Below are 143130 nucleotides of genomic sequence, written 5' to 3' on the forward strand. Positions count from 1 at the left end.
GCTCCATGGTCACGGAGTTTGGGCTGAGGAATAAGCATCTCCCAGCAGCGGCCCTGCAGTCATGAAGCTGCTGCTGGAAGATACGGGTCTCCCAGCCTGAGCTCCATGACTGCAGAGCTCAGGCTGGGAGATAAGGGTCTCCCAGCCCCCTGCTCCCCGATCAGAATGGTGAAGCGGGGGTTGGGAGATAGAGATCTTCCAGCTCCTGCTCCTCAATCACGATGTCTGAGCAGGGAGCTTGAAGCTTCCTGCTGCTGGGGCAGGGGTACATAGTCCCTCCAGGGTCCTGTGCTGGATCCTGTCCTGGCAGCAAGCAACTCCCAGGGGCAGGGAGCTATCTCCTGCCCCCTGGTGGATGGCGAACCGGGAGCAGATTTAGGTGTCTACACAAGCACTGTGGCACCATTACTAATCCTGAGTAATTTTGCTACTTGCATTTGCAGGTAAGAAATTTACTTGGGTTAGGGAGCTTTACTGCAATGTAAGCATGTGCACATGTAGATGCACATGTTTACTTCACAGTAAACTATGCTAATGTGAAGGTAAGCATCTCATGTAGACACATCCACAGTTGACATATGCTACAACAGATAGATAGCATGTTTCTTTATTTGGTTTTTAACTTTTATAGACATCTTGAAATAGTACTTCTTGGGAGTGTCTACACAAGCCACTATGGCACCATTGTTACTACACCATTATTTAGTACTTCTGGAGCTATTTGAGATAGTTATTATAGAGTAAAAATGATGAATAACAATTGCTTTGTAAGACTATAGTTTGCATGTAGAGATGAATGAGTGTGAAGGGAACGGAAAAATATTGAAATAATGAATTCAGGACCCAGCTCTGGTGTGAGACACATGGGTGTAAGCCCACTGCACCCTTGTGAACCCAGGGAACCCCGGGAAGAGACCCCAGGACCCCCGATGAGCCCCAGCTTGCCCGCAGGTAAACAGGGGCCCATGGTGGGAGGGACGTAGCCAGCTGGGAGCCGGTTAAGTGGAGGCAGAGAGGGTCATTCCCCCCCCCGGCTCCTACTTGGCCTAGCCCCCCAGGGAGCTGCGCGACCGAAGCCTTGTGAACAGGCCACGCAAACAGGTGCACTTCTGGGCCCAGCATGCGAGTCAGCGCGGGAGCTTACACAGGAGGGTGAGCGGGAGGGCCTGAGGCCCTGCTTGTGAGCCCCCTAGGGTAGGCAGTCCCAGCCGCAGCCAGCCTACCAGTGGCATGATGTGGATGGGCATGCATCGGAACCCGAGAGTCCCCTCTGGGTCTGTGGCCTCCCCCTCTGGCTCCTCAGAGGCCTCTACCCAGATGGAGCGCATGGTTCCAGACTCCATGCAGATAGAGCCCCTGGCTCTTGGCTGTGGGGCTGCCTGTCACTTTTTCAGGCTCTGGGGTCCAGGAGCACGGCCACCTCCCCTTGTGAGGTCTGCTCCTTTTTGGGGTCTCTGGTGCGCCAGCTGGAGGAGCTCCAGGCCGCAGTCCAGAGAATGCGTGCCATCAGGGAAGGTGAGTGGAGATAGACTCCTACTGTCAGGCCCTTCTCCCTCAGGAGGTGGAGGGTAGGACCATAGTCATCCTCCAGGACAAAGGAGGACTCGAGGACTTCCCCTGCTGTTCAGCCAAGGAGTTGGACCAAGGTGGTCAAGGGTCCCAAGGCCCGCCGCACAAAGGTCCCCGCCCCACTGGAGTTTTGCAACAGGTATGAACCTATTGCAGCCCCAGCAGAGCCTGCCAAGCTGCCAGCTCCAGTAGGCAACACAGGCTCTACTGTAGCTACCGCCCCAGCTCTCCCTAAAACAAAATGCAAAATGTTTGTCATGGGAGACTCCATCATGAGGGGGACTGAGTGGGCAATCTGCTGCCCCGCCCCTTGACCCAAGAAGTTTGCTGCTTCCCAGGAGCCCGTATTCGAGACATTGCGGAGAAGATCCCTGAACTTCTTTAGCCCACTGACCACTACCCTATGCTCCTTATCTATGTGGGCACCTATGACATGACTTGGAGCGTTCCCAGCTGGGTCATGAAGCGCTACAGGGATTTGGGAATGGGGCTAAAGGGTTTGGGGGCGCAGGTGGTGTTTTCTTCAATCCTCCTCATCTCAGGCTATGGGCTGAGGAGGGAGAGGAGTATTGAGGTAGTGAACCAAAGACTGCATTGCTGCTGTGATCGGGAAGGCTTCAGCTTCCATGACTGCAGTTTGGTCTTTGGTGAGAGAGGCAATGAGCTGCTGGGAAGGGACAGCCTCCACCTCTCTCCACTGGGGAGGAGGCTTTTCCCAGCCAGACTGGCTGACCTGCTCCACCGGGCTTTAAACTGAGCCTGCTGGGGGATGGGGAGACTACCGTCACTGCTGGCCCACTGCGCAACCCTTGCAAAGCGAGCAGGCCAAGGCACTTAAGGGAGCCCACCCATGCCCCAGCCCTGGAGCAAGCTGTGGGCAGGGCAAGGGCCCCCAAAGGGACACTTGCATGCCTGTACATGAATGCCAGGAGCTTGGGGACTAAACAGGAGGAACTTGTTTTCTTGCTTAACACAAATAACTATGATGTCATAGGGATAATGGAGACCTGGTGGGACTCCACCCATGACTGGGCCACAGGTATAGACGGCTAAACCCTGTACGGGAAGGATCGAGTGGACAAAAGAGGCGGGGGTGTAGCTCTCTATGTCAAGGAAAGCTATGCATCCTTGCAAGCTGACATTGGCACCCATGGTGGATGACTGGAGACCCTCTGGGTTAAAATCCATGGGGAACACGGCACAGGGGACACAATAGTAGGAGTCTACTTACAGACCTCTGAACCAGGATCAAGAGCTTGACCAGGAGTTCACCAGAGAATTGGCTGAGAACGCACGCTCTTGGTGCATGGTTGTCATGGGAGACTTCAACTACCCAGACATCTTGTGGGAAGAGTGCTCGGCAAAATCCAAGCAGTCGCAAAGCTTTCTCTCGTGTGGATGAACTCTATCTGGCGCAATAAGTCAGTGGGCCAGCAAGAGGTAAAGTGCTGCTCGACTTGGTTCTGGCAATGGGGGACAACCTAATCAGTGACCTAATGATGGAAGGGAAGCTGGGTAACAGTGACCATGAGCTGATCACCTTCACCATCCGTCGTAAAGCTGGCAAGTCAGTCAGCAATACAGAAGTCCTTGACTCCAGGAAAGCTGACTTTGACAAGCTCAGGAGGCTTGTCAGGGAGGCCCTAAAGGGCCACAACCCAAAGGGGATGGGAGTTCAGGACGAGTGGTTGCTCCTCAAAGGAGCAATCCTGGATGTGCAAGCAAAGTCTATCCTAACTTGAAGGAAAGGCAGCAAAAGGGCACAGCAGCCCCCTTGGCTCTCCAGGGAACTAGCGGACCTCCTGTGTCTAAAAAGAAAGACCTACAAAGGATGGAGGATTGGATCCACCTCCAGGGAGGAATACTCTGCACTGGTCTGGACCTGCAGGGAGCAAACCAGGAAAGCCAAGGTTGCGACAGAACTCCAATTAGCTACAAGGATCAAGGACAATATAAAGTCCTTTTTTAGATATGTGGGGAGCCGGAGGAAAAGCAAGGGCAACATTGGACCCCTGCTAAACCAAATGGGACAACTGACAACCGACGCTGAGGAAAAAGCCAACTTGCTGAATGGGAACTTTGCATCGGTCTTTCACCAGTCCCATGGGACACCTCTGCCCATTACGGGACAGGGAGTGTCCCAGCCGCCTGCAGAGGGTTCAGGATTGAGAGTATGGTCGGGGGTAGAAAGGTAAGAAAGATTTATTGACTTAACAAAAACACAACTACGCATAGTAACAAGACAAACAATGACAGACAAAAGCAATTTGCATCGGCAACTTATCGGCAGTCCCCTCTGATGCCTGATACACAGCAAGCTTTTCGTTCCACAAAGTTCAGCGAAGCCAGGCGTCTCTGAACAGCAGTGTCTGAAGGGGTACCGGGAAGGACCCTAGAATGCAGTCCTTGGGCTTCTTGAGGTCCACAGGCCCACTGATCCAGGCAACAGCTAACTAATCCTTTTCACAGAGCTGTATCTTCCTTCTGAATGGTTTCCAGATATTCCAGCCAATTTAAAGCTTTTGAATGGTTTTGATAATGTACAACCACTCAGATTCCTTTTACTTTAACTGTCCTTAGACTGACCAATTGGCAGTACAAACCTTGCATTCCTTTGATAAGGTGATTTTAACTATGCCACAGGGCCTTACTACTTCAAGGCTTTGCTTAATTTACTAGGCCTTACTTTATACAAGGCCTCACTACATCTTAGACTTGAATTAGGCTTTTAGCAACAACATATAGCTTAATATCTAAACAAATATAGAAAAACACTTGGTCTAATTTTCATAGGGCCTTCAGCAAGCACCTTTATCACACAGACATAATTTCAGCTGTCACAAGGGAGGACCAGGTGAGGAAAATTTCTTACCCCCCATCAATGCTGACCTTGTGAAGGAATACCTTGAGAGGCTGGATACCTTCGAGTCAGCCGGCCCTGACAGTTTACACACCAGGGTACTCAAGGAGCTGGCTAGCATCATAGTTCAGCCCCTGGCATGGATCTTCGAGAGCTCCTGGTGTTCTGGTGAAGTGCCCAAAGATTGGAAGAAGGCCATAGTGATGCCTATCTTCAAGAAAGGGAGGAAAGTAGATCCAGCAAACTATAGGCCCATCAACCTGACCACTATCCAGGGGAAGGTCTTAGAAAAGATTATCAAAGAGGCCATTTTTAACAGACTGGCCAATGGCAACATCCTGAGGGATAGCCAGCATGGGTTTGTTGCAGGTAGGTCTTGCTTGACCAATCTTATATCCTTCTATGACCAGGTGACCTAACATTTGGACAAGGGAGAAGAGATTGATGTTGTATATCTTGACTTTAAAAAAACCTTCGATCTGGTATCCCATGATCACCTCTTAGTAAAACTGGCTAACTGCAGCCTTGGCCTCACCACAATCCACTGGCTGGGGAATTGGCTCCGTGGTAGGACCCAGAGGGTGGTGGTTGATGGAAGTCAATCATTGTGGTGCCCTGTGGCCAGTGGGGTCCCCCAAGGCTCTGTCCTAGGGCCTATACTATTTAACATCTTCATTAATGATGTGGACATTGGCATCAGAAGCAGATTGGCCAAGTTTGCCGACGACACCAAACTCTGGGGTAAAGCATCCTCACCTGAGGACAGGAAGGCGATCCAGTCTTACCTTGACAGGCTCAGCAAATGGGCGGACAAGAACCTGATGGTGTTTAACCCCGAAAAATGCAAGGTTCTCCACCTTGGGAAGAAAAACCTACAGCATCCTTATAGGCTTGGCAGTGCTACGCTGGTTAGCACTACGGACAAAAGGGACTTCAGTGTTATGATTGACCACAAGATGAACATGAGCCTTCAATGTGATACTGCTGCTAGTAAAGCAAGCAAAACCCTTGCTTGCATCCACAGATGCTTCTTGAGCAAATCCCAGGACATCATTCTCCTGTTGTACTCAGCCTTGGTGAAGCCGCAGGTGGAGTACTGCATCCAGTTTTGGGCTCCACAATTCAATAAGGATTTGGAGAAACTTGAGAGGGTGCAGAGGAGAGCCACATACATGATCAGAGGTCAGGAAAACAGACCTTATGATGAGAAGCTGAGAGCCATGGGACTCTTCAGCCGGGATGCAAGGCTGAAGCGCAGACTCAGGGTTGATCTATTGGCCAGCTATAAGTTTATCAGGGGTGTTTTCCAGAATCTGGGGGAGCATCTGTTCACCAGAGCACCCCAAGGGATAACAAGGTCAAATGGTCACAAACTCCTTCGTGACCATTTCAGGCTGAACATAAGGAAAAACTTCTTTACTGTCTGAGCCCCCCAAGGTTTGGAATAGGCTGCCACTGGAGGTGGTTCAAGCACTTACTCTAAATGCCTTCAAAAGACACCTGGATGTTTATGTTGCTGGGATCCTATGACCCCTGCTGACTTCCTGCCCCTGGGGCAGGGGGCTGGACTCAATGATCTTCCAAGGTCCCTTCCAGTCCTAATGTCTATGAAATCCATGAATGATGTGCAGACAAATAGGTTACCAAAAGGCAGAAGAATTCCAAGGAGAGGCTGAAGACACAGCTTGTAACAGGCACAGCAAGGAGATGAGAGATATGCCAGATGCTCTGAAGGACAACACTCGGAATGTTGCCAAGTAAACTCATCTGCTTGCCAGAATGGAAAATTACTGGGGTTCAAACGAAGAAGGCACGAAGTCAAGAAAGATGAAACTGGTCACCCAATACCAATTTGATGATCCTATATAGGGGAAACACTTAACAGCAAGAGGTTGGGTAACACTCTTCAATGCTTCACTGGAGTACAGACACGCGTCCATACGAGGCCCCACTCCTCATCTCGTACTCCTAGGCTGGCCACATATTGTAGTACTGAGCAACGGACTTTGGTAACTATAACATCTACAGAGTAATTGGGAGTGAGTGTGTGTGTGTGAATGTATGAGCTCTCTTTTGAATATTTTAATCCATAAATGCGGTATCTTGCCTTATCCCTCCTTATAAGTCTTGCTTGTCATTTTAAGCAATTGGTAAACTGTGTAACACTTCCTTTTGGAAGTACTAAAAGATGGCACAGTAACAACCCATACTGCACTGTGCACACTGCATGCAGTTATTTTTAGGCACTAAATCACCGTAGCGACACATTATGGCAAGGTCACTACGGAGATGTAGCTACAGCATCATGATTCTTGCCTGCAGATGCTACATTGCTGTAGCATGCTGCATGCCCACAGTGAGTTACCCTATTAATGTGTACAATATTTTGCTCATATTTTGTTCTACAAACATATTTATATGTACTTAAAGCAGGGGTGGGCAAAATATGGCCCACCAGGCAATTTTTATCTGGCTTGCAGGTGCCCACCAATTAATTGTACCCTGATCAGCCCATGTGCTTCATTCCCACCCTTGTGTGTGGGAGGGCCCGAGCCCCAGCCCTGGCCAGTACGCACAGCTTCTGAGTAGGGCTGCTGCTTCCCCTGCTGCAGCTACTGAGGGACCTGCTTGCCTTCCCCGGCCTCCAGTGGCTCTTCCTCTTGTTCCTGCTGCAGTGCTCACTCTGGGCAGCAAATAAGGAAGTGGCGGCGGGTGGAGGGAAATCTGCAGATGGGTGGGAGCGCAGAGCATAGGGCTGTGGCTGGTGGGAGCCCAGGGCCTGGGGCCCAAGCCCGGCAGGGTGGTGGGAGCATGAAGCTCAGTTCAGACTGGTTCCACCATGCAAGGCACCCTGCAGCTCACATACAGCTTTTGGGACTCATGCCCCCAACAGGGGGAAGCCCTGCACAATGGAGCTGTCTGCCTTCCCTGCTCCCTGTTACCATATGCAGCTCCTGGGACTCCACAAGAAGTGGCAAGAAGCCCTGCTCCCTGCTTCCTGTCAGAGCCCTGGGAGCTGCATGTGGTGGCAGGGAGTGGGGCGAGGCCACTGGCTCCATCATGCAGTGCTTCCCTCCAGTGGCACACAAGTCCTGGGAGCTGCACCCCACATGATAGAGGCAGGCCAGCCTGACTCCACTCCTTGCAGCGACCTGCAGCTTCTGGAACTGGCTGGAGCCATATAGCTTCAGGCAGCAGCACCTGCACAAGCCATGAGCACCCCAAGGGCCTGCCACCTGCTGCTGCCACCAGCAGCAGGGGCTATGTGTCATGGGAAGGGCATGTGGGGGGGAGTCCCCATACCCCCTTATCCTCCCTCACATACCACATACCTATAACCACACCCATACCCCCACACTGCGCATACATTCCCACAACCCCCTATACACCCCTCAACATACCCTAGACCCCACCAGACACAGCCACATCCCCTCATATACCCCACATACATACCCACCCATACCCCTCCCTCACTCTCCACCATAGACACAGACACTCACCCTTCCAACCACACCCCACACACAACATACAAGAGTAAGACTTTATTTTTGAGCTATTATGCAACCACTTCTTATATACACTGTGAAAGCACACACAAATCAGGACAAAATATTTTTCAAAATTAAATTTAAATATATTACAATAGATCCTTGACTTTTAGTATATGATTTAGTCTTTTTTCGGTTCCAAGATGGCACTGCTTCCCCCAGGAGTACTTCTGGGGGCAAGAGGAGGGACTTTTGGTGGGAAAGGTCAGGGGTTAGGGATAGGACTTCCAGTCATTAGATGATGACTAGGCATTGGGCATCTGTCAAGGAGTGGGGCTAACCTTGCCGCCCTTGACAGCTCACCAAAACTCATTAAGCAGCTCTCCAGCCAAAATAATTGTCCACCCCTGATTTAAGGTATTCCCATATAATATCATACAAGTGTCTTATTTCAAACAAAGTAAACAATAATACATAATGATTAGAAGTGCACCGATACATTGGTCCAATATTGGATCAGCACCAATATAAAGAAATTTGACTATATTGGAAATCGGCCTGAAGTGGACGATAATTTGGGCGATAAATGCTCATGTATGTGTGCAATCACAGCGCAGCACGCAGGCAGCGAGGAGCACAGCCCGGCAGCTTGGAGAGCTGCATCCAGCTGATAAGTCTGGTGTGCTGGAAGGGGATGGGGGGGGCAGGTCAACACCCCCCTCAGTGGAGGAGGGAGTGAGTCGGGCTGGGATAGGTGTTGCCCAGCCAGGGAAGGGTGGGCGTGGAGGCGGGCATAGGACAGAGCTGCGGCCTATTTGGTGGGGCACAGGGATGGGGGGCGGCTTCCGCGACTGCCTGATTGCTTGGTTCCCTTCTCCAGCCCTATGATTGTGCTGGGGAAGGCAACTCAGCCCAGGTGAGCTGAGTTCCCCTCCCCAGTGCTACGATTATAGAGATCCTTAATAAAGACTTTACAAAAGCAGTCAAACAATGTTATTTGGGTAAATGTGGTATCTTTTATTAGAGCAATTGAATAGTTGGAAAAATTGTTCTTTGCAAGCTTTCAGATGCAGGCACCCTTCTTCAAAAGCAGAAAATTCAGAGTTAAGTTAAATTTAAAAGAAATCCAAATATGTTAATGCACAGTTAAGGCACCCAAACAACCTTTATTCTCCTTCAGCGGTAGATATACAATTCTATTTACATATTAATCTTTACAGTGCCAGATTAGCCAGATTTTTTAATAACAAACAGTTTTTCTTTTTATTTTTTTTCCTTTCATGTCATTCCAGAGCATAGTTCAGATTGTGGGGGAAGCCATAATCTTCCTTTAAAGCAATGTGTAGCTTGATTATGATTGACAGCAATAGGAAATAAAGACATTGTGTTCTTAATGGAATTTTCCCCAGAAGAACATTACTCACCAGCCTGAGGACAAAAAATCATTTATAAAAAAGGCAAAAATGACTATCCTTAAAAACTAACCTCTGATGTATGCAATATATTAGATTTTACTGAGTTTAAACTACTTGAATAGCTTCTGCCATTCTTTAGTTAAATCATTCAGAACAAATTAAAAACAGTTTGGCACAGTTAGCAAATTTCTTAAAAGACCACATTTAAAATTATTTCCAACTCAGAAACTATTAAACTGGCTTGCTTATAATTTCTCAGAAAAATCATTCCATGAGCAAAGAATAAGTCCTTTGTTTGAAGGAAGCTGCATTGTATTCTTCATACAGAACCCAAGAGTTGAATCTTTGGCTTAAGTGTAGAACTCAGCCAGGAAGACCAATGCTTCTGAAATGCTAGAATCCTGGATCCTGTTTCGATAAGGAAAAGGAACTGATATTTATTATGAGTAACCAAGAATTAACATCTGTCCTATCAGAATCTGCAGATTTTCTGAAAATGGCCAGAAACCCTGGTGCCCTTGCCTACAGTGTGACTTTGAATTACTTGTCAAGGGGTAGAGAAGTAAGTGGATATTAGGGCTGTGCAAAATTTCGACGGGTGTTTTGTTTCAATGCTGTTTTGACTCATTTCAAGCTCAAAACCGCAACATCAAAATGAAATGAAAGGCTTTGAAGCAGCCTTGAAATGAAATGAGGGCACTCAAAATGTTTTGAAAGTTTTGAAACATTTAAAGTTTTGAAGCTGGGCTTTCTTGCAGGGAAACAGAAACTAAGAAGAGGGAGGGGGAAGAAGGGGGAAGGACTGCTCTGATATTGACATGTGTAGCTGGCCAATGACTGTGATCCTTCCCTTAGGTCCCTTCCAATCCCAGTGCTCTGGGGGAGGGATGGAAAAAAAGCATAAAAAGCATTGTTTGAACTGAGCTTTCTCTGTGCCTTGGGGTCAGTTAGTGTGCTCTCTTTCCCAGCAGCTCAGCAGCGTCAGAGAAAGGCTACCACTTCCTACTTCCTAACCTGTTACTAACAAGTGGGATCCAATACCCTTTTGCTTTCCTAATACCATGTTATTATTATATTAATTCCTTTCAATTTATTCTTCCCCTCAAATCCTCTTTTTGTTTTTTTTTTTATTTTGATTCTTTTCCCCCAGAAAAGAAATCTGCGTTTTCTCTCACAGTGTGCATTCCATTCACTGTGCAGAGAAGCACAGCATATATTGCATATTATAATATAGAATTTATTCAGGAACACATACATACATTCATATATTCTATTTATTACATAAATACATACATACATACATTATATAAATACAATTATTTACATATATTAAATACAGATTATATTACAGAAGAACACAGATTTTCCAGCACAGCAAACACACTAAGAAACACACTATTAAGCATACCGGAAAGGCAGCTGTCAAGCCTTCAGGGAGGGGCATAAGAAGGGGTAGAGGGAGAGATGTAAGTCTCCCCCTAACAACTGAGATGCAGCATCTTTCCTACAAGTAGCAGGCATCAGGCTTCCAGTTCTGTTAGCAGCAAGGAGATGGGAGTAGTGTCACTGCCTGAGTCTGCATCCCCTCTAAGAGCACCAGCCATAACCACCCCCACCACCACCATGACAACAAGCAGTGCCAGCAGGACAGTCTCTTCCACCCCCATTTCACTTCCCATGCTGAGCCTTCCAGTGTCAGAGGAAGAGCTGGAGCTGGATCTGAGTGCCATAGCAAGGGAAATCCTGGGGAAGGAGAGGGAACCATTTGAATTTGTGCTCCACACCCTTCAAGTTTCCCCTAGAGCCAGGTCTCCATCCTCAGAAGGCACTTCAGAGAAGGTTGAGGTAGAGGCAAGTGGCTCAGCTGAGTCTGCTCCTCCTGTTGCTGTGCCTTTGCCTGCTGAGGAGGGGGAAAAGGCAGCATCTGCACATGCATCCACACCTCAGAAGCAAGCAGGTAGTGTGGTTTGGGATCATTTTGAGCTGCCAGATGATCCCATGTATGCTGTTTGCACTGCCAAGCCAAAACCAGCTGGGGCAAGGGAACAAAAAACAAGAGCACCACAGGGATGCTGATGCATCTCTGCTGGCACCACCCCTTTGCCCTTGCTCCTCCTCAGCCTGGCACCAGCAGGAATGTGCCCAAAGGGAAGTCCCCTTCTCACTCCAAAGCCTCTGTCCCTGCAAAGCAGAGGCAGGCCACCCGGGAACACTGGGGGAAAGCTGAACAGAAAGGGGGGCATGTTGTAAGGGTAAGCGAGATCACCCAAATCACTGGGCACATGCTTGCTGTGGATGACCGGCCCTTCTTCTTAGTTGAGCAGCTGGGTTTCAGGTGGCTCATGGCACTCATGGCCCCATCATACCAAGCGCCCACATGCACCACCTTCAGCAGGACGGTGGTGCCCTCCCTGTATGAGGTATGCAGGGAGTACTTGAGGGAGGAGCTGTGCAAGGCAGGTCCGCAGGTGGCCTTACACTTCACCTTGGACATCTGCAGCAGCCAGGATGGAGATCATGCATACCTCTCCCTCACAGGGCACTGTGTGACCAGTCAGGCCAACGGTGGTCTCTCCTTCAAGCTGAGGTTATGGATAAGTCCCACATGGCAACTGAATACATGGGGGCCATGAACCACTTGGTGCAAGGGTGGCTTGTTGGCAGGGCAAGCTCACCCACAGGTTCATGGTCACCAACAATGGGGCCACTATAGTCAAGGCGGTCCATGATGCCAGCTCTGTTGGCATCTGCTATGTGGCACATGAGTTCCACCTCATTGTCAGGGACACCTTGGAGGGGGACAGGGCTGCAGAGTCGGCACCAGCACCACCAGCAAATTCATTTCCAAATGCAGGAAGGTGACAGGCCACTTCCACTGGAGCATCAAGGGGGGCAAGATGCTATGGGACAAACAGGCAGCGCTGAACATTCCACAGCACAAAACCATGCAGTATGTGGAGACTTGGTGGAACTCCACCTACCTGATACTTGCGTGGCTGGTGGGGCAACAGAAGGCCATCTATGAGATGGCCTTGCTCAGGGAGATTGGGATCAGCAGTCCCCTTAACAGAGCTGAGTGGAATACCATCTCCCAGGTCTTGGTGTTCCTCAAGTCCTTCCTCGAGGCCACTAAGACCCTCAGTGCTGGCGATGCTTTCCTTAGCCAGGTGATTCCTGTAGTGAGGAAACTTCAGAACCAAATGGAGAAGTTCCAGAGGATCAATGTTCCTGGCTGGGGCAAGCCGCTGTCATCAGACGTGCAGGCACTGGTGAGGCTACTGAAGGAGGGCTTCAGGAAATGGCTTGATCTCTTGCGGTCCAGTACGGGCCATGTGCTGGCCACCATGTGTGCCCTGAGGGTGAAGGGGAGTGTCAGTGTATGCAGCAGCAAAACCCTGGATCAGTGGACGGAGGTGCTGGTGAAGAGAGTCAGGGAGGTAGAAAGGTGGAGGCGGAGGGACGTGGAAGCAGGGGATCCACTGTCCTGTGCCAGCACGCCATCCACCAGCCAGTCTCCTCCTTCACCACAGGTGCTGCCAATGTGGACCAAGGGTATGGCTTCCATGGTGGGGTCCAGAGGTACCAGACCCCACCGTCAGGCAGGTAGCCTTGGTGGCTGCCTATCTCACTGAGGACATGGAACCACTGCTGTGCGACCCCTTGGCCTACTGGATCTGGCCACAGTTGCCTGCAAACACCTGTCCTGCCCACTAACCAGTGTTCAGCATGGCTGGTGATCTAGTGGCACCCCACCACACCTCCTTGGATCCTGGTTTGGTGGAGCAGCTAGTGCTCCTGAAGGTGAGCCTCCTGCTGCTGCGGTTCCCTAAGCTCCATGTGCAGATGGAGTGAGAGCCACCTTCCTCACTCCATCCGCACGTCCTTCTTTTTTTTTACCCTTGGATTTCACAATCATTTAGTGCCCCGCTCTCAGAGCTGGAGGGGGCACTCACTGTATCACCAGTCAGCAAGGAAAGAACATGTCCGTGCTGAGCTCCCATGCCAGGATGAACCTGGAGGTATGGACTGGGGCTATGAGGAAGGAGGAGGCCCCAGGTCCTGGGCATGACCACTAAAACTGCACCCTGCCAGGGTCGGGAGGCCTTGTGGGACTGCCGGTGGTGTAGCAGCCCCAGGAAATGCCAGGACCAAGGATTCCCCTGTTGAAAGGTGGGTAGGAGGTGCCTTATAACCTCCATCCACCACATACATGCAGTCCTGGATGGTGAAAGCCCAGACCCATCACAACTTTGACAGGCCTGAGGCTTGCTTGTTGCAGTAGAGTTGCAGTGAGGCTCCAGGTGAGCTCAGCTTAGCTGCCTGGGCTGCCAGCTTTTGGACTGAAAACCCCTTTTTCAGGCTGAGGAAGCACCTGCAGTTGGTGTGTGTGTGTGTGCTATTCCTGGATGGAAGGAATAGTAAAGAAACCAGAGACTGGCATGCAATGCAGGCAAGGAAGCCAGTCAGTGAAAATGGAAATGGAGGCATCAGGAGGGTGAGGGAAGTGATGAAGTGCACTTCCTAGGGGGTTGATGAAGTGCAGTTCATAGGCTCATCTGTGAAAAGTGGTTTGTAAATTCCCTTTGAGGATCAGGCCTGAGAGACTGGAGACAGGTAGTTGGGTGTTCTTTTCTTTGATAGATTTTTGGTGCGTGCTCATTCTGGTGTGCAGTTGTTGCTTGGTGTCTCCTACATATTTTCCATCAGGGCACCAAGTGTAGATATGTAGGAGAAGATATGTAGAACCAGATATGTACCAGATATGTATTGTGAAGATATCTCCATATTGGATATATTGTTAGCAGGTTTTGCATGCCATGGTCTGGATCCATTCGGTGTATTTTGGGCTGTAGGAAGTTGGCTTCTGGTGATGAGGTTAGTGAGGTTCAGTGTTTGTTTGAATTTAGAAACCACTTTTCACAGACGAGCCTATGAACTGCACTTCATCAACCTCCTAGGTACAGAAACTCATGGACTCAATATAGACATTAGAATTCTGACACACTACAACCTGCCGGACTTCTGATTCCCCAGGTACCTCTGCACTTTTACCTGCTACATCCCCCTTTTCCCCCACACTCCAGCCTGTACCTCACCCCCTGACTCCTCCATTTTCATTTTCACTGACTGGCTTTCTTGTCTGCATTGCATGTCAGCCTCTGGCTTCTTTACTCTTCCTTCCATCCAGGAAGAGCACACACACCAACTGCAGATGCTTCGTCAGCCTAACAAAGGGTTTTTCAACCTGAAAGTTTGCTAAGATATGTTTCTCAACTATCCAGTTAGTCTACTAAAAGATATCAGATTGACCCAAAGAACCTTGTCTGGCTGTGCCATGTCCATAGACCAATATGGCTACAACTTACACCCCTAGCACCTGTCCCTGTTCAGCTGACCAGAAGGAGGCAGGGCCTGGGGCACATCTAAGCCCCAGGGCTGGGGCTGGCACAGAGAGTTCTCTGGCAGCTGCTGGAGAAGCTCCTGCAGGAAAGGAAAGAAAGGCTCAAGTCTGTGACAGTTTGGCTGCCTGAGATGCTAGTGCTACTTACGTACTTGTTGTCATTTGAAATGGTGGACTGGACTGAGGCTATAGGAGAGGAGACCTCATTGGGGCACAGTACCATGTCATGTAGAGGCCGAGGCCCCAGCACCAGTGAGGGGGCACCTTAACACACACACACAGTCAGACCTGTCATGAGTTTTGCTTGTCAGCAGCTTGAGGTGCAGTTGCCCAGAAATCCCTGCACCTATCTCCTTGAAACTTGGGAGGCTTCATGGCTTCAGCAGAGACTACCATGCCTGCTGTTTTCACGCCCCTTTCCCGTGCCTTCACACTTACAAGTGGCATGAGTTTTGCTCCGAACAGTCTGAGGTGCAGTTTCCCCAGAGCCTCTGCCCCTATCTCCTTGAAACTTGACAGGTTTTGTGACTTTAGCAGGGACTACCTTCCTTGCCGTTTTCATAGTTTCATAGTCAGTAGGGTCGGAAGGGACCTGAGCAGATCATCAAGTTCGACCCCTTGCCATGGGCAGGAAAGAATACTGAGGTCAAACGACCCTGGCTAGGTGATTATCTAGCCTCCTTCTGAAGACCCCCAGAGTAGGAGCAAGCACCACTTCCCGTGGAAGTTGGTTTCAGATCCTAGCTGCCCTGACTGTGAAGTAGTGCTTCCTGATGTCTAGCCTGAACCTACTCTCAGTCAACTTATGGCCATTATTCCTAGTTACTCCTGGTAGTGCTTGGGGGAACAGGGTCTCTCCCGTTACTCGCTGGTCCCCCTTGGTAAGTTTATAGTTAGCCACCAGATCCCCTCTCAGCCTTCTCTTGTGGAGGCTGAACAGGTTCAGGTCCCATAGCCTCTCCTTGTAGGGCCTGCCCTGCTGCCCCCTGATCATGTGAGTTTTCATTTGAATCAGGCAAGAAATTACAAATTTACAGGCATTTTTGTGATTCCCCATTATAGTCTATGGGCGAAACATCGAAACGTGTCAAAACAGCATTGAAACAGCAAAACAGTTTTGATGAAATGAAACAGTACAGTGCTTCAAAACAGCGAAACGAAACACTGTCCCTTCATAATGGCAAAACGGAAGTCAAAATGGAACAGTGCTGTTTGGCACAGTCCAAAGAGTTACTGAAAATGCATAATGTGTTTAATGAGAATAAAATAATCATTTGGTGCCTTCTGAACAGAGAATGTACCCTGGAGAACCTGGGTGCAGAGTGCTCTGCACACATCTGAATTCTGGCTACTATCATCTGGCTGAACATGGAGTATGGCATGAGGATACTTAGCCTTTCCAACTGTGACATGTCTGGTAATCTCTTGTGCTTTTTGGGCACTTCCATACATGCAGGCATGTGCACTTGCAGCAGCTCAAATAGGAGCAGCATAAATTTGTGCCAGAGATTCTTGCACTTTGGTGTAGAGCAAATATTGCCACTTGGGGCAAGCTGATCCTGCACCAGCATTGGCCTCAGCAGTATAAAAAACTGCCTTGGCAAGCAGCTCAGGGCTACTTGCCATAGGCGGGGGGAGAAAATATTATTTCATAGATTCATAGATGTTAGGGTTGGAAGGGACCTCAATAGATCATCAAGTCCGACCCCCTGCATAAGCAGGAAAGAGTGCTGGGTCTAGATGACCCCAGCTAGATACTCGTCTAACCTCCTCTTGAAGACCCCCAGGGTAGGGGAGAGCACCACCTCCCTTGGGAGCCCGTTCCAGACCTTGGCCACTCAAACTGTGAAGAAGTTCTTCCTAATGTCCAGTCTAAATCTGCTCTCTACTAGCTTGTGGCCATTGTTTCTTGTAACCCCCAGGGGCGCCTTGGTGAATAAATCCTCACCAATTCCCTTCTGTGCCCCCGTGATGAACTTATAGGCAGCTACAAGATCGCCTCTCAACCTTCTCTTGCGGAGGCTGAAAAAGTCCAGTTTCTCTAGTCTCTCCTCGTAGGGCTTGGTCTGCAGGCCCTTGACCATACGAGTTGCCCTTCGCTGTACCCTCTCCAGGTTATCTGCATCCTTCTTGAAGCGTGGCGCCCAGAATTGCATGCAGTACTCCAACTGCGGTCTGACCAACGCCCTATAGAGGGGAAGTATCACCTCCCTGGACCTATTCGTCATGCATCTGCTGATGCACGATAAAGTGCCATTGGCTTTTCTGATGGCTTCGTCACACTGCCGGCTCATGTTCATCTTGGAGTCCACTAGGACTCCAAGATCCCTTTCCACCTCTGTGCCACCCAGCAGGTCATTCCCTAGGCTGTAGGTGTGCTGGACATATTTCCTCCCTAGGTGCAGCACTTTGCATTTCTCCTTGTTGAACTGCATCCTGTTGTTTTCTGCCCACTTGTCCAACCTATCCAGGTCTGCCTGCAGCTGTTCCCTGCCCTCCGGCGTGTCCACTTCTCCCCATAGCTTTGTGTCATCTGCAAACTTGGACAGAGTACATTTGACTCCCACGTCCAAGTCGCTGATGAAGACATTAAAGAGTATTGGTCCAAGGACCGAGCCCTGCGGGACCCCACTGCCCACACCCTTCCAGGTCGAGACCGACCCATCTACCACGACTCTTTGGGTGCGACCCTCTAGCCAATTCGCCACCCACCGGACCGTGCAGTCATCCACGTCACAGCCTCTTAACTTGTTCACCAGTATGGGGTGGGATACTGTATCGAAGGCCTTCCTGAAGTCTAAGTATACAACATCCACCCCTCCTCCTGTGTCCAGGCGTTTCGTAACCTGGTCATAGAAAGAGACTAGGTTGGTCAGGCACGATCTGCCTGCCACAAACCCATGCTGGTTTCCCCTCAGCATAATTTGCCCTGCCGGGCTCTCACAAATGTAAGCCTTGATAATTTTTTCAAATACTTTACCAAGGATGGAGGTGAGACTGACTGGCCTATAGTTGCCCGGGTCCTCCTTCCTCCCCTTTTTGAAAATGGGGACCACGTTAGCCCTTTTCCAGTCCTCCGGGACTCGGCCCGTGCGCCACAAGCATTCGAATATTCCCGCCAGTGGCTCTGCAATGATGTCGGCCAGTGCCTTCAGCACCCTCGGATGGAGCCCATCCGGGCCTGCCGACTTAAAGGCATCCAGTTCTTCCAAGTGACTCTGCACCACCTCAGGATCTACGCATGGAAGTCTGGCGCCTTGCTGCTGCCTCTCTACAACCCCAGTGAGAGACTTGTTGTGCCCCTCACTTAGGAACACTGAAGCAAAGAACTCGTTGAGGAGTTCAGCCTTGTCCCCCCTATCTGTCACCAATTGTTTCTGCCCATTTAGCAGCGGTCCTATTCCTCCCTGGGCCTTCCTTTTACTCCCAATATATCTAAAAAACAATTTCTTGTTGTCCTTTACTTGGGTTGCCATCCTCAGCTCCATGGTAGCTTTGGCCCGCCTAACTGCCTCCCTACAAGCACGAGCAGAGGAGGTATATTCATCTTTAGTGATCTCACCCTGTTTCCACTTTTTATGTGCTCCCCTTTTGGCCCTTAGGCTGCCCTGGATTTCTCTGGTCAGCCATGGAAGCCTCCTGGCCCCTTTCCCTCTTTTGCCTCGCTCGGGGATCGTCTTGCTTTGTGCCCGAAGGATCTTTTCCTTTAGGCACAGCCACCCTTCTTGGGCACCCATCCCATCAAAACTCCTACTCTGCAGTGCTTCCTTGACTAATCGCCTGAGTGCATTGAGATCAGCTTTCCTAAAGTCTAGCACTTTCACCCTACTAATTACCTTACCCACTCGACGTCTTATGTTGAATTCTAGTATAAGGTGATCACTGTCTCCCAGATAGCTACCAATCTGGAGGTCCCCTATCATGTCATCTCCCGTTGCCAATACCAGATCCAGTATGGCATTCCCCCTAGTGGGACCATGCACCTCCTGTGTCAGGTGGAGGTCCTGTACACAAGTTAGAAACCTGCGTGAGCGATGGGACCTTGCTGTCTCCCAGCAGATGTCCGGGTAGTTTAGGTCCCCCATGACTACCGCCTCTTTAGCTTTTATGGTCTCCGAGAGTTGCCTCAGGAGCCCCGCATCTATTTCTTCCCCTTGGTGTGGGCGTCTGTAACAGACCCCTACCACCAAATCCCTTTCTCCTTGCCCCCCATGTAGCCTAACCCACAATCCTTCTACTTCCTCAACCTCAGATTCTGTCTTGATGAGGGTTGATGTGTATTGCTCACTGACATAAAGTGCAACCCCCCCCCCCTTTCTTCCCCGACCTGTCCTTTCTATACAATCTATAGCCCTCAATATGTACCGCCCAGTCATGGGATGAATCCCACCAGGTCTCTGTTAGCCCCACTAAGTCATAGGTGTTTAGTGCAAGCAGGAGCGCTAGTTCATCCTGCTTGTTCCCCATGCTCCTAGCATTAGTATATAGGCACTTGAGCCCTGCGACTGGTGCCTTTGCTGCCCCCCCGCTCCGAGTCCCATGGGTCCCATTGTTTCTTACCTTCTTGTTCCTTACCTGTTCTGTAGTGCTGGCCTCCCCATGGCTTTCAGGTTCCCAATGTTCTCCTTCTTCAGGCTGGGCTGTCCTTGTGGGTGCCACATGGTTTGGTGGTCCACAGCTTCCCCTGCCCTCGTACTTCCCTCCCCCCGACGAGCCTAGTTTAAAGCCCGCCGGAGGAGATCCGCCAACCTAGTAGAAAACACACGCTTACCTTTGGGGGACAGGTGAAGCCCATCCCAGCTGAGCATGTCCCTCGTCGTGATGTACGGGTCATTGTCCAGGAAGCCGAAGCCTGCCTCGAGACACCACTGCCGAAGCCGCCGGTTGGTCTCTCGGATGCAGTTCTCCTGCCGTCTTCCTCGTCCGGTCACTGGTAGGATGGAAGAGAAAACCACCTGGGCACCGAACTCCTTCAGCACGCCACCCAGAGCACTGTAGTCCGCCATCAGGTGATCGGGGGTTCTCCTGGCCGCATCATTAGTACCCACATGGACTAGGACCATGGGGTAATAATTAGTGGGCTTGATCCTGGCCTGGATTACCTCCGTCACATCCCAAATCTTTGCTCCAGGGAGGCAGCATACCTCTCGTGCCGAGGGGTCCTGGCGACAGATGGGTCCTTCCGTACCTCTCAGGATGGAGTCTCCTATGACGAGCACTCGTCGCCTCCTCCTCTGGGTCCTTGTGGATCTCTTGATCCGTTCGGAGTGTGAAGAACGTGGTGTTTCTTCTTGCCCAAGGGTTTCCTCCTCCCCTTCCATCTCCTGCAGGGTCGCCAGGGCCTCGTACCTGTTCACCAGTCGGACTGGAGAAGCTGGTACCGGTTTGCTGCGTGCCGCTTTGTGGGGGCTGAGTAAAACTTAAATTTAAAAGATACTTCTATACACACAGACACACATATGCTGAGGCATGCAGACAGACAGACACACACACACACACACCCCCGTTCAACAGGTAAGAGTGTAAGGGGGAAGGAGTGAGGGGGAGGGAAGAGGCATGGGGTGGCAGATCAAGGCCCCTGCAATGAGGGAGGGAGTGGGGCAGGTGCAGAGACTGGGTTGAATGGGCATCCAGGGTGGGTCATGGGAGGGTTGGAGCCCAGGCAGCTCGTCCAGAGGTGTGGGGGGCTCCTGCCACTGTGTGCACCCCTGGGTCAGGCATGGGGGGCAAATGCCACCCAGATCTGTGAGTGGGGCAGCGGTGGGATCCTGTTGCGGGCTGGACTCTGCTCCCTGCTGCCAGTACTCTGGCAGCCGCACAATGCCATGTGCCTCCTGTCTGCTGGCTGTACCACGCCCCCTGCCTGATCGGCGAGGGGAGGAATGTAGTGTCATGTAGCTAGCAAGGTGCATAGCCCAGCCCATAGTGGCAGCCTGCCTTCATGAAGCCCCATGCACAGATTTGAGGGGCATGTGGCCCCCATGCCTGCCACGGGGCAGCGCATAGCAGCAGGAGCCTCCCACCACTCTGGATGAGCTGCCCAGGCTTAGATCCTCCCATGCAGGCTCCAGCAGCATGTCTGTGTCTGTGTGCACCCCTCCACCCCTGCTGCAGCCACCCGGAGACTGCATCCAGGCTGCCTTGTGGTGCTCTGCGCTGCCACCACTGCCCCTGTTTGGGCAGACTAAGGCCCATTAGCCCTGGCCTTCTGCCACCTATGCTACTTGCCCTCAGGAGCTTCTAAGGCCTGGCCAGTTGTCATCTGGGGACAGTAGCCCCTTGTGCCAACTGGACTGCTGAAGCAGCCCTAACCTAGAGTTGCCCCTGCACCCTCTACCCATTGCAGTGGGAGCTGCTGCTTGGCTGTGGCTTGCTACCACCTCCAACAGCATTCATTCCCTTGGACCTGCAGCCCCATGGCTGCATGCCTGCCAGAACCACACGGGGACCACGTGGCCATCTAGGCTGTGGTATGGGCACTATAGCAGAGTCTTCTGCACTTCTGGGCCAGCTGCCAGTGGGCCATGTCTGTACAGTTGGCCTGCGGGCAGCACTGCTGTCTTCTGGTGCCCCCACTCTGCCATCTGAGCAGCTGTTGCCCAGAAGATGTGCTGGGTGCAGTGGCCCGCTTTGAACTGTCAAAAAGTGTCTTACTGGACCCAGATGGCCAGGTCAGCCACCTCATCTGTCCTCCAGCTGGGTCCCTGGTGCTGACCCTGGGAAGGCTCCTCTGCCCAGGTATCAGCAGTTGTCTCACCAGCAGAGATCCTGGTGTTCTCTGTTTAAAAATGGCAAATTCTCTGATAACCCTCCCCCCCCCCCCCCCAATTCTCTCATTAAAATACCCCAAATCCGTGTTCTTCCATGATTAAAATGAAACTTCACTATATAGAGAGAGATAAGTTGGTTAACATTTTATTGATATATTTACAATTTTAAAGCAATTTGGAAGCCTGCCAGTGCCTCTATCATCATCATAAAAATTTAAACATCTATACACTTTGGCATTTGCTTTTGGTTTTCTTAACATTGAAAAATAAGAGCTTCCCCTGTCCCCTTTGCTCACCAGGATGTGTGGTGCTGAGCAGCTTCATATGCTAGTTCCCTGCCCCTTACTCGGAACTCACACAGTCCCTGCCTACCCCCCACTCGCTCACTCCTGGCAACAGCTCCATCCTAGTACCAGGACATGGGTCCAGCTGTTCTGCCCGCTGCTTTATGGCTCTGAATAGTCCCAGCCCTGACTGTTCTGCTCCCTGCGCCTGTGTCCAGACCCCAGCGATCCTCATGCTGTTCCTGGGAAATCCCTCAACTGGGCCTCAGGGACCAGACTGGGCAAGGCCCTTCCCTTCCAGGCTGGCCTCCCCCTGCACAGGCTGCTCTAGGGGAGCAGGGGGGGCTCTAAGCTCTGGCAGCCTCTCCTACCTGGAGTGCTCCCCCACCCCCAACCTCCATCTCTCTCTCTTTCACATGCACCCCTGCTGCCACCTCCACCCCTCCCCCATCCCCTCTCACCCCCCTGTGGATCCAGGGACCAGGAGCCCCTGCAGCTGAGGCCACATACCCCAGCACTGGTGTGGGCATGTGGCAGGGCTGCAGTGTGGCAGGTCCCCCTGCAGCCACAGCTCCCACCAGCAGGTCCTGTCTCATCCCATGTGGCCAGCTGGGCATGCAGAGTGTGAGATTTGTAGGGGTGGTGTGGGGTTTGGGGGAGGAGGCATGTGGGGTGGGGGGAGTTGTGGGGTTGTAGATTTTGTGGAGGTGAAACTTGTGCGGGGGTATGGGGCTTGTGCAGGGTTTGGGGGTCTGTGGATGGGTATGTGGATGGGGGGTTTGTGGGGGTGGTTTGGGGGTATGGGCTTTGTGGGTGGATGGTGGGGACTGTGTGGGGATGGGAGGGGCTGCTTGGGAGGGGTGGGTCCCCCACCCTCCCCAACACAGTGCACAGCCCCCCTGAAGCAGCAGTGACCCTCAGGCACTCAGGGCCTGCTGCTGGCAGAGCCCCCCTGCTGTGCGGTGCAGCCCCAGCCACCTCAGACCCAGCACTGCCTGTGCCACATGTCACAGGCCCGGCCTGGCCCAGCCTGGGCTCAAGCACATTTGGGCAGCACTAGGCCACTCTAGCTGTGACCCAGTGTCCTGGCACTGCATGAAGAGGCCATGCATTGGGCTTAGCCGGGTCCTGCCTCCAAGTACCCTGCAGACCATCAGGCTGGGCTGGCTCCATAGAGGCAGGACCTGGCCCAGCCCAGCTCATGGCCCCTGTGTGCGGTGCTGGGATCCCAGGTGACCTGGATTTCCAGGTATCAAATTTAGAGCCTGAACTGCAAATATGCAGTACAGGGAACATTTTTTTGTTCCCAACGTGCCTCTTGCGGCATCTCAAACTGCTTTTAGACACCACAACAGGCATGTGCATGCTCATCTGGATGCATCCATTGTGGTCTTCCCTGAACTCCTATGAGACTTGCTTCAATATCACTAGAAATGTGGTAAAAGTTCTGCATGGCTAGGTATGAGGCAACATGTATCACCCTGCTCAATCATCCATTAACACCTACTTTTATTTGTAATTTGCCAGAACCAGTATTTCAGTTTCTTAGTCCAGAATATCATTTAAAATATGCTATACCCCACCTTGACCTTGTAAGTTACCCAGTGATGGAAGCCTGTCTCTGCTACCTCTATATTACTGAAGATGTAGCAAAGAAATGCATTACCAAAAGCAGCACACAGCTTTTTGATGTCAGAGGGGGAGAGAGAGGGAGCAGTATACAGCTGCTGACTGGGACTTGCCTGGCCAGAGCTGGAGGAGGGGGCAGGGTGGAATGGAACGCCCTTGCCACACAGCCCCCCCACCAGGTATCCTGGCTGTGATATTGGGGGGGAGCTGTCCCTTCTTCCCCCCTGCTCCCCCCACCACCTCTTAACAGTAGCTGCTGGCTCAGCTGTGGCCAGAGCTGGGGGCATGTGGGGGTGCAGGGGTGGGATGGAAGGGAACAGCTGCATGCTGCGCTCCCTCCCACACACAGTTCTGTGAAGGTGCAAAAAATTAATCCATCGAAGGAACATAATCCATTGAAGGAACATGTGGTCCCCATCTTTAAAAAAGGGAGGAGGGAGGACCCGAGCAACTATAGGCCCATCAATCTTACCTCAATCCTGGGGAAACTCTTTGAGAAGATCATCAAGGAGCACATCTGTGATGAGCCGGCATCAGGGATGATGCTCAAGGGCAACCAGCATGGTTTCATTAGGGGCAGGTCATGTCAGACCAACCTGATTGCCTTTTACGATCAGGTCACAAAAGCATTGGATGCAGGTATCGCCGTGGATGTAGTCTTTCTGGACTTCAGCAAGGCCTTTGACACTGTCGACCACCCCATCCTCATTAAAAAACTAGGCGACTGTGGCATCGATGCCTACACAGTCAGATGGATTGCAAATTGGCTGAAGGGTCATACTCGGAGCGTGGTGGTGGATGGGTCATATTCGACCTTGGGGGAAGTGGGCAGCAGAGTTCCCCAGGGCTCGGTCCTTGGGCCCGCACTGTTCAATTTCTTTATCAGTGATTTGGACGATGGGGTGAAAAGTAACCTGTTCAAATTGCTGATGATACCAAAATTTGGGGTGAGGTGGGCACGTTAGCAGGGAGGGAAAGACTGCAGAAAGACCTGGATAGGTTGCAGGGGTGGGCTAACAAAAACAGGATGCGTTTCAATACTGACAAGTGCAGGGTGCTGCACCTGGGCAGTAGTAACCAGCAGCACACTTATAAGATGGGAAACTCCCTTCTTGAGAGCACAGAGGCAGAAAGGGATCTTGGAGTCATCAATGATCCCAAGATGAACGTGGGCCGACAATGCGAGGTCACGGTCGGCAGGGCTAACCGGACCTTATCGTGTATCCACAGGTGCATCTCAAGTAGGTCCAAGGAGGTGATCCTCCCCCTCTACGCGACACTGGTCAGGCCACAGCTGGAGTACTGTGTCAACTTCTGGGCACCCCACTTCAAGAGGGATGTGGACAACATTGAGAGGGTCCAGAGGAGGGCCACCTGCATGATCCGGGGACAGCAGGGCAGACGCAACAATGAGAGGCTACGGGACCTGAATCTGTTCAGCCTTCACAAGAGAAGGCTGAGGGGGGACCTGGTGACCTTCTATAAACTCACTAGGGGGGACCAGAAGGGGTTGAGGGAGACCTTGTTTCCCTTAGCGCCCCCCAGGATAACAAGGAATAACGGCCACAAGTTGTTGGAGAGTAGGTTTAGATTAGACATCTGTAGGAACTACTTCACAAGGCGGCTAGGATCTGGAACCGACTTCCAAGGGAAGTGCTGCTGGCTCCTACACTGGGGGTCTTTAAGAAGCGGCTTGATGCCTACCTGGCTGGGGTCATTTGAGCCCAGTTTTCTTCCTGCCCAGGCAGGGGGTCGGACCTGAAGATCTACAAGGTCCCTTCCGACCCGACTTTTATGATTCTATGATTCTATAAGCTCCTAAAGGTGCTCTGATCTATAGCACCTTTCGCTAATACCTGATTTATCAAGCGTTAATTTTTTTGCAACTTGTGTAATTGCCCTGGACCATGCATCACCCTGCCTTTCTCTGGATCTATCATGGAGAGACTTGACCACCTCAGACTCCATTCTGGTGGTCAAGTCCTTTCTAGAGCAGTGTGGGCCAACCTTTTTGGCAGGTGTGCCATAGGTTAGGCCACACCCTCCTGGCATGCCACTTCCATCCTCCTCCCCTGCCCAATCCACTGCTCTTCTTTCTGCTTCCTGCCCTGTGATCCCTGAACCACCTGCAGTTTTGCTTCCTTCTGCTTCCAATCCGACCCCTGCCTGGGTTGGAATACTGCATGCAATTTTGGGCACCGAACTTCAAGAGGGATGTGGATAACCTGGAGAGGGTCCAGAGAAGGGCCACTCATATAGTTAAGGGTTTGCAGGCCAAGCCCTATGAGGAGAGACTAGGGCACCTGAACCTCTTCAGCCTCCACAAGAGAAGGTTGAGAGGCGACCTTGTGGCTGCCTATAAGTTCATCACGGGGGCACAGAAGGGAATTGGTGAGGCTTTCCTCACCAAGGTGCCCCTGGGGGTTACAAGAAATAATGGCCATAAGCTAGCAGAGAGCAGATTTAGACTGGACATTAGGAAGAACTTCTTCACAGTTAGAGTGGCCAAAGTCTGGAATGGGCTCCCAAGGGAAGTGGTGCTCTCCCCTACCCTGGGGGTCTTCAAGAAGAGGTTAGATATGCATCTAGCTGGGGTCATCTAAACCCAGCACTCTTTCCTGCCTATGCAGGGGGTTGGACTCGATGATCTATTGAGGTCCCTTCCGACCCTAACATCTATGAATCTATGAATCCTGCCCTGTCTGCTGCTGTGCTGCCCATCCCCTGCCCAATCCAGTGTTGCCAGGTGTATGAAAATTATTGTATTTGTACAATAATTTAAATCCTTGCACACCTAGTAAAAGTGCTCAAAATGTACAATAATTTTGAGGTAACTAATTTATACAGCATATATAAAACCCAAGTCACTCCCAGGGAATCTTAACTGATTTTTTTTTTGGGGGGTGGGGGGGAATTGGTTGGTTTGGGTTTTTTAATTTTCTGTATCAACCCTCATCAAGACAGAATCCGAGGTTGAGGAAGTAGAACGACTGTGGGTTAGGCTACATGGGGGGCAAGGAGAAAAGGATTTGGTGGTAGGGGTCTGCTACAGACCCCCACACCAAGGGGAAGAAATAGATGCGGGGCTCCTGAGGCAACTCTCGGAGACCATAAAAGCTAAAGAGGCGGTAGTCATGGGGGACCTAAACTACCCAGACATCTGCTGGGAGACGCAGACAGCAAGGTCCCATCACTCACGCAGGTTTCTAACCTGTATACATGACCTCCACCTGACACAGGAGGTGCATGGTCCCACTAGGGGGAATGCCATACTGGATCTCGTATTGGCAACAGGAGATGACATGATAGGGGACCTTCAGATCGGTAGCCATTTGGGAGACAGTGATCACCTAATAATAGAATTCAACATAAGACGGCGAGTGGGTAAGGTAACTAGTAGGGTGAAAGTGCTAGACTTTAGGAAAGCTGATCTCAATGCACTCAGGCGATTAGTCAAGGAAGCACTGCAGAGTAGGAGTTTTGAAGGGATGGGAGCCCAAGAAGGGTGGCTGTGCCTAAAGGAAACGATCCTTCGGGCACAAAGCAAGACAATCCCCGAGCGAGGCAAAAAAGGGAAAGGGGCCAGAAGGCTTCCATGGCTGACCAGAGAAATCCAGGGCAGCCTAAGGGCCAAAAGGGGAGCACATAAAAAGTGGAAACAAGGTGAGATCACTAAAGATGAATATACCTCCTCTGCTCATGCTTGTAGGGAGGCAGTTAGGCGGGCCAAAGCTACCATGGAGCTGAGGATGGCAACCCAAGTAAAAGACAACAAGAAATTGTTTTTTAGATATATTGGGAGTAAAATGAAGGCCCAGGGAGGAATAGGACCACTGCTAAATGGGCAGAAACAATTGGTGACAGATAGGGGGGACAAGGCTGAACTCCTCAACGAGTTCTTTGCCTCAGTGTTCCTAAGTGAGGGGCACGACGATTCTCTCACTGGGGTTGTAGAGAGGCAGCAGCAAGGCGCCAGACTTCCATGCGTAGACCTGAGGTGGTGCAGAGTCATTTGGAAGAACTGGATGCCTTTAAATCGGCAGGCCCGGATGGGCTCCATCCGAGGGTGCTGAAGGCACTGGCCGACATCATTGCAGAGCCACTGGCGGGAATATTCGAACGCTCGTGGCGCACGGGCCAGGTCCTGGAGGACTGGAAAAGGGCTAACGTGGTCCCCATTTTCAAAAAGGGGAGGAAGGAGGACCCGGGCAACTATAGGCCAGTCAGTCTCACCTCCATCCTTGGTAAAGTCTTTGAAAAAATTATCAAGGCTCACATTTGTGAGAGCCCAGCAGGGCAGATTATGCTGAGGGGAAACCAGCACGGGTTTGTGGCGGGCAGATCGTGCCTGACCAACCTAGTCTCTTTCTATGACCAGGTTACGAAACGCCTGGACAAAGGAGGAAGGGTGGATGTCATATACTTAGACTTCAGGAAGGCCTTCGATACGGTATCCCACCCCATACTGGTGAACAAGTTAAGAGGCTGTGACGTGGATAACTGCACAGTCCGGTGGGTGGCGAATTGGCTAGAGGGTCGCACCCAAAGAGTCGTGGTAGATGGGTCGGTCTCGACCTGGAAGGGTGTGGGCAGCGGGGTCCCGCAGGGCTCGGTCCTTGGACCGATACTCTTTAATGTCTTCATCAGCGACTTGGACGAGGGAGTCAAATGTACTCTGTCCAAGTTTGCAGATGACACAAAGCTATGGGGAGAAGTGGACACGCCGGAGGGCAGGGAACAGCTGCAGGCAGACCTGGATAGGTTGGACAAGTGGGCAGAAAACAACAAGATGCAGTTCAACAAGGAGAAATGCAAAGTGCTGCACCTAGAGAGGAAAAATGTCCAGCACACCTACAGCCTAGGGAATGACCTGCTGGGTGGCACAGAGGTGGAAAGGGATCTTGGAGTCCTAGTGGACTCCAAGATGAACATAAGCCGGCAGTGTGACGAAGCCATCAGAAAAGCCAATGGCACTTTATCGTGCATCAGCAGATGCATGACGAATAGGTCCAAGGAGGTGATACTTCCCCTCTATAGGGCGCTGGTCAGACCGCAGTTGGAGTACTGCGTGCAATTCTGGGCGCCATACTTCAAAAAAGATGCGGATAACCTGGAGAGGGTCCAGAGAAGGGCAACTCATATGGTCAAGGGCCTGCAGACCAAGCCCTATGAGGAGAGACTAGAGAAACTGGACTTTTTCAGCCTCCGCAAGAGAAGGTTGAGAGGCGACCTTGTGGCTGCCTATAAGTTCATCACGGGGGCACAGAAAGGAATTGATGAGTATTTATTCACCAAGGCGCCCCCGGGGGTTACAAGAAACAATGGCCACAAGTTAGCAGAAAGCAGATTTAGATTGGACATTAGGAAGAACTTCTTCACAGTTCGAGTGGCCAAGGTCTGGAACGGGCTCTCAAGGGAGGTGGTGCTCTCCCCTACCCTGGGGGTCTTCAAGAGGAGGTTAGATGAGTATCTAGCTGGGGTCATCTAGACCCAGCACTCTTTCCTGCTTATGCAGGGGGTCGGACTCGATGATCTATTGAGGTCCCTTCCGACCCTAACATCTATGAATCTATGAATCAAGTCCAACCCCCTGCCAGGGGCAGGAAAGAATGCAGCTAGGTGATTACTAGCCTCCTTTTGAAGACCCCCAGGGTAGAAGCGAGCACCACTTCCCTTGGAAGTTGGTTCCAGATCCTAACCGCCCTGATAGTGAAGTAGCACCTCCTGATGTTTCCCTTGCCAGGCAAGCATAGACTATACTTAATCTGAGCCAAGAATAGGCTGAGAACTGACTTCTGGGTTTGCTATTTGTATTTCTTTATGACAGCTTGTCTCAAAATAAAGAAATGCTTCAACTTTGATGACCCAATTCTCCCTCACTCACTGCTGTTTTACAGTGAGCAATATCAAGTAAATAAGAGGATTTATTTGCATAGTTATTTGAATCTTTTTTCAGTGTACAATAGTATTTCAGCAAATATAATAATTTTGAGCCTTCAATACAATAACTTCATATTTAAGATAGGGCAACGTGGGCCCAATCCACATGCCACACAGAGGAGGGCTGTGCCTTGCAGAACTCATGCTGCAGGTTGGCTGCCCCTGTTCTGGAGTATTTCTGCTGCTCCCAGGGAAACCCCATGACCAGGCAGGTGGTGTTTCATAGTAGTTAGGGTCAGGAGGGATCTGAACAGATCATCTAGCCTGACCCCCTGCCACAGGCAGGAATGAATGCTGGGTTCACAAGACCCCAGACAGGTGATCATCCAACCTCCTCTTGAATTTGCCCAAGGTAGGGGTGAGGACCACTTCCCTGGGAAGTTGGTTCAAGATTTTGGCCATCCTAACTGTAAAATATTGCCTTCTGATCTCTAACCTAAACCTATTCTCCATCAACTTATTACCATTGTTCCTGGTCACCCCAAGTGGTGCTGGGGAGAAAAGGGCTCTGCCTATTTGCTGTTGATCTCCCCTGATGAGTTTGTAGGCAGCCACCAGGTCCCCCCTCAGCCTCCTCTTGCTGAGGCTGAACAGGTTCAGGTCCCTCAGTCTCTCCTCATAGGGCCTGTCCTGCTGCCCTCTCACCAAGTGGGTGGCCCTCCTCTGAACCCTCTCCAGGTTGGCCACATCCCTTTTGAAGTGCGGCACCCAGTACTGGAGTCAGTACTCCAACTGCGGCCTGACCAAAGTCACATAGAGGAGGAGTATCACCTCTCTGGACCGGCTTGAGATGCACCTTTGGATGCATGACAAGGTATGGCTGGCCTTGCTGGCTGTGGTCTGGCATTGGTGGCTCATGTTCATCTTGGAGTCAATAATGACTCCAAGATCCCTTTCTGCCTCTATGCTTTCAAGAAGGGAACAGCCCAGCCTGTATGTATGCTGTGGATTCCTTCTCCCAAGGTGCAGCACCCTGCATTTGTCTATGTTGAACCCCATCCTATTCTCATCTGCTCACTTTTGTAGTCTGTCTAAATCTAGTTGCAGCCTGTCTCTCCCTTCAAGTGTGTCCACCTCACCCCACATCTTAGTGTCATCAGCAAACTTGGACAGTGTGCTTTCCACCCCCTTGTCCAAGTCACTGATGAAGATGTTAAACAGTGCGGGTCCGAGGACCAAGCCCTGGGGTACCCCACTGCTCACATCTCACCAGTTTGACTACAACCCGTCCACCACTACTCTCTGGGTGCGCCCCATCAGCCAATTTTTTACCCATCCAACTGTGCAGGCATCAATGCCAGAGTCGCTTAATTTATTGATAAGGATGGGGTGAGAGACCGTGTCAAAGGCCTTCTTAAAGTCTAGAAAGACTACGTCTATGGTGACACCATCATCTAAGGATTTAGTTACTTGGTCATAAAAGGCAATCAGGTTGGTCAGGCAGGACCTGCCTTTGATGAACTCATGCTGATTGCCCCTGAGCATGATCTCCCCTGATGGTACCCCACAGATGTGCTCCTTGATGATTCTCTCCAAGATCTTCCCGAGCACCGAGGTGGGGCTTACAGGCCTATAGTTACTTGGGTCCTCCTTCCTCCCTTTCTTGAAAATTGGGACCACATTAGCCAGTTTCCAATCCTCTGGCACCTGGCCAGATGATCACGAATGCTCATATAGCTAGGCCAAGGGCTCCGCGATGACCCCTGCCAGCTCCCTCAACACCCTTGGGTGGAGGGCATCTGGACCTGCGGGTTTAAAAATGTCTAGCCCTTCCAGAAGATCCCTAACTACATCTGCGCTGACTGAAGGTCTGACAGAGCTATCCCCAGGATTGTCCCTACCTCTGGTAGGTGGGATATCCCGGTCCCTGTTCAAGAAAACAGAGGCAAAGAAACTGTTAAAAATATCAGTTTTCTTGTCTGGCGTAGTCACAAGATTACCATTTGCATCTTGCAGGGGGCCTACATTGCCTGGTGCCCTCTTCTTGTTTCCAATGCCAAGGGGATGGAGGAGGCAGAGTGGAGACGAGCTCTTATTCAGCACTATGGTGAAGACATAAAAAGGTCATTAGAAGATTTGAGAGCATCAGAGACAGGGATGACTATGGGTGAGCCTGCACAGGGTGTGACGGAGGAGGTAGGGGATTGGTAGGTGGTTGATCAGCAGGGCAAGGTGGTGATGGCAGAGAGGAAGAACAAACATAAGACAGCTGAGAGAAAATTCTAAAGAGAAAGGGAGACGGCAACAGGAGCAGAGGCAGAGGGAGGGGAAGAGAAGCGAGGATGCAGGCAAGGAACCAGAAGCTGCCTATGTTTTGTGGTGTGAGGGTGATCCTCGAAGAACAGTTAAACTGTGAGTGAAAGCCAGCCTGACCTCTGAGGGGGTTAAGGGGAAAATGACAATGCTGAGAGCAGACTTTATGGCACAGGTTCTCTTTGGGGTCTTGCAGGTCAAATCCAAAGATCTGAGGTGCATGGTGGTATTTGATAGCTTTTGCCACTGAAACATAACATTTTGGAGGTGGAGGCATATTCTGCCTTCTGGCCAAGGTATACTGAAGTGGCAGGTAATGAGGAGTTGTGGGGACTGTGTTTTGAGACTGTCCAGAAAGTCTGGGAGACAGTGCTGTACTTTAAAATGTACAGTGATGACCTAGAACCTGAAGATGTGAAAAGGTGGCTGGAAGGGTGGGTTCAGAAGATACTGGATGTAGAGTGTGTCCTAGACCAGTGGCAAGTCTGGACTGGGGCATGGAAGGCCAGGGAGTCCTACAGGAAACCTGAGATGCTCCAGGAGGGGTAAGGCACCTGCCCTCTGTGGCATCAATTGGGCCCCACCGAGGGTATGTAATGTGCCATGGCCAGCTTAAACTCTGCAGCAGGTGCAGCTCAGAAGGGAATTTAGCTGCCTTTTGTAGCCTGATGGTTTGCTACTGGTGTGGCAGCATGGGGCACCAGGCAAATCTTGTAGAGAGCAGCTGAAATGTATTGTGTGTGGAGGTGAGGGGCACCTGCAGCATCAGTGCCCCCATTCATATGCAAATAAGGTGTGCGAGCCACGTGCAGAGGAGGAGATGAGTGAGGAAGATCCAGGAGATGCAGAGACCGGCAATTCCAACATGCACACCTTTGTAGTTGATGAACCACCGGAAGAGGAGCAGCAGAAAGGGGATGTTATTGAGGAAGCAAATCTGCTCACAGAATCACAAGAAGAGGTGCAGATGGAAGAGGACCAGAGTGAGGGGGGAGGAAAGGGGGTAGAAGAGTCAGGGGCAGCAGGCACAGACCTGGAACTGCCTGGGGATAAAGGGAAGAAGCCTGGGTCGGCAAAAAGGAAGAAAACACATAAGGGGAAACTGAAGAAAAAGAGTGGGGAGGGGGGAAGGACCATGAGACAGAAGATAGGGGGATAGGAAAAGAGGTGGGGAAGAGCGGGGATTTGCCTGTGAATATACGAGAAGCTGAGGAAGGTGGAAGGGAGAAAGGGGCTGGATTCCTAAGCCCAACTGCAAAAGACCATCTTGCAAGAGCCGTGGGAATGAGAAAAAGGGGAGAGACACCTCAGGGTTCAGCAGTGGAACTGACAAGACATGATGTAAGGTACTCACTGGATAATAGCCATAATGGCTTTTAGCTTGGCATCAGTAAATGTGAATAGTTTGTACAGGTAGCAGAGATGGGCAACAATGCAGACAATGTTACAAGCTCTAGACACACAAGTGGTGGGCTTGCAGGAGTGCAGGATACCATGGCAATACTTGGAGAAGTGATGAGGGGTGGGACTATTGGAGGGGGGGTTCTAATGAAAATAAAGCCGTGGGAGTGGGGATCTTGGGGAGGGAAGGAGGTTTGAAATTCAAAGACTTGCAAGTCTTAGAAGAGGGTAGACTGCAGAGAGCAGTGGTGGAGGTGGAAAGATTGGACATGACAATATATAATGTATATGCTCCAGCTGAAACAGCGGAGAGGGCATTCTTCTCTAAAAAGATGGGGATGTGTGTGTGGGGGGAAAGGCCACAGATTGTAATGGGGGATTTTAATTGTATTATTGAAGAGGGTGGGCGGACTGGGATGGGGCTGGGAGGTGGGATGGATAGCACTGGGAAATGGTTGCAGGGGTGGATTAAAGATGAGGGTCTCTGGGATGGTTGGGAAGGGGCGGGGGCACTTACTAGGGTGGACCCAGGTGGGAGGGGGCAATCGAGGATTGATTTTGTGTTGATTTCAGAAGGGTTGGAGATCTGCAATAAGCAGCAGATTGATGTGAGCTTTTCAGATCATTGTGTCTTGTGGGCGGAGGTGGGCACTGGAGAGGGGGTTAAACAAGGGAAAGGGGAATGTAAATTGAATGTTTCCTTACCAGATAATGCCCAAGAGTGCAACACCTTTCAAAGGGCATACTGGCAGTGACAAACTTTGCAGCCATTTTTTCTGACATAATGGGACTGGTGGGTGGAAATTAAGGGGTATGTGTGGGGGTGGTTCAATGGAGTGGGGTGGAGGTGGGTGTGGAGGAAAAAAAGGGAGCTAGCATTTTTGCAAGGGGAAGTTCAAGGACTGTGGGAAAGGTTGAAGAGGGGGGAAGTGGCAAAGAGAGAATGGGAAAGTGCAAGAGAGGGGGTGAAAAATTGGTTCTGGAGCAGGATGAAAGAGTGGATGTTCCTGGCAAAGGCGGAGTGGGTGGATGAGGGGGAGGAATGGGGGAGGTATTTTGCCTTGCAAGTGAAAAAGAAGAAGCGGGTGATGAGGGAGTGGGGTTTGCATGGCAGACAGAGAGAGAGTGGAACATGCGGAAGGGGTTTTGCGGGAGGTGACCAAGTATTAAGAGGACTTGTTTCACAGGAAAGAGGTGGGGCGGGAACAACTGGAGGGTCTGGTGGTGGGGTTGGAAGCAAAGGTGGGGGTGGAAGAGAGGAAAGGGTTGATAAAGAAACTGATGGAAAGCAAGGTATGGGGGTGCTGAGAATGATGCCGCTAAAGAAGACACCAGGAGTCGATGGGATCCTGGTGGAATTTTACTTGAAGTTCTGGGACTTAGTCAAGGAGGATCTATTGGCATTGTTTAGGAACATTATGGATTGGGGTTGGTTAGCGGAGGAGTTTGCACAGGATGTTGTGGTTCTGATCCAAAAGAAAGGGGGGCAAGAGCACATCAAGAACTCGAGGCCAATTACTTTATTGAATTTGGATTAGTTGTTCTCAAAGATCTTAGCGGCAAGGTTGGGGGAGGTGCTACCGCAGGTGCTGGGTGGGGAACAAATGTATGTGGTGGGGGGGTGGCGGACAACACAAGTGCATTGGGTACTTCAGGATACACTGTCATACATTGCTGACCGGAAGTAGAACGCTATAGTCATGAGTCTTGATTTGCAAAAGGCATATGACAGCATTGGGCAAGGGTTTTTGTTTTGGGTTCTGGAAGAGATGAGGATGCTGGGGAAATTTGTGGGGTGGGTGTGGGCACTTTATAGGAGGGGGACAAGTAGGGTTCTGGTGAGGGGTTTCTTGGGAAAGGCAATTGACTCTTGGGTGAGACAAGGGTTTCCGCTGTCGCCAGGGCTCTTTGTTTGTACCACTTAGCATGTGGCGCGGCAGATCAGGGGGGATAGGGTAATCAGTAGGGATCTGGGTTTTCTGTTTCCCACAGAAAAACAGAGAAAACCACGGAATTCCCAGTTTAATAGGAGAAAACATGGATTTTCCCTTGTAGCAGGGAAACCCACAGATTTCCCCTTTTTGCAAAGAGCTCTGCAGGCTGGCTGAGTTCTAACTTACAAAAGCTATTTGCAAAAGGGGCAGGAAACCCCCAACTCTGCCTGGAAGGGAAGGGAGAGGGGGAAAGGGTGGGACCCATGCTCTCACTTACTAGAGGCTGCCTCAGGATCAGTCTTCTTCATTCCTGGAGGTAAGTGAGGCTTGGGGGTTGTGGGGCAGGGTTGGGGGGGAAGCTGGGCTGGGGGCTGAGGGAGCAAGGATGTGTTGGGGGAAGACAAGGAGTGCCTGCTGGCTGGTGGGCACTCCTGGTGGGGCTTTCCCCAACACCTTCCCCTCCCTCAACCTGGACAGGTGGGTAGGCAGGTGGAGAGAGGGGGTGGGAACAGAGTGCAACCCGGGGCATGGTGGCAAAGGGGCGAGGGGCACTGCCAGCCCCCCACTTCAGTTCATTCTGTGCCTGCTCCTAGGAGCAGGGCCGGGGGGGCCAAGGCAGCAGTGCCCTCTATGGGCCACACATGAGTCGCCTGTCCACGGGGAGAGGGGGAGCACACACGCAACAGCTGCCACCACTGCACTGCTGCCATCACACCTTGCCCTGCTTGCCTGCAACTGGCAGTGGGAAAGCCGCACGGGATGTGGGGTACAGTGGTGGCGGTGGTGTAGTGGTCGCCCCCAGTGGCAGTGGCAGTGTGGTGGCGGGGTTGGTCACCACATGCCAGCACCACTGTGCCACTGCCGCTGCACCCTACACCACTTGCCTGGAGCAGGGCCAGGGGGCCAACGGCAGCACTTTGAGCAGCTCCAGCAGCTCATGGGTTTGCACCCTTTTCTGTCGTGACAGGCAGACAACTGCAACTGCCACAGCAGTGGTGGATCAATACAGACTTACCTGATGACCTAGTCCCTTTAGTTGTAATAGATCAATGGGTACAGGCATTTAATACAACAGGTGTTTAATACAACACATTAATGATATACATATCAGAGAGGCCCCAAAATTAGGCCTAAATGTAAAAAAAAATGGACAAGAGGTTCTGGCCTAACAAAGATCTGACTGAATGGAACATAGGTGACCAGATAATGTACCAAAAATGGGAAGATAAAAAGCACAAACTGGATGTTAAATGGAAGGGACCCGCATATGTAGTGGACAAGGCAAGTCCAACTTTTTACCTAGTTGAGTTACCACGAAAAATGAGTGGAGATAGCCTTTGGAGAAAATGGTTTCACATATCACAGTTAAAACCTTGGGAAGGAAAGTAATTTGTTTTTGCAGTAATATGCAAAAAAGCATAGAAGACTTATAAAAGACACCCCCCCTCAAAATTACGGTGCTGTGCATATTGCCACTGTGTATGTCAGCACTGTAAATATAAATAATATCTTACTGTGAGGCATTTTCCTCAACAAGTTTGTTTATTTTCTTTTCCAAAAACCAGTGTGAAAATTTAATCCAGTGGTGAAAGTGGTGAATGGACTCAGAGGCCCAGGTGTTGTCAGCGGGGTCACCAGCAATTTTTCCATCTCAACCATGGCTCAGCTGCTACAATGATCCAAGCTAAACCATGGCTGTATCAGGATATAACCCCAGTGCAGATGGGATTGGATTTGCCACTTTTGCAACAAGTTTTGTCTCACTCTGATCTACACGCTATACTCCAATCTATTAAGAAATACAATGAAGAAGCTGTGGTTCAAGTCAAACATAACAAAAAAGAAGTACAAACAGTACTAGAAAAAGTCTGGAATGCTGGACAGAATTCCTGGTGGAAAACTTTAATTAAATGGAGCCCAAGTGCTTTGGGATTTTTTAATTTAATATTATATCCTATTGTTATTTTGTTTTTTGTGTAAATGATATTGTTTGTATTTGTAGCAGGCTTACCTTTTCGGAGCTTGGGTTAAATCACAGGATTGAGGGTCTGCTGGAGCCTGCCCACCAATCCGGAGGCAGCCCAAGGGAAACAATACCCTGCCCTTTTCCAAAGGGAGGGGCAAGGAGCAGCTGGACCTGAATCAGAACTATGCCAGCCAGGTCCGGAGAACTTTGGTGGTGGAGCCCATGAAGAGTATAAAAGGGGAGTGTGCTCTTCAGGCTAGAGAGAGGAGGGATGGTGAGGAGAGAGGAGCTCCAGAGACGGCCATCCTCAGGAACCTGCTTGAGCTTCAGTGGTGTGTGAATTGGCGCACAGGGATCAGGCTCTAGGAGCCACTCAAGGCCGCTTGAGCCTGCGAAACCAGCAAGCAGCTGGGCTGTCAGTGTGCAGATCGGCACACGGAGAGCTGGCCCTGGGAGCAGCTCGAGGCTGCTTGGGCCTTACCTGGTGCACAGGTCAGCGCATGGAGAACCACCTTGGAAGCAGCTTGTGGCTGCTCACGTTAGCTCTGGCCCTAAGCCGAGTGACTGGAGCCCTACAGTGCGGCTCCACTTTTAGCGAAAAGAGCCCCAGTGCCCCGAGCAGAGCCCAGGAAAGGGGAGAACCCCCAGTATGAGACCAGGGAGTCGGAGCCTGCAAAGCCTTGGCTCCCAAGAGAGAGAGAGAGCCCTGGGTGCCCAGTGCAGGGTGCCAGGCCGTTGAGGAGAGCCGAAGGTGCTGGTGGGGAGAGGCTCCTGCAGAATTGGCCACCAGGGGCTGAGCCTGGACTTCTCCAGAGAGGAAGCATGAGTTGCTGGGGAAGCGGGCCCTGCAGGGGAGGCTGACATGGGTGAGAAGGGTCTGCTGCCTCCACCCTCCATTGTGAGAGCATCGTGTCCACATCCCTAAAGGGGAGGGGCTTCAAGAAAACGCCTCGGGGAGGTGCTGGGTGCATGCCCTATTTTGAGGTTATCATGTTAAGGGCTATATAGTTAGAGGTATTCTTTAAGGGGGTTAATATGGTTTATGTGTTTTAATGCCTCAATGTGTATATTGGCATTGTTATTTGTGAAGATTTAAAGAAATATTATTGTTAATTGACTTGGGTTATATAGGTTAATATCCCTATGTGTTAATTGTGTTGTATAGGTTGTAAGTTATTTGGTTCATATTTAGTATTATATGTGAACTGTGGAATATTATATATAGTATTATATGTTAAGCCTTGTAAATATTCTATGTTTTATAGTAAGTGTCTGTATTTATTCTTGTAATAAATTGTACATAGTTAAGTATTTGGTTTCTGCCTAGCTCTATAGTGAGGGGAGCAAGCCACTCTAGTAGCTGACCCCTTCCTCAGCACCCTGCCTGACCACCACCACTGTCATCGGAGGATAGGGCACACCCCCTGAGTGCACCCGAGCTACATGTTCATGATTTTATTGTGTTGGAAAATGAAACAGCTATATTTTAGACTAGAACGCTATCAAGCTCAAGGGCTGCAAAGATTATATTATGACAACCTTCTTCAATAAGCAGGATGTCAGGCAAGCCTGGGGTGAAATGACCACTCGCTGTGTAAAGAGCTCAGCTGATGGCTACAACCCATACAGGCCTTGAGCAGCAGGAGCAGAGTTTCATTACCAGACTGACTTCTGTGCAGTGATGGCATAGGTGAACTTAGCCATCAAGGAGGGGACTGTTAGGGTAGCTTGTCATATTTTATGCTTTAACGTTGCGTCTGTTTATAGAGTGGTGAATTATAGCATTGTTTAAAGTTTTCTTTTACATTCAGCCTAAAGTTCTGTATAGCCTCATTGTTATTTGAACTTTTTATTTTGCTGGTGTTTGTAGTATCAGCTGGTATCGTTTCTTGCAAGCAGCTTATGGCCTTGAGTTTGCTCACATGATGTTTCTTTCCTTTTCTATCACAGTGAGAAGTTTTTCTAACACAACATAGTAATAGTTTTGTTACTAGCTCATATTAACTGAACTTGGCACTAACCAGCTGAATCAGTGGGATGAAATGATTGGATACGTTAATGAAAGTTGATAAAGGAGACCAATGGACAATGCTTAAAGTAAGGCACCAGAAAAAGACCAAATTAAGAGGCATGCTCATAATGGGGCTGTTGAACAAAGAACTATGCTGACAGGATAAAATATGAACAATATGCTGACTGCAGAGAGACTGTTCCAAAAGCAAGGAGTCATCAAAGGAGTGAAGTTAAAGAAAAGCATAAAAGGGGGAAGTAAGAAAGTAAAGTGTGCCGTTGTCATTGTCATCATCATTTACATCATGAATCCAGCTTTCAACGCCTGCCTGGATCATCCCAGCCAACGACGCACCCTTTGCTTCAGGAACTGAGTGGCCGTCTTTTCTGAGGCAAAGTAACATCTGGGATTAGGTAAGAACATTGTACTAAGTGTTTTTTCTCTCTCTGAATATAGAAACTGCTGAGATAATACTTGTTGTACTAATAAAGTTAGAGTTTGATTTTAGGACACTGAGTTGTCTGTGTTCATATTTCATGTTCCATTTAAAAGTTAATTGTGCTTTAACAATCCCTAAGCACTATCTGCTGATCAGTGGTGTGAATAGGGGGAGTGAGGGGCACTATCAGAGCTGGGGGGGGCAGTGGGGGTCTTTGATTTTTATCATAGATTTTGGGTTTTTTATGAGAGAATATACAATTTTTTTTATCAGAGAATTTGTGACTTTTTATCAGAGAAAACCAGGACCCCTGGTGATCAGCCGGGTTATGGTGGGGGAGGGGAGTAGTATATAGGCTTACCACCCTTCAATGCAAATGTGACAGGTGGGTGGGATGGGAAGTCCCGCCAATTTACCCCCACCCCTTTTCCCTTGTATGATGTGTGCCATAACCAGCCCTGCCCCCTGACCCCAGTCACGTGGTGTGTGACATCAGCAACCCCGCCCCCACACCCAGATGGATATGTGATGGAAGCACCCCTTTTCTGTGATTTTGACAGGCCGTAGCAACTGTGGTAAAAGTTACTTAATAAAAAACCTTTTGGATCACACTGATAAAATGTTGTCTGTTATGCCTGAGAGTATCGTGTGGTGCTATAGCTGTTGGCAGCCTTTGTATAAAGAACTGCTTTGTAAATATCCTTTTATCAAGTTTGTGGAGGGTCTACTGGACAGTCTCAACAATGGCTGTTTGTTTCCTCCTAATAAAATAAATATGGTTGTGGTAGATGATTTGATGGACTCTGCCTGTGACAGCGGCGAAATCGAGAAAGCCTTTACCAAGTACGTGCACCATCGGAATCTTAGCATTGTGCATACAGTTCAAAATGTTTTCTGTCAAGGGAAAAGGAGCCACACCATTGCCCTTAACACAAAATACATGGTTTTGTTTAAAAACCCTAGGGATTAGCTACAGATAGTGTCCCTGACGCGGCAGATGTACCCTGGTAAGGTCCAGTTCTTTCTAGAAGCTTTTGAGAATGCCACTAAAACACCTTATGGGTATCTGGTGGTTGATTTAAACACTTCTACCCCAGATGTTTTTAGATTAAGAACCAGGCTTTTTCTTCCCGACCAACCGGCTACTTACACTTTAAAAAAAAAAACAGCAGGTGGGAATAAAAAGAAATGATGTAGCAGTAGCCTCTTCTTAGCTCTTGAGACGGTGGAAGGGGAACACGTCTAACCGCGTAAAAAGAAATTTGGCTCTCTTAAAACTGCCTCTTCAATCCTCCCCACAGCAGAGAAAAACTATACTCTGCTCGGCTTCTGATGATTTAGTAGCGGCCATTTCAGAAATTGCTCTGAACACCTTAAAAAGAAACATCCCTTTGACACCGTGTCAAATTCGTGTGCTGAAAAAGAGATGCGGGATCATAAAAAACCTAAGTAACAAAAGATTGCCTCTCAAAAAAAAGAAACAGCTGGTGAAACAGTCTGGAGGATTTATCAGACCTCTGTTAAGTTTTACTCTTCCTCTGATTACGGGGCTTTTGGCTAGCCGGTGATGGAGCACGCAGAAAAAATGTACCTGGTGTCCAAACACAAACTGGAACAATTAAGGGCTCCCCCGCCACCTCAGGAAAATATCAGAGCCAAGGCAACCTGCTTATTGGATGCTGAAATGAGGGATATTCTCCAAAGACCGGGGTTAGCAGAATATGATAAGGCTAAACTGTATGCATCCGTGCTTCAGAAATACCTGACCTATGTAAAGCAGGGTGATCTGGACAGAGGGAAATTAACCCTATTTCTGCCAGAGCAGCCCCCCCAGAAGCCGGATACCCTCTAGAAACCCCCACAAACCCCGACACAGTCGTTCAGGAAGTACTGGATAACGTGCATGCCCAAAACAGGAAAAATGCTAAAGTACTGTTCACTAAGCTGAGCCAGCACAAGGATATTTCTTCTTGGGATGATCAAGGGACTTTTGTCTACAAAGGGATGCTTGTCAAGGGTTCTAACATGCTCGACTTGGTCTGGAGAACCCTTCAGACTCATGCCGGGACTACTAAATGTCCGCCTAAAGACTGGGACATCTTTATGAAAGCTATGTCTGAGCTGAATGTACCATCTTCTGTTATGGGCAATGCTGTGAATCGTGATCATCTGGAACACCTGAAAGTATCTGCCTGAGACCAAGAAACACCAACAACGCCACCTAAGAAGCGAAAAACTGTCTCTAAAAGCCATTGGCTCTCTATGTAAAGTTTTATGCTTTGAAATAAACTATTCTATACTGCTATAAAGTTTTTGTCTACAGAGGATTTTTTGAATGAAAACATACACACACACACATTTAAATAACAGCTTTATTTACACAACATCAGCTGAGTGTTTTATTTAGACAAAGCATTCGTGAAAGTCATAGCAAGAAATACATTTCTGGGCATGTTGAAACATGTTTTGAGCAGGCCCAGCCACATGGAAATTTTTATATTTACTTCTTACAAAATGCATCACCGCCCTATCATTTTGTGCTAAATTGTTGGAATAATACAATTTTAAAATCTGTTCAAACGATAGCCCCTTGCTACGGTGATGTAGGAAAAACACACAATGGTATCCGCAGGTGACAGACTGGGGGGTCTTGTAACTGTTTCGTCTGAAAAACAGTTTTGGTAGCGTTCTTGTGTAAAAACAAAGTTGCAGCAAAGCGTATTTCTGCTCTCAGGTTCCCGGTTTTAATCAGCAAATAATGATCAGCACACTCCTGGCCAGGAGACAGGTCAAAGGCAAATAAGTTGTACCCCAGAGCAAACTTGTCATGGTTGATTATCAGGGCCGGTCTTTCATATGTTTACCAGCTGTCTGTACCAGCTGCATGTATTCTCTCACGCAGTTACTGTTCTCAAAATCTGGTTGTAGGGGCTTTGTCAGGGTTTGTTCTCTATCAACGTAGAGGGCTACAAAATTAATATTGTAATGTTTAAAGTTAAAGGGGTTCTTAGCATAATTCCCTCTAAAGGCATCGTTATCCACAAACCTGATGACAATGAGTTTGGGCCGCTGACTCAGCTGCCGGCAGGAATGCTACACACTTTCATACCCAAGCAGTCTACAGGGTATTTAGCTTTGGCCATAAGCAAGGCCTCCGCGTGGCCCAGTTGGACGCCCAGGGCTACCTTCATTTTTTTTCACAAAAAGTGAGGCAGATATGATTTTTAGTTTACATGGGCCATCCGCTGCAGTGCCCATCAAGCAGAAGGCATCTTTGCTGCATGTCAGCTTAATTTTCACATCCACACCATTCAGCAATAGTTTTTCTTGAAAAAACAAATCGCTATGGAGATGACCAAGCAGCTCTATCTTTTTGCTCTGGTCTGTCAGGTTTGCCCATCTCCGAAACCCCCGATTATTGCCATCCCACACGACCGTTTCATGATGCCCGGGGGTATCTTTGTAAAACAGTCTTGCAGAAAATTGTGTGGTGAGGGTGTCATCACTGTAGTTGAGAACCGTTTTGATGAAGGCTCGGTAGGGGTAACAGTTGTTGCTCTGGCTTATGACAGTCTCCCAAAGTGACATCCAGCTGACTGAAAACAGAGGCTAGCGGGTAATTCATCAGACCCACCACTGCCCTGGCATCAAGATCAGTTCCATTGCCTTTTACAATCTTGCAGCAAAGGTACAGCAGCATATTGTTTAAATCCATGTAATGTTCGCCATTCCCAGCTATGAAAAAGTCAAGGGGGCTGGACTTGGTAATAGCTGAGAGTGGAGGAACTCAACATACAGGCTTTTCTTAATGCAGGTCTGCGTAGGGGCTATTTGAAACAAATCCAGTTTGGATTTGGCACATTCTTCAGACCCACAGTGAACAAAGGCCATGGCAGTTAAAATATATTTCTGTTTCCTCCAGGAGAGCACCCCTTCTTTCTCCCAGGCTGCTTCTTGGTTTTTTGTGTCTGGCTGCCCCATCAACTTACCCTCTTCTTTTTAAGGGGTTGAGGAGGTCCTGCACGTCCGGAGTCTGATGCGTCTCTCTTTCTTTTAAGGCTCTTTCTTTGAATATGCATGAGGCTGGACACCTCCTGCTTTGCCGGCTTGACCGCTTTATCTAGGTCAGTTCGGGAGATGTGACCAATCACATTTTTGGCTATGTTTTGTGCTGCATTTTTAGCATGGGGCTTAATAATCTCCAGACCCCTTCTCAAAAGCGGAACAGCTTTTCTAAAGAGGCAGCGAAATATGCCTCCAACACCAGTCCCGTACATCACGGGCACCCCCTATATCCGGGAAGACCATACCCAGCCTGGGCTTTATAATAATTTCTGTACAAATTAGGGTCCCCATAGTTTTTTAACATTACCATTGTAGTTTTACTTATTTTAAAATCTCAAAGTCTTCTGGGGGCATAGGTGAAGCTTAACGATCACCTTACCAAAGCAAAATGAGATGTGTTTGTTCTGATCCGTCTTTATTTCAATGCTGATTGTGTCGATGTGGTGCTGACTGATGGAGACATAATGCGGGTTGTCATATGTGATGGTGACGAACTCATTGTTGCTCCCACAGACAGGGACGCAGTGTAGCAAAGGTACTAGCTGTATGGTAAAGCTCGAGCTAGTATTCTGCAGAAAAATGCTGGCGCAAGTGTTGCTGGGCAAAGCGATGTAAAAGTCACCATCACACATCTCGGCCTTCTGACTGAGGTACCCCTATATCTTACAAACTTGGGAGGCTTCCACCCAGCTGTTAAATTTAGTTGGCCGCCCCAACCATTTCACCAACAACTGCTTCTTTCTTCCCTTTCCTTTCATTGCTAGAACTTTTCCAACCCTGTAAACTCTGTCTTGTTTGGGGTTCACTTTTTGTAGTTCTTCAGGGTAGAAAGAACTCTCGATAGGTTCGTCTTCGTAATCTTTTAGGCAGTGTTCAGGCATCTGCATGCGTCTAAGGACTTCATCCACTGTGAAAATCTCATTGGTGAATGTTTGTTCATAACCTTTTTCAAACCTCCCTTTGGTCTTAGACACCTTCACATGGTCTCCTTTTCTAAACACAGGTGCTGCTGGTTTTATTTTGAAATAGTCCCCATACACCGCTTTCCACACCCGTGGAGAGTTTGAGAAGTTCACGTCGACAGGCCTGGTGCGGATAGTTCTGTGAAAATTGTGGTTGTAGCTCTTTATAAACTCTGGTAACACACTAATGTAGCGAAAGGTGTTGCGCCTGTAAAATACCTCCACATCTTTGATTTTAATGTTCTGTTAAACCTCTCTACCACCGCTGCTTTCACTTCACTATTTGTCACAAAATGGTGACTATTATACTGTTTTAACAACTTGCTTAAAGACTTGTTTAAAAATTCTTTTCCCCAATCAGTCTGTAATCTTTGAGGTACACGGCCCTCTGTAAAAATGGTTTTAAAGGTCCGAGTTATTTCACCGCCTGACTTGTCTTTTAGATCCACAGCCCAGACATAACATTTCATTCATAGACATTTGATAACATGTCTATCGCTGTTAAGATGAACTTAACCCTACCATTGTGCTTGGAAAACTGCTGCATATCCACCAAATCTGCCTGCCATTGCGCATCAATACCTGAAACAACAGTCTTGTTTCTTTTAAAACATCTTCTTGCCAGTTTGTGTAGGGTGTAAGCATCCTAATCTGAAAGCCAGGCGGCCACCTCACTTCTGTTCAGAACCTTATTCTGCCTTTTGGTGGCTTCAAAAAGTGTGTTCACCCTGCCAAAACTGCCAGCTTCACCAGGAGAGTAATAAACTTCCTTTAACATAGCCTCCTGTGTAGACATGTCTGGTAACTGCTTCCCTCACACCCACCCACCCCACACTAACACCCGTGTGGTGCATTCAAATGCTTGAGGACAAATTTAAACCATGGCATAAAGATACCATCTTCCAAATTCTCAACGTCTGCTTCGGGGGCCTGGGCGATAGGTCATAACTGCACCATGTGATCTAGGGCGGTTCTTGCAGCATGAGGGGTTGGGCTTTGGGGGTCTGCATGGGCTGTCCTTCTGATGTCATGGACCATGTGGTGGTGGTGTCACACACCATGTGACTGGGTGTGGGGGGTGGAGTTGCTGATGTCATACACCATGTGACTGGGGTGGGGACAGAGTTGCTGATGTCACACACCACGTGACTGGGGTCGGGGGGTGGGGCTGGTGACATCGTGCACCATACAAGGGGAAAGGGTGGGGCTAAAGGGGCAGGACTGGAAGTCCTGCCCACCTGTCACATTTGCATTGAAGGGCGGTGAGCCTATATACTACTGAGGGGAATTAAAAATCCTGTTATACTTGGACAACATGATTTGTGTGGTGAGGGATGAGGTGGAGAGGGTGATGAAGCGTGAGAATGAGTTTGGGGAGGTATCTGAGGTGAGGGTGAGTGTGGAGAAGAGTGTTGTCTTGGCTGTAGGGAATTGGGGAGATTTGGGGAAATTTGGATTCCAGGTGGAGAGATTTCATAGATTTCATAGACATTTGGGCTGGAAGGGACCCTGGAGGATCATTGAGTCCAGCCCCCTGCCCCAGGGGCAGGAAGTCAGCAGGGATCAGAGGATCCCAGCAAGATAAGCATCCAAATGTGTCTTGAAGGCATTCAAAGTAGGTGCTTGAACCACCTCTGGTGGCAGTCTATTCCAAACCTTGGGGGCTCGGACAGTGAAGAAGTTTTTTCTTATGTCCAGCCTGCATCAGACGCGGCGGAGTTTGTGACCGTTCGATCTTGTCATCCCTTGGGGTGCTCTGGTGAACAGACGTTCCCCCAGATACTGGTGAGCACCCCTGATAAACTTGTAGGTGTCACCAGATCACCCCTGAGCCTGTGCTTTTCCAGGCTCAAGAGTCCCATGGCTCTCAGCCTCTCGTCATAAGGTCTGTTTCCTGACTTCTGATCATGCGCGTGGCTCTTCTCTGGACTCTCTCAAGCTTCTCCACATCCTTTTTGAATTGTGGAGCCCAAAACTGGATGCAGTACTCCAGCTGCGGCCTCACCAAGGCTGAGTACAACAGGAGAATGACGTCCCAGGATTTACTTGAGAAGCATCTCTGGATGCAAGCCAGCGTTTTGCTCACTTTACTAGCCACAGCATCACATTGATGACTCATGTTCATCTTGTGGTCATCTGTAGTGCTAACTAGCATAGCCTATAAGCATGCTGCAGGTTTTTCCTCCCAAGGTGGAGAACCTTGCATTTTTCAGTGTTGAACACCATCAGGTTCTCATCTGCCCATTTCCTGAGCCTGTCAAGATCTGCCTGGATCACCCTCCTGTCCTGAGGTGTGGATGCTTTACCCCAGAGTTTGGTGTCGTCGGCAAACTTGGCCAGTCTGCTTCTGACACAAATGTCCACATCATTGATGAAGATGTTAAATAGTGTAGGCCCTAGGACAGAGTCTTGAGGGACCCCACTGGTGACCGTGCGTGCACCAAGACGATTGGCTCCTGTCAACCACCACCCTCTGGGTCCTACTGTGGAGCCAGTTCCCCAGCCAGCGGATCGTGGTGAGGTCAAGGCCTCAGTTAGCCAGTTTAGCCAAGGGGTGATCATGGCATACTAGATCAAAGGCTCTTTTAAAGTCAAGATATACAACATCAATCTGTTCCCCCTTGTCCAGGTGATAGGTCACCTGGTCATAAAAGGAAATGATAGTGGTCAAGCAAGACCTACCCACAAAAAACTCATGCTGGATATCCCTCAGGATATTGCTGTCAGCTAGTCTGTTAAGGATGGCCTCTTTGATAATCAAATAGAGGGTGGAGAGGGAGGAACTTAAGGTACTGGGCATATGGATGGATACCCAGTGGAAAGGGAAGTGCGCATGGGAGGTACTGGAGGGGAGGGTGAAACAGATGGTGGGGTTGTGAGGCTTATCATCTAGGGGGAAGGTGAAGGTTATCAAACAGTGCCTGTTGCCATTGATTTTGTACATGGGTATGGTGTACTCCCCGTTCTGGCTACAGGCCTGGTAAGTCCAGTGGGCTTTGTGCCTTTTCTTTTTTTTTTTTTTTTTTTTGGGGGGGTGGGGAACAGAAAAGGTGGCTAGGATGGAGTTGTATGAGGAGGAAGGGTTGGAGGGGATTAGATATCCCTAACATAGAAGTTTTTATGTTAATTTCTTGAAAAAAGGTGGTGAGGGAAGTGCAGTGGGCCACTGGAGATGGTTTTGAATTTCTGTAGGTTCTTTGGGGGAAGGCTATTATGAAGGTTGGGGCTGTTTGGGAGCAGGTGGAGAGGGGTGTGGGCCTGGCGGATGTCGCTCCCTTATGCGCAACTGGGAAATTTTGTTACGGGGAAGGGTTTGGCAGGGCTGGGGCTCTAAGGGCTGGGGGATGCAAAAACGGTATTTAGGTTCATAAGGGAGGGGGAGAAGATGACATGTGGGGGAGCTGAAATTGGAGCAGGTAAGTAGGATGTGGAAAGGAGTGGTGGAGAAAGAATGGAAAGGAGAGCATGAGGTGCGACAGGTACTCTATTGTTGGGGGCTGTTGCAGTGCCTGAAATGCCCAAGGGAGCTTTGTGATGAGTCCAAGTCAGTGCCACACATGCTGTGGGACTGTTTTTATGCTCAACGGGTGTGGGGACAGGTAGTGATGTATTTGAAAGATATGGGAAGGGGAATGGGGGTCACGTTCGAAAATGTCTTATATGGGTTATCAGAGGGGACAGATGGGATGTGGGGGGTGAGGGTGTTGACCACGTGTATGAAAGTAGCACTACGGAAGGTGCACTAAACGGGTTGTGTTTTTCCACGTTGGAGTGCTTGCAGTTATACAGGTAGGGATGGGGACAAGAGGGAAGAAGGGGATGCAAGGTTGTGGCAAGAGCTGGGCTTCAGGGGCTTGGTTTTGGTTATGTCGGGTAGGTATTGGTTAAGTTGAGGTAAGGCACACTGTAACGGAGTGGGAGGGTGAGGACTGTGTGTGTGGGATACGGAGGGTAGGGGTTATTGCACCTTACATTTTGTTTTTGTCATATGTACCATATGACTGAAGATGTACATAAAGAAACACGGTTTATTTTGTTGTTGGGATATTACCACTGTCTTGGCCGATCCTGGCTATTGTATATGTTTAAGTGGTATGTGATTTTGGTTATCATGTTTGTGCTATGTAATCCTTGACACTTGTCTGTTGTAACTTGCTCTGGGGGGCCTCTGTTGGGGTCGTTTTTAGAATGCCTGGATGTGTTTTCTAATTAAAAAAAATTAAAAATCTCTGTTGCTTCCGCCTCACACGTCTTGAAATCCCCTGGGTAGAGCGTGAGTTTAGATTTAAATTGAGGGCAACACAGTGCTCCCCCCCTTTGCTCTTTTGGGGATGAGGATAAGGGAATCCCAGGTGGAAGGAGGATCTGGGAGTCACGGACAGGGCCGCGGCAGAGCTGAGTGCGGACGGGGTCCCATTATCCCCATGCAGCTCCTCCTGGGCCTGCGGCTGGCGTGTGCGCTGGGTACCAGCGGGAGCTGCTCCAGACTGGAGGCTGAGGGGCGCTGGGAGCAGAGGCTTTGTCTTGCGAGAATCTCGCTCCCGGGCCGCCCTTTCCGCAGCAGCCGCTGGCGCCAGGAAGACAGGAGCGGTCCGGCCGGCGGGGGGCGATGCGGGGCGGGCGCAGGAAAGCGGAAGCGAGCGGCCTGGGGAGCCGCTGGCGATGATGGGCGGCTGGGCTGGCGGCGGGCGGCGGCCCGGGGCAGCGAGGCCGAGGTAGCTGCGGTCATGCGAGGCTCGGGCTCGGGGCTCGGCCTCTTCTTGCTGCAGCTCTTTTCGCTCCGCGCCGCTGGCAGCGGCTGGACCAGCGGCCGCGCGGGTGAGTGTCCGCCCGGGCCGGCTGGGTCCTTTGCTCGCCGCCGCGGGGCCTGGAGCCCGCAGCCCCGAGCAGGCGGCAGAGGCCGGGCGGGCGGTGCGCCCCGTTGGCCGTTGGGGGCACGTCTCGGGGGGGCGAGGGCGACTGAGCCGGTGGGCTGCGGGCCGGGCCGGCCGGGAGCTCCGCCCGAAGCGGCTCCTTCAGGGCTGGCCGCGGCTTCCCTGGCGGCTCGGTGCAAAGGGGGCCCGGGCCGCCGGGGAGGTGCACCCCTCTGCGTGGGCTGGGGACCGAGCGCGGCTCTGGCGGGCTTCGGCCCCGCGCTCGCCCCAGCGTGTGGCTGGGCTGTCCGGAGAGACCCCAGCACGGCGCGCAGTGCGGGCCGGGCGGTCAAGAGCCGTCGCAGGAGAGGCGGCGTTAACCTTTGTGTGTGCCGGGGCTGACACTGCTGCCGTGCCTGCTTCCGGCTCTTGGGGCTAGTGCTTTCCTTGATTCGCAGCACCTGCTCCCATATCGTGCTATCCTTGGAAGTGTGTGTAAGGCCTGGACATTGATTCCTTTGTGTTAGAGACCAGTTGCTTTACATAGGTTTCTGTGAGTCTTAGAGAAACTTGGTAAGGGAAACTATTTGTGCCACTTGCCTATTGCTCTGTTAGTCCTTGTATCTGCCTCCTCCCCTCCCAGTTCTTGCATATGCCAGCAAGTTCTCTAATGCAGGCAGCAGAATTTGCCAGCTAAATAGGTTAGACTGAATGCCTAGCCCAGGCAGATCATTCAGATTGCAGCTAGCTCTAACTAACAGTGCTGCAAGCTCCACGTTGTTTACTTAAAGCACAGTCTCCTTAAACTTATGGATAGGAATATATGACATGGTTGCCTACAATATTAGGGAACTGGATTCAGTGACCCAGTCACTTTTAGTCCCTTGTTCAGAGAACTGCAGATCTCTTCCAATATAAGAAGACTGTGCAAGAGCAATCATCTAGTCTGATGTTTACTTCCAGCTCTCCATCTGCCACTGTCTAGCAAACTTAAAAAAAACCCAAAAAACAGTGGTCCCCAGCTATCTAGGAAGGAGCACTTCCTCAGTGCCAAGACCGAGTATCAATTAAAGCTCTGAGTAGCAACATAAAATTGCATGGTGAGCAAGTCATGCTCTTTTACCTTAACCGTTCATAGGAGTGAGTGTAGGACAAGAGAGGTGTTAGTACCTAGCCCAAAGAACTTGGACTAAAGCACTAAGCTTGAAGTGGTCTAAGTAACAGCTTTTTAATCCCTGTGGATAAGAGGTTATAAATTGATTATATAGGCTAGTTCCTACCGAAAGAACCAATTAGTTGGCCTTACCAGTTGCTTTGGGGTGGAGATCGGGTAGAACTGAGTCTTTTCATCTTTGTTCTTATTGCTTTCTGCTAAAACCAGTGTATTCTTAGGAAGCTGAAACAGAATCGAGTACTTGGATCTTCTCTGGTGGTCTGTCCACGTTGAAGAGACCGCTGTTGGCTCCACTAAAAGCAGTTTTCTGCCTTGAACTCCCACTGATTATTCTTTCAGCAGAATTTGCATGGTAGCTCTAGCTCAGTGGTCACCAACTAATGAATCTCGGTTGACCAGTCAATCTTGGAGCCTCTCGGAGTTGATCTGAGGCTGGGGGGGTGCCAAGTGTGCATGTGCATGCATGCGTGTACCCTACCTCCAGCTTAGCAGGTCAGTCCGTGGGGAAGGGAAGGGGTGGGAACCAGATTGAGGCACCCATGGTGAGGGACCGAGCCCTACAGAGACAGGAGCAGGGGTAAGGAGAGTGGGGCCCCTGCCAGGTGGGTGGTGGGAGGATCAAGCCTGGGTGGCTTCTCTAGGGGAGGGGGACTCCTGCCACTTTGTGTACCCTGGCATTTAGGGGGGGCATGTGCACCCCTTCTGTGCACAGCAGAGGCAGCTGCTATTGCAGGCTGGGCTTTGTGCCCTGAGCCCCGCTGCAGCCCACCCGGGAGCAGCCTGATGTCACATGTATCCAGCCACTGGATGGGCAGGGGATGAGGCTTAGCCCAGCGGCAGGACACACGTGGCATGGGGCCACTCCCAGGCAGGCTGCAGTGGGGCTTGGCGCAAAGCCTAGCATTCGACAGCAGCTGCTTCTGCCATTCACAGTTAGGGGGACATTTGCCCCCTGAACACTGGGCAGTGAGGGCACCTGCAAGCAGCTGTAAGGGAGGAAGTGAGGCTGGAGCTGGGGCTGGACCTGCACAGCCAGGGCACAGGACAGAGCTGCAAGCGGCACGTCCGGGGGCAGGGGGCACACACCTCGGGAGGGCATGGTGGGATGTGTGCCCCTAGATCTGCAAGCTGACCAGGCTGGCTGCCACTGCAGGTTAGGGTTGGGCAGTGCTTGAGCTGGGCAGCAGCAGCACTGAGAGTGGGGGTATGGGTGGAGGGGCTGTTACAGGCACCCAAAAATTCACCGTAGCCCCCCACATAACCTCCCCTCCGAGTACCACCACCCGTCCTGAATGCAGCACACCCCAGCTCCCTGCTGTGAAGAGCACAGCGCTGTCTCTCTTCCCCTGCCCCCCACACTGGGATTTGCACGGGGGGCAGGGAGGGTGGGCTGGGGCTGGAAGGCAGTGCTAGACTCTTCACGGGGAGCTGGGCTGTGCTGCATTCAGGCTGTGTGGTGGCACCTGGAGGGAGGCCTATAGCAAACTTTGGGGGGCCTGCAGCCCCCCTGTAGCCCTGCTCCCAGTGGCGCCACAGCTCAGCCTGCAGCCAGCCTGGCTGGCATGTGGATCCAGGGGCCCCCCATGCCTGTGCCTCCCCATCCCTGGGCCCCCCAGATGAGCCGCTCGCAGCTCCATCCCATGCTCTGGCTGTGTAGGGCCTGCCACTGCTCCAGCCCCACTTTTTCCCTTACTGCCTGGGTGGGGGGCATGGAAGATCAAGGCCCCAGCAGTGAATGAGGAAGTGAGGCTAGGGCTGGGGCCTTGATCTGCCCTGCCCCCACCCCCACAGTCCTTTCCCGTCCCCCACCCCTTCTCCCACAGACGTACCTGCTGGGGGGCATGCCCCCAAATATTTTTTTCTCCCTCTGCCTTGATCTGCCCCTCCCCTCCCCTCCCCCCTTTCCCCCAGACTTACCTGCTGGGCGGGGGGTGTTGGCACACAGTAGATCTTGGGTTGCTTTTGAATGCCAAAGGTGATCTCCTACTTAAAAAGTTGGAGACCACTACTCTAACTTTTAGGACCTCTCTCTACCCCTACCTCACATATTTATATTTAAACTTGGTTAATCTTTGACAGCTGTTCTTCCCTCTGCCCAGCTATTTCCTCATTGCTTGCACTATGATTCAGCTTTGGTTTTGCATTTTGACAAATGGAGCCAGCTTGGAGAAGTCAGCCCTACCTCTTTCTGTGAATGCTGTTGGTCAAGTTAACCCTACCTTATGTGAAGCTACAGTTCTTTGGAGCATGGTGTTTGCTTTTAGTACGTTACAGATACCTGTATAGGGCACAGAAGTTACCTCAGCATTAGAACATGAAACTGGAGAACAGGCCTTGTTCTGAGAGCTAATGAGGAATTTCTTAGGACCCAATAAGAGAGCTTTTACAGATGGATTCTTCTGTTTATGGGGCCAGTATTTCTGGAAAGTCAACTCCTGAAGGCACTGGCTAAGGCACTGGGATTTTTAGCAGTTTGTAACAGGTCGCCCTCCCCAGCGCTATCTTCTTGGTCATTTGCACCCTCCATGTGGGGTGCCCTTGGAATCCTTCTGTCTCACCCTAATCTTTCCTGCCACGTCTTAATGGAAAATTATTACGCGAGCAGGAGACTGCCTATTATACTGGGCATGTTGGGGTCTCTCCTAGGATGGCCGGACTCCTTTTTCCTCTGGCTAGGCCTCCTCATCAAAATCCACCAACCAGGGTTCAACTCTGAGGCTCTAGCTTTTCCTTCCAGTGCCTGGAGGCTTGTGGCCCCCTTTCCTGCTCCCTTCTGGAGCATGGCACTCCCTGGCCCAGAGGCACAGGCGTCAGCCCCACAGCAAGGGAGCCACAAGTTCAAAACCAGGGCGCAACACCACTAGTCCAAACAAAAACAAAAATATACCTGCACCCTCAGGTGCGCCAGGCCTCTCCGGCCCTTTACGATCGTCCCTCGAGTACCAGGGTTTGTGTTGCCCCAAACTGTGCCCTTACTGGCACTCGGACTCTCTGCAGCCCTGTTTCACTCTGCGCCCTCACTGGCGCCAGGGCTGTCCCTCTCAAAAAGCTGTGCCTTCACTGGCGCTGGGGCTCCCACTTCGGAGTGGGTACCCAAAAATGAGACCTCCTCCGTCCCCTAATAGCCTCAGCCAAACCTCCGGTCCTTAAACAGCAAAAAAACACAAGCCCCTGGGCTGTAATGTAAATTCAAGCTGCTCGGCTAAAACATCATTCAAGCCTACTGGGCAATACTCTGTCCCTCAGCAGTGTCAGAAGCTGCTCCTAGTCAGGCCTCTCCTCTCTTCTCTGGGAGAGCTCCTTCCCACCTTGGCTGCTGGCAGGGAACTGCCAGCCTGGCCTCAGGCCTGGGGATTAAATGTGAGCCAGGCCCTGACCTTTCCAGTCAGCTGACTGCTGGCAGGTGTGGGTCACTAGCTCACTCTGGTTGCCCCTAGCAACCTGCACCTGGGTAATTATGTCTGCTTTACAAGTAGCAGGCGCCTTAGTGCCCTGCTACACAGTTCTTATCTGTTGCTGTCTGTCAGAAGTTACGGCCATCATGGCACTGAACGTCTGGACTCAGTCTGGCCTTTGGATTCTGTCTCAATGATCTAAAGGGGGAATGGTAGGTCTTAGGCAGCCTCCATTCCTCCATACTCTTGCCTAGATGTATAGTTGCAGGACTCTGTATAAGCAAATTCATCAGGCACCTGACTAGACCTCTTACATGTGCACCAAGATCCAGAGGATCGATAGTTGCCTACAGAAATAACCAAACAACCCACTAGAAAGCAGCATGTTTTTCCTGAGCCAGACCAGCTCTGGGTGGCTACCCTGTTTTTGTCCCACCATTCGCTGATGAAATGTGGGGGAGAATTGCCCTTGTCGCCACTGCATCCCTCTCAAGTGGGCTAGGAGGTGGGAAGAATCTTGCTACCCTATAAACTTCACTCTTTTCAGCTGCTTCTATAAATAATCTTATGTTCACTCTAGTTTTGGTGAGAACAGTGAAAATGGTTTACTCTTTTCTTTTGCTCCCCTTTCTCTCTCTTTTGAATGCCTTTTGCTTGGTCTTTTGCTCACAGCCCGCAGCTAGGCAGATTCTGAGCTGGACTGTGCATAAAGCTAGACTACATGAAAACATGCTTTTATTTCAGTTGTCTCAATCTTAGGGTTACCATATGTCCAGTTTGGCCAGGACAGTCCCAGATTTCATAGGCTATCCTGGTCAGTTAGTGAAAATTCAAACAAAAGTCCTGGATTGGAGCAACCCCACTAGCACTGCCCAGCCCAGCTCCTCCTGAGAAATAGCTGGAGGTGGGGAGAGGGCTGCTGGGCTGAGCACTGCTCTTCCTTCTGGGGCGGAGATCAGCTGTGTTGTAGCAGGGGGAGAGCAGTGTGGGCAGCTCATGTATGTTCACCCATTCACAGCCCAGCAAAGTCAGAACCATGGAGCAGCTGCCATGGTGGGGCTTCATTGGGAGGGGAAGCAGAAGGGGGCAGGGCAGCTTGGACCCCTGCCCTGAGGGGAGATGGGTTCCCTCCTCATCTTCCAGCCCCCCAGCCCCCCTCCTCTCCCCCCACAGCTGCTGGGACCCATATTTGGGGTGGTGGTGGCTCTGGGCTTTGAGCTCCAGACTTTGTGCTGTGACTGGCTGTGTCCCGCTGTGTGTGTGTGTTGCAGTGTGGGGGTGGAGAAGACAAGCTGGAGAGGGGGGAGGTCTGGGGAGCAGAGAAGCAGGGAGGAGGATTGATAGAGAGGAGGAGAGGAGTGAATGGGGGCATGAGGAAAGAGGCTTGGAAAGAAACCAAAGGGGGAGGAAGCTGGGTTCAGATGGGGGCGCTGTAGAGGGGGTCAGAGGGCGGCAAGAACAGGCGGCCTAGGTTCAGCCTCTCACTGACATGATGGTCAAGCAGCTGACATGCATGCACCACTCCTTGTGCTATACAGCAACCTGGTTTTGGAGCAGCTGCAAATGCACAGACAGACGCATACACACCACACTTGCACTTCCGACTGAAAAGGTCAACTTTCTGCCTGCTCCTGATCTTGTGCCTAGCAGAGCGAGCCCCAGCCACTTCTTTCCTGACTTTGCTTACCCCATTTCCCCATGGGCAGTGATTCTCTCCCTAAGCTGACCAGCAAGGGGGAGGTAGAGGGGCATGATGGGGAGAAGGGGAGGGGACAGTTTCTCAGATTTCCTTAAAAAATAATATGGTCACTCTACTCAGTCTCCACCCAACCACCATTCCCTCTCTGCTTCTGGCTTCATTCACCTGTTGCATCTTATCATTAACCAAGACTGTGGGCACTTCAGGGCAAAGATTGGTTTATCTTATTTGTAGAGTGTGTGGCACACCTAAGTTTCCCCCCCACCCACTCCCACCGAATCTGCAGTATTACATATTGACATGAAGCCCTTGACAGGTGGACTTTGTCTATGTACTGGTTGCGCTAGCTTAATTTTTATTGTATTTAAAATTTGATGTAGTAGAATCATAGAAAAATTGGGCTGGAAGGGTTGCCAGGAGGTCATATCTAGTTCAGTCCCCTGCTTCAGGTAGGTTCATCCTTGCCTGAGCCATTCCTAGACAAGTATTTATCTAATCTGCTCTTAAAAACTTTCAAAAAATGGAGATTCCACAACCACTCCAGCTAATTTATTCCAAGGCTCATAGTGAAAGTTCTTCCTAATATTCAACCTAAATTCCTGTTATTTCTTGTTCTGTCCCCTGCAGCCACAGAGAACAGGGTATTATCAAATCCCTCCCTGCCCCCCCCACCCCTGATGTTGTCTGAGTGGGGTAGGGGAGGCTGGGGCCAGCACCTAGGCTGCCCTCAGCAGTGGTCCGGGTGCGTGGAGCCTGGCCGGCAGCTGGAGCATGGCTCTGGCTGGCCAGGCTCCGGTTTCAGGCGGCACACACTGCCACCACATGTGCCACCCCACTTTCTTCTGTCATGGGTTTTTTGCTACTGGGATCTCCCACTATCAAAAATACCCACTGCACTACAAATTAGCGGTGCGGCAGATGGGTCTGCATGTGTGGCAGATGGGTCTGCAGCACCGCAAATGTGCACATGCACATTCGTCTAGATGGGCCCATTTAGGACCTTATAGGTCTAAATCAACACCTTGAATTGTACCCAGAAAGCTATTGGAAGCCAGTAGGCTGCTGTCACACCAGGTCACAGGCATCTAGGTCTAGGGCTATGTGGGGATTGTGGTGCCAACTGGGGTCAGGAGGAGTGAGCAGAATCCAGGGACAAGCCAGGTCAGGAAGCCAAGAGATGTAGGATCTAGGAACAAGCCAAGTTAGGAAGCCAGAATGGCCAGCAAAGTAGTTTCAGATAAAGTCAAGCCCTGTTGCTCAGATACTTGTTCTTTTGGGTGAGGGGTTTATATGGGATAAATGAAAGGTCAGATGACCCCAACAGGGCTAATCTGGTGACGGGAATTGGGTGGAGGGTTAGATCCTACTGGAGGCGTCACATCAGCTTTAACCAACTTGGGTAGCTAGCCATAAGGTGGCAGGCTAAGATGAGCTGTGGTACTGTCAGGTCAACTAAGGCCCCTTGTTTGAGGCTGCAGACGGACAGCTGCTGTGTTTTGCACTAGCTACAGTTTCCAAGCAGTCCCATGCATAGTGCATTGCAGTAATCTAGCCCTGAGGTTACAATGGTGGCCAGATCTGAACCAGAAAGGGTCACAGCCTTACTATATGAAGTCACTGAAAGCTACTCTTAGCCACAGCTGTCACTTGAAGTGCTGGTGCAGCAAAGGATCCAAGGTTATTCCAAAGCTGCAAACCTGAGTGATAAGGGGAGGCTGAACCCCATCAATGATAGGTGTCCTCATCTCATCTAAGAACATTTTTTCCAACTAAGTTGGTCTAATAAAAGATATCACATCTACCCAAAGAAGCTTTCCTGCCCATTTCCTGAGTGAGGGGGCTGAAGACCCAGCTTGCAAGACTCCAACTGAACTTGGTGGGAGATGGTAGTATATGCTAGGCCAGGGGTGGGCAAAATGTGGCCCGTGCACCAAGTGTGGACTGCCAGGCCATTCTATCTGGCCTGCGGGGCCCCTAAAATTTTAGAAAACTAATATTTATCTGCCCCTGGCTGCCTGTCATGCGGCCCTCGATGGCTTGCCAAAACTCAGTTAGTGGCCCTCTTCCCAAAATAATTGCCATGCCCCTCTGCTAGGCCCAGTGCTGCTGTCACTATTAAGGCACAGTGCTGTCTTCCCCTTCCCAACAGGCGCATGTGCAGAATGGCGGGGATGTCCTCAAGGTGCTCATGAGCCCAGGTCAGTCCTATGGTTGCAAGTTACCAGACATCCTGCTTGATGATGCAGCTGAGGGCATAGAATGCCTGCTGAACCACTGGACCCAGATCTTGTGCTTTATAGCTGGGCCACTGCTGCCTTTATGTAAGTGAAACAGTGCCTGGTGAGCACTTTTACCTGTGTACTGCCCTCTTAGCTTTTTGATCAGCGGGTACGGGTTTCCACCCTCCCAACTCAGGGAATTTTCACTGAATAGCCCTGGAACTGCTTTCTCTGCTAGTGCCTGCCACTGTGAAGGGTTGGGGCATGCTGTGTAGCTAAGTAAGCTCTGGTACTTTGCAGGCAGAGACTTCTCTGCTATTAGTAGTCCATGTATTGGACTGTCTTTTGATGGTAGGGAAGGCTGGCTGCTAGAGCCTTTCCAGCTCACACTCTGTGGTAGATTTGTGCCTGTAGCCTCCTTTGTTTGATGGTTTTGTAAGGTACCTGGAAGCTTTGGGATGTATCTGTGTGCCAAGAACTGAAACCTGTTATTACCCTCTTTAATAGCAGTGTTCTGGGTATAGGCCAGGACACTGCCTGCTATAAAGTATAAATCTTGTTTCCTGCTGGCAGCAGTCTCTCCTTGGCTTCTGAGGGTGATAGTGTCCTGTGCTCTGGTAGGGAAGCAGCTTGGCTTGTGTCCCACTCCGAAAGAGCCAAGTATTTAGCTGTGTCAGAACCCTGGAAGTCCCGATGGGAACAGCTATGGGCACTAAAATGGCCCCACAATATGCCAACCTTTTATATGAGCCACCTGGAAGAAGACTTCCTCAAGAACTGCACCATCAAACCCTTGCTGTACTTACGAAATATCGATGACATCTTCATCATTTGGAGTGAGAACCAGGAATCTCTAATTGAGTTCCACCAGAAATTCAACAGTCACCATCCCTCCATCCGACTTTCTTTAGAATACTCCAGCACCAACATCCCCTTTTTAGACACAATGATCAGTATCCAGAAGGGTAAAATACAGACCACAGTATACAAGAAACCCACAGACCAACACACATATCTGCACAAAACCAGCAATCACCCGAAACACACCAAAAAAGCTGTGATATACAGCCAAGCCCTCAGATACCACTGCATCTGTACTGAAGAGAACACCTGGGATCACCACCTCACCAATCTTAAAAAGGCTTTCACCCAGCAAGGACACTCCTCCAGAGAGGTAGATCGCACGTTTGAAAGAGCCACCCGGATACCACGTGAAGAACTGCTGCAGTACAGAAGAAAAACACCCACAAATCGCACACCGCTGGTTAAGACCTATCACCCCTCCCTTGAACCTATACGGAAAATCCTCAAAAAATTGCAACCCATATTAGAAAAAGACCCTATTCTTAAAAAAATCTTCCCAGAGCCACCCATCCTAGCCTTCAGACAAGCACCGAACCTCGCCAACCTCATCACAAGAAGCAAACTTCCTCAGCCCCAGAACACACCAAAAGGATCCAGACCGTGCCATGACAAGAAATGCAAAACCTGCCCCCACATCTCCACCACCTCCACTATTACTACACCCCACAACAGAGCCATCAGCATCCCAGGATCTTACAGCTGCACCTCCAGGAATGTAGTATACCTCATCCAATGCACCAAATGCCCTGATGGAAGATATGTAGGAGAGACCAGACAACAACTGCGCACCAGAATGAACGCACACCGGAAATCCATCAAAGACAGAAACACCCAATTACCTGTGGGGGCACATTTCTCACAGGAGGGCCACTCTCTCTCCAATCTCTCAGTCCTGATCCTCAAGGGAAATTTACACAACACTTCCCAGAGACGAGCCTATGAGCTCCATTTCATCAACCTGCTGGATACTAGAGATCATGGACTAAACATAGACATGGGATTTTTGATACATTATAATCTGCCTGGCAACTGACTCCCCAGCCCAGCCCAGCCCAGCCAGCCCCTGGCTTGTTTACTTTTCATTCCATCCAGGAAGAGCACACACCAACTGCTGCAGCGTCCTTAGCCTGACGAAGGGTTTTTGAACCCGAAAGCTTGCTTAATAACTGTTCTCCAACCATTTGGGTTGGTCTAATAAAAGATATCAAATTCACCCAAGGAACCTTGTCTGCCTATATCCTTAGACCAACACGGCTACAACCTAAACCCCTATACAGCCTTAGAGCACTGTTAATTATGAGAACAACTTAAATAGCACCTACCAGCTTTATTTCCTGGTGGGAGAAACATATGAGGCCAGAGAGGCCCAAGTCTTGGAAGGCGCCTTCTTCTCTGTGATGCTGAGGAATTTAGGAGTTAAAGGAAGCAGCCATACAATTTTGGAGGACTGTAAAGAAGTGTGTTGTTCCCTCCCTCTCCAGATAATTGCTGTTAGGAGATGAATCAGTCACAAAAGGACAGATAGATAGAAGTCACAGCACACTGTGTTAATTCTGTTTCTTTTCTTCCTTTCCAAGCCTTGCATTGTGTGTTTTTTTTTTTGTTTTTTGTTTTTTGTTTTTTTTTCCGTTTTAGCTAGCCCAGAATCTCACTTTCCAGGTGTGTTGCTTACAAAGCTGTAACAGTCTTTCTCATTTAGTTCTGTACATCTGTCACAAGAGCCTTCTAGCCTGTGTGCCCTGTTGCTTCTGTTTCATAGATTTCATAGACATTAGGGCTGGAAGGGACCTTGGAAGATCATCGAGTCTAGTCCCCTGCCCCAGGGGCAGGAAGTTGGCAGGGGTCATAGGATCGCAGCAAGATAAACATCCAAATTTATCTTGAAGGCGTTCAAAGTAGGTGCTTGAACCACCTCTGGTAGCAGGCTATTCCAGACCTTGGGGGCTCAGACAATAAAGAAGTTCTTCCTTATGTCCAGCCTGAAATGGTCTTGCAGGAGTTTATCACCATTTGACCTTGTCATCCCTTGGGGCCCTCTGGTGAACAAACATTCCCCCAGATCCTGGTGAGCACCCCTAATGAACATATAGGCAGCCATCGGATCACTGCTGAGTCTGCTTTTCGAGGCTAAAGAGTCCCATAGCTCTCATCCTCTTATCATAAGGTCAGTTCTCCTGACCTCTGATCATGCGCGTGGCTCTTCTCTGGACTCTCTCAAGCTTCTCCACATCCTTTTTGAATTGTGGAGCCCAAAACTGGATGCAGTACTTTAGCTGTGGCCTCACCAAGGCCGAGTACAATGGGAGAACGATGTCCTGGGATTCGCTTGAGAAGCATCTATGGATGCAAGCCAGTGTTTTGCTCGCTTTACTAGCAGCAGCATCACATTGATGGCTCATATTCATCTTGTGGTCAATCATGACCCCCAAGTCCCTGTTGTCCGTAGTACTAGCCAGTGTAGCACTGCCAAGGAGCATGCTGTGGGTTTTTCTTCCCAAGGTGGAGGACCTTGCATTTTTCGGTGTTGAACACCATCAGGTTCTCATTCCTCCCCCCCCCATTTCCTGAGCCTGTCCAGGTCAGCCTGGATCGCCCTCCTGTCCTCAGGTGTGGATGCTTTACCCCATAGTTTGGTGTTGTCGGCGAACTTGGACAGTCCACTTCTGACTCCAAGGTCCACGTCATTAATGAAGATGTTCAATAATATAGGTCCAAGGACAGAGCCTTGAGGGACCCCACCGGTCACAGGGCACCATGACAATTGACTTCTGTCAACCACCACCCTCTGGGTCCGACCACGGAGCCAATTCCCCAGCCAGCGGATTGTAGTGGATCCAAGGCCGCAGTTAGCCAGTTTTGCCAAGAGGTGATCATGGGATACCAGATCGTACTGTTGACGGCTTATCTTTTACCCTGTGATGTTGCATGCCCTAGTTTAGTAGTTCACAGCCTTTATGTAGAGTCAGTGCACCCCTCCACAATTTTTTTTGAGTTGGGTGCATCCCTGGTGTTTCTGCTTACCTCAGTGCTTCTCAGCCTGGGTGCTTCCGTGCTCCTGCCTGTATTAGGGTTTTTGATAAGCCTAAATCAGGAGGATGCAGTGGCATAACTAATGAGTTTTGTGCCCTGGCCAAAAACTCCCCTGTGTTCTTGGGGTGGCAGGGGGAATCAGGGTGGTCTTAACTTGGGTGTCCCTGCACCCGGCTCCTCTGGCTGGTCAGTGCAAATGGCTGCTCCATTGTTCTAGGGCTGCTGCAGCCTAGCCTGGCCCCTTGGAATGGACAGTGTAAATGGCTGCTCCGCAGCTCAGTCTGAGCCCTCTGAACAAGCAGTACAAAAAACTGCAGCCAGAATATGTCCTTTTGCCACAGCTCTTCTTGGTCCAATCCCATGTGCCTATCCCAGAAACAGAAGAGGTTAAGGACAGTCCTACCTGCTGTCATGCCTCTGCTTCTGGAAGGAATGTACGGGGGGGTTGGACTGAGAAGAGTTGCAGGGAAAATGTGGGCTCCAGCCACAGCTGCTTCTTGATCTGCCCCCACAGGATGTTTATGAGGCATTTTAACTTAGCTGCAGTGTCACCCACATTGCAGCACCCCTGCAAGGAACTTGCAGCACCCTTGGTGAGAAGTACTGCTGTAGTTACTGAGCAGGAGAACTTAAATTTGATTTCCAGGGAAAGCCATGTGAAGAGACGTGACTGACTGTTGAATGTACCGAGGTGATAAGGAGTAAGTGCAAGCATAATGCTCAAGGAAAAGGGGAGCATGACCCAGGTGTCTATTTAGTCACACGAAAGCCAACAGCTAATAAGACATGAAGCTCTGGCCATTTCCTGAGGCTATTCTTGACTTCCACATACTGTCTTGTGTCCCCTTCTCCAGCCTTGTCCTTGATTTGGCCTAGTCACCTGCTCTGCCTTCTGGCTTTTGGGACACTGCTTGGTAGTTTGTCTGCATATGCCATGTCTCTTTACTTTCTCAGTGGTTCCTGTAGGCCAGCAGTGGGCAAAATGCAGCCCGTGGGCCAAATGCAACCCACCAGCCCATTCTATCCGGCCCACGGGGCCCCTAAAAAATTTAGAAAATTAATATTTATCTGCCCCTGGCTGCTTGTCATGCGACCCTTGATGGCTTGCCAAAACTCAGTATGCAGCCCTCCGGCCAAAATAATTGCCCACCCCATCTCTAGGCTCTGTCCATAGTCCATCCCCTTCCCCTGTGACCCTTAGGTCATCAAGTTCCGGAACCTTGCACACACTCTGCAAGACCAGATTAAGCCTGCCTACTTCTTATCCTTGGGTATAGTCTCCAGAAGATTTGGCTCTGAATAGGAAGGTAGGTGACTGTGGCTGCCCTTTGCTGATGTGCTGCCTGACAAACAGGGCTACAGCATCCCTTGATTAAATTGCTTGTGTCAGGGCTGAGAATTAGGTGAAGCAAGGGCTCCTTTCCAGTGACACCAAAGTGCCTCCACATAATTTTTGGTATGAATAGGATTAGCTTTGCTGGATGCTGCCTGTGTGGCCCCTAACCTGCTAACTCTGCTCTCACTCTTCCAGACCCGCTCTACATCTCTGAGTATTTCTCTCAGAGTGCCCAGAAGCTGTCCTTCTACAGCTGGTATGGGAATGCCAAGCTCTTCCAATTTCATGTGCCAGAGGACACTGTTCTGCTGCGCTGGCTTCTTCAGGCATCCAAAGGGAATGAACCTGAGTGCAGCAACACAGAAATCACTATGTATGTATGACTTGGTATCTGTGGGCAGCAGGGCCCAGTTATGATGCTGTTCTATGGGAATGTGAACTGATCTTTCCTGACCTCCTGACTCTTAATGCTGCATGGGTGTAATTAAAAAAAAAAAAAAAATTGATAGTTTTTAAACATATTAGAAACACATTTCTAATGTGCCCCTTACCAAAGAGTCTTGGGCATTGAGTATTGGCTCTAATATCAAGATGAAAGTGACATAAGACTACCTGAGAGCACTACACAGTGAAGGCTGCTGCCTCACTGTCCCTAAGTGGCAGTGCTTCCCTCCCTCCTTTTGTCTGCAAGTACCTCAGGCCTGTGGGTAAGGCTGACTGCTTTGTGTAGTGCCAGTTACCCTGCATTGCATCTCAAAGGAACCCGGAGAATGGAAACAGTGATTAAAGGCCTGGACAAATTCTTTTTTGAGTGACAGGACAGATTGAATGTAGTATCTCAGGAAGGAGATGAATACACAGGCACGTGGTAAACATACAAAATAATGAGTGGGGGGATTTGGAGCTTTTTTCCTCTTTTTTTAGCAATACAAGAAGTAGGCAGGGGGAGTGTTTACACATGCAATTAATGTGAAGCAGTAAACTCCAGAATGTATTGCTCCTGGGTGTACTGCTTGAATGTGTGCCTGGGAGCAATAAACTCTAGAGTTTATTGCTGTTTGAATGTGTACTCGGGAGTGCAGCATGTTGCTGGAGCAGAGCAGCTCTGGCTGGCAGGCTGACTTGGAGGTCAGCCTGACAGCCCAGGGTGGCTCCCCCCCAGCTCATGCTGCAGATAGGCTGGCTGGGGCACAAGAATGCTTCAGTACAGGGCTAGCCAGCCAGGACAGCATCTACACATGTGCTGCTGTGGAGTAAATTAGTTTACTTCAGCCTAATAGGGATGCACATGTAGATGTTGAGATGTTTACTGCATAGCTAATTAGCATACTGCTCATTAAACATCTTGTGTAGACATGACCAAGCAGTGGCATTTAAATCAGGGGTGGGTAATTATTTTGACTGGAGGGCCATTTAATGAGTTTTGGTAAGCTGTCGAGGGCCAAAAAGGTAGCTCCGTCCCTTGACAGGTGCCGTGCCCCCGGTCACCATTTTGGGACCAGGTGTCCTGCCTCACCCCTGAGCTTTGCCACTGGAAGTTCCTCCCCTTGCTCCCCGAAGTATTCCCTTGTCGGGGGGGAGGGGGAGTTTGCCTTCTTGGGATCAGAAAAAAACCAAATCATATACTAATGTTGGACAGAAGACCAACTCATGGGTTCAGCAACCAAGGTCTCTATTGAGTGACGCACATAGATCAAGTGGGGAAAAGCAATGCTCTATCTAAAATCATTCATACTCTCACACATACACACAAGCCAATCCATTGGTGCTCCAGTTCAGTCACAATGTCTAATCCCAGTGCCTCTTGACATGATGAGTTTATGGGAGGGATGCCGGTAGTTTTCTCCAAAGCTGATGTGGATGACATACAGCGTCGTTGGGGTCCAGTCTGCACTGTCCTTCTATACTTGGTTTAGGCAGACATTGTTGCAGTGCCCCTGACAACATACTTAGCCAGTCACCTTGTTGCTGTTGAGCTGGCTTTAGTCATATCCCTCATGGCTTAGATGTGCAGATGGATGGTAAAGCTTAGACATGCAGATGGTAAGATGGATGGTAAGGAGTTACTTTGATTTACAACATCCTGAGACAGGGGAGACAGTGTCTCTGCTTTGCTCCTTATCTTCTTGTAGATTGTTTTTTTGTTCTTCTCAAGGTTGCTTTCTCATCCAAAATTAATTCTTAACACTAAAAATCAAACATCTACATATTTTAATTTTATTAAAAAATATATTTTAGTCCTGATTTACATGTGTTTGCACAGTGTGTAAAGAGGCGATTGCATAATAGCTCCAAATTAAGTCTTACTCTTGTATATTTGTATGTGTGGGGGCATGTGGGCAGTGTATGGTGTGTGTATGGCTGTGGGGTTTGTGGGAAGGTGTGGGGAAGTGTGAGTCTGGGGTTTGTGGGAGGGTGTGGGAAGCGTGGGTCTAGGGTGTGGGGGGGTGTGGATGTGGGAGATGTGGGTGTCCATGTGGAGGCCTTCCCCTCTCCCCACACATGCCCCCCCCCCCATGGTGCACAGCCCCCACAACGCTGGCAGCACCAGGTGGTGGGTCCACAGGGTGCTCAAAGCCTGTGCAGGTGGAGCCCCCCAGTGATACGTGGCTCCAGCCACTTTCAGGAGCTGCAGGTGGCAGCAGGGAGCAGGGCCAGGCCAGCCCAGCTTTATTGCATGGCACTCTCCACAGCTCATGTGCAGCTCTGGAACCCAGCCAGAGCCATGCACTGTGAGGAGGGAGCCCCGCACGATGGAGCTGGTGGACTGGCCTCGCTCTCTGCCACCATGTGCAGCTCCCAGGACTCCACCAGGGAGCAGGGCCAAGATGGCCATAGTTCTATCATGTGTGGCTCCCGCCCCACCACTTCTGGTACAGTTCCAGGAGCTGCACATGGTGCCAGTGAGCGGGCAGAGCCGCTGACTCCATTGTGCGGGGCTTACCCCTGGTGGTGCACAAGTCCTGGGAGCTGTACATGAACCATGGGGAGTCCACGTGATGGAACTGGGCCAATCTGGGCTCTGTGCTCCTGCTGCCCCACTGACTGCGGGCCTTACACTTGGGGCTCTGCTTTTGCCAGCCCCAGCCCTGGCCTGCGTGCTCCTGGCCAGCTGTAGCTTCCTCCCACCCACCCCCACTTCCCTACCTGCTGCCTGGAGTGCTGTAGCAGGGATAGGAGGAAGAGCCCCTGGAGGCTAGGGGAGCTGAACAGTTCCTGCTGCGTGTGGGCTGGGCTCAGGGCTGGGGCTGAGGCCCTCTCATGTACAAGGATGGGAGTGCAGCATGCTGCCCCCAGGCAGGATTGGGTGGCAGGGCTGTGCAAAATTTCTCTGGCTGTTTTGTTTTGACAGTTTCGACTCATTTTGAGCTCAAAACAAAGAGCTTTGAAACAGCCTTGGAAGAAAATGAGGACAGTTGAAACATTTCAAAACTTTTGAGATGTTTTGAGTTTAGAAGCTCAAGCTGGGCTTGCCTGCAAGGAAACAAAATAAGGATATGGGGGGGGGAGGAGGACTGTTCTCCTGACTGTGTAGCTGACTGTACACTGACTGCGTAGCTGGCCAGTGACTGATCCTTCCCTGAGGTCCCTTCCAATTCCAGTGCTCTGGGGGAGGGATGGAAAAACAGCATAAAAGGCAGCATTGTTTGAACTGGCCTGCTTTCTGCCTTGGGATTTGACAGTTACTGAGCTGTTCCAGCAGCTCAGGAGCATTAGACAACAAAGGCTACTACTAGCATTGATTTAAATGATTTCTTACTTGCTAGACTAGCCTAGCAAGAGGGGTTCCAGAAAACCTTTTTCTTTCTTCTAGATACTTTTATTTTATGATTATATTCATTGATTTATTCTTTTCAATTTTATAATTATATTGGCTATTACACTATAGAATTTCATTTATATAGGAAGAGAGATGCATTTATATTTTATTTCTATACATTTATACCTTGCGGCATATACACACCTTACAGAATTTATATAGGAATGCAGATTCATAGCATCTTACTTTTATACAAATATATAAATGTAACACACCATGAAGTGTGGTGGAAAGGCAGCTGGCAAGCTATTGGTGGGGTAGTGGAAGATGGGGTAGAGGGAGAGGTGTAAGTTCCCCCCCCAAACTGAGACGCAGCCTCTTTCCTACAACTGGAAAGAGATGAGGCTTCCACAAGAAGCAAGGAGAGGGCAGCACTGCCAGTACCACTGCCTGTGCCTGAGACTGCATCCTTACCAAGAGCACCAGCTGTAACCCTCCCCACCCCCACCACCACCCTGACAACAAGCAGCAGTATTAGCACCAGCATGAAGAGTCTCCTCCACCCCCATTTCACTTCCCATGTTGAGCCTTCCAGTGCCAGAGGATCTTGGGATCTGGATCTGAGTGCCATAGCAAGGGAAATTCTGGGGAAGGAGGGGGAATCATCTGAGTTTGTGTTCTACACTCCTCAAGTTTCACCTAGAGCCAGGTTTCCTTCCCCAGAAGGTGCTTCAGAGGAGGTAGAGGTTGTGGAGGCAACTGGCTCAGGTGTGTCTGCTCCTGTTGCTGTGCCTCTGCCTGCTGAGGAGGGGGAAAGGCAGCATCCACACATGCACCCGTGCCCCAGAAGCAAGTGGGTAGGGTGGTCTGGAATCATTTTGAGCTGGGAGATGATCCCATGTATGCTGTCTGCTTGCACTGCTGAGCCAAAACCAGCCGGAGCAAGGGAACAAAACACATGAGCACCATGGGGATGCTGATGTATCTCTGCAGGCACCACCCTTTTGCCCTTGCTTCTCCCCAGCCTGGCACCAGTGAGACTGTGGCCAAAGAGAAGTCCCCCTCTTGCTCCAAAGCCCCTGTCCCTCCAAAGTAGAGGCAGGCCACCCTGGTACAGCAGGGGAAAGTCAGACAGAAACCAGGGCATGTTGCAAGTGTTAGCAAGATCACCCAAAGCACTGGGGAGATGCTTGCTGTGGATGGCTGGCCCTTCGCCTTAGTTCCTTAGCTGAGCGGCCAGGGTTCAGGTGGCTCATGGCGCTTGTGGCCCCATTGTATCAAGTGCCCAGATGCACCACCTTCAGCAGGACGGTGGTGCCCTCTCTGTATGAGTCATGCAGGGAGTACTTGAGGGAGGAGCTGTGCAAGGCAGGTCTGCAGGTGGCCTTACACTTCACTTCAGGCATCTGGAGCAGCTGGGATGGAGATCACGCCTACCTTTCCCTCACAGGGCAGGTGTGACCAGTTGGGCCATTGGTGGGCTCTCCTTCATGCCAAGGTGATGGGTGAATTCCATGTGGCAACCAAGATCGTGGGGGCTGTGAACCACTTGGTGCAGGGGTGGCTCGTTCGGCAGGGCAATCTCGCCCACAGGTTCATGGTCACTGACAATGGGGCCGATATAGTCAAGGTGGTCCGTGATGCCAACTTCATTGGCATGTGCTGTGTGGCACAGAATTTCCACCTCATTATCAGGGACACCTTGGAGGGGGACAGGGCTGCCGGTGACGGCGCCAGCACCACCAGCAAGCTCATTTCCAAATGCAAGAAAGTAGCAGGGTACTTCCACAGGAACATCAAGGTGGGCAAGATGCTGCAGGACAAACAAACAGAGCTGTACATCCCGCAGCACAAAATCATGCAGGATGTGGAGACTCAGTGGGACTCCACATACATGATGCTCGAGACGCTGGTGGAGCAACAGAAGGCCATCCATGAGATGGCCTCACTCAGGGAGATTGGGATCAGCGGCCCCTTAACAGAGCTGAGTGGTATACCATCTCCCAGATCTTGGTGGTCCTCAAGCTCTTCCTCAAGGCAACCAAGACCCTCAGTGCTGGCGATGTCCTTCTTAGCCAGGTGATCCCCATAGTGAGGGAACTTCAGAGCCAAATGGAGAGCTTCCAGGGGATCAGTGTTCCTGGCTGGGGCAAGCCGCTGTCACCAGATGTCCAAGCACTGGTGAGGCGGCTGAAGGAGGGCATCAGGAAATGGCTTGATTCATGTGTTGGCCACCGTGTGTGACCTGAGGGTGAAGGGCAACGTATGCAGCAGCCAAAGCCTGAGACAGTGGACAGAGGTGCTGGTGAAGAGTCAGGGAGGCAGAATGGCAGAGGCAGGGGGACGTAGAAGAGGGGGATCCACTGTCCCATGGTAGCACACCATCCACTAGCCAGTCTCCTCCTCCACCACAGGTGCTGCCAATGTGGGCCAAGAACTTGGCTTCCTTGGAGGGGTCCAGAGCCACCAGACCCCATCACCAGGCAGGTAGTGCTGAAGCCTTGGTGGCTGCCTATTTTGCTGAGAACGTGGAGCAGCTGCTGTGTGACCTTTGGCCTATTGAGCAAGCTGCAGCCAGATGTGGCTGGATCTGGCCAGAGTTGCCCGCGAATACCTGTCCTGTCCACCGACTAGTGTTCCGAGCGAGAGTGTGTTCAGCATTGCTGGGGATGTAGTTACACCCCGCTGCACCTGCTTGGATCCTGGTTTGGTGGAGCAGCTGGTGTTCCTGATGGTGAACCTCCTGCTGCTGGGGTTCTGCAAGCTCTAGGTGCAGATGGAGTGAATGCCACCCTCCTCACTCCATCTGCACCTATTTCCTTTTTTCATTTTTTTAAAAGCCATTTAATGCCTCTCAGAGCTAGAGGGGACATTTACTGCATCACCAGCCAACAGGGGAAGAACATGTCCCTGCTCAGCTTCTGTGCCAGGACAAATTTGGAGGTAGGGACTGAGGCTATGGGGAAGGAAGAGGCCCGAGGTCCTGGGCATGACCACTAAAACTGCACTCTGCCAGGGTCGGGGAGGCCTAGTGGAACTGCTGGCAGTGCAGCAGCCCCAGGAAATGTCAGGACTGAGGATCCCCCTGGTGAAGGGTGGGTAGAAGGTGCCATAACCTCCAGCCCTCACATGCATGCACACAGTCCTGGCTGGGGAAAGCCCAGACCTGTCTTGTCTTTGACAGGCTTGAGGCTTGCTGGTTGTAATGAAGTTGTGAGGCTCCAGGTGAGCTCAGCTTAGCTGTCTGGGGGGCCAGCTTTTGGGTTGAAACACCCTTTGTTAGGCTGAGGAAGCACCTGCAGTTGCGGGGTGTGTGCTGTTCCTGGATGGAAGGAATAGTAAAGAAGCCAGAAGCTGGCATGCAGTGCAGGTAAGAAAGCCAGTCAGTGAAAATGGAAATGGAGGTGTTGGGGTGAGGGACAGGCTGGGGTGGGCGGGGTGAAGGGGGATGTAGCAGCAGAGGTAAAAATGGAGAGGTACCTGGGTAGTCAGATGTCCGAAAGGTTGTAGTGTGTCAGAATTCCAATGTCTATTTTGAGTCCATGAGTTTCTGTACCTAGGCGGCTGATGGAGTGAAGTTCATAGGCCCAGCACATCTAAGCCCCAGAGCTCGGGCTGGCAGGGAGAGTTCTCTGGCAGCTGCTGGAGAAGAAGCTCTGGCAGGAAAGGAAAGAAAGGCTCTAGTCTGTGACAGTTTGGCTGCCTGAGATGCTGCTGGTGTTACTGTGCTGCTTACTAAGTTATTACCTGTTGTTATTTAAGGTGGAGGACCAGGCTGAGACTGTAGGGGAGGAGGAGACCTCATTGGGGCACACTACTGTGTCGTGTAGAGGCCCCAGCGCCAGTGAGGGCGCACCTTAACACGCACACAGTGTCACCCATGTCATTAGTTTTGGTTGTCAGCAGCCTAAGGTGCAGTTTACCAGAAACCCCTGCACCTATCTCCTTGAAACTTGGCAAACATTGTGGCCTCAGCAGGGGCTACCCTCCCTGCTCTTGTCATTTGAATCAGGCATGAAACGACAAAGTTATAGGCAGTTTCATGATTCCCCATTATAGTTTATGGGCAAAACAGTTTCGACAAAATGAAACGGAGCAGCGGTTTCAAAACAAAACTCAAAATGAAACAGTGTCCCATCGAAACAGCTACTGGGTGGGCATAGCCCCATGCAGAGTGCAGCAGGGACAGCCACAGGCTGGGTCATTTACAATGAATTGGTGGCCACCTGCCTGCGGGGCAAGTGATATTGTCAGGTGAGTTGAATCTGGCTTGCGGCCTGTATTTTTCCCGCCCCTGCATTAAAGTGTAACAGAGAGTCTTGGATCTGAGGAAAGGCACTTGATGCCCAAGAGCTTGTCCAACAGCTTGCACAACCATACAGTTGGTCCAGTAAAAGATAGCCGCAATATCCTCACCTCTTGTACATTTCCAGGACTACCACAGCTACAACACTCCAGCACTATTTTTAAAAGGTGGCAAATTCAACATAGATCAAAAGAAATGCTCTTTTTTGCACAATATAATTGCCATAGTTTTGCTGAGGCTAAAAACAATAAGATGGAAGGTGGGATTGGGCTCTGTGCTAGATAACAAGTATACATGGAGCTATTGCCCCTTCCCACACAATAAGCCTTTATTGCTCAGACCTCGCTCTCTTATGAGTAGCATGAAACTTCACCGGGATAGATTATCCTGTGTCTGCCTGCTACAGGCTGTTTTGTGCCTTCCTTTGAAGGATCTAATAACAACTAGTATCAGAGACTGGATGCTAGACTAAATAATCTGCAGGTTTGGACTACCCTGGCAATCCCTAACTTGTGTGTGACTTCTTATGTTTTATCAGTTGCCACTGTGTTGGGACCTACCCTTGAGACACTTGCTCAGTACTGTCTTACTGTCACAGAGCACTAAGGTGTGCCTGCTCCTTTAAGGGCAGAAACTGCCTAGAGAGAGGGCCCTAGGAACCAGGCAGAACTACCCCACAGATGCAGGCTGCTGTGGCAGTAGGCTAATGAGGGAATTAGTTAGCACCTGCACCTGGTCAGGTGAGTGGAAGAAGGCAGGGCCCTGGGCACATATAGGCCTCAGGGCTGGGACTAGAGGTAGTGCTCTGGCAGCAGTCAGGGAGGAAGGAGTTCATGCAGAAAAGTTCCATGGAGAGGATTGGTTGCCTGTTCTGCTGCTGAAGTAAGACTGATGGGCTCTAGGAGCATCTAAAGTACCTGGAGATAAGAGGCACATATTGCTGAGGCAGAAACTGGCCCTTTTAAAGGTACAGAATGTGGCTTCCCATGTCATTGTTAGGTTGTAGCCCAGGGGCTCATATTTATGTTTGTTGTTTAATCCAGTGGACCAGGCTGAGGCCATTGGAGAGGAGGAGAAGACCTCATTGGGGCACACTACACTGGGGAGAGCCCAGCACCAGAGAGGGTGTGCAGACAGGGCCAGAGAGAGCCCAGTGCCAGAGAGGGCACGCAGACAAAAGCCAAGGCCTCAGTGATGGCAGGAGGCTGAGCTAGCCTAAGTCCTCCAAGGGACAACATTTGAATACCATCTGCGAGGCATGGGGTGTGGTAAAGGAGTGGTTTTGGAGACATGCATCTAGCCCATAAGGCTTGAGGTATCCCACAAGGCACTTACTTAGAGCTGGACCCAGCAAAGTGTCTAAGAACTCACAGGGTTTAGTGGGGTCCACCAGGACTGTGACTGTGCAGCAACTTGAGGGCATCTTCCCTACCTACTATCTGTTATCTTAACCATCAAGACGTGGCAGGCGAGATTAGAAGGCGCCCGCAGGGCGAAGCTGGCACGGTCACAGGGCCCTAGGAGTATCAGAGCTGTCTCTAGGGACCCACCCTGTGACACTATGTTTGCTCTCCACTGACTGAGCTGCTTGTTTGCACTTCCTCAGACTCCCTGGTGTCTAGAGAGGAAAGTAATTGTGCTTTTGTGTAGGTCTCTCCTGCACAGTTGCTGCTTTAATTATTTTCCTGGCCATTAAGAATTTCCTACTTCCCCTTCCCCACAAGGGTTTGCTAGTGGATCAAGAGTGGGACAGGCAATGGTAACCTCTGGAGTCCAGTCCTACCCATGCTGGAATTGTAATGATGGCTCCATCATCTCAGAAACAGGTTGTTGTCTCCAGTATGCTTCACTGGTTAACCCTGTCCAACCTGGATTTTTTTCAGATGCTCATGCTGTGTTAGAGTGAAGTTGTAACCTTTTACCTTCAGCCTTCTCTGTTTTTTCTTGCAGCCACTTCCGCTATGGAGCTCCTCCTGTTATCAACCCACTGCACACTCAGTTTCCTGCTAACATGACTGTCCATCCTTCATACAACCAAACCATGACATTGAATGTCACTACACAGAACAGCACCTTTGTGAATATCACTACCCCAGCTGCTGGAGACTGGTTCATTGTTGCGCACCTGCCTGAGACTGAAGGCAGGATCAAAGTGAAGGTAATGGCTATCTAGGCTCCCTTCTGCAGGATCTGCCCCTCTTGCACCTTATGCCCAGGGTTTGGGTGAGGAACAAGCCTTTGGTCGTTCAGTGATGGAGAAAGCTGTTAACATTTTGATAATGATTTATCTTGAAATAACTTTGAGGCTGGGCATGGAATAGCAAGGTCAAAGTTGGGGCAGTTTAACTCATGCACACCTAGCAGATAATGAGTAACAGCTGCTGGGCAGTCCTGAGCTCCCTTCCCCTTTTGAATCTGCTACAGCTGCACATTTGTCCATACTCTTTGCTGAGATAACAGATGTTCTTTTGGCCCCATGGGCCAGATGAGTGGCACAGGGCTTGTCTGCAGGCTGGAATGGGCCGTGGGGCTCAGCACCACACCCTTCCTGCCCTGCATACCAGGATTGGGGCCTGGCACTGTCTCCTCCTGCCCCCTGTGTGCCAGGATTGGGTCCTGTTGGCCCAGCACTAGCCCCTCCCTATCTCCCCACACTGGGATTGGTCCTTGGGGCCTGATGCCACCCCTTCCCAGCTCTGTGCCCTGCGGTTCCCTATGGATATTTGGCAGCAGGGGAGCAGTGCCACCCATGGGGAGCCCTGCAGGGTGGATGACATGGCACTGCGGGCTGGATTTAGCTCATGAGCCAGAGGTTGAGCACCCCTGGTCTAGAAAGAAGGGAATTTAGGTGGACTAAAGGAAAGCATTTGTTACAGTGCTATAGGCAAATTACTATCTAAAATGGAGAAGATGGGGATTAATAGAAGAATTGTGAGTAGGGAAAGGAACTGGATAAAAGGGAGACTCTGTAGGTACTATGGAAAGAGAAAGTTTCAGGCTAGAAGGAGGTTGCTGGTGGAAGTTTCCTCCAAGGATCAGTCTTTGGACTAGTATCCTTAAATATTGTCATTAATGGCATTGGTATGGAAAGTAGAAATATGTTGGTGAAACTCACTCAAGTAATGAAGTTGGGATATGCTAACAGTTCAGAGGAGGATTAGGATGTTGTACAGGGCAAACTGAATGACCTTGAGAACTAGAGTAACAGAAATGGGATTGAAATTCAATATTACAAATGAAGGTTGTGCACTTAGGGGAGTAATAAAAACATCTGCTATAATATGGAAGCTTCTCAGTTGAATATGACTGAGGAGGAGAATACTTGGGTGTACTAATTGATCATGGGGTAACTGCAAGCTGACAATGGAATGCAGTTGTGAAAAGCAAATATATTTTAGCACATGTTAAGTTAGACATTTTTTTTAGAGATTGTTAGTGTCACTGACAAGATAATTAGTAGTGGTAGAGTGTCACTAAAAAAAATAGTGCTGCTGTATAAGGCCATGGTGAGTTCTCATCTGGAGTAAGTTGTACCCTTCTGGTCACTCTTGTTCAGAAAGATGAACTAAAACTGGAACGGATACAAAGAAGGGTGTCAAGGATGTAGGGCCTATTTTACAAGCATAAACTAGAAGAGGTTCGTTTGTTCAGCATAACATAACTGCATGAGAGGGGAAAATGAATGTCCCTGTTACCATCAGGGAGTGAAAGGAACTGTTAAAGCTAGTGGTGGACTTTTGGCCCGGGTCCAAATAAGTGATGTGGGGCCAGTCCATGTGCCAAATCGAGCCCCACACATCAGCATCAGGCAATGGTGCCTGGCACAGCTCCTTCCTATCTCTGGATGCTAGTATTAGGCCCCAGAGGGATGGCAGCATCTCAGAACACCCAGATTGGGCCCTGGAAGCCTGGCACCATGCCTTCCCACCCCTACATACTGGGATTGGTCCCCAAGAGTCTGGTACTGGCCCCTCCTACTCCCAAGCACCAGGACTGGGCCCTGAGGGCCTGGTGTTGTTCCCTCCTGGCTCCCCACAGCAGGATTGGGGCCTGGCACCACCTGTGTCCAGCCCTGTGCGGTAGGATTGGGCCTCTGATCCAGTACACAGGGCCTGGGGTTCTGTATGAGTCCAGATATTTGGCAGCAGGGGGACGCTTCTCCCCGACTGCCAAATTTCCAGACCTGTGGGAAGTCCTGCAGGCTGGATGACGAGGTGTTGCAGGCCAGATCTGGCCTGTGGCCTGGTGGCTGAACTAAGTTTAAGGCCACTGTCATCAAAGGACAAATGTATATAAACATGGCATGAATAAATTTAAGATGGAAGTTAGAAGAAGTTTCATTCATATTGAAGATCTGAAGTAACCTTCTGATGGGAGTAGGGGGAACAAAAAATTGATGGAGTTTGATAAGGCTGTGTGGGCAGGCATAATATTTTGAAATGTTTCAAATGGTAACAGGGTTTAAAATGTTTAAAAAATGGAGCATTTCAGCCATAGATCGTTGCCATACTTTCCAGCTAGAGTGGTTCAAAATCGCCGTGTCTGCATGCCATGGTGCTCTCCCCTTGAGCAGGGGACACAACAGGGCTGCAGTGACCTGAAGCTCTGCTGTCCCCTCTCCTCAGGGTGGGGGAGCAGAGCAGATAGCCACTGCAGCTCTGTAGCTCCTCTTTTCCCAGGGTTGCAGCTTTCCTCCACTTATCCCACACATTCCCCAATTGCAGAATCTCCCAGCTTTGCAGGGGAGCACAGGGTTTCCTGGCTCCAGTGATGCCCTGAGCAACCACAGTACTTGGACTGATACAACAGCAGCCAGGGTTCAGAGACACTGGAGGGTTGAGAGCACTGCATTGTAGGATGCTGGAGGATCCACCCACCATACAGAAATCAGCTGGAACAGAATGGTACAAAATAGCACCTGCTCTGTCCAGGTATGTTTTTATCACCTTTGAAGCATTTTATCCCACCTACACATCTGTACACTAGCCTTTTGAAATGTTTGAGAAATTTTTTAAAGCCACTTGAAACATTTCAAACGTTCTATCTGTCCACACCCAGATTTATGAAAGGGACTAGATGTTGTTTTAGTGGGGAATAGGATCATAGGAAAGTAGAGCTGGAAGTGACCTTAGGACAGTCGAGTCTAATTCCCTGCTGAAGGCAGGATCATCCTTGACGAAGCCATCTCAGTCAAGTGTCTGTCTAACCCGCTCTTGAAAATTTTCAGGAATGGAGATTCCACAACCTATCTAGGTAGCTTGTTCTTTTACTTAACAACCCTTATAGTGTGGAAATTCTTCCTAATCTTCAACCTAAGTTTCTTCTGCTGCAGTTTGAGGCCATTGCTCCTATTTTGTTTCCTGATGGCCATAGGTAATAGTCTCTTTTCATTCTTTTTATAATGACCTCTCAGGTATTTAAAGACAATCTGAGACTATTGCTTCTTTGTCCTGCCCTTTGTAGTCACAGAGAATAGTCTGCTATTTGAAGACTGTTATTATATCCTCCCTCTGTCTTCTCTTTAGTCTAAATAGTCTTAATTCTTTCAGCCTTTCCTCATAAGTCAAGTTTCCCAGGTCTCTAATAATTTTTATCAGTCAGCTGGACTCTTTCCAATCTGTCTACATCTTTCTTGAAGTATCCCAAATTGGACACAGGATTCCAGGTGAGACCTTACCAGTGCCAAATACAGTGGAAGAATCACTTCCCAGAATTTGCAAATGATACTCTTGTTAATACAATCCAGTTTGCTGTTGGTTTGTTTTTTAAAATTTTCTTGCAGCAAGAGTGTACCATTGGCTGTTATATAGCTTGTAGTGCACTGTAACTCCAAGGTCCTTTTCTGAAGTACTGCAGTCTAGCCAGTCCTTCCCCAGTCTATATTTATGCATGCAACACAGGGGCACCAGGACTAGTGAGTAGGTCAGCCAGCAGACAAACGTAGGCATGCTTAAATGCACGTGTAGACATGCCCTAAGAATGCTAACATTATGTGGCACTCTGTGGCATCTCGAAAGGATCTCAAGGCAGCCCAGGGTATCATGGATGCCATGAAATAAGGTGTTATTGCCTGTAATTGTGGTTTTCTGCTTCTCTTTCTCAAAAAAAAATGAGTTAAAAAAGAAAGATTGAATTTAATAAAAAACACTGTTATACTTTACCAAAATCTGTGTGGCTGAGGGGAGCAGCTTGGACCCCATCACAAGAAATGGATTCCTCTTGTCAGAGCCCCAGGTTCATTTGAGGCAGAAGCACTGTGGAGGGTGGAAGGATTTCCAGGTGCTGAGGGGGGCTGTGTGGCAAACCAGTGGAAATGTGGGACCACTGCTCAATGAATCCGGACATCTGATCACCAACATCAAGGAGAAAACTAAACTCCTGAATGAGTACTTCGCATCTGTATTCCACCAGTCTAAGAGCAATAGCCTGCCAAATGCAAATATGACGCAGAATAGTCACACTAGGGATGATCACCTACCAACAGTCAGTGTAGAGCTGGTGAAAGAACAGCTAGAGAGGCTGGATATTTATAAGTCAGCAGGACCGGATGAACTCCATCCAAGAGTGCTGCATGAACTAGCCAAAGTCATCGCAGGACCACTGGCGAACCTGTTTGAGAATTCGTGATGCTCAGGAGAGGTCCCAGAAGACTAGAAGAGGGCCAATGTTGTGCCCATCTTCAAAAAGGGGTGGAGAGAGTACCCAGGGAACTACAGGCCAATCAACCTGACCTAAATCCCAGGAAAAATTCTCAAAAAAAAATTTCTCAAGGAGTCCATATGCGATAAGCTAGTAGAAGGCAAAATTCTGAATGACAGCCAGCATGGCTTTGTCACGGGTAGGTTACGTCTGACTAACCTCATCTCTTTCTACAACTGGATTACTCACCATCTGGATAAGAGGTCGATGTCATTTACTTGGACTTTAAGAAGGCCTTTGACTTGGTGTCCCATGAGGCTCTCAAGGTAAAAGTAGAGGACTATGGGCTCAACAGTTCATTGGTCAGATGGGTGGGAAATTGGCTGCGGGATCGGACCCAGGAAGGTGGGCAGTGGGGTTCCCCAGGGTCTGGTACTTGGACCGGTGCTTTTCAACATATACATCAATGATCTGGATGTGGGGGTGAAGAGTACACTGGCAAAGTTTGCCAATGACACTAAGCTTTGGGGGAGTGTGGCCATGCCTCAGGGTAGGTTGATGATCCAGACAGATTAGTTAAATGGGCGGACCAGAACCAAATGCTGTTCAACACTGAGAAGTGTGAAGTGCTCCATCTGGGGAGGCAGAATCCCCAACAAACTTACAGGTTCAGTGGTGCTATGCTAGCTAGCACCACACCCGAAAGGGACCTGGGGGTCATAATTGACCATAAAATGAATATGGTCAGTGTGCTGCTACAGTTAGCAGAGCAAACTATATGCTGGCATGCATCAACTGATGTATCTCAAGCAAACTAAGGAAGTTATTCTCCTGCTCTACTCGGCATTGGTGACACTGCAGCTGGAGTACTGCCTCTGGTTCTGGGTGCCACACTTCAAGAAGGATGTGGAGAAGCTTGAGAGAGTCCAGAGAAGAGCCACTTATATGATTTGAGGCCTGAAGAGCAAGTCTTACGAGGAAAGGCTGGCAGATATGGGACTGTTCAGCCTAGAAAAGAGAAGAGTTTGGGGGGATTTGGTGGCAGCTTATATCAGGGGCAAATATATCAGGGGAGAGTATCAGGGGCTAGGCTAACAACTATTCTCCAAAGTGCCCTAGGGGAAAACCAGGAGCAATGGTCATAAACTCCTAGAATACTTCAGACTGGATATAAGGAAAAACTTCTTTATGGTTTGGGTGACCAGACTCTGGAATAGACTCCCAGCAGGGGTGGTGCAAGGCAGCTACCTTGGAGATCTTCAAACGGAGGCTGGATGCACAGCTTGCTAGTGTTATTTGATGCCAGAAGTCTTTCCTGCCCAGAGCAGGGAGGCTGGACCTGATGATCTCACAAGATCCCATCCAGCCCTAAACATCTGTGAATCTGTGGCCCTCTGCTTGTGGTGCCTGAGAGACTGGTTGCTCCAGGTTCTCCCAAGAACTTCTTTGTTTGTTTGTTTGTTTGTTTTTTGTAAGACCTACACTGGAAAGCATTTTGTCAATGTCACCTCCCTACTAGGTAACCTGGGGGTCAGGCCCCAGGTTTATATGGGGCAGAGGGTGTAAATGAAGGGGTAGTCAGGTGCCGAGCAGTCTGTATAATCCCCTGCTTATGGTTCTGGGGAGGTTGGATGCTCCGCCTCTCCCTTTCCTTCCCCCACCCTCCAAAAAAACCCAAAACAAAACAAAACCCTTGTAGCTTTTCGATTCCTGAACTCAATTTGGCAGTTTCACCTTCCTGGTGCAAACCCTGCAGTTGTGAGATCACACGTTCATTTGGGATGGGGGAGGGGGTTGGGTGCAGGGGTTGTCAGGTGCTGGCAGCCCTTTGTGGCCCCCTGTGCATGGTACCTTGAGGGGTGGGTGCTCCAGGAGGCCCCCCAAGAATTCCCATGCTTTTCCAACCCCTGCCCAGGTTGTTAGGAAAGACTTTCTTGCTCTCTGCTTCTGGCCTACCACTGCCATTCTCCACCCAAACTACAGCCCATGCCTCAGTTTCCCTGCATGCCTCACCTGGACAGCCCATGTCTGTCCTTATTTGTACATAACTGAACTGTATGTGGTGGTGCTCAGACTGGGAGTAACCAGATATGTTGTGGGGAGAAGGTTGGGGGCCTCTGCTTCATTCCCAGTGCTAACTGCTTTGGGACTTCCCACACTCTGCCTCATGCTGCAGCTTTAAAGGGATTTTCCCCTAGAAAGTTGTTCAGGTACCTTGTACCGTCACCACTGGCATGGAGCTGTGCCTGTTCATTGGGTAGAACCTGCCTGACAGGGCCAGCTTCAAGAGTGCAGACTAGAACAGGGGTGGGCAAATATTTGGTCCCAAGGGCCACATACGGAGTTTTGATGAGCTGCTGCATGCTGGGTCAGTACCCTGCTCCCCCACCTCTGCAAGAGCTCACCAAACTTTACCAGCCTTCAAGGGGAAACCTGCCTTTTCCTGCATTTTCCCATGGCAAACAGAAAACACAGATCCCTGCACGTGATACTAAGAATACGGGACAAATGCTGTTATGTAGTCATTCAGCCTGGGGCTGGGACTTGATGTTGCTATTTTGGGACTGTCCTGCCCAGTTAGGGGTGGGTGGTCACCCTAGGCAGCCATGGACTGGATCCAGTCAGTTGGTGGGCTGTATTTTGCCCACCCCTAGATTAGAGGGTGAGGAACAATTAATAAGTTATGGACTAATTCACTCCAAAACAAGCATGGAATTGACAACATTCTCTTTTATTATGTGCCCATTATGCAATGGCTCTCTTTCCCCCACTACACACCCAGCAATTACCAGGTGTTTAATAGAAACCACAGCTTGTTGAAGAAGCTTGTCAAAGAAGCTTTAGTTAAAGCACGTCCACTGCCATTTTGAAATGCAGGATGCTCATAGATTTCATAGATTTCATAGACATTAGGGCTGGAAGGGACCTTGGAAGATCATCGAGTCCAGCCCCCTGCCCAAAGGGCAGGAAATCAGCTGGGGTCATAGGATCCCAGCAAGATAAGCATTCAGTTTGCTCTTGAAGGTGTTCAATATAGGCGCTTGAACCACCTCCGGTGGCAGGCTGTTCCAGACCTTGGGGGCTCGGACAGTAAAGAAATTCTTCCTTATGTCCAGCCTGAAACGGTCTTGTCGTAGTTTATGACCATTCAACCTAGTCGTCATCCCTTGGGGCGCTCTGAAGAACAAACGTTCCCCCAGATACTGGTGGTCACCCCTGATAAACTTATAGGTGGCCATCAGATCACCCCTGAGCCTGCGCTTTTCCAGGCTAAAGAGCCCCAGGGCTCTCAGCCTGTCATCGTAGGGTCTGCTTCCCTGACCTCTGATCACGTGCGTGGCTCTTCTCTGGACTCTCTCAAGCTTCTCCACATCCTTTTTGAATTGTGGAGCCCAAAACTGGATGCAGTACTCCAGCTGCGGCTTCACCAAGGCCGAGTACAAGGGGAGAATGACGTCCCGGGATTTGCTTGAGAAGCATCTATGGATGCAAGCCAGCGTTTTGGTTGCTTTACTAGCCGCAGCATCGCACTGCAGGCTCATGTTCATCTTGTGGTCAATGATGACCCCCAAGTCTCTTTCTTGCATAGTGCTAGCCAACATAGCACTGCTGAGCCTATAAGGATGCTGTGGGTTTTTCTTCCCAAGGTGGAGAACCTTGCATTTATCGGCGTTGAACACCATCAGATTCTCATCTGCCCACTTGCTGAGCCTGTCCAGGTCAGCCTGGATCACCCGCCTGTCTTCTGGTGTGGATGCTTTGCCCCAAAGTTTGGTGTCATCGGTGAACTTGGCCAGTCCGCTTCTGACTCCAGTGTCCACATCATTAATGAAGATGTTGAACAGTATGGGTCCAAGGACAGAGCCTTGGGGGACCCCACTGGTCACAGGACACAATGATGAGTGACTTCCATCAATTACTACCCTCTGGGTCCAACCCCGGAGCCAGTTTTCCAGCCAGTGGATCGTGGAGGACCCAAGGCGACAATTCGCCAGTTTCTCCAAGAGGTGATCATGGGAAACCAGATCTAAGGCTTTTTTGAAGTCAAGATATATGACATCAATCTCTTCTCCCTTGTCCAGGTGATAGGTCACCTGGTCGTAGAAGGAAATGAGATTGGTCAAGCAAGACCTACCTGCAACAAACCCGTGCTGGCTATCCCTTAAGATGTTGGCGTCGGCCAGTCCATTAAGGATGGCCTCTTTAATAAACTTTTCTAAGATGTTCCTCGGGATAGAAGTCAGGCTGATGGGCCTATAGTTAGCCGGATCCACTTCCCTCCCTTTCTTGAAGATAGGCACCACATTGGCCTTCTTCCAGTCTTTGGGCACTTCACCAGAGCGCCAAGAGTTTTCAAAGATCCGTGCTAGAGGCTGGGCTATGATACTCGCCAGCTCCTTGAGTACTCTGGGGTGAAGATTGTCAGGGCCAGCTGACTTGAAGGTATCCAGCTTCTCAAGATGTTCCTTCACAAAGTCAGCATTAATGGAGGGCAGGGGATCACCCTCACCCGGACTTCCCTGTCCTGTAGCGGGCATGGGCGTCCCATAGGACTGATGAAAGACTGACGCAAAGTACCTATTTAATAGGTTGGCTTTTTCCTGGGCGTCAGTTGTCAGTTGCCCCATCTGGTTCAGCAGGGGTCCAGTGTTGCCCCTGCTTTTCCTCCGGCTCCCCACATATCTGAAAAAGGACTTTTTATTGTCCTCGATGCTCAAAGCTAGCTGGAGTTCAGTTGCAGCCTTGGCTTTCCTGGTCTGCTCCCTGCAGGACCGGACCAGTGCAGAATAATCCTCCATGCACGAGAGGAAGCTTTGCGACCCCTCAGATTTTGCTGAGCAATCCTCCCGCGAGATGTCCGGGTAATTGAAGTCACCCATGACAACCATGGCCCTGGAGCATGCCGCCTCAGCCAGTTCCCGGGCAAACTCCTAGTCAAGCTCAGGACTTTGGGTGGGAGGTCTGTAGTAGACTCCCACCATTGTGTCCCCCGTGCCATGTTCCCCACGGATTTTAACCCAGAGGGTCTCCAGTCATCCACCCTGGTCCCCAATATCGGCTTGCAGGGACATGTAGCTTTCTTTAACATAGAGAGCTACACCCCCGCCCCTTTTGTCTACACGATCCCTCCTGTACAGGGTATAGCCATCTACACCCGTGGTCCAGTCATGGGTGGAGTCCCACCAGGTCTTCGTTATCCCTTTGACATCATAATTATTTGCATTGAGCAGGAGGATGAGCTCCTCCTGCTTATTCCCCAAGCTTCTGGCATTTTTGTACAGGCAGGCAAGTGTCCCCTGGGGGGCTCCTTCCTTGCCCACAGATTTTACCAGGGCTGGGGCAGGGGTGGGCTCCCTTAAGTGCCTTGACCTGCTGGCTTTGCAAGGATTGCTCAGCGGGCCAGCAGTGGCGGTAGTCCCCACCGTCCCCCAGCGGGCTTAGTTTAAAGCCCGGTGGAGCAGGTCAGCCAGTCTGGCTGCGAAGAGCCTCCTCCCTAGGAGAGAGAGGTGGAGGCCATCTCTTCCCAGCAGCTCGCTGCCTCTCTCGCCAAAGAGTGGGCTGTGGTCATGAAAGCCAAAGCCTTCCCGACGACACCAGTGCCGCAGTCTTTGGTTGACCACGTGGATCCTCCTCTCCCTCCTCAGCCCATAGCCTGAGACTGGGAGGATCGACGAGAACACCACCTGTGCCCCCAGACCCTTTAGCCCCGCTCCCAAATCCCTGTAGCGCCTCATGACCCGGCTGGGAGCGCGCCGAGCCGTGTCATTGGTGCCCACGTGAATTAGGAGCATGGGATAGTGGTCTGTTGGTTTGAAGAGCTCTGGGATCCTCTCCGCAGTGTCCCGGATGCGGGCCCCCGGGAAGCAGCAGACTTCCCGGGCTAAGGGGTCGGGGCAGCAGATTGCCTCCTCAGTCCCCCTCAGGAGGGAGTCTGCCACAACAAACACCTTACATTTTGTCTTGGGGAGAGCAGGGGCGGGAGCTGCAGTTGGGCCCATGTTGCCTGCGGGAGCCGGCAACTCAGCAGGCTCTGCTGGAGCGGCAAGAGGTGCGTACCTGTTGCTCAGCTTCGGTGGGGCAGGGGCCTTGGTGCGGCGGGCCTTAGGGCCCTTGACCACCATGGTCCATGACCCTGGCTGGACAGAGCGGGAGGTCCCGGAGTCCTCCTTTGGCCTGGAGGGAGACTGTGGTCTACCCTCCACCTCCTGGGGGAGAAGGGCTTGGCAGTCTGAGTCTATTTCCTGCTCGCAGTCCCTGATGGCACGCAGTCTCTGGACTGTGGCCTGGAGCTCCTCCAGCTGGCGCGCCAGAGACCCCAAAAGGGAGCAGACCCCACAAGGGGAGGTCACCATGCTCCCAGGCCCCAGAGCCTGAAAAAGGGACAGGCAGCCCCCGCAGCCGAGAGCCAGGGGCTCTGTTTGGGTGGCGGGCTCTGTCTGGGTGGCAGTCTCTGAGGTGCCGGAGGGGGGGGGCCATGGAGCCTGAGGGGATCCTCGGTGTGCGGCACGTGCCCATCCGTGTCATGCCTCTGGGAGGCTGGCTACGGCTGGGACTGTCTACCCTGGGGGGTGCGCAGGCAGGGTCCTGGGCCGTCCCGTGTGAACTCCGCGCTAACTCACGTGCCGGCAGAGAAACGCGCTTGTTTGCACAGCCTGTTTGCGTGGCTCCGGTCGCGTGGCTCCCTGGGGGGCTGGGCGAAGTAGGGGCCTGGGCGGGGCTTGACCCGGCCTGGCTCCACTCAGCCGCCTCCTCCCACTCACTAAGGGGTTAGCCCCCTCTCTCCATGGGCCCCGCTTACCTCCGGCTGTGCTGGGGGTTGGCGGGGGGCTCCGCGGCTGCTGGAGGGTTTCTGGGGGACTTCGGGGGAGCGGGGGTGCAGCGGGCTTTCACCCTCGTGTCTCTCGCCGCTCCCGCGTCTAACTCAATACACTAGTTGCTGTGGGTGTTTTAATTAGAGCAGCTCCCGAGACTGCCCCCCCACTACCCCCACTCCCAGCATGTGTACAGATTCCCTAAAGTATATTTAGAATGTTCTAAACATTACATCTGTCTATGCCCTTAGTTACACTCTCCATGGGCCACCAAAGATCAAACTTGCATTGCAAAATGGTCTTTGTATTGTGCTTCATGGTGGCTGCTCCTGATCTGCATTTTTGCTGTCTGCAGGGTTTTTCCATCCCATGCACCTATACGTTCCAGCCAGACATGTTTGTGCTGAGACTCGTCAACATGCCTATTCTGGAACCAGACACTCCTATGAAACAAACTATCGTCTCACCTGTTCAGCCGCTACATGTCAAGTGAGTCTGTTTATGGCCCCAGGTCTATTCCCTTGTAGGCTTGAGGATCTGAGTTCTCATCCGTGTTACCTAGTACAGATGTACAATACTTATTGCCCGCATGGGCCCATAAATAGGGGTCCTGTGCCTCAGAGAAAGTATGTTTTGCTTCTGTAATAATTCCCTAGAAACAGAGGTATAGGGTTTGTGGGGTAGGAGTATCACATGAAGGCCTATTCTCCGCATGGAGGCAGAAAGACACTCCTTTCTGATGCTCTTAGGAATATAATTGCAGGAGTAATTCTCAGAAACTTCTATTCCTAGCCAGGACTATAGCAGTGCACACCAGAGTTCCCTTGTACTGAGGCTAGAAGCCTCTCTGGATCCATGGAGTGGGTCCTATGTCTTCATTTTAGGGAAACAAATCTTTCTGGTCATTAACGTCATGGTCTGGTTGGTATGGTGTGGAATGTATAACTAGCTCCTGTTTTCTGCAGGATCTTCATCCCTCAATACACAGCCAGGATGCAATTTGAACTGCTGACTTGTGTGATGAATGGAACAACAGCATGCATTGTGCGGGTGATGTTGGGTTCAGTCACATTGCCACAATCCTTCCAGAAAACTCTTAACTGCACAGCAAGAGTAGGCTGCAGCCTGATCCTTGACTCGCCCCCGTGGGAGAAGTGGCTGCAGATCATGGCAGAGAATCTCAGCACTACCAACACCAGTGTCTTCTTAGAGATGATTGCCTCCTTCACAGGTGTGTCTCAACTCTGTTGGCCATTGAGGGAAGGGCTGCTGCACACTTTAGTCTACTTTGCCTTTCTTGGGCTTTTGCCAGCCTTGAGTTTGTTTCCCATAGTCTACAAGCTTTGGCTCCCTGGCATGGCAAAGGGCACCCATGCACCTCAGAGGGCTGGGATCCACTTGCTGTTTATATTAAGCAGTTCTTGTTAAATGTCTGTAAGCACCATGTCTGAGTCCTTTTCTGCTGTGCAGTTATATGCAGGGCGTGCTGTCTCAGAGACCTCTTTTATACTGATAATTCTTTGGAAAGCTCAGGTTTTCTGAGTCACGGACTTCTTCCTAGGCAATTTGAGAGGCATTGACCAGCTTAGGGCAGCAGTGAGAGGTAGCCTGAACATTTAAACAGAGGTGCTAGGTACATCATGATGATCATATGTGGGCTGTGTTTGGCTCTGCTATGAGCTGGCTGGCAGATTATTCTGGACAAAGTGGATTGTAAGAGACAACATTGTGGGTGGGGCTGTCTGGATGTGTCTTGAAGAGTGATTGTCCTCTGTCTCTGAGAAGTAGTACCTCAGATCAGGTGTGGGACTGCTGTAGTGGGGGACTTGAATTGTTGCTTCTTGGGTTGTAGTGGGAAGAAATTCACAAGGGTGGGTGGCTGGTTGCTGTGTGCCTAGGATTCTGTGACATTGGAAGATGAGTTCCATGTTGTAGAGCTCTGGTGACCCTTGGAAAGTTACTAGTTATATTTCAAAAAGCCTTTCTCTCTGCCAGACAAGAGTGCTGTGGGGATTCTGCCTGTTCCTGCTCCTGCAGTGTATTTCAGTAAAAGAAGAGCTTCATTCCTGTGCTCGCAGGGTGGGGAGAGGAAGCAGCACCCCCAGCTGCTCTGTACAGGAAGTGCTTTGGCTTCTGCAAATGCCTGACTGAGCTGAGCTATTGGCTTCTGCGAGAGCTGGGAGTATTTGAGTACCACATTTGCTGGGGTGCATTCCTAGGTCTGCTGCTCACTTCATGGCAGGGTTAGCCCATTCCCCATTGCTTTATACAGTGCTTAGGACAGTGAGGAGTCCTAGGGCCTTCCGTACAAGGAGCAGTTAGCAGGTGAGAGGCTCTTGTGCTACTTTGTGGCACTGCCCATCCAGAGATGCCTGCTACTCTTTGTGTACAGTCAGCATTTGTCAGAGTGTGGTATGTTGGTGCCCTATGTCTTAGACCCTTGTCTGTGAGGCTGTGTTGCATGTACTGCTTCTGCCTCCATGTTGGAGGCAGAAGGCATAGATGAGGGTGTGTTTTCTTTCTTCAGAATGTTGGGCTGTAGAGGCACTGCCAGTCAAAAGGATTCTTCAAGAGATGTTATCGTCCTTGAAACAGCTAGAATAGTGCCTGAGTTCTGGCCCTGTCACTTGAAGGATGAGAAGCACTCCCATAAGTGCCTACAGGGGAAGGACAAGACTTTCAGATCTTAAAAAGTTGATGTATGTGTCCTTGAGTTGCAGCTCTCTCAGAACTAGAGGAGTAATACATCATTCACAACACAGGTAGTGGGGTCTGAGTGCTTCTGGTCTATGAGCACCCCCCCACCCTATCCCCTCCCTCCAGGCCTGACCTTCTTGCTTCAATGAACAGGTATGATCCAGAAACACATGCTTGCATTGTTTCAGAGCTGCACTGGTCCCAGATACTTTAACAGCCCCCCCCCCCCCCCCCCCCCCCCTTTCCTGTTTGCATTGCAGCTTGCAAGCCAGGGAGCACCAGTTCTTTCCTTAACCTCTACAATAGCCTGAATCAAAGCCAGACCACACAAGCATTGGGTGGGAGGCCCAAAGGAGTCACAGCAGGAATGATGAGAAGTGTCACTCTGCCTGCAGAAGATGCTGCATATAACTCATCCGACCAAGGGAGCTTCTGCCTCCAGAATCAGCCTATTATCCGAGAGGATCTGGATGTTGTGTCTGTGAGGTTCCGACTCATAAATGGGCCCAGTATTCCCGTCCATTCTGAATTTCCCACCCTCTTCCTCCTCAACTTGAATACTGGCAAGGACAGTGGAGGGATCCTTGTAGTGAATCTGCTGCTTAACAAGGTACAGTGTGCTCTCTCATAATTGTATCACCTTTGCTTGATGTAGTTTTGCTTCTCTGTTTCACCATATACATGGTAGACATTAGCAGTCTGGGGGTTGTGTGTGCTGGCTCAATAAAAGGGCAAGACAAAAGTGACAGAGTTTTTGGGGTCCTAGTGGAACCTCCCTCTCCATTATTGTTCATCTTTTGCCAATTATTTTAAGAGTCTGCCTAAGCTGTCCCTAAAGCTTCCTGCCTGATGGTTTTGATTCCATTGGGGGGATAAAATTACTCTGAGTGGGAGGTAAGAACTCTCGCTCGCTTCACCAAGAGGAAGTGAATAAGCATGTCAGCGGATCACAGCTAGATCAACAAACAGGCAAAAGGAAAGAATTCAATCTTCACTAAGTTCGTGTCTAGTTTACCAAGTCCCTGCACCATGGGGCTGCTCATCTTGAGCACGATAAAAATAAATCTAGACATGTCACAGGAGCAGCTTATGTGGATTCTAGCTTTGACCTGCCTGAAAGCTGTTGGATGCTAGTGGCAGGAAGTTCTCTGGCTCAGAGGTCTCTGCTGCCATGTAAATGAACAGCTGTGTGGCAGCTCTGTGGAATATATGGGAGATGGTGCCCAGGAAAGGAAATGGAAAGCATCCTCATTAACTTGCTCTCCAAGGGGGAACTTGGAATTTCAAAAAAGAGAACACAGTGTGGAAATCCAAAGTACATTCCAGTTTGAGTCATCAGTTCCTGAACATTTCTAGTACCACCTGGATTGAGCAGTTTCCATGATCCTGAGAATGAGCCCACCTTGGACCTTCGCTGTACACCCAAATTCCCATAACCATTGCTTTAATCCTGGGTGCTGTGACAGGTGCTTGAGGGAGTTCCAGTTCCTAAAACTAAACAACCAAGGGATATGAGGTAGGACATGGAATATCTAGGATATATAGCTACATCAAGAATTTAAGTATGTCCAGAAGAGTGACACATTCACCTAGTCATAGGTGGGAGCACTGGGAGGGGCTAAACTTCACTGAGTGCTGGACATTCATATTTACTTAGCTGCTTACAGGTTGACCACTCCTATTGAAATTGTTATTGGTTTTTGCTGCTTGAAATAGGTTGGCCCGGCCTAACTGGTACCTGCCCTAAGTGTGAGGTCATACTATCAGCACTGGGGGCAATGCTGTTTATGACAAAGCTGCCAGGCTGGATGTCATCCATGACTTCTAACATCTGGGATCCTAAGGCTTTGTTCTCCCAACACCCCTGGCACTCAGAACAGAGCTGTTATCTCCTTTACAAGTGGCAAAGCTGAGGCATACAGTGGCTTGAGTGACTTAGGTCACACCAAGAACTCTGGATCAGGAACCCAATCCCATTTCTTCCAAGTCCCAGCTAGTGTCCAGACCACCAGGCTTCTTTCCCCACCCACTTATATTAAAAGTCTCCCCTACCTTGCTCAGCAATTTAGGAAGTTCCACAGTTGAATTACAGCTCAGAGCCATCATTGCAGTAGACAGTGTCAACCAAAGTGAATTCCTGCAGCTCATGATGTTGCCATCTTATGCAAGACTGAACAGCCCAAGCTAAGAGCCAGATTTGCCCCCTGCCCCATACCTGCATAAATCCTGATCTGCAAGTTTTTCAGTACGCATGTAATATGTCACTGCCTCCTGCAACACACAGTAGGTAATGGCTCCAGGCAGGCCAGGTATGCCTTTTTATCTAAGCACAGCAAGAGGGAGCATTCCTGTAGTCCTGTGACAGTCCTTTCTTAGACCCTGTCTACCCAAAAGCAGTACTGGGTTGGTAGTTGGGTTTGGTCTGCAAGCTCTGATATCAAATGCTGCTTTTAGGGGCCACGGAGAAATGTATGGTAGAGTTATGTCACAGACTGGGTATACGCAGGGAGGAGCCAGGTAATAGCAACATGGGAAGGGAGGATGTATATGTATATGTTGGGAAGTGTTTGGGGGTTTGGATGTGCTGTTTCACACTGTATACATTGCATGTTATTTACAGACTTCCCTGAGCTTGGACAGTGTCAGCGTATTAGCTTGTGTGAGTGCTGCCTCTCCGGTATTGTCCCTCAATACCACACAGAGCTGCAGAACAGGTATGGGCACCGCTTAGCTGACACCCAAGTCTGGCCCAGCCGGTTCTCCTCTGGCTCTTGCTTTTATGCCTTATGTACTATTAATGTCCTAGAAGCATAATCTGACAGTTGGCATGGGAACACAGGAGTCTTTTTAGGTGGTTGGTTTCAGTTTGAGCTGCCCTGTTTGGAATTTGATACCACAGTTTTAATGGGTCCCCACTGGCAGGGGGCAGGATCTTGTTGCTACTGTCTGGCCTCCTGGCAGAGGAGGATTGTGTTCCTGTGCTGAAGCTCTCCGGTTCTTGTTGGCTGTACCCAAGGTGAGCACAGAGGGGCTGCTTGGCTTTGCAGGTTTTTGCTGCATTGAGAACACCAGTGTAATGACAACTTCTCTAAGCACTTGCTAGCCCAGCTGTGATCAGGGTTCATTGCATGGGGTTGTGCAGCACAGACACACTGCTGTGCTTTCAGTGCTGCAAGCACTGATGGGGCTGGCCAGCAGGAAATCTTAAATCATGCCTGAATACTGCCTTAGAGAGGGTGGGAACATGAGGTATGGACCTTTCATGTTGCCCCCAGACCACAATAAGCATGTCAGGCATGTTGGATTCCTTGTCTTAGGCTTGTCTGAAGACCCAAGGCAGATTATTTCTTCAAAAGGAGAAGAGGCTGTAGTGGGAAATGTCTCTCACTGATCCACAGCTCAAGGACTGGTCTCAGCCTAGAACTGCTGCGGGTCTTTCTGCCCTTCTCCCTGAGTCCTGAGAGCTTATGGCCACCTTGTGGCATACCACTCATAACATATACCCTGCAGCTTTTACTCCAAATACTTTTCCTGCAGCTTTTGTCCAGGGTTACCTTCTGAATGTGACTGCATCCTCTACGGAAACAACACTGATTGTTCCATACCCTGAGACTGAGAACTGGTTCCTTTCCCTGCAGCTCCTATGCTCAAAGGGCCAGAGGTGAGTTTACTGTATGCTTCCCTGTGGGGGAGGGTGGAAACAGGCATGCTCCCCCCTCCCCCAAGCAGGTAAGTTTGCACGGGGAGGGGAAAGGGCCATGAGTGGAGGAGAGGAGGAGAAAGGACTGCGGGGCTGGGGCCCCACTCACCTCAGCCTCTGCTGCAGCTGCTCTGGGAGCAACAGATGCCAATGGCTTGTAGCCACTGGGCTGTAACTTGCCCCAACCCCTCTGGGGCTCTGATTCCCCTGGGGCACTGTGCCACAAACCCCCTGGTGTGGCATAGCCCAGCAGCTGTAAGCAGGCAGCATCTGCTGCTCCCAGGGCTTCAGCAGGGGCAGGCAGCAGCCTGCAACAGGACGAGAGCATACTGGGGCTGGTGGCTGTTGTAGGCTGGACCCAGCAGTGGCACCAGGCTCTTCCTGGCACTCAGGGTGGGCCGGGGCGACGGGAGGGGGGCTGCTGCCACCATACAATTCAGTGTAGCCCCTCCCACAACCTGCCTTCCCAGCACCACTGCTGAGTAGAGCCTGGTGCTCTGCTTTAGCATCTCTGGGTGGATACACAAGTACTCGGTTGACTTAGTTAAGTTGCCTTATTTTAAGTTGACTTAAGCCAAGTCAGAGCGTATACACGTACAAGTCCTTGACATGGTAGCAGCCATCCTTTGAGTTAAGTTGACTTTAATGCTACTCAAGATAATATACCTTGGAAGTGTGTTATCTTGTGCCACATTTAAATCGACTCTGCTCCGTGTGTATGTGTACAGTCTGATGGTTAAGTTGACTTAAAGTTAAGTTGGCATAATTGTCAGAAAATTAGTATGTGTGTACACAACCCCTCTGACTAGTGTAACTTAACATACAATCTGATCTGCTGTTGGCTCTATGGCAGAAGGACTAGCCCAGGGACAGACCTACAGAGCTCTCAGACCCTGAGGCTTCAGGCAATCAAAAGTGATTAAACAAATATCAGTAGGCACCGAGAAAATTTCTCATTCTCTCCATAGCACCCTTGCAGACTGTGTCCAGCTGTTCATTGTTAATGTGCTGAGTCACTATCCTGCCCATTTGCTTGGAATATAGCCAAATAGGCTGGTCCCAGTCATATGTATCCCAAAACAGGTTTTTTCCCCACATCCCTGCTTGCCTGTTCAGTCATCACCTCCTGGATTGCCCTCCTCCTCTGGAATAGCACGATATTCTCTGAAACAATAAGGGGGAATCCAGTTCAGAAGGACACTAGGACCAAGAGACTGAGCTTTGGGGTCTGAAGCCCAGCTCTCAAGTCCATATATAAGCACTGTGCAGGTAGAAAAAATATCAGCCCTTGGAACAGGTAGAGGGAGAAGAGGCTGACCCCTTTACTTCTGGGCCTGAGCCTGCTAGCTCTCCAGGCTCTGCAAAGGAGCTAGCTTGAGAACTGAGAACAAGTTGCTGCTATCAGTATAGTGAACCCTCTTGCTGAATACAGTGAGAGCCCTGCAGATGACACTAGGCAATCCTTGACCCAGTGTCAGCATATGCATATGAGCCCTCAGTTTATACAGGGGAGGATATCTGTAGCACTATAGGCCAGCTGGAGACCTAGGGCTGGAAAGGATCTCAGGACATCATCTAGTCCAACTCCCTTGTCTAAACAGGGTGATCCCTGTCCAAACCATCCAAGCTCGTTGTGGCAATCAGCAAAACCCAAAAGTATGGGATAAGCCAAGCACTCCTGCTCTGTAACCTGGGGGAGCATCTACACGAGACACTTCACTGCACAATAGACTAATTTACTGCACAGTAAAGCATCCCTGTCTACACGTGCAGGTGCTTACTGCTCAGTAAATTAGTCTATTGTGTGGGTAGTTTGCTACCTGCAAATGCAGCTAGTAAATTAACCGTACAGTAGTTACTGCTCAGTAGCGCACGTGTAGATGCTGACCAGGAGCAAATTTGCTCTCGGTCAGCCCCACCACCAGGGGGCCATCCCCAGGCTTGCCCTAGGAGCATGGGGCTCAGAGTTTCTGCAGCCCCAGGGCTGGGATGGCTTTTTGCCTGACCCAGCCTGGTATTTAGAACTCTGCCGTGCCCCTAGGCCCTGTGCCACCTGTTGCCTGCCTCTGACCATTGGGTTCTGCAGCAGTGGCCCCATGCTAGCTGCAGCAGCCTCATGAACTTTGGCAGTGGCCCCTGGGCTAGCCCCACATGTTGTGCCCCTCTGCTGCAGGTGTGTGCCCAGGCCTGGCAGCACCTGAACTCTTAGCCAGAACTCTCAAAAGCCGTCAAGGGAGCCACACTGGCATCCTTCCTGATGCCACGCTTCACGTCCTGGGGCCTCAACTGGCCCCAGGAAGAGATCACAGACCTTGTTGCACTGTGGGGCAATGCCAAGGTCCACAGCCAGTATGCCCAGGCCAGGCTCTCCAACGCCTACATCTATGAGGCCCTGGTAGGCCGCATGCAAGAGCATGGGCACAAGTGGCCAGCACAACAGTGCTGCATAAAGGTCAGGTCCCTGCAGGCACAGTGGGTCCATGTCACTGATCACAACCACTGGTTGGGGCTCCTTGCAGAAACATGCCTTTTATGTGGCAGCTGGACCACATCCTCACTCCCTGGGGACCCTGGAAAGAGCTGCACTGTTCTTCAACATGGATAGCTTGCCAGAGCCTCTGCCACAGCTTGGCAGAGATGACTTGTCTGTAGGGGAGGGCCCCTTGGTGCACCAGGTGCAGGTCCTGTCCTGTTTCCCACCCCTGGCCTCATCGAGCAGCACCAGGAGCCCAGGCCAGCAGCTGCCATGCCAGCTCTGGGTGCACAGGCCCACCCAGGAGGACAGCCTGGGGATGACACCACCCACCGTGAGTGGTGGAGCACCACTCCCTTTCTCCTCCTCTCCTCCACTCATGGCCCTTTCCCCTCCCCGCACAAACTTACCTGCTTGGGGGAGGGGGGAGCATGCCTGTTTCCACCACCCACCACCCACAAGCTCCAGCTGCTCCCTGGAGGGGGCCACTGTCCAGGCAGCCATGAGCTGTGACCTTGCACCCCAAGACAGTGGCAGGCGCCACACATCATCACCACCTGTGGGGACAGATTTGGGCCACTGGGGACACCTGTCATGCCCATCTGGTAAGCCCCACACTGGGAGGAGGGCCAGGGGGGATGACAGCAATGTGACCACCTGGGTCTGTGCCAGCTCTCCTGCCCACCTCCAGGCTCAACACCTGGACCCAGGGGCCCCACATGGGCAGAGGGTCCTCTCCTCTCTTCTCTGCCCTGCCCCTGCCTGGCCAAGCTCTCCCCTGCCCCCTGGAGTTCCCCCCTCACAGCACATAGGGAGGCAGGAGGCAGTACAGAACTTTACTGAGCAGCTAGTGCCCTCCTAGCTAGGCAGCCAGGGGCCTCTCACAGGCAGAGAAACTCCTCAGTGCCTGCGGCAATCTCATCCTTGGCCACAGGCAACAGGGACTCAATACATAGGCAGAGGTATGCTTTCAGGTGGCAATGCATGTTGCAGGGAAGCATAGATTTGCCTGGGCACCAAAGCCCAGGGTCCCATGCCAGGTTCTCAGGTGCTCCTGGGGCACCATGGCAATTAGGTGCTCCAGAGCTTGGTGGATCAGGCACCCCTTCGTGCACTCGAACAGCTCATTGCAGCACGCCCAGGGGACTCTCACCAGGGGCACACTCAGGGCACAAACCACATGGCGGGGGGGACCCTGCCCCAGGCCACTTCTCTGGAGAGGCCCATTGGGGGAAGGGCAGGGGCATCACCAGTTTCACATCCCAGTTGGGCAGGAGCCCCTTGCCCTGAGCCCAGCTGGCATGGCACCACAAAAGACTGCCTGGCCTGAAGGAAGAGAAAGGGAAGTGCATCTGGAGCAGCCATGGCAGTTGCTGCTAGAAGGCAGCCCTGGCCTGCCAGAGAGCACATTGCCCTCCTTGAGAGGATGTTGGAGGCTCAAGTTCAGGAGCGGCAGGCCACCATAATGGCCAGGGCAGTGGAGGCCACAGAGGAGGACCACTGGGTGCTGGATGCCATCTTGACCGTGGCAGTCAGTCACCTTTGTGTTGCCTGCTGCCCAGCCCCTTGGCACCATTGTCCATCAGATTGTGCTTTAACTGTCCCTAAGCACTATTAACCCTTAAATGGAACGTGAAATATGAATGCAGACAACTCAGTGTCCTAAAATCAAAGTCTAACTTTACTAGCACAACCAGTATTATCTTGGTAGTTTCTATATTCAGAGAGAGAAAAACATTCAGTACAATACTCTCATCCAATCCCAGATGTTACTGTGCTCAACAGAAAGGACAGTCACTTAGTTCCTGGAAGCAAAGGGTATGTCATGGGCTGGAACAGTCCAGACAGATGTTGAAGGCTGGATTTATGACAACAACCAAACATTTTCTTGCTCCATGCTTTTATGCTTTTCTTCAACATCACTTCTTTGATGACTCTTTGCTTTTTGGATTGGTCTCTCTGCAGTCAGCATATTGTCCATCTTTTATCCCATCAGCATATTGCCTAACAGACCCATTGCAAGTACACCTCTTACTTTGGTCTTTCCGACCCGTGATGGCGCCTTACTTTGGGCATTGTCCATTGGTCTCCCTTATCACCTTTCATTAATATATCTAATTCTTTCATCCCTCTGATTCAGCTGGTTAGTGCCAAGTTCAGTTAATTGGAGCTGGTAACAAGGCCATTGCTATGGTTGTGTTAAAAGAACTTCTCACGGTGATAAAAAAGAAAAGATATAAGATAATGAACACATATGAGCTCTACAAAAACAGCTCAAAGCCAGCTAATAATAAAAAAGGAAAAGGTAATAAGGACAAAACTTAAGCAATGATTAAATAAGGCTAAAATATGAACAATACTATAAGCAGGTGCAACTTCAAAGCATTAAACATAACAAGCTATGCCAACACTAGCCTTGCCTGCCCCCTGGCAACTGCCCAGCAGCAAGCCCCCCAGTGACAAATCCCCTTGCCTGGTCTCCTGCTGGAGACCCATCCCAGGTCTCCAGCAACTGGGCCCCTGCCTGGGCTCCCTTCTTGTTGCTTACCTAGGCTCCATGTAGTCCCTGCGCAGGAGCTACCCATAGCGGCGCCAGCATCGCACATTGGCCCTGCTGGCTCTGGCCTTATGCTGGAGGAGGGGTAGCCAGCCACACAGGCAGAGCAGTGGCTGCCTATGCCCCTTGACGAAAACCCTGCTGAGAACTCACCACAGGGTCTACACTTGTCCCTGGGATCCATCCTGTAGGCACCTCCACCCCACTATCCCCTACCCTGGGAGGGCACACAGAGCACAATGTACATAGTTTGCATGGGGAAGAGGGTACTTTATTGGTGGTGGGTAGTGTGGCTGGTGGTGGGGTCTGGGTTGAGGGAGGGAGGGTAGGAGGGAGTCAGTTTTTGTGGAGGGAAACAAAGACTTGCTGAAAACTGTCCACAGAGAGTGTGGTGCTGGGGGTGCACGGTGGACCTGGGTTCTGTGACTGGCTGGTCAGATGGCCTATGGTGCGGGGTACAGGAGGAGGTGGTCGACCAGCGCCTCTCTTACACAATGCCTTGGCCCTGCTGATGGGTGTGCGGTGTGCCAAGGGCCTCAGTGGGGGCAGGGGATTGTTGCTGTCACTGCCCTCACAGCTGGCACTCTTGCTGCCAGGCCTCTTCTGCCTGCTATGTCTCCTCCACCTAGACCTTGTGGAAAGAGGTTCCCCCGGGCCTCACAGATGTTATGCAGCACACACTCCAATGATGACCTGGGAGATGGCCTCAGCGACCTCAAGGCAGTGGCACCAGCATCCCTTCAGGCGGTGAAAGGCACACTCCAGTACTGTGCAGGCCCAGCCCAGACACCTGTTGAAGTGTGCCTGGAAGGGGTCCAGCTGGCTGATGTAGGGTCACATGAGCCAAGGCAGGAATGGGCAGGTGGGGTCTCCAATGAGGAGAAATGGAACCACCGCCTCACCCAGCTGGAGGTCTGGGACACCTGATGCAAAGTGCCTGCTCTCCACCAGGGCTGGCAGGGTGGAGTTCCAGAAAATGTGGGTATCGTGGGCACTGTCAACTCAGCCAGTGTTGATGTTAGTGAAGACATCTTGATGGTCTATGACAATCTGAAACATGACCAAATGGAAGCCCCAGCAGCTGTAGTACAGGTGGTTATCATGGGGTAGGCAAGTGATGGGGATGTGGGTCCTGTCCAGGGCCCCAATTCACTTTGGGAAGCCTAGGGAATGGTTGTCTGGGTAGTTGAAAATCACCCATGACATCTCCTAGGATGAGCACTCAGCTAGATCTGATCGCTCACAAAGCTTGCTCATGTCAAGGAGCTCTATCTAACTCAGGGTGTCTACGAGCTGACCAGGGCCAAGGCACTCCTAGACTTGGTTCTGGCCAAAGTGGATGACCTAGTGAGCAACCTGCAGAGTGAAGAGAAACTGGGTGACAGCAACCATGAGATGATCACTTTCTTTATCCACTGCAGCCAGGGAAGTCAGCCAGTAGGGAAGAAATCCCTGATTTTAGAGAAGCTGATTTCCACAAACTCAGGAGATTGGTTGGCAAGGTGCTCCGGGACCATGGTCTGATGAGGAAGGGAATACAAGAGTGGCTTTTCCTCAAGGAAGCAATTCTAAAAGCTCAAAGAAAGTCTACTCCCTCTCACAAGAAAGGCTGCAAAAGAGTTGGGAGACCCCCTTGGCATAACAGGGAAGTCATGGACCTCCTGAAATTAAAGCGAGAAGCCTACAAAGGATGGAATTCAGCAACAACTACCAAAGAGGAATACTCAGCAGCCACCCCCACCTGTAGGGAGTAAATCAGGACAGTGAACACACTAACCAAACATAAATTGGCAACCGGAATCAAAGACAATGAAAAGTCCTTCTTTAGATACAAAGGAAGTTGCAAAAGGAACAAGGGAAGCATAGGGCCCCTGATAAATTAAATGGGATGGTTTGTTAACCAACACCCAGGGCAAAACCAAACTCCTGAATGAATATTTCACATGGGTGTTCCACCAGTCCAAGAATATTAGTCTGCTTGACAGGATATAGAATAACCATGGTGGGAGTGACCGCCCATAGTTGATGTAGATCTTGCGGGGGAGCACCTACAAAGGCTAAATATCTGTAAGTCAGCTGGGCCAGGCGAACTACACCCGAGAGTGCTAAAAGAACTGGCTGATGTCACTGCGTGACCAATGGCAAAGTTATCTGAAGACTCACGATGCTCGGGAGAGGTCCCAGAAGACTGGAAAAAAGCCAGTGTGGTACCCATCTTCAAGAAAGGGAGAAGGAAGGACCTAGGAAACTACAGGCCAATCAGTTTGACCTTAATCCCAGGTAAAACCCTACAGCAGTGAGCCTGGCCAAGCAGCCGTGCAACACACTGTGGCAGACAGGGTTGATACTGAGCTGGGCCAGGCAGCGGTTGCTGTGGCGGTGAAGCACGGTGAGCATGGAGGCAAAGCATGGTGAGCATGGCGGCAAACAGAAGCCCACAGTGTGGGTCATCACTACCAGGGCCAAGAGGTGGAGCAGTCATTGCATGAGAGACTGAGAGGCATTAGGACTCTTCAGCCTGGAAAAGAGAATGCTCATGGGGGACTTGGTGGCAGCCTATAAGTATATAAGGGGTATGCATCAGGAACTGAAGAATGTCTGTTCACCAAGGGACCCCAAAGGAAGACAAGGTCTAACTGTCACAAACTGCTGGAAGAACGTTTTAGACTGGACATAAGGAAAATTTTCTTTGCCATCCGAGTGTCCAAAGTCTGGAATATACTCCCCCAGAAGTGGTGCAAGCACCTACTTTGGATACCTTCAAGAAATGCCTGTATGGTCATCTTGCTGGGGTCATCTGACCCCAACTGACTTCCTGCCCTTTGGGCAGGAGGCTGGATCTTGCAAGGTCCCTTCCAGCCCTAATGTCTATGAGATCTATGCTGGGCGCAGGCTCTGGCAACAGAGCCACAGAGGTCTACCAGTACACTGCAGCCTGCTCTGGGCCAATAAGGCAGGTGGTCAGGGAGCACCATGCTGGGCTGCCTTTTAAAGAGTGCCCCAGGCATCCAGGCAGCTGTGGCCAGAGCCTCTAGCTCCCCCTGGCTGCTGCAGGGCAGGAGGCGGCCTGGAGCAGGCTACTTCTATATGCAGCAAATAACAGGTGTCACAGCAGAACCACTGGCACAGCTGTTTGAGCACTCATGGTGCTCGGGTCAAGTCCCTGAGGACTGGAAGAGGGCCAGTGTGGTCCCTATTTTCAAGAAGGGGAGGAAGTTAGGATCGAAGTAATTATAGGCCAGTCAGTCTCGCCTCCATCCTTGGAAAGGTCTTTGAAAAGATTATGAAGGATCATATCTGTAGGAGTGCGGCGGGAAAAATAATTCAGCAGGGAAACCAAAATGGATTCGTAGTAGGTAGATCATGCCTGACCAATCTGGTTTTGTTTTATGACAGGATCACAAAATGCTGAGATGCAGGAGTAGAGGCGGATGTCGTTTTCTTGGATTTTAGCAAGGCCTTCAATATGGTGTCTCATCCCATTCTCATAAATAAATTAAGAGGCTGTGATATAGATGTTTACACTGTCTGGTAGTGGCAAATTGGCTTAACAGTCACTCCCAGAGAGTGGTAGTAGACGGCTTGGTATCGACCTGGAAGGATGTAGATAGTGGGGTCCGGCAGAGTTCAGTCCTTGGACCTGTACTCTTCAATATCTTCATCAGTGACTTGGATGTGGGTGTGAAGTGTACTCTGTCCAAGTTTGCAGACGATACTAAATTGTGCGGTGAAGTGCACACTCCAGGGGTAGGGAACGATTGTAGGCAGACCTGGACAGGTTAGACAAGTGGGCAGTACACGATAGGATGCAGTTCAACAAGGACAAGTGCAGAGTACTGCACCTAGGGCGCAAAAATATCCAGCACACCTACTGGCTGGGAAGTGACCTTCTCAGCAGCACAGAAGTGGAAAGGGATCTTGGAGTCATAGTGGACTCCAAGATGAACATGAGCCATCAGTGTGATGAAATCATCAGCAAAGCTAACCCCACTTTATCATGCTTCAGCAGATGCATGACAAATAGATCCAAGGAGGTGATACTTCCCCTCTATGCGGCATTGGTCAGACCGCAGTTGAAGTACTGCATCCAGTTTTGGGCGCCGTACTTCAAGAAGGATGTTGATAGACTCGAAAGGGTCCAGACTCGTATGGTTAGGGACTTATAGGACAAGCCTTATGAGGAGAGACTGAGGGACCTGGACCTCTTCAGCCTCCGTAAGAGAAGACTAAGAGGTGATCTTGTGGCTGCCTACCAATTCATTAGGGGGATGCAGCAAGGGATTGGAGATGCTCTGTTCACCAGCGCACCTCTTGGGGTAACAAGGAGCAATGGTCACAAACTGACAGAGAGCAGATTTAGGCTAGATATCATGAAAAAACTGCTTCATGGTAAGGGTGGCCAAAATTTGGAATGGGCTTCCAAGGGAGGTGGTGCTCTCCCCTACCCTGGGGGTCTTTAAGAGAAGGTTGGATAGGCATCTGGCTGGGGTCATTGGACCCCAGCACTCTTTTCTGCCTAGGCAGGGGGTGAGACTCTGATCTGTTGAGGTCCCTTCTGGCCCTAGCATCTATGCAATTTCCCAAATGGCTGCATGTGTGGGCACCTGCCCAGGGCTGGTTTACTGCACAGTAAGTTACTGCACAGTAAACCCAAATAGCATTAATTGCACATGTAGATGGACCCTGGGAACAGGAAACAACTCCACACATTACCGCCCTCCCTAACTGGAAAGCCAGAACTCCCCTTTTGTAAATCTATCTCCTCTATAAGTGTACCCCAGTTCATGTCTCTCACAACTAAGTTGGTTGTAGAAATTTTCTTCATTCTTCTGCTGCTGAGCAGGGTGTTCTCCCAGTATACATCTGCTCTGGATTACAGATCTCTTTTTGTGATCTCTCAACCATCTGTGGGGGAATGTGCTTCTGGACTTCCAACTGCTACTCTTTATGGCTAAGTACAGGCAGTCAAAAAGCCTGAGGCTAAATTGATTCAGTCTTTGCGGGTTCGTCTAAGCTGCAAAGATTGAACCAATAAAGAAAATTAACAGGCATTCACTTTTGGTTCAGGAAATGCAGCCACATGCCTGCAGTGGCTCAAGCCAGAAGCTGGGAGTTGCTAGAGCGCTGCTTTCTGGAATGCTTTCTGGCATGTAGCCATCATCAGCTGTGTGTTCACTTCCTCTTCCCGCTGCCCTCAATGTTTCTGGGATTTGCAATCCACAGTCATAGCAACAGGACTCTGCTGGGTTGCTCATTACCTCCTCTTCCTGCTTCCAGGTGCCTCTGGGATTTGTAGTCTACAGTCACAGACAGCAGTAAGCAAGCAGGGTAGGTGTAACAGGTGTCCGCTCTGGGCCGATCTAAACGTGGCTCGCACACCTGTTCCTGGGGCAACCGCCTGCTTTCTCGCCTGCCATGCCTTGCTGTTAATTGTTTAATTGATGTTAATTAGCAGGAGGCTGCCCTTTTTACTGCCCCAATGCCAGGGGGCGCTATCTGCAGCTCCATTTCCTCCCCTACACCACAGCCCACACCTTGCCGATGGAATTGACTGTGTTCAGTCTGGGCCTTGTTATAGTCTGGCCCCCTTTTCCTCTCTGAGCCCTGTTCGGCCCTGTCTTGCTCTGCCCCCTCTCCTGGGGCTTCTCAACGTGCTGCCCCCCTCTCCTGGGGCTGGGGTCAGTGCACCCCAAATGCTGCGCCCTCGCTGGCACTGGGGTCCCCACGCTGCTGTGGGTCCCCTATGAGGCCTCTTCCAACCCCTAATAGCCTCACCCAAACCACCGGTATTTAAACAGCAACAAAACACAAGCCCCTGGGCTGTAACATAAATTAAAGCCGCCTGGCTAAAACATCATACAAGCCTACAGGGGAATACTCCATCCCTCTGCAGTGTCAAACGCTGCTCCTGCAGTCAGGCTTCCCCTTTCTTTTCTGAGAGAGCTCCTTCCCCCCTGGCTGCTGGCAGGGAACTGCCAGCCTGGCTTCAGCCCCTGGGCTTTATATGGAAGCTAGGCCCTGCCCCTTCTGGTCAGCTGACCTCCTCTGGTTGCCCTGGCAAGCAGCAGATGTGCTCATTACTCTTCCCCTAGCAGTTTTCTCCTTTTGTAGGAGCAGGGCACCTAAGTGCTCTGTGACAGTAGGGCAGTTTAAACCCCCTTCCTAGCCCCAGAACCCAGCCAGGGTTTGCCTGGGGGGGTGGGGCAGGAGGGAATGAGCCAGGCAGTGAGCCAGCCCTTACTGCTCCAGCTAGGGAGCAGAGAGGCAGGGCCAGCCCTGCTCTCTGGAGCAGACAGCATAGTCTAGCCCAGGGCTGCAAAGTATGCTGGGGGACTGTGACTTAACTTGAACCAGGAAGGGGTCGGGAACAAGTTTCATAAACTGGTTTGACCCAAATCAGTTAAGTCTGATACTACATTCAATCACGTTTATCTTAAACCAGTTTCAGTTATTTTGAAATTGGTTTGTGTGTACTGAACTTCTATTCTTTTACAGGTTTAAACCAGTTTCTGAGCACTTGTGTAACTTCTGTCCCTAGCCTGCATTACTGTCCAAGCATGCATACTCCTATATCACTCTAACTTGTGCTTATCCAACCTCTTCTTGAAAGCCTCCAAACAAGGAGATTCAGCAACTTCCGTAGGCAGTCTAGTCTACTTCCTCACTGTTGTAAGAGGGAATCTAATATTACTGTGGTCTTCTCTCATTGTAGCCAATGTAATGAAGCAAAAGCCAAAGTGACTGTCTCCATGTACCTCACTCCCTGCTTCAATGACTGTGGAGAGTATGGACAGTGCAATCTTCTGAGAAGGCATGGCTACCTCTATGCTGGCTGCAGCTGTAAAGCTGGTGAGTGTCTTTGGGGGCCTGCTTAGTGGAAGGCCTGGCCTGCCTCCAGTGATGCAGAATCCATCCTTCCATTTGTAGGGTCTCTGACAAGAACACAGATGAGTCCTGGAACTTCTGTATTAAAAAAGTGGAGGATAAAATGGCAGCAGCCTTCTGAAATGGCAGTGTGCAGAGACCCGAAATTCCATGCTAGTGAGAAGCACTGGAACATCCCAGCAGCAGCAGGAACAGCTACCTGTAGCTTGAAACAATTAGAAACGGGCCTGTGGCTGCAGCACTTGCTGCTCTGGACCAGCTTTTCTTCCCCTCAGTAGCATGCAAATCCTGTGGCACAAGGAGAGCCATCTTCCTTAGCAGCACTAAAGAACCAGTATTGGGAGCACTTTGGAACCATTCTGTCAGGGAAGCCAGGGTTCTTTCTTGGAGATGTGCAGCAGCCCCCTCAATATGCTCCTGGAGTTGTTATTGAGCATGTATCCCATACTATTATATAGGGCTGAATTTATGATCATGCTGGGTGAATGGTGCACTGGAGGTGGTAGGACAGCTCCTACTGCCTGCTCATCAAGCAAAGGGCTCTGAAATAGACACTGGTGCTAACAGGACACCACCTGTGACCTAGAGGACAAGCTGGTCACCCTCCTGTGGGGTAGTCCCAAATCCCTCCAACATGCTGCAGTAATCAAGGGCAATTTAATTTCTGGATGGTCTCTTGGGCTCTCAGCATGAGGCAGCCTGTGTGCCATTCCTTGGTTGGGGAAACTCAGGTGATGTCCTGCAGGGCTGGAACATCATCGGTGTGTGTGAACTAATCAAATTGTTCAGAAGTGGCTATATGGAGACAGAACCGTCTTACTCCAGGATTGATGTCTTCTGGAGGGTCGTTTCAGATCAATAGCAGGGGAAAACGTGAACTTCATTGTACAGATGCTGGCACCTCCTCTCCCCATGGACAGCACAGAGCAGGACCTACTTCTCTGCTACCTTGGTCTAGATCAGCTGCCTTTATGTTGCTGTGAGTGAGAACAGACCTATGGGCGCCTGTACATGAGCAGAGAGGCTGCTCTGATGTACTGTTATTACAGCACATCAGAGCAGACTTGATTAATTGAGTCTGCTGGAGCGTGGTAATTACTCCATCCCCACACTGAAAAATGGTGGCAGGGGCACTTTAACAAAAGCTCATTCAACAAGCTTTAGTTAAAGTGCCCCCACCACCATTTTTCAGCGCAGGGACACTGATACACAAGATGCTGCAGGCGCTTTAATTAGAGTGGCTTTTGGAACCACTCTAATTAAAGTGCCTCTTCCCCCCACCCCCTGAGCACATGTATAAATGCCCAAAACTCTTTGTTTCCCCAGGGAGGCATCAGTTTCTGAGAAGCATAAAGGGGTATAGGCTGTAGCCATGTTGGTCTAAGGACATAGGCAGACATAAAATAGTTTAGGAAAAATGCTGAATCATGTTGAGCTTGACACACAGGCTTCTGCTGAGTTACCAATACAGACTGAGGTCTTGGCTATCCTGGCTCCTTGTTTGAAGCACAGCCAGATATCAAAGTTCAACTTACAGTGGAACATCATGCATTTGGGTATCTTACCTCAACTTATTTTACCTGCTGCCTGCCCTGTGCAGCAGCCTTGTTCTTTCAGCCTGCAGAGCCAGTCTTGGCATGTGGGGAGCAGGGAGCAGTAACACCAAGCTGAGATAACAGAGCCACAAGGAAGACCTGATTGTTTGGTCTGCTTTAGTAACCCTGTCTCTGCCTTTGTCTCTGCACTTTGCAGCATTACTCCCTGGGAGACAAAGGGGGTAGTTAGCACAGTGAAGTGCAATAATTAATCTGAGGGCATGCAGGGTGGCAAAGCTAGAGTCTGCACCTTCTTGCTTTCAAGGAGTTGAGTCACAAACAGCACACGGAAAATCCAGAGTGATTTTTTTTGTGAGGAGGGCCCTGTATACTGAACAGCTGCAACAGAGTTGAGTGGTGACTAGTCCCTGCCATTGTTCCAACAATTTTACAGAACCAGTAAGACAAAAACATGTCCCTGTAGCCTTCGCTCTCAGGCTACCACCTGTGTTATTTTATTTCCCTCCAAGGTCTCCAGGCTGGGATATTACACAGGTGGGCTTTTGTCTTTTCTCTCAGATCAAGATAAGGCTTTCCAAATATCTTCTATAAACATTTGAGTGGATCAGAATTTACAGGACCCCTCTTTACTTTCCAGGACTGTCCTCTGGTGAATTCATGGTAGAACTAGGAAACCTGGAGTGTGTTTACTCTTGATCTATCCATGAGTATTTCCCTGCAGAAGCTGTTCTGTAGAGGGGTAGCCATCCACACCATGAGATCTGCATGCAGTCAGAACTACCCAGCATTGTGAATTTCAGTCTTCAAATGCTCAAAGCAAAATTCTGGAAAAGATGCTGCAGTCTGAGATGGAGTAGGAGGGGTAGGGGGGTTCCAAGAAATACTCAGTGAATCATTTCAAGTAGGAACTAACATGGACAAAAAACAAAAAGTAGTGGCTGGGCCCAAATTCCAGTCAGCCACATCTTAGTTGTACCATATTGTTTTTCATCCTGGTTTCCTCACTGTGTAGAAGTCCTCCTCCTTTGCACCTTTCCCCCAGTTAAGAACAGCATGCCCCAATCAGCTGATCGCTATGTATTGGAAATATTGCCTAATGAATTGGGAATGCACATTGTAAATCATCAGAAATACAAAGTGAACATCCACCTACCTATTGCAGCCCATTTAAAGCCATGCCTAATGGCCCTGTGGTCTGGAAATGTGTCTAGGACGAGAGTTAGGTTCTCTTGTGATATTCCTGAATTCTAGAAAAATGGGCTGTGGCAGGGCACTGTGTGTGCCTGCCACTTCAAGGGCCTGGAGCTGGTGGCCACCAGGTGCCTGATGAGGGCAGCCATTTTGAATCGGGGGCTGTCTATATAAACGGGGCAGTTTGGCTGCTGGAGGCAGGTAACAACATTGCCTGGCTGGAGGGTTGTTGAGATCATTTAGAGGTAAGGGAGGAGGTGTAGGGGATGGTCAGGAGGCTCCTGGTCCAGGGCATGACCTAAAACTGCACCCTGCTGGGAGTGGGTAGCCTGTTGGGACTCTCAGTGGTGTGGGAGCCTCCAGGAAATGCCAGGCCACTTACCACCCCGGTGAAAGGTGGGTTGGGGTGCCTTAACCCCTAGCCCCCACCACCAGGTGGGTAACCCAGTCTGTGTGAAGGGCCCAGAGGGCAGACCCCTGGAGAGAGTGAGGGGTTAGAGACTCAACCTGATTGAGGGAGTACCCTCAACTGGCCCATGCTGGGGCCAGGACAGTCCAAAGGGCCAGGGGCCCACCGTGAGGGATGCCTAAGAGCTGGGGGCCTGACTGACCTGGAGGTGGGCCAGGCCTGGTAGCCAGAGATCCTGGGGGGACCACACCCGAGAGGGAAAAATAGCTTCAGGGAGCTAGGTAGCCTGAGTGAAGGTGGGGTAGGCTGCTTGAATGGAGGGATTGTGGAGGGGGTCCTGTTAGGAGGATTCTGGGGTCCAGTGTGGGGGCCGGTGATAACAAGAACACCTAGATGCCATCTGCGAGGCTTGGGCTGTGGTGTAGGGGAGGAATGGAGCCGCATATAGCACCCTGGCATTGGGGCAGTAAATGGGCAGCCTCCTGCTAATTAACATAAATTAATTAATTATTAACAGCAAGGTGTGGTGGGCAAGAACACGGGTGGTTGGCCCAGGAACAGGTGGGCGGGCCACGGTTAGATCGGCCTCGAGCAGGCCCCCTGTTACATGGGCCAGTGTGGGATAAATTGTGGACACCATCCTTTCTGAGGCATGTCACATTTGCTGTGTATTCTGAGAACACAAATATGGCTGGATGAAGGTTTCATATCACAGGTATAACCATGTAAACTGGGACTCAGTAGTTAATGGCTACAGTGTACTGACTGTAAAATTTCTGCTCCTTAGGAAATGCTTATGCTGTAGACTTGTTCCTTAAAGCAAATTAATAGCCCTTGGAGCACAGAAGGTTTTGTGCGCAGTCTCATGTTGGGGCATACTTAATTGGCTAATGTCTGTTGGAAACTTTAAGGCTGCAGCAGAGGGAGTCTTTCCTCACAGCAGTAGTCCTCCCATCCTCTGCCAAAGGGAGCTGCTGCTGCAGAGCTTGGGGCTTCAAGAGTTGAGGAATAGGCTGAGAGGTACTGCAGGGAAGAGGAGACCTAAGGGAAGGTATGGAACTAGTTTCACCTTGGTTGAGTTTGCTTTGCTAGGTAGTCCTCAAAGCAGCTCTCAGTGTTACAGTAAGCCAGAGAGATGTGGCAGCAGTTTCAGATGCAGCATTCAACCTCTCTGTCGTATGCCAGGTTGGAGCGGATGGAGTTGCACAGATGACACTAAGGCCCAGTCTGAGGGCGCACAGAATCTGGCCACCCTCCTGCTTACACTCAGTAACCTCATGTTCCTGCCAGCTATTGTTGTGGCTGTTTATCGCTACTACTTGGTGGAGGCCTCCATCTACATCTACACCATGTTCTTCTCCACGGTAGGCTTTGTCAGATCATTATATTACCTATCAGTAGGGGTGTGAAGCCTTGGCCCTGGGGAAAAGTACATGGCTACTCCACTCCCCTCTTTGAAGTACCAGAATCCTGAGGGCTGCAGCTCTGTACCTCACTGAAAAAGTTCAGTGGGAGAGTGTTTGCTTCCCATCACCTCACAGGGCTTCCAAGAACACTTGCTGAACACTTGCTGGCTATGGGCAGGATCCTCTAGTGAAGAGCAAGCCTTTAAAATAGTCCTATGCATCCCTGTGCCAGCATGGATGCAACTCAACCCAAAACACAGTATAGGCAATATCTTTGTCAGCCTGGCCATGCCCGAGTCATATATGCAACACAGCTTGACACTGGCCAGTGCGAACCAGAGCAGAGCCACTCCAGAGCTTAGGGTCATTTATGCAGGGTATAATTATTCTCTTTCTTGGCAAGATCAAGATGTGCTGCTCTTTCACTAGGACACTAGCCGGATGCAAACCAGTTATGCTTCTATGTGAGAGATGTGTTGCATTCATCAATAGCTTACACTCTGTCTTGGCTATATGAGCCTGTATTCCAGTGGAAGGGGTAATGGCTGTGATAGTGGAACTACGTGCTGTTGAGGGTGTTGCCTTCCTCTTAGCATATCCAAAGTATGACACTTCCAGTACTGGGATGGCCCCTCCACTCTAGCACAGCAGAGACATCATCAGACAAATCTGGGGTTTGGTCGCAAGTGTTGTTATTAATTTTTATCATGCTGAGTACAGTAAACCCAACACACAGTGGGACAACTGGCCTTTTGTGGCGGAGACACTAAACCAGACTAGCTGATGCAGCAAACTAATTCCATGGAAATAGTTTGGGGAGGAATGCTAATGGATGTTCCTGTTATATCATGACCCAATGCAGTTTCCAAAGGGTAAGAGGCTGCCCATAATCACTCCCATCCTTTCACACTTTGGTCCTACCAGTGAACTGCAGAATAATCCCAGGACTGAATCAAAGGCTGTTTATTGTGTGGTTTCTTTTGTGGCTTGATTTTTTTTCCCCCTGTTTTTTCACTCAAAAGATTCCACAGTTGCCCTTGTCTTCTTTCAGATGAAGAATTTTAGCAAGCTTTTGTGGGGACCTGAACAGTGATCTGCTTTGGGGTGGACTGCTGAGCATGCATAAAAACAAACATTTCCTCCCCTCTTCATTTAACATGCTTTTCAACCACAAACATGAGTCCAGGACAGAGGCTTTATATGGCTAAGGACTGAACAGTGTATCTCCTTGAGATGCTTCCTCTGTAGAGCTGTAGTTCCACATTTCAAGCTTTTCCTATTTCTTTCCCCAAGCACCCTTTCCAAGGAGTCTGGTTAAGGCAGGCTGGTCTTTACTGTGTTCTTCTCTTATCTCCTGGCTCTAGTTCTACCATGCGTGTGATCAACCAGGAGTTGCTGTGATGTGTATCATGGATTACGACACATTGCAGTACTGTGATTTCCTGGGCTCCGTGGTTTCTGTTTGGGTGACAATCCTGTGTATGTCCCGAATGAAAAAGATCTTTAAATATGTAAGTAGCTTGTATTTAGTGCACTAAAATACCTCCACACTGCAAAGGTAGTTAGGAAATCCCAGAAGTAACATGGTTCTACCTTGTGTTATTACTTCCATACTGCAGTGGCCATTTGGATATGGTTCCTACAACCTGGAATCACGGATTCTTCAGTCTCATCATCCTCTGTTCTCCCTACATGTCTATCCAAGGCCAACTTCATAGAAAAGATGCATCAGGCTGATTTTTTTATTTTTTTTTAAACAGCACAACACTTAATACAATCAGTGCACTAAGGCTGCCTAATGCTGGCATTCCTGAGAACTGGGCCATGCAGCATGCATGCTGTATCACTATAGGGCAGGAGTTGGCAACATTCTCAGGCCGCAGTTTGCAACCCAGTTTCCACTGTAAGCAACTACTCCCCTGCTGCAGTCCCAGCCATTCCTGCTCTGTGCTTCCCCCATGCCCTTCATCTGCCTACTGCAGCCTCTGCCAAAAAATATGCCACCGAAGTGTGGTGAGTGACAATTTGGAGCAGCCAATTCGGCTGCGATAGTAAGCAGAAGTGACAGTGGGGGTCTAAGAGAGCGGCCCTCCACACAGAGCAGGGATGGCTGGGTGGCAGCAGGTGATTGGCCTTACATTAGTAAAGCGCTGAACATGGAAAAAACCCTATAGCAGGGCAGCAGCCAGGGACTGGCATGCCATTAGTAAAACATGGGCTGGATCCAATCTCCATGCAGGCCAGATCCGGCACATGGGCCATAGGTTGCCACCCTCTGCTGTTGGGGGTTAGCTGTTTTGTATTTGCATTTCTAGAGAAGCTGAGAGATTTCAATTTCTTTAATTGATGGGTCCTAAATAGTATAGTTCAGCAGGTGTGTCACTGTATCTGGGACCTAATCCAAAGTCACATAGTCCATGAAATTTATGAGCTTTGACTCAGGTCCTTGGATATCTTAGCAGCAATGACTTACTGAAGGCCAAAGTCTCTTGGCATCACAAGCTCCATACCCTGCTAATTTCTCCTCTGTTCTCTTTGACATGCATTGATGTTAGAGGATCTTGGGGTTTACCAGTTATAAATATTCAGAACTGATGGTTCTGGTACTGGGCTTCATGTCTGTCAAGGCAATGTAAAGTTCCCAACATAGACCTGCTCAAGGGGCTGGCCTTCTATCTTCTGTCACAGTGCCATAGCTCCCACCTTTTTGGGATGTCAGCAAGCAGAATGTGCTTCTGGGCTAAAGAAGAATAGTTGCTGCTTTGTCCTAGTTATGGTTCCCTGTCCTCAGACTGAGTTTGGCCCATGAGGGCCTTGTCACTGTTGCCCTAGCAGAGCTGTGATGGAAAACAGGATCCTTCCTGCACAGGTCTCTGCTCAGGGGTGGTTGGAGTCTTCAAACTTAACAACTCCTTAGAAATGTATAAAGCAGATCAACACCCAGTAGAGTGTATTTACACAGCAGTCACTGAAGCAAGGGAAAACAAGTTTTATAATGAGCTCGGTGTTGCCCCAGTTATACTGCACCCAGCACTTATCATAGAATCATAGACAAGTGGGGCTGGAAAGGACCTCCAGAGGTCATCTAATTCAACCCCCTGCCTGAGGCAGGATCTTCCCTATCCAAACCGTCCTAGACGATCCATAATCTAAACTCTACAAAAGACCACCATCAGCCCTGACACAACACAAACCTAACACACTGAGCTGCCACAGGTAATGCAGGGGAATCATGATAACCAACATCTTGCTTCTATGAAATGTTGTCAATATACACTCAAGAGATTCCTACTAGCGGGCCATGTCCCCTGCTACAGAAAAAAGCAAACCCCCCCCACAGTCCATACCAGTCTGACATTAAGGTAAAATTCCTTCCTGACCCTAAACATGCTGATCGGTCTGACCCTGAATGGAGAGTCATGACCCTCTATCCAGGTACCTCCGGGTTGGTTCAAGGAGGAACATTGGTACACCCCAGTCAAAGTCCCCAGTCTTGGCTTTAGTCAACAGCCAGTACCTCTGATGGAGGCTTAAAAATACCCTGACACACTAACAGAAAGGGAGGTGCAGGGGCAACCAGTAAAGCCCAGAAGTATGGGAAATACCCATAGTAGAACATAAGCATAGCTACACCTAGATCATTGCTGACCAGTAGCTTCTTGAACACTTCCAGTGATCGAGAGTCCACAACTTCCCTAGGCAGCCTATACCACTGCCTCATTCTAACAGTGAAGAAGTGTTTTCAGATATCCACTCTAAACTAAATTTGCTGCAACTTCAAGCCATTGGTCTGGGTCCTCCCTGAGCAAGAAAGAAAAGGCGCTTTCCCTCTTCTTTATGGCAGCCCTTCAAGTATTTGAAAACTGCTGTCATGCCCCCCCTTGTACCTGAACTGGCAAGTTTCAGTGGATTAGTTGGGGGGGGTGGGGGGGTGTATGTATATGTGTACGTGTATGTACTCACTCACTCATTAGCAGCAATTCCAGGATTTAATAATTAGCTCTCCAGGAAAATATACAATAATTCCAGTATAACTGTGTCTGAACTACAGGGCTTCTGCTGACACTGCCCTCACAGTCTTAGAGGAATCAGGGATTGCCCCTCATCACACCCCAGTTGACAGCTGTGCCAACACAACTCTGTAATGTGGCCCTGGCCTTTGAGAGCCAAAGCATGGTGGAACCCTGCTGCATGGGTCCATCTGAATTTCTCAGGCTAGGCACCCAGTACCACTGCCTGTTTTGCCTTTTGATGTTCCCATTCTTCCATTTGTCAACCTGGTCTGGGAGCTGTTTCAGATGTACTGTTTCAGAGTCACATAGTTAGAAGGAGGCATCTGGAATGTGAAGCTTCTGCCTTCCCAGGCCAAAATGTCTGTTTTTATGCAGCACTAGGCTATCCTGTTCCAGGGCTCCCTGTCTCCCAGAACTTCTCAGCAAGAGTGTTGTGTTTGAAAATAATGATGCTGAGATTGACAAGCTTGAATGACAATGCAGTATTCAGTGCTCTAAGGTATATTAGCAGGTGCTTTCCTGATGTTAGCATTGTTGTCTTATCTTGACCAGATTCTCTTTGTCCTGGGGACCTTGTTTATAGCCATGTCCCTGCAACTGGACCGCAGAGGCGTGTGGAACATGATGGGCCCCTGCCTCTTTGCCCTCGTTGTCATGATTGCAGCATGGGTAAGTGGCCACCATGGGTAATTAGAGCCACTCTGAGAGTCGCTCTGATTAAAGCACCTGCCACATCTCGTATATCAGCATCCCTGCACTTCAGAATGGTGGCAGGGGCACTTTAATTTAAGCTCCTCAAACAAGCTTTAGTTAAAGCACCCCCACCACCATTTTAAAGTGCAGGGATGCTGATACATGAGACATGGAGGCTGCTGGAGGTGCACTAATTAGCACGCTGCAGCGGACTTGATAAATCAAGTCTACATCGATGCGCTGTGATTACAGCACATCAGAGCAGCCTCCCTGCACATCTACAGGCACCCCTAGATCTGCTTTAAGAGCATAATTGTGCAGGCTATGTCTCTATGGGCTCAGTGATGAGTATGGGTCTGTTCATAGATTCATAGATTGTAAGGGGCTGGAAGAGACCTTGCAAGATCATCGGGTCCAGCCCCCCTGCACTAGGCAGGAAAGACAACTGGGGTCAGGTGACCATCCAGTCTCCTCTTGAAGATTTCCAGGGTAGGTGATTGCACCATCTCTGGAGGACGTTTATTCCACAGTCTGGATACCCTAACTGTGAAGTTTTTCCTAGTGTTAAGCCTGAAGCCGTCTTCCAGGAGTTTGTGACGATTACTCCTGGTTTCCCCCAAGGGTGCCCTGGTGAACAGTTGTTTGCCGAGCCCTTGATGTAGTCCCCTGATGTAGCGATAAGCTTTTACCAAGTCCCCTCTCAGCCTCTCTTTCTTAGGCTAAAGAGGCTCATCTCCCCCAGCCTTTCCTCATATGGCTTGGCTTGCAAGTCTCTGATCATGCAGGTGGCTCTTCTCTCGACTGTCTCAAGCTTTGCTAACCCTTCTCTGTTTTTGTGCCTTCAGGTTTACTACAGTATGAAGCGACAGCACTGTTACCCTTCCTCATGGAAGCGCTGGGTTTTCTACCTCTTTCCAGGGATGACTTTGGCTCTTGTAGCCCTCTCAATATATGCATTTATGGAAACTACTGACAACTACTACTACACACACAGCCTCTGGCATATCCTGGTGGCCAGTAGTGTGGCATTCCTGCTCCCACCACAAGACAAACACAAGAAGCCCTGGGCCTGGTCACAGAAGCTCATCTGCCGCTACCAGATCTGCCAGAATGACCGTGAGGAGCTGTACACAGTGACCTGAGTCAGGCATGAAGGGCACCAGGCCAGTGGGTTGAAGAGTTTGCTTGATAAGCAAACCTACCCACAAGGCATGCTTACAGCTCTGCTAATGTGCTCATTTGTTAGCAAGGGCAACACAGTGGCAGAAGCTGGCCTCTGTCTTTGAGGCAAGAGCATGAACTGGAGTCCCCCCCTGCCAAAATGGTGGCTTCTAATCATTATAAAGAAAGGAACAGCCTTCTTTTGCACATCTTCAAAAATACCGAAGATCCATTCCTCTCCTGCCATGCCAGTTTGTGGTGCATGCCACAGCAAGTGCTTTGGCACAGCGCTCCTGCCACTCCTAGTATAGTCTCCAGCACAATGTCTGGTCATTCTTCCTAGAGTCTGTGATTACACCATGATTTACCATGAGAATGACAAGTACCCAAGCTGAGGCCAGCAGGGTGTCATGGTACTGTGTTCTTTTGAGGAAGGGGAAACATCCTCAAAGGGTTTGCCCTAGACCCTTGGTCCTGTTTCAGCTGTTAGCCTGCTCCATCACCTAGACCATGTGGGTGAAAGGTAAAATGTTCCTCTTGTGTGAGTAGTGCTGATGCTGAGGGTACCAAGGAGCGGATGACTCAGGCTAGGCCCAAATACATTGGGGTTCATTGCAGATAGGGGGTAAAGTCCAGTGATGACACCATACCACATAGGGCAGTGCCAACATACAGCAGAATCCTTGGCCATGTCTACACAAGACACTGACTGCACAGTAGCCTGTGACTGCTGTGCTGTAGTATCACATGGTGGAAAGTGACACGACACTACTGCGCAGTAGTCTTAGACTACTGCACAGCCAGCTTTACAAAAAAGCCAGCCATTGGTGCGACTGTGCAGTAACTCAAGTTACTGCAGTCATTCAGTACTTGTTTATACAAGTAGATGACTGCACAGTCAGCAGTAGATGACTGCACAGTCAGCATCTTGTGTGGACATGGCCGTTGAGAATGACATTTAGAGCAGAGCTGGGAAATAAGATTGACTCAGATCTCAAAGTGGGGAGGGGTTCAGGTGCCAGGTTTGATGCTAGAAGGGTTTTTAACTGAGCTTCTATTTGTTCCTTCTCCGTGAACTCTGGGGGAGCCTGGCATCTGCCATCATACCCGTTCTTTCTGGGTGACCATGTTAGACATTTTTTTCCTTGTCCCTAGCTTCCTAGGTCTTGGTTGACAGCACAGAAGAGAAAAATGGTCAGGACTCCTGTGAAGAAGCATAATGGTAGTTTTGGGATGACAAATGAGTTAGGCTGCCCCTCATTGAGCATGGCTCTATACATACACCTCTTGCAGTATCAGGAACAGAAACTGTTGGGTGCTATTGTAAGTCCAGCTACTGCATTTTGGCTTCAGTGCTGGTGTTAGACATGCAGTCTTGTGATTGTGCAAGGCTCACAGGGCCTGGGCATCCCAAGGTTTAGAGCTAGCACCAAATACTATGGAATACTCAGGTAGCCTGGTTGTTTTCAGGTTTGAAACTATCACACAGTGCTTCTAGACTGTAGGTAGGTACTCTCTAATATGAGCCCTGTTTCTCATACACAGCATGATTAAATCAACCTTTGTATGCATATTTATCTATGTACATACACACTGCTCAGCTCTATCATGAGTACCAATCATTGGCTGTCCAGTCTTTCAGCTGTATCTGTGAGCCTAGCTGATTGCCTACTCTGGGCATGTGTGTGTACAGCTAGCATCTTAGTCTCATGGATGCAGCTGCCCCAAGAAATTTGGGAACAAGTGACTTTAGGCCCTTTTATCAAGTATTCCATGTCTGTGGCTCCCTCATGCATTATACTGGGCATGTCTACAAATGCAATTAATGCAACTGAATATTCTCTGGTTCAATCTGAGCTGGAGTAAACTGTTCCTGATGTCATTTACACATGTGTTTAAACAGATGGTGCGAGTTGCTGTAGATGAAATTTCAACCTGAAACTCCTATATCTTAACAACTTGCTCTAACCAGAAAGCCAAAGGCTAGGCATTGACTAGAGCACTTCAAACCTCTCTTACTGAAGCTAGCCCACTGGGCAGACAAGGGAGAAGCTACATGGGGTCAAAATAAGAACAAGGCAGATGAGAGATGGCTCTGTGAGATGAATTCTCCTTTGGAAAGTGAGGCTCTTGGGCTCTGATCTTGGTCTCTGCTCCCAACTAGGGCAGAAACTATACCAGTGCTGTTTATAGAATCAATTTTAAAGGCAGGGTACCATGGGTCAGCATCAGGAGGAGGACTGGAGAGTACTCCAGCTAGTGCCTGGGCTGTGGCATGGTAGTTCTAGCGCTTTGCTGGGAAGCAGACAGCATAGATTCAGACCTCTCTGGGTGAGGGAAGCCTAGAAGCTGGATCTCCTATTTCCTGGGCAACTGTCCTAGAAACTAATGCATCAGGGTAAAAGAGGTGTTGGTGGTTGTAGCCGGGTTGGTCTAAGGTGATAGCCAGACACTACCCAAAGAATCTTGTCTGCCTCAGGATGAAAGAGTCATCTTCCATCTGATTTCTGGCAAGAAAAGCAGACATCATTCTAAAGAAAGAACTGCAATACAGCAAAAAGATACGTGAGAGGAAAACCAGTAGAGCAGACTGCAAATTGTTGAGATGTAGGAGATGCAGATTGAAACCCCTGTTCCTACTTGTGTGTTTAAGAGCAGTAATATATTGCACTGCTGGATACCACATGTATCTGGCGGGATTATCTAGCAGTACAGTAAATTAGTCTACTGCACCCTAATTGTCATGCATATGGAGATGGTGAGGCTTTACTGTGCAGCATATTAGTCTGCTGTGTAGTAAAGCATCTCATGCAGATGCACCCACTGAGAAATTAAATACAGAGCAGCAACTCCCTTTAAGTAGTAGGGTCAGAACTTGTTTTGGGGAAGGGAAGAGGTAGCTCTTCTGGCAGAGTGGAACTGAAGCGTAAAGCCTAGTGCTAGTACCTTGCACCCATGCTCCAGAGCATAGCTGACCTGTAGGGTATGGACAGCAGAATTGCAGGTGTTTCTTGGACTCAGCCAGAAAATGAGCACTTTCAGGCAGCTGTGCTTTGCCTCCATGGTAGGACATGCTTGGTTCACATTGACTTTACGGGTGGGTGTGTGGACATGAGAAGCTATTGGCTGCTCCCTCTGTCCATCTCTGTTATACAGTGAAGGGTCTGAATCCATTATTCCCTGCTTTTACTGCTAAGCTCTAGTACATTTCACAGAGGAAAATTAAGCCCCTAAAACCAAAACAAAGCACAGACCAGGCTAATTTTTTCATTTTCATTTCCCAAGTGTCAAGTCAGCAGTTACTAGAAATAGATTAGAAGCCACTGGCTTCTCTGAGATCTTTCATGATTGCATGGATGGTTGAGTGTGGGTAGCTTGGGAATGGAGGGGGTCTCTGAGGAGGAGGCTCCATATGCTGACCCTCTGTATCTTGCTGAACATCGTTAACCAGTTGTTCTACCTGGTCTTACCTAGGCCTCCCTTCATATAGGCTGAATTATTTGCAGGTATAGCTGAGATCACATTCATATGAAAGTCTCTGTGCCTGCTGAGCATAGGACTGCCACAAACACAACTGCAAGAGCAAAGTTGCAACAGCACCTATTTGTGCGAATATTTTTGAGCTGTAGGAATTGGAGCCAGTATCTGTATGTCTAGCCTGGTTGAGGCATTATTGAGTTAAGTGTATCGTACTTGCTGTTCTTCCTTCAGAAAAGGTAGTTGTTTCTTTCCTTGTAGATATCTGGTATAATATTATATTTTACATATATGCAATAGGGAATCTGACTGCTGTTTAAGGCATCAAGCATCCTATAAAAATTCTCAGTTGCACAGCTTAAAAACCACATTTGAGAGATGGAAAAAGAGTACATGTTTAGGACATATTCCCTGGTTTAAAGGAAATAGGATTATTTTGTTTCTGAAAAACAGCCCAGCTACTTATACTTTAATGCTTTAGCCTTCTAGCAGATAATCCAGCTCTCAGGTAATTCAGAGTTTCCACAAACTGATCTGCAGGGGTGCTGACATGGGTTTGGCTCAGCTGAGTTATTCTCCATCTTTCTTCAAACCCTGAAGTAAAACCAGAGCAGAGTATTTCACATTGGCTGCCATATTTTTCTACAGATATTTTTCAAATGGACATACAGAGGATTGAGTAACACTTAGTGTACCTGCATAAAAGTGGTAGGAAAAATGGTTTTCTGTTGGTGGCTATAGAAAAACACTTTTATTTCCTCAGTGCTACAAGTAATCAGAGAATCCAAGAGAAAATGCTGAGTGGTAACACTAAGTGGTAACCTTAAGTTCCAGGCTACACGAAGACAGGATTTTTATACTGTTCCAAATCTAGCTAATTTTCCACTGGTATTTCTGTTTTGCTGCTATAGGCTTGGGGCTGTCTGTGATTGTCCTGTTAGGCTCCTGTAGAAATGCCATCATTAATAATTTTGTACCTCTCTACATAAAATTTCACATACTCCAAGATTTCTCAAAATCCAGTTTTTAGCACTCTCTCTTCAGTTTTTACAAGTTAATTGTAAACTGAGCACTTGGCCTTTGGGGGACTGTAATGGAGTATTTGCAACCCTTTTGTACACACACGTAGATGCACCCTGTTCTTATTAATGCTCAGCAGTAAGCTCTGGAGCTTATTGCTGCCAGATGCATGTCTGCACATGTGCCTGGGATTGCAGCATGTTGAGCCAGAGCAGAGCAGCCCCAGCTGATGGGGGACCCCAGGGCTGTTCCTCCTAGCTTAGTGTGCTGCAGAAGGACGGGCTGTGGCACAAGGGTGCTTCAGTACAGGGCTAGCCAGCAGGCAGCCACGGCACTGAAGTACCCTCAAGCCCTACACATGCGCTGCTGCAGAGTAAATTAGTTTACTCCAGCCTAACGGGTGCACATGTAGATGCCAAGGTGCTTATTGGTCACATGTACACGAGACACTGACTGTGCAGTAATGACTAATATAAACAAGTACTAAATGACTATGCAGTAACTGGAGTTACTGCTCAGTAGCATCACTGAACAGCTTTTAAGTGATGCTACTATGCAGTAGCTCATTACTACTATGCAGTAGCACCACATCACACTTCGTGCCATGCAACTTTACTGTACAGTAATGAGCTACTGTGCAGTCAGCATCTCGTGTAGACATGGTCACTGCAGCTGATTAGTTTACTGCACCATAAACAACTCATGTAGATGCACCCACAGTGCTGCAGGTAGAGCTAAGTGCTGCACATTAACTAGTTGGAGCAATAATACTCTAATTTATACCTTTTTCTTATAGTTTTAAATGCTGTGAAACATTGAGCTTTGAGAGGGGATGGGATAAATCTCTATGATTTTATTAGTCTTATTCTTCATCAACAACACTACGATTAGAAGATTAAATAATTTTAGTGGGAAAAAATATATTTTGTCAATTACCTCAAGTAGAATTTAAGCAAATTGCTAGTATTTTAAGGCATGTTTGGAGAGTGGGTTTTTTTGGCTGTATTTCTGTGATTTAATTTTTATTTTATACGGTGAATTTTAAAGCTTATTGTTTTATAACTTAATAAATATAATTGTACTTGAAGGGGTGTGATCTGCATTGCACTTTCTTGGCATTGAATTTTGTATATCTAAGTTAGGGCAGGAAATTGAATAAAAAGCAAAATGAAGTTCTGCAGTCTATCAATCTTCCATGTTTCTCAGCACAGAAAATTGCAATATAAATTTTCCCCTTCACACTAGTATAGTGGTTCTCAACTGGAGTGCTACATGATCCCATCCGAGTTAGTGCTAGATTTAGGCTTAAGCTATTTAAGATACAGATTAGGGCCTCACAATATGAGGAGCCTCTAAATAAGAAAAAAAATGGATATTTTCATTCTAATATGACAAATACATATAGATGGTGGGGCTGTGTGAAATTTCACCTGGTGTTTCGTTTCAAAACTGTTTTGATGCATCCACACCTGAAGACAGGAGGGCGATCCAGGCTGACCTGGACAGGCTCAGCAAATGCGCGGACAAGAACCTGATGGTGTTTAACCCTGAAAAATGCAAGGTTCTCCACCTTGGGAGGAAAAACCTGCAGCATCCTTATAGGCTCAGCAGTGCTACGCTGGCTAGTACTACGGAAGAAGGAGGCTTGGGGGTCATTAATTGACCACAAGATGAACATAAGCCTGCAACGCGATGCTGCAGCTAGTAAAGCGAGCAAAATGCTGGCTTGCATCTATAGATGCTTCTCAAGCAAATCCCGGGACGTCGTTCTCCCGTTGTACTCGGCCTTGGTGAGGCTGCAGCTGGAGTAGTGCGTCCAGTTTTGGGCTCCACAATTCAAAAAAGGATGTGGAGAAGCTTGGGAGGGTGCAGAAGAGAGCCACGTGCATGACCAGAGGTCAGGAAAACAGACCTTACGATGACAGGCTGAGATCTATGAGGCTCTTTAACCTGGAAAAACACAGGCTCAGGGGTGATCTGATGGCCACCTACAAGTTTATCAGGGTGACCATCAGTATCTGGGGGAATGTTTGGTCACCAGAGCGCCCCAAGGGATGACAAGGTTGAAAGGTTATAAACTCCTGCAAGACTGTTTCAGGCTGGACAGGAGGAAGAATTTCTTTACTGCCTGAGCCCCCAAGGTCTGGAACAGCCTGCCATCGGAGGTGGTTCAAGCACCTACATTGAACACCTTCAAGAGTAAATTGGATGCTTATCTTGCTGGGATCCTATGACCCCAGCTGACTTCCTGCCCTTTGGGCAGGGGGCTGGACTCGATGATCTTTCGAGGTCCTTTCCAGCCCTAATGTCTATGAAATCTCAAGCTCAAAACAGTGAAATCGAAATGAAACAAAAGCCTTCAAAACAGCTTCAGAACAAAACAAGGGTACTCAAAACGTTTTCAAAGTTCCGAAACATTCCGAGTTTCAAAGCCAGGCTTACTCAGCTTCAGTGCCGGTCCCAGCCGGCAGCAGCAGCTTCCTGTCATTGGGCAGGCAGATCAGGGGCTTATCCGCACCCCAGGAGAGCTGTGGGGGCTGTGCCAGACTCCTCCCAGGGGTCTGGGTGGGCTCCTGATCTGTCTGCCGGATGACAGAAGGCTGCTGCTGCCTGCTGGCCCCACCTGGCAGCACTCATCTTTCCAGCCCTGGCTGCTGCTGGCCCTAGGCAGCAGCCGGATCAGGGGCCCACACCTCTGGGAGCAGTCCAGCACAGCCCTTGCGGTCCTCCTGAGGGTGCAGGCAAGCCCCTGGTCTGCCTGCTGGATGACAGGAAGCTGGTGTTGCAGCACTGATCTTCCTGGCACTGGGTGCAGAATAGCAGGCAGGCTGTGAGCATGAGACTGCCCTCATCACAGTACCCACTCTTGTCTCAAGCCGTAGAGGTATGTCGAGTTGCCTCACTTCTTTCCCCTTGACCCAAGGGGTCACCCAAACTCTCCCTATCTGCTTTGGGGCTCTTGTGGACCCTCTGAAACAACAGCACAAAAGGAAAAAAGAAAGGAATAGTTGGGGCACGGGGCTTCAGCCCGCCGCACTCATAGGTCCTGTGGTCCTCAGGATCCCTTGACGCTGTCCTCCTTGGCCTGGCTGCCCGGTCAAGCCAGGGAGATGCCCCTTTAATGGAGCTGGGACCCCTCCCATGGGTTTCCATTTGGCTCCTTGTCAGGCTGCTGACAGCCCATGTGCAGCCCAGGGAGCAGCCCTGCCTCCTGCGTTGCTACTCTCCTCTCCATTCCTTCGCCTCCAGCTTTTAAATTAGCCAGGTGGCGGTTTTTGATGATATCATTGGCTGGCGCCCACTCCCAGCCGGCAATAAAAGTGGCTGACAAACTGCGCAGGTGGTTCGTCTCGGCATGGCTCCGTTCTTTCTGAAAATGGTAAGTACGCCCCATTTTCAGGGCTTTTAATTTCTTTCTTCGAGCAGATCAGCCTTGTCTCGGGACCCGCCGTGGGAGGGTGCCCCCGGGCCTCTGCTTGTGTCCCCCTGGGATGCAACCCCCCACCCCCTCCGATGCCTTGGGGCGCTTCAAGTCTTTGGCTCAGTGTCCTACCTTGTGTCCATTGTTTTTTCGTTGCCTGGTTTACTATATCTGGCGGTCTGTCTTCAGCCTCGCACCTATATAAAAAATCCACCAAGGTGTTATTTTTTCTGGGGCGATGTAGTATTTGAAATTTGAAAGGTTGCAGGGCCAGGGCCCACCTGGTTATCCAGATGTTATTAGTTTTGGCCCTGCTAAACCACTGTAGGGGTGCGTGATCTGTTATAAGCTTGAACTCCCTCCCCCGATAGTAACAGAAATGCTCCACGGCCCATCAAATCGCTAAACATTCCCTCTCTAAAGTAGCGTATCATGTCTCCACGGGGAGCAGCTTATGACTTGCATAAGCTATGGGTCTTTTGATTCCAACATCTTCTTGAGTCAGGATGGCTTCTATGGCTGTCTCTGAGGCATCTGTCTGTAAGATAAAATGTTTGTGAAAATTGCGTGTATGTATTACTACGTCTTCACATAATACCTTCTTTAGGAGCTTGAAATTGTGCCTCATTTCTGTGGTCCATCTTATGGCTCCCATTCTTCGCCCTTTCAGAGCTTCTGTGAGTGGTGCCGCCAATTCTGAAAAACGGGGCACAAACAGCTGGTAATAATTAGTCAACCCCAGGAAGGACCACAGTTGCCTGTGGTTTTGAGGCATTGTAAAGTTGTGAATAGTTTCTACTTTATCTGCTAGCGGCCTGATGGTACCCTGCTGTACTAGGAAGCCCAGGTACTTTGTCTGTCTCTGGGCCAGCGTGCACTTTCACACGTTTACTGTCATCCCTGTGTCTCGTAGTTCCGAGAGTATGGCTCATAGCGCTCTCCGATGTTGGGCCCATGTCCAGGTGAAGATGACAATATTATCAATATAGGCTGCGGCATAGATGGCATGTGGTGTCAGGATCCGATTCATTAAGTGTTGAAACGTCGCTGCCACCCTGTGGAGTCCAAATGGCATTCGAATGAACTTGTATATGCCTCATGGGGTCCCGAATACTGTCTTCACTCGGTCTCCTTTGGCTACAGGCATCTGCCAGTACCCCTTAGCTAAATCGAGCATCGTGATACAGTATGCATTCCCTATATGCTCCATTAGCTCGGCTACATGAGGCATCAGGAAGGCGTCGAAGACTGCCACTTTGTTGAGGCAACAGTAGTCCACACACAGGTGGAGGGATCCATCCGGTTTTGGGACAGGGACCAGGGGGCTCTGCCAAGGGCTCCACGATGGCTGTATCACCCTTTGCTCTAACATTTTCTTAATCTCCTCGTGGATCTCCCCAAGAAGGTGGTGGGGCACTGGCTGCCACCTCTTCTGTACTATCATTCCCAGTGGGGTGTTTATTGTGTGGCACACTCCCCTGGCCCATCCAGGTTCTTTGCAGAAGACGTCTCTGAAGTTATGTACCAGCATCTTCATTTCAGCCTTCTGAAGGACTAAGAGTTCCTCACTTATCTGGACTGTCTTCCGGTCAGGCCACGGACTCCTCTCTAGCTAGTCTCTGCGGTCCTAAGTCCTCCACTTTGCCCTCTGTAAACAGGGTCCATCCTTCAGGCTCGAGCCATTCTTGTAGGAGGTTTATGTGGTAGATCTGTCTTTCCTGCTGATGCCCTGGCCTGTGGGCCTCGTAATCCACCAGGTCAGCTCTGTGGATCGCCCCAAAGGGGCCTTGCCACTGTGTTAAGAGCTTATTCACGGATGTTGGCAGGAGTACCAGAACCCTCTGGCCAGGCCTGAACTCCCTTTCCTTTGTGTGCGCATCAAACCTAGCCTTCTGGCGCTGTTGCACTTCCTGGAGGTTGTCCCTGGCCAAGTTTTGCACCAGCTATATGCATTGTCAGAATTCCCTGTGGTAGATACCAGGGGCCCTTGCATTCCCCACATCCTGCTCCCATCCTTCCCATAGCGCCTGCAGCAGCCCTCGGGTCTGGTGTCCCAAGATGAACTCAAACGGCGAGTACTTTGATGAGTCCTGTGGGGTGTCTCGGATAGAAAACGAAATTAAAGGGAGCAGTATGTCCCATTTCCGGGGATCACCCTGTATACACCATCACAACATCCTCTTTATAGTACCATTGATATTTATGCACTAAATATAGACATTGGATTTATGACACATTATAACCTGCCAGACAGCTGACTTCCCAGGTACTTCTCCACAATTCATCCCCCTTCTCTTCCCCCCCGCCCCGTCTCTCACCCATTGACTCATCAATCTACATTTTCACTAACTGCCTATCTTGTATGCATACCAGCCCAGCCTCTGGCTTTTTTACTTTTCATTCCATCAAGGAAGAGCACACACCAACTGCTGAAACTTCCTTAGCCTGATGAAGGGTTTTTGAACCCGTAAGCTTGCTTAAATATTGTTCTCCAACTATTTAGTTGGTCTAATAAAAGATATCAGATTCACCCAAAGAACCTTGTCTGCCTAGTACCATTGAGGCACTCCACGAGGCTGTTGGTCTGTGGGTGGTACATGGATGTCCTTAGGTTTTTTATCCACAAGGTATGACACACAACCTGTTATACCCCTGACATAAAATTTTGCCCCTGGTCAGTTGAGATTTCTTTGGGTGTTCCCACCCATGCAATCCATTTTATTAACTCCTCAGTGATTCACAGGGCCCCAAGTGGGACAGCTTTCAGATACTGGGTCGCATAATCAATGAACACCAGTACATACTGGTGCCCTGTACTACAGGGTAGGGGCCCCCTTACATCCATCACTATCCATGAAAATGGCACATAGATAACAGGTAATGGCTGGAGTGGGGCCCGAGTTGAGTGGTCCTCCCACATCCTCTGACATTCTGGGCATGCCACGCAGTGGTGGGCAATGTCTTCCCCAGTCCCGGCCAAAAAAACCCAGCTGGCCACTCTAGCTATAGTTTTGTCCTGGCCCAGGTGTCCTCCTGTAGGGTTCGCTTGCACCAACTGCCATACCAGCCAGTGGAACTGAGTGGGTACTACCAACTGGACCTCTTCCTGCCCCACCTGCCACCCCCTCTGGGCCCAGTAAAGTAACTGGCCCCTTACCTCATACTGTGGGGTTCTGGCATCAGTCTCTGGCTGGTCGCTCCTTGTTTCGGGAATTTGAGCCTGGATTGCTCGGAGTTCTTCATCGTCTTCTTGTGCTTCCCTGAACTGTGGCCTGCTGGCCACATCACGCAAGTCCACCTCTTCTGCATCCTCTGCTGACTCCCCACTGTCTGCAAGTTCCCTGAAACACCCATCATGATTCTTGAGCCGCCAACGTCCAGTCTCAATGTCCTGCACTCTAAGACATCATAGATCGAGGTCCAATCACACCTAAGCAACATATCACACGCCAGGCATGAGGGCACTCCAACTAACAGATCACCTTGGTGTTCCATGACTCAAAGTCGGACCCACCATCATTCGACCCTTTCGTCTCCCCATTCAGGCAGGCCAATCTTGACGGACAGTGCCCCGTTATCCATTTGGGGTGGAACAAGATCCACCCACACCAATGACTGGGCACACCCTGAGTCCAACATGGCCTTAATGGGGTGGTTCCTCACCCACGCTCTTACAACAGGACGGCCCCATATGGTGCTGTCTCCCCTGGAGGCATAACTGCAGTCCATTGGTTCGCCAATGTCTGTTCCCTTTCATTTTTCTGCATGTCTTTCAGGGGAACTATTAGGTGTCCAGCGCTCTGTGGGGCTACTCAGGCACTCCTGTGAAAAGTGTCCTGTTCTCCCACACCGGAAACAGACCATCTCTTTTGGCCTGCTCCCGATAGGGTTCCGCCTCCTCTCGGCCTTGCATGAATGAGTGTTTCTTGGGTTTGGTGCTGGCTTCTCTTGGCTATAGACTGTCTTGGATGCAGTAGAAGCCTCGGCCAGTTTTAAGACTTCCTCACAGTTGGCCGGTGAGTGCTGACGGACCCATTGTTGAGTGTGTTCATTGAAGTCATTCTGAAATTGTTCCAGGAGTATTTGGTCAGCCAGTGCGTCTCAGTTGTTTCTTGTCAGGGGTCTTCTTGGCCCAGACCTGTTTCCGGTAGTACTCTGGGTTGATCTTGAGCCTGTATAAGATGGCGGCTTTAACTTGCTCATAATTCCTGGCTTCATCCCGGGCCAAGGCTGATATGCTGCCTGTGCTTTACCTATGATGAATGCCCCCAGCTGGCTGGCCCAATACCCTTTATCCAACCCTGTCATAAGGGCATGCCTCTTGAAGGCCTGAATGTATGCTTCCGGGTTGTCATCCCAAGTCATTTTGGGCATTTTGAAAGCAGTTAGACTGTGGCACAGCCAATCTTATTGCCGGTCCATCTCCTGTTGCTGCGTGTCTATTATTTGGGTGAGGGCCTGCAGGTTCTGGCTCAGGAGATTGGGAGGGGTCATAGCGGCTGGCTGCATCATGCTGTTGTTGAATTCCGGCAGGTCCCTTTGCAGGTTCCTGGCCAGTGCACCATTTTGCGCCCACCTGGCCTTGTATAGGTGCTCTCCATTGGCTTCAGAACACACACCCAGCACTGGCCCCAGGGTGCGTCCCTGGGGCCTAGGCATTGGGTTGTGTTCGCCGCCAAGGGAGGCCCTGACACTTTCCTGCCATGTCTTGATCTTCTTTTCTTCAATGGTGAGGCTCCTTCTTGCAGGTTTTCACGTACCAGGTGCTGTCCTTAGTGGGCATTCTTGGGGCTCCCCCCACCCTACACCCCAGCCATGGACCAGCCCTCAGGATGGCGGGATGATGGGTTGCTGGCCTGTCCCTTGATGTCATCACCTATGCTGTCTCTCCCTGCCTGTCCCTTGTTGTCCCTTCACCCAGGAAGGCTGCAAGCATGAGACTGCCCTTGTCATGATGCCCACTCTTCTCTCAAGGCGTAGAGGTATGCTGAGTTGCCTCACCTCTTTCCCCTTGACCCAAGGGGTCACCCAAACCCTCCCTCTCCACTTTGGGGCTCTTGTGGACCCTCTGAAACAACAGCACAAAAAAAAGGAAAAAAAGAAAGGAATAGTTGGGGCCCAGGGCTTCGGCCCGCCCCACTCACAGGTCCAGCATCTGTGGTCTGCAGGATCCCTTGATGCTATCCTCCTTGGCCCAGCTGCCCAGTTGAGCCATGGAGATGCCTCTTAATGGAGCTAGGAGCCCCCTGTGGGTCTCCATTTGCCTCCAGCATTACCGCTCTCCTCTCTATTCCTTCACTGCCAGCTTTTAAATTAGCCGGGTGGCATTTTTTTTATGATGTCATTGGCTGGCGCCGCTCCCAGCCAGCAATAAAAGTGGCTGACAAACCACATGGGAGGTTCATCTCGGCATAGCTCCATTCTTTCTGAAAATGGTAAGTACACCCTGTCACAGGCGGGGTCCTACAGGAGGGCCGTGATCTCCTCAAGGCCCCCTCCCTGTGCCAAGTCGGCCCAAGGACACCCTCAGATTCTCACCCGCCACGTCTTTGATGTTGCAATATATTAGGGAGGCTGCCTCACGTCTCCTTGGACATGCTTACTTTTGACCCCGTGAACTCCCGGACTCTTCATGGGTCCCACTCTACAATGGGTGCTTCAGGGACACCCTAGCCTTAGGGGCTATGCGTGGCTCCAACCACCCCTTATACCACGCCCCAAGCCTCGCAGCTGGAATAGACGTTGTTCGGCCTCTCTCTCTGTCTCCACTCCCTTTCTGGCACATGGGCTCTTGACAGCCCCGTCTCTCTCTCTCTCTCTCTTCCTGCACCCTCTCTCAGGGCCTTCTCTGCAATGCCGCCCTCCTTTGGGGCCTTCTCAGTCAAGCCGCCCTCTCTCGGGGCACCTCAGTCAAGCCGCCCTCTTCTCCAGGGTTCACCGCAATGCTGCCCCCTTCTCCGGGGTTCACCGCAATGCTGCCCCCTTCTCCGGGGCTCACCATGCCCGCACAGGGGCTTCTCCGCAACGCACCCTTCTCTGGGGTTTCTCAACTGCCCCTCTCTGGGTCTGGGGTCTATGTACCCTGAATGCTGCGCCCTCACTGGCGCTAGGGTCCTCACACTCCGCCGTCAATCCCCTATGATGCCTCCTCCAACCCCTAATAGCCTCACCTAAACCACCAGTGTAACAAATAACACAAACTCAAGCCTCTTGGCTATAACTTAAACATAAGCCGCCCAGCTATAATCACATTGCTCAAACATCCCAGGGCTGCCATCCTTTACCTGGCTTGGGCTGTACCTACGGTCAGGCTTCTCTTCGCATCTTTGCTCAGGAAGCTCCCTCCTCTCTGACTGCTGGCAGGGAACTCCCTCTGGCCTCCTGCCTGTGATTTATATAGGAGCTAGGCCCTGCCCCTTCCAGTCAGCTGACCTCCTGGTTGCCCTGGCAACCCACAGTTGGGCTCCTTTTTCCCTGCTAGGGCTCTTTCCCCGGCAGTTTCCCCTCTTTAGGAGCAGGGCACCTAAGTGCCCTGTGACACCCCATCTTCGGGGCTTTTAATTTCTTTCTTTGAGCGGGTCAGCCTGTCTCAGGTCCCACCATGGGAGGATGCCCCGGGGTCTCCGCTTGTGTCCACCTGGGACAAATGAAACTCAAAACGAATCACTGTTCTGTCGAAACGTTGAAATGGAAGTCGAAGCAGAACGGTGCTGTTTCACACACCCATAATATATGGCTCCACAGTTATTCATATTGAGTTCCTAAATTTATGCAGAAATAACAACAACAATAATTCATCCTAAATTTTCATGAAAGTCCATTTTCATGGATTTTATGGATTATTTTTATCGTATGGGACCTCTTAAGCTGGACATAGTTTAGAGCCTCAGCATGTCATAATCCAGCACTGGTCTGAGTGCTGCTACCGCCACTGTGGCCAGGTAAAAGTGCCCCATGTATATTGTACACAGCCAGACAGGGAAAGGAGGTGGCACAAATCCACTTTCCTGCCTCATCAGAGTTTTCTGATAAACCTAAAGCAGGCAGGAGAGACAGCTTATGTAATAGCTCTTCTCATCTGGTCTCCCCACACTCTTTCCCAAACCAGAGGTGGCAGCAGTGGTGATGCATGGGGGTGCACGTGCACCCCCGAGAGTGCTGCTGCACCCTCTGTCAGCCAGCGTTCCTGGGCAGGGAGGGCAGGTGAGAGCGCTTGTGCCCCCCCTGAGAGCACCGGCTGCAGAGTGGGGGCTCACCTGGAAGTGCCAGTGCTGTCCCAGAAGTGTCACTTGCAGGTTGGTGGGATTCCGCCCCCCGTTGGAGACAGGAGAACTCTCCCCCCCCCCCCCCAGTTGATGACTGGCCACTGAGGGGCAGGAGCCCCCCCTGACTCAAAAGGCACCAGTCACCCATGGGTGGCAGGACAGATCAGCCACAGATAGAAGTGAGAGTTGGGCAAATACTCTGGTGCTTCTTTCTCTATTGACTGCAGGCTTGCTCACATGTTTAGGGTTAAATCTATCATTAGATTTGGATCAGGAAGGTCTTTTCCCCTCAGATCTACTTTTTTTCCCCCTTACCCTATTCTGTAGACTGGAGCATGGTTGGTTATCTTAGCTCATCAGGACATGTCTTACGTGGCAAATTCAGGAATGGTTTGGGGTTTGGAGTGCCTCCCACAGAGACATCTTTCCCAAGGTTGATTTGATCTTTGAGTAATCTCTTCCAAGACAAACTTTGGTCTGTCCCTTGGGACAAGTAGTGGGATAGTGGGGAGAAACTTGGGGCTCTGGTGACTCCCTGTGGATGAGTCTGTGACAGTGGTGTAGACAAGAATCTGTGCCTGGTTATCATTTTCCTGAATCAAGGTTCTTTTCCCTGGTTCTTTTCCCTGGCATATGTAAGAGACGGACCATATTTTGGAGACAGAGGTGCCTTTTTTTCCCTTTTTGTTCCAGAGGTTAGAAAGGGACAGAAAGGGGTACATCCAGTAAAAAGAATCTGGATATAGCAGTGGTGACTCTTTTGATTGGGGTAAGATTTTGCTTTGTGACTTTTTCTGGGTGGATTACACAGAGAGATCAGGTTTTGCTCCTGATGTCTGGACTCTGTTGGCTTGCTTAGTGTTTGTTTGGTGGACTGTGTGTGTTTGGGGCATGTGCTCTTAGAAGCCAGGCATCATGGGCGACTGGTGCCTCCTGAGTCTGGGGGGGCACCAGATTGCCGATGGGGGGGGGGAGTGGGGGAGAATCCCTCAGCAGCCGATTGCCAAGCCAGCAGCAGTGCACTTCCACTTTCACAGCTGGTGCTTCTCAGGAGGAGATGGGCTGTGCACCCACTATGCATCACCAATCTAGGAGTGATTAGTGCTTGTGCCTAACAGCAGCCCTAACAAGGGGGTGGAGCCAGTCCGGGCTCAGCAGGATGAAAAAGGAGACCTCCCCCCCAATGCAAGCAAGTGAACAGAGGCAGCAAACAGGATGAGCAGTTTGCAGCCAGTTCTCAGGTCAGTTTGCTGCCCTCTCCCCTGCCCACCCCCCTCTGCCCCTTGAGGGGAGAGCCTTTAAGCTTGGTGAGAGGAAGTGGGGGAAAAGGAACCTTTGGGAGCAAGGAGCAGTAAACAGGCCAGCTTCAAGTTCACTAGGGAAGGTGTGTGTGGAAGAAAGGCAGTAAGAAAGAAAAGGCAGATTAAGAGACCCAGGGAAATAGCTGGAGGGTGTCATAATGCCAAAGCCACTGCTACTGCCTCTTCTTGCACCTGCAAGGTCTCTGTCCAGGCAGAACCACTCACCGTCAAGGCTTCCACCCAGGTCCAGGTTAGGCTCTGTGGGGACTGCGGCTTACAGGTTTCTTTAAGTGATGGTCAGGTCAAAGGGTGCCTGTGGTGTGAGCAGTGCCTCCTAGTTGTTTCTCAGGGAACAGGCAAGAGAGCTAAAGGAAGAGGTGGTGAGGCATCCTCCACCATGAGAAGTTAATTGATTCAGTGCTGGAGGAGACCTCTGGGGTTGTGGAGGAAGAACTGCCAGAGGCAATGCTAGAGAAGAGAGAAGACATGAACTCCCAGGAAGTTGAAAGCTGGAAGCTTGTGACCTCTGGAGCAAACAGAAATCTTTACCTCCACCTGCAGCAGTTCATCTGGGGAATAGATATAAGCCCTAGCAACAGAGGGCAAAGAGCACATTCCATTGGTGGAGGAGGACGAGCCAGGCCTCCTCAAGGTGGGAAGAATCAAGACCATAGATTCATAGATTCATAGATGTTAGGGTCGGAAGGGACCTCAATAGATCATCGAGTCCGACCCCCTGCATAAGCAGGAAAGAGTGCTGGGTCTAGATGACTCCAGCTAGATGCTCATCTAACCTCCTCCTGAAGACCCCCAGGGTAGGGGAGAGCACCACCTCCCTTGGGAGCCTGTTCCAGACCTTGGCCACTCGAACTGTGAAGAAGTTCTTCCTAATGTCCAATCTAAATCTGCTCTCTGCTAGCTTGTGGCCATTGTTTCTTGTAACCCCCAGGGGCGCCTTGGTGAATAAATACTCACCAATTCCCTTCTGTGCCCCCGTGATGAACTTAAAGGCAGCCACAAGGTCGCCACTCAACCTTCTCTTGCGGAGGCTGAAAAGGTCCAGTTTCTCTAGTCTCTCCTCATAGGGCTTGGTCTGCAGGCCCTTAACCATACGAGTGGCCCTTCTCTGGACCCTCTCCAGGTTATCCGCATCCTTCTTGAAGTGTGGCGCCCAGAATTGCACGCAGTACTCCAACTGCGGTCTGACCAGCGCCCTATAAAGGGGAAGTATCACCTCCCTGGACCTATTCATCATGCATCTGCTGATGCACGATAAAGTGCCATTGGCTTTTCTGATGGCTTCGTCACACTGCCGGCTCATGTTCATCTTGGAGTCCACTAGGACTCCAAGATCCCTTTCCACCTCTGTGCCACCCAGCAGGTCATTCCCTAGGCTGTAGGTGTGCTGGACATTTTTCCTCCCTAGGTGCAGCACTTTGCATTTCTCCTTGTTGAACTGCATCCTGTTGTTTTTTGCCTACTTGTCCAACCTATCCAGGTCTGCCTGCAGCTGTTCCCTGCCCTCCGGCGTGTCCACTTCTCCCCATAGCTTTGTGTCATCTGCAAACTTGGACAGAGTACATTTGACTCCCTCGTCCAAGTCGCTGATGAAGACATTAAAGAGTATCGGTCCAAGGACTGAGCCCTGCGGGACCCCACTGCCCACACCCTTCCAGGTCAAGACCGACCCATCCACCACGACTCTTTGGGTGCGACCCTCTAGCCAATTCGCCACCCACCGGACTGTGCAGTCATCCACATCACAGCCTCTTAGCTTGTTCACCAGTATGGGGTGGGATACCATATCGAAGGCCTTCCTGAAGTCTAAGTATACGACATCCACCCCTCCTCCTGTGTCCAGGCGTTTCGTAACCTGGTCATAGAAAGAGACTAGATTGGTCAGGCACGATCTGCCCGCCACAAACCCGTGCTGGTTTCCCCTCAGCATAATTTGCCCTGCCAGGCTCTCACAAATGTGAGCCTTGATAATTTTTTCAAAGACTTTACCAAGGATGGAGGTGAGACTGACTGGCCTATAGTTGCCTGGGTCCTCCTTCCTCCCCTTCTTGAAAATGGGGACCACGTTAGCCCTTTTCCAGTCCTCCAGGACTTGGCCCGTGCGCCACGAGCGTTCGAATATTCCCGCCAGTGGCTCTGCAATGATGTCGGCCAGTGCCTTCAGCACCCTCGGATGGAGCTCATCCGGGCCTGCTGACTTAAAGGCATCCAGTTCTTCCAAATGACTCTGCACCACCTCAGGATCTACGTATGGAAGTCTGGCGCCTTGCTGCTGCCTCTCTACAACCCCAGTGAGAGACTTGTCGTGCCCCTCGCTTAGGAACACTGAGGCAAAGAACTCGTTGAGGAGTTCAGCCTTGTCCCCCCTATCTGTCACCAATTGTTTCTGCCCATTTAGCAGCGGTCCTATTCCTCCCTGGGCCTTCCTTTTACTCCCAATATATCTAAAAAACAATTTCTTGTTGTCCTTTACTTGGGTTGCCATCCTCAGCTCCATGGTAGCTTTGGTCCGCCTAGCTGCCTCCCTACAAGCACGAACAGAGGAGGTATATTCATCTTTAGTGTTCTCACCTTGTTTCCACTTTTTATGTGCTCCCCTTTTGGCCCTTAGGCTGCCCTGGATTTCTCTGGTCAGCCATGGAAGCCTCCTGGCCCCTTTCCCTTTTTTGCCTCGCTCGGGGATCATCTTGCTTTGTGCCCGAAGGATCATTTCCTTAAGGCACAGCCACCCTTCTTGGGCTCCCATCCCTTCAAAACTCCTACTCTGCAGTGCTTCCTTGACTAATCGCCTGAGTGCATTGAGATCAGCTTTCCTAAAGTCTAGCACTTTCACCCTACTAGTTAACTTACCCACTTGACGTCTTATGTTGAATTCTATTATTAGGTGATCACTGTCTCCCAAATGGCTACCGATCTGGAGGTCCGCTACCATGTCATCCCCTGTTGCCAATACCAGATCCAGTATGGCATTCCCCCTAGTGGGACCATGCACCTCCTGTGTCAGGTGGAGGTCCTGTACACAGGTTAGAAACCTGCGTGAGCGATGGGATCTTGCTGTCTGCGTCTCCCAGCAGATGTCCGGGTAGTTTAGGTCCCCCATGACTACCGCCTCTTTAGCTTTTATGGTCTCTGAGAGTTGCCTCAGGAGCCCCGCATCTATTTCTTCCCCTTGGTGTGGGGGTCTGTAGCAGACCCCTACCACCAAATCCCTTTCTCCTTGTCCGCCATGTAGCGTAACCCACAATCCTTCTACTTCCTCAACCTTGGATTCTGTCTTGATGAGGGTTGATGTATATTGCTCACTGACATAAAGTGCAACCCCCCCCCCCCCCCTTTCTTCCCCGACCTGTCCTTTCTATACAATCTATAGCCCTCAATATGTACCGCCCAGTCATGGGATGAGTCCCACCAGGTTTCTGTTAGCTCCACTAAGTCATAGGTGTTTAGTGCAAGCAGGAGCGTTAATTCATCCTGCTTGTTCCCCATGCTCCTAGCATTAGTATATAGGCACTTGAGCCCTGCGACTGGTGCTTTTGCTGCCCCCCCGCTCCAAGTCCCAAGGGGCCCATTGTTTCTTACCCTCTCGTTTCTTACCTGTGCCGTAGTGCTGGCCTCCCCATGGCTTTCAGGTTCCCAATGTTCTCCTTCTTCAGGCTGGGCTGTCCTTGTGGGTGCCACATGGTTTGGTGGTCCACAGCTTCCCCTGCCCTCGTACTCCCCTCCCCCCGATGAGCCTAGTTTAAAGCCCGCCGGAGAAGATCTGCCAACCTAGTAGAAAACACACGCTTACCTTTGGGGGACAGGTGAAGCCCATCCCAGCTGAGCATGTCCCTCGTCGTGAGGTGCGGGTCATTGTCCAGGAAGCCGAAGCCTGCCTCGAGACACCACTGCCGAAGCCGCCAGTTGGTCTCTCGGATGCAGTTCTCCTGCCGTCTTCTGCATCCGGTCACTGGTAGGATGGAAGAGAAAACCACCTGGACACCGAACTCCTTCAGCACGCCACCCATAGCACTGTAGTCCGCCATCAGGTGATCGGGGGTTCTCCTGCCCGCATCATTAGTACCCACATGGACTAGGACCATGGGGTAGTAATCAGTGGGCTTGATCCTGGCCTGGATTACCTCCGTCACATCCCGAATCTTTGCTCCAGGGAGGCAGCATACCTCTCGTGCCGAGGGGTCCTGGCGACAGATGGGTCCTTCCGTACCTCTCAGGATGGAGTCGCCTATGACGAGCACTCGTCGCCTCCTCCTCTGGGTCCTTGTGGATCTCTTGATCTGTTCGGAGTGTGAAGAACGTGGTGTTTCTTCTTGCCCAAGGGTTTCCTCCTCCCCTTCCATCTCCTGCAGGGTCGCCAGGGCCTCGTACCTGTTCACCAGTCGGACTGGAGAAGCTGGTACCGGTTCGCTGCGAGCTGCTCCGGTTCTGGCTGTGACCATCTGCCCCTCTGCTGTGGAGGGCATTCCCCGGGCTGCTTCTTCCTTGGGTGCCTGGGCCTGCAGGGAAAGGAAATAACTGTCAATTTCATCCTCCGCCGCCCTGATCCCCCTCAGCCTGCTAACCTCCTCCCGGAGCTCCCTCACCTGCGCCTCCAGAGCCCTAAGACGGGCACCTGCCAGACAGGTGTGGGGGCCCCCCAATCTCTGCCCCCCCCCCGGCCCTGCTGGGGATCACCACCAAGAAGCAGCAACGGTGGTGGTGGTTGGAGACTTCCTTCTATGGGAGATGGACGGAGCCATCTGCTGACCTTACTGTTATCTTGGGAAGTCTGCTTGCTTGGAGCCTGGTTCTTAGACATCATGGAGGGATTACCAAGACTCATCCAGCCCTCTGACTAGTACCCCATGCTGCTCATTCATGTGGGCACCAATAATACTGCCAGGGGACAAGCAGATCAAAAGTGACTACAGAGCTCTGGGTGCAAGAGTGAAGGGGACAGGGTCTCAGTTGATGTTCTCTTCTATCTTTCCAGTCAAGGGAAAGGGCCAAGGCAGGAGTAGGTGCATCCTGCAGATCAGTGCCTGGTTGCACAGGTGGAGTTGCCAGCAGGGCCTTGGCTTCTTTGACTATAGGATGATGTTCCAAAAACAAGGATTGCTGTGAAGAGACAGGCCTACCTGACGAAGAGAGGGAAGAGCATCTTTGCAGACAGGCTCACTAACCTAGTGATGAGGACTTTAAACTAGGTTTGCCAGGGAATGGAGACCAAAGCCCTGAGGTAAGTGGGGAAGTGGGAGACCTGGAAGAAGAGCAAGTGGGAAGGGGCAACAAGGGAGGTATTCTGATACTTCCTCAGAAATCAAGGCAATCAATTGGTTACCTTAGGTGCCTATATATTAATGCATGGAGGAGGAAGAATTGGACAGCAGGAATGACTCGCAGTCATAGAGCTATGACATGATTGGAATAACAGACTTGGTGGGAGCTCTCATGACTGGAAGACTGTCGTGGACGGGTACAAACTGTTCAGGAAGGACAGGCAGGGGAGAAGAGGAGGAGTTTCACTTTATGTAAAAGAGCCAAATGATAGCTCAGAGCTCCAGTATAAAACTGAAGGTGCACCTATTGAGAGTCTCTGGCTTAAGGTTAGAGGGGAGAGCAACAAGGGTGATGTTGTGGTGGGGATCTGCTATAGACCACCAGACCAGGAGGAAGTGGTGGATGAGGTTTTCTTCAAACAGCTAGCAGAAGTTTCCCAATCACAGGCCCTGGTTTTCATGGGGGACTTCAGTCACCCTGACACCTGCTGGGAGGGCAATACAGCAGGGCACAGGCAATTCAGGAAGTTTTTGGCAAGTGTTGGGAACAACTTCCTGGTACAAGTGCTGGAGCAGCCAACTAGGGGCCATGCTCTTCTTGATATGCTGCTCATAAACAGGGATGAATTGGTGGGGAATGTAGTAGTGGATGACAACTTGGCTAGCAGTGACCATGAGATGATTGAGTTCAGGATCCTGAGGAAAGGAAGGATGGAGAGCAACAGAATAAGAACCCTGGACTTCAGAAAAGCACACTTTGACTCACTCCGAGAACTCATGGGCAGGATCCCCTGGGAAGCCAATGTGAGAGGGACAAGAGTCCAGGAGAACTGGCTGTACTTTAAAAAAAAGCCTTACTGAGATTGCAGGAACAAACCATCCCAATGTGCAGGAAGACTAGCAAGTATGGCAGAAGACTGGCTTGGCTTAGCAGGAAACTCTTTAGTAAACTAAATCACAAAAAAGAAGCTTATAAGTGGAAACTTGGACAAATGCCTAGGGAGGAGTATAAGATCTTTGCTTGGGCATGCACAGATTAAATCAGGAAGGCCAAAGTGCAGTTGGAGTTGCAGCTAGCAAGGGATGTAAAGGGTAACAAGAAGGGTTTCTAAAAGTATGTCAGTAACAAGTGGAAGGTCAGGGAAAGTGTGGGTCCCTTACTGAATAGTGGAGGCAACCTAGTGACAGAGGATGCAGAAAAGGCTGAACTACTCAATGCCTTTCTCACTTCAGTCTGCACAAGAAAGGTCAGTTCCCAGACTACTGCACTGGGCAGCACAGTTTGGGGAGGAAGGAAACGGCCAACAGTGGAGAAAGAACAAGTTAGGGACTGTTTAGAAAAGATGGACATAAAGAAGTCCATGGGGCCAGATGGGATACACCTGAGGATGCTGAGGGAGTTGGCTGATGTGATTACATAGCTGCTGGCCATCATCTTTGAAAATTCATGGTGATCAAGAGAGGTCCCAGACAAGGTTCCCTCCAAGCTGCGCACATGTGTGGCCACGCACAATTTAATACCATGCTGCGCACTAACTTATTAACACTCCCCAGCCCCGAGGCCATGTGCCTCCTCCAGAGGCGAAGCAGGGGTGGGGGCTGGGACTGGGGGCCGCTGCTGAGAAACTGCTCCACTCCCCAGACCCGAGGCTATGTTCCTCCTCACTCCCAGAGGTGAGGTGGGGGCTGGGGTTGGCAGGGGCTCCACTGGGTCCCCGGACTGCTCCACTCCCCAGCCCCAAGTCCATGTGCCTCCTTACTCCTGGAGAAGGGACATGTGCAGAGCTTGGCTTCCCCAGATCTCAGATTAAATGCTGCAGTCAGCAGTGGCTCGAGGCAGCTAAGAGTGCACCCTGACATTTTACTCCTCTTCAGACAGCATGTTACTCTCCCAACAACAGTTTCCACAGCCCGATGCACCATGGTCAGATTCACTTTGGTTACCTGCAGCAGAGAAAGGTGTGCGGGGCAGAGCAGGATGGTGCAGAATCTAGGTCTGCGTCAGAGGAAAAGGAGCAGTTCCTAACCATGATGTAGTTTTGGGGTGCTGGTTACAGCTGTGTTGGTCTAAGGACATAGGCAGACAAGGTGCTTTGGGTAAATTATATCACATTTACCCAAAGCACTTTGTCTAACCATAACCTAAGATTGCTGCATCATGAATGGGGAGTCCCCATTACTGGCTCCAGAGAACTGCTCTGCTCCCCAGCCCCCAGTCTTGTGCTTGGAGGATTCTTGCAAAATCCATTTCATAAGGCTCCATTACATGAGGATTCTAATCTATTAAGTTTAACATAGTCCAAATCCCCGTTTAGTGAAAGCGGGAGGCGGGACCAATGCAGTGCACTCATAGACTGAAGCAGGACGCTCACAGATCGCTATACCTTAGAGAGAACATTGGTCCAAGATGATTGGAAAAGGGCAAACAGTGCCCATATTTAAGACGGGGGAGGGGAAAGGAGGATCCAGGGAACTACAGACCAGTCAGCCTCACAGTCCCTGGAAAAATCATGGAGCAGGTCCTCACAGAATCCATCTCAAAGCACTTGGAGGAGAACAAGGTGATTAGGAACAGTCAGCATGGATTCACCTGACCAACCTGAGCATGCCTGACCAACCTGATTGCCTTCTATGGTGAGATGACTGGCTCTGTGGATGCAGGGAGACCGGTGGATGTGATATACCTTGATTTTAGTAAGGCTTTTGATACGGTCTCCCACAACATTCTTACAGTCAAGCTAAGGCAGTACAGGCTGGATGAATGAACTGTAAGGTGGATAGAAAACTGGCTGGAACATTGGGCTCAGAGAGTAGTAATCAATGGCTTGATGTCTAGTTGGCAGCTAGTATCAAGTAGAGCGCCCCAGGGGTCAGTCCTGGGGCCAATTTTGTTCAATGTCTTCATCAACGACCTGGAAGGTGGGATGGAGTGCACCCTCAGCAAGTCTGCAGATGACACCAAGCTGTGGAAAGTAGTAGATATACTGGAGGGTAGGGCTTGGATTCAGAGTGAGCTAGACAAATTAGAGGATTGGGCCAAAAGGAATCTCATGAGGTTGAATAAGGACAAGTGCAAAGTCCTTCACTGAGGACAGAACAATCCCATGTACCAGTACAGGCCGGGGGCTGACTGGCTGGACAGCAGCTCTGCAGAAAAGGACCTGGGGGTTACAGTGGACAATAAGTTGAAAATGAGCCAGTATTGTGACCTGGTTCCCAAGAAGGCTAACAGCATAATGGACTGCATTGGTAGGAGTGTTGCCAGCAGATCAAGGGAAGTGATTATTCCCCTCTATTCAGCACTAGTGAGGTCATATTCAGCACTCACCCAGGTGAGCACTGGATAGCTCTCTATGTGAGAGAGCAGTACACCTCCCTAGAGGCTGACATTGGCTCCAAAGATAAGCAGTTTGAAACCCTCTGGGTTAAGCTATGGTGGGGGGGGGAGATGAGAGAGACCTAATTGTGGGCACTTACTACAGGCCACCAAATCAAAGGGAGGAGCTGGATCTGGAGTTCTCTCAAGAACTGACACAGGTCGCATGCACAAGGGACTTAGTTGTCATGGGTGACTTCAATTACCCAGATATAGATTGGGTGGGACACTTGGCTAGGTCAGATCATTCGTGCAGTTTTGTGACTGATTGAGAAGCTCTTTCTGACCCATGAAGTGCAAGGGCCAACCGGAGGTAATGCTGTCCTGGACCTGGTCTTGGCCAAGGGAGATGATCTGGTGTGTGGCTTGAACATTGAGGGTAACCTGGGTGACAGCAACCATGAAATTATCAAGTTCACTGTCTGCCACAAGGTCAGCAAATCAACCAGCAGGATTGAAGTCCTGGACTTCAAGAATGCTGACTTTGACAGGTTCAGAGCATTAGTAGGGGAAGTGATGAGGGACCAGGATGGGAAGGCAAATGGGGTGCATGAAGAATGGTTGTTGCTCACGGATACAATCCTCGAAGCACAAAAGAACACCGTTCCTGCAAAGAGGAAAGATAGCAGAAGGGCTAGCAAGACTTCCTGGCTTAATAGGGACATTGCATTCCTCTTAAAAAAGAAAAAAGAGGTGTAAACATGGTGGAAGCTAGGGATGGTCCTCGAGGAGTATACATTAGTGGCCAGCACTTGTAGGGAAATGATCAGGAAAGCCAAGGCGGAGACTGAGTTTAGGTTAGCTATGGGAGTCAAGGATAATAAGAAGTCCTTCTTTAGGTATGTAGGCAGTAGAAGGAAAACAAATGGAAGTGCTGGACCCCTGATTAACACCTCGGGACAGCTGGTAACTGACATTCAGGAAAAAACTGAACTCCTGAATGCCCACTTTACTTCGGTATTTCACCGGACCACGGGGAAAGTCAAGCAAGATAAGGCTCATAGGGTGCATGCTGGAACTGCCAGCCTCCCCACTGTGGATGATGAGCAGGTGCAATACCAACTAGAAAAGCTAGACATTTATAAGTCAGTGGGACTGGATGGACTCCATCCAAGAGTGCCGAAGGAGCTGGCTGAGGTCATCATGGAAGCCCTGGCAAAGCTCTTTCAGAATTCATGGTGGACATGGGAGATCCCTGAGGATTGGAAGAGGGCCAACATTGTGCTCATCTTCAAGAAGGGGAAGAGGGAGGACCTGGGAAAGTATAGGCCTATCTCTATCCCAGGGAAAATCCTGAAAAAGCTCATTAAAGAATCTATGTGCGATAGGCTTGCTGAAGGCAAGATTCTGAATGACAGCCAGCATGGCTTTGTCATGGGTAGGTCTTGTCTTACCAATCTCCTCTCCTTCTATGACCAGGTTTCTCACCAACTGGACATGGGAGACAAGGTAGACGTTATATACCTAGGCTTCCAAAAGGCTTTTGATTTAGTATCCCATGATATCCTTGTGGGAAAACTGAAAGATTGTGGGCTCAGCTGCTTGACAGTTCAGTAGGTGGGAAACTGGCTACAGGGTAGGACCCAGAGTTCTCATGAATGGATCTGTGTTGTCCTGGTGCAAAGTGGCCAGTGGTGTCCCTCAGGGGTCCATGCTTCGATCAGTGCTTTTCAAAATCTTTATCAATGATTTGGATGGGGGAGTGAAAACTTCGCTGGCCAAGTTTGTGGATGACACCAAGTTATGGGGCAGTGTGGCCACACCAGAATATAGTTTGCAGATACAGGCAGACTTGAACAGGCTCAAGAGTTGAGCAGACTGGAACCAGATGAAATTTAACACTTCCAAGTGTAAGGTGCTCCATCTGGGGGCAAATAACCCTCAACATACATACAGGCTCAGAGGTGACAGCCTAACTTGAACAACTGCTGAAAGGGACCTAGGGGTAATGATTGACCATCGCATGAACATGAGCCGTCAGTTCAATGTGGTGGCCAGCAGGGCAAACAACACGTTGGCGTGCATCAACTGATGCATCTTGTGTAAAACTAAGGAAGTGATACTTCTGCTGTACTCAGCACTGGAGACCACAGTTGGAGTACTGCGTCCAGTTCTGGGCATCGCATTTCTATAAGGATGTAGAAAAACTTGAGAGGGTCCAGAAAGGAGCCACCCATATGATCAGGGACTTGCAAGGCAAGCCATGAGAGGAAAGGCTGAGGGACCTGGGCCTCTTTAGCCTAAAGAAGAGAAGGTTGAGAGGGGACTTGGTAGTGGCTTACTGCTATATCCCACTGCTTTACATCACTGGTGTGGGAGGGCATGGGGGCTGCGTGTGCCCTGGATCTGCACGGGGCAGGCGGGGCCAGGGCTTTGCTGGGCTGTGCTCCAGGGGAAGGTGCTGGGAGCAGGGGCTCTGCCCTCCTGCCACTCACCCAGCCAGGGTGAGGGGACGCAGGGCACAGGCACAGCTCACTCCAGGCAGGTGCTGTGGCACTTGGACTGGGGGCTATGCACGGGGCAGAGGTGCTGCACTGCCTCAGACAAGTGTCGCACAGCGGTGGGAGCTGCCCCAGCCTCCCCACACCTCCCAGACAAGCCAAGCGGCAGCACCAGGATATGGTGGGGGCATGTGCCCTGGATCTACGTAGGGCAGCCTGGGCCAGGGCTGCACCAGGCTGTGCTCCACGTGGGCTGGAGGCTATGTGGAATTTTAGGGTAGCTGCAGCCCCCCCCCCCCCAATAGCTTCTGCTCCACCACCCGCCCTGCACAAATCCAAGGGCACACGCCCTCACCATGCCCTGCCGCTGCTGCCACTCAACCAATGCAGGGTGAAGCCGTGACTCATCTGGGAGGCATGGGGAGGCTGGAGTGGCTCCCGGCACTGCACGCCACTTGTCCGATGCAGCACAGTGCCTCCTCCCCGTGCCCCGCTGCCCCAGCTGGGCAAGTGGCGGCAGGGCATAGCCCCTGCTCCCAGCTCCACTCTGCTGACCCAGAGCAAGCTGAACCTGTGTCCAGGGCCTCCTGCCCTGGCTGGGCAGCTCCAGCCCCAATCCCTCCCTCGCTGTGGGACATTGATCTGCCCTCCCTATTCCCCTTCCCTCCCCCATCCCCCTCACCAGAACAGACTTACCAGCTGGAAGACCCTTTGGGTTAGAATACGAGGGGAACGTGGTGAAGGGGATTCAATGGTAGGAGTCTACTACTGACCTCCAAATCAAGAACAAGAGCTTGACCAAGAATTTGCCAGGGAACTGGCTGAGGCTGCATGCTCTTGGTGCATGGTTGTCATGGGAGACTTCAACTACCCAGACATCTCATGGGAAGAGCACTTGGCCAAATCCAATCGGTGTCACAGCTTCCTTACATGTGTGGATGAGCTCTACCTGTGTCAGGAAGTTTATGGGCCAAGAGGTAAGGTGCTGCTGGACCTGGTACTGGCCAAAGGGATGAGCTAATCATTGACCTAAGAATTGAAGGGAAGCTGGGTGACAGTGACCACAAGTTGATCACTTTCACTATCCATCACAAACCTAGCAAATCAGCCAGCAATGCAGTAGTCCTTGACTTTAGGAAAGCTGACTTTCATGAGCTCAGGAGGCTTGTTCTTGAGGCTTTGAGAGGCCATGTTTCCATAGGGAGGGGAGGTCATGATGAGTGTTTGCTTCTTAAGGAAGTGATTTTAGAAGCACAAGGGGAGTCCATCCCAACCCATAGGAAAGGTAGTAAAAGGGCTCAACAACCCCCTTGGTTCAACAGGGAATTATGGACCTCCTACATTTAAAAAGGATGGAAGACAGGAAACACCACTAAAGGGGAGTATTCTGCACTGTAGGGAGTGAACTAGGAAATCCAAGGCTGCAACTGAACTCCAATTGGCTATATGAATCAAGGACAATAAAAAGTCCATCTTCAGCTATGTGGGGAGTCAAAAGAATAACAAGGGCAACAGTGGACCCCTGCTGAACCAGTTGGGGCAGCTGACTACCGGCACCCAAGAAAAAGACAATCTGCTTAATGATTGCTTTGTACCAGTTTTCCTACCATGATGTGGGATGACCAGGGTGAGGGTGAGTATATGTCCACCATTGGCATGGACATTGTGAGGTAGCATCTTGAGAGGCTGGAAACCCACAGATCAGCTGGTCTGGATAGATTGCACCCAGGAGTGCTAAAGGAACTGGCAGACATCATAGAGCAGCCACTGGCAAGCATATTTGAGAACTTGTGGCGCTTGGGTGAAGTACCCAAAGATTGGAAGAGGGCCAATGTGTTGCCTATCTTCAAGACGGGGGAAAGAAGACCTGGGAAACTACAGGCCAATCAGTTTGACCTCAATCCCTGGGAAGATCTTGGAAAAAATTATCAAAGAAACCATTCTTGACAGGCTAACAGAAGGCAACATTTTGAGGGATAGCCAGCACAGGTTTGCTGCAGGTAGGTCTTGCCTGACCAAGCTCATTTCCTTCTATGACCAGGTGATGTATCACCTGGACAAAAGGGAAGAGGTTGATATAATATATTTGGACTTTAAAAAAGCCTTTCACCTGGTGTCCCATGATATCCTAATGGAAAAATTGGGTAACTGCAAGCCTCGACTACTCCACAGTCCAATGGCTGAGGAACTGGCTCCGAGGTCAGACCCAGAGTGTGGTAGTTGATGGAACTGAATCAACATGGCACTCAGTAACTAGTGGCGTCCCCCAAGGCTCTTTTCTTGGACCTGTACTCTTTAATGTCTTTATAAATTATCTGGACACTGGTGTCAGAAGAGG

At 50.2% G+C, this 143130-nt stretch overlaps 1 protein-coding gene across 3 annotated transcripts; it reads left to right on the forward strand.

Annotated features, from left to right (window-relative positions):
* The first annotated feature begins 48796 nt into the window (after positions 1-48796).
* On the forward strand, positions 48797-118884 carry PGAP6 (post-GPI attachment to proteins 6). 3 transcript variants are annotated; one of them, XM_059716543.1, is made up of 13 exons: positions 48797-49205; positions 63153-63330; positions 72974-73181; positions 84830-84963; positions 85440-85705; positions 87432-87781; positions 89792-89885; positions 90709-90832; positions 102614-102750; positions 107128-107306; positions 108713-108859; positions 111914-112030; positions 112900-118884. In XM_059716543.1, exons 1-13 carry the CDS (start codon positions 48812-48814, stop codon positions 113194-113196), a joined length of 2625 nt encoding a protein of 874 aa, XP_059572526.1. In that variant the 5' UTR covers positions 48797-48811; the 3' UTR covers positions 113197-118884. The 3 variants fall into 3 exon arrangements, with proteins under 3 accessions (XP_059572526.1, XP_059572527.1, XP_059572528.1); XM_059716544.1 differs by lacking the exons at positions 107128-107306; positions 108713-108859 and having other exon boundaries at positions 112900-113112; XM_059716545.1 differs by lacking the exons at positions 107128-107306; positions 108713-108859; positions 111914-112030; positions 112900-118884 and adding an exon at positions 102829-106789.
* Positions 118885-143130: the final 24246 nt, after the last annotated feature.

This window comes from Alligator mississippiensis, chromosome 13, assembly GCF_030867095.1.
Source record: "Alligator mississippiensis isolate rAllMis1 chromosome 13, rAllMis1, whole genome shotgun sequence".
Taxonomy (NCBI): domain Eukaryota; kingdom Metazoa; phylum Chordata; order Crocodylia; family Alligatoridae; genus Alligator; species Alligator mississippiensis.

Excerpts from the sequence above, each read along its gene's own strand:
- PGAP6 (XM_059716543.1), top strand. The coding sequence starts at position 48,812 with ATGCAGCTCCTCCTGGGCCTGCGGCTGGCGTGTGCGCTGGGTACCAGC. Across the intron at positions 87,782-89,791 it reads TGAATCTGCTGCTTAACAAG|ACTTCCCTGAGCTTGGACAG; the intron begins GTACAGTGTGCT and ends TGTTATTTACAG. Across the intron at positions 107,307-108,712 it reads ACACCATGTTCTTCTCCACG|TTCTACCATGCGTGTGATCA; the intron begins GTAGGCTTTGTC and ends TCCTGGCTCTAG.